Genomic DNA, 144,179 nt, shown 5'->3' with positions numbered 1-144,179 from the left:
AATATGAATATTTTTCATATAAAATATAATATCTCTGTGATCATTTAGTTCATCTTTTAATTTAGTAAAGTCTCAGGTTTTAGCTTTAGAAACATGCCATCCATAAGTTAGGTGAACCCTTCTGTTTATCCTATTTGTATAATATGAACATCCTAAGCAGAGGGATCTATATAGTTATTTTCCTTTATTATGACGTAATTTTATTCTGACATTGCAGATCTTTACTAAAGGATAGAGACTACATAAGGGAAAGTTCAAGGTCATTGCAAATTGTGTGTGCTAGTTTTTTTTTTTTTATGTTTTTAGTGGTAGCTAGTTTTTATGTCATCTTGGCATAATCTAGGAGTGATTTTGGAAGAGGAAATGTCAATTGAGAAAATTCCCCCATCAAACCGTGGGCCCAACTGTGGTGCATTTTATGGATTGGTGATTGATATAGGTGGGTATAGCCATCCAAGCCATGGCTGAGCAAGCAAGTAAGCAGTGTTCCTGCTTGGCCTCTGCTCCAGCTCCGCCTCTGTGTTCCTCTCCTGACTCCCAGGAACAACGGATTTATACAATATAAGGTGAAGTAAATCTGTGGGAAGGATTGTAAGCTTTGTCACAGGTGAAAGCAGTCTTGCCAGTCTTTGCCCTTGGACACACCATGGATACTCCCTGAGATTAACCTTGAGATAGACTGGGTGGAGCCATCCTGGGCCTGGAATTCAGGAAGCAACCAGGGACTCCACCTGGACTATTGTGTTTCTAATCAACCCTCAATGAGAGGAGGAGACTGGCCATTGCCCAAGAGAGACACAGATGGAGAGGATTGAGAGGATGAGAGGGGCAGCGGTATCAGACTGAGCTTGAGTGCACGTGGATCCGGAAGAGGATCAGCGAACAGAACAGGCAGGGCCAACACACAGGCCAGAGACACCTAAGGATCCCTCCCAGGGAACAGATGCTGAAAGGTTCATTCAGCTAGTTGGGTTGTATAATAAAGTTTAATTGTTAATAAACAAAGCCAACATAAATCTTTTCCTCTCCAAGTTGCTTTGGATCACAGTATTTTAACACAGCCATAGAAACCCTAACTAAGACATCAACTAAGTGAGTTTTAACATAACAATGTAGATTAAACATGAAAACTCCAGCTAATTGAGCATAGTCCTCACGACGGAGGTTTTGCTTAGAAATATTTTTGCCAATTTCCTAAGTATGAGCAAATACCCCAGATCTACAAAAAGGCTGAAAGCCACATATTGAATTCTTTTTAATGCTGATTTAGACTCTCCTGCTTGAAGTTAATAAATAATTATACCATTTATGTTCTAAAGCAACATTTTAACTTTAGGAGATTGAATCACCTGATTAGCACAGTTTGGCTTTTCCCTGGTGGTTGGTTGAAAGCAACAATTAACATCATATCAGAAAAACAAAGCTCAGCTGTTAAAGAGAAATTTATTTTTTATCCATATATATGTATATATTTGTCTAGTAGCAAAAGTAGCATTTACTATGTAGTTATCAGTGCATGTGTCTGAATACAGTTTACTTCTGCTCTGTGATGCCTGGTGCACAAGCCTTCATAACTAGCTAGTAAATCACTTGTCTTTGCTCAACTGGACTCCATAGAGAAGCATCATGGAAACATACTTCACATTGTGTCCCTCAAAGTATTTCCAGAAAAACGTAACTGAGGCTGGAAGACCCAGCATGTGGGTGGCACCATCCTGCGGATGGGGTCTTGGCCTGAGCAAGAAGGAGAAAGGCTGCTATGAACATGGTTGAGCAAATTTTCTTGTTGTGTGCTGGAGCATCTTCTGGGTATATTCCAAGGAGTGGAATAAATGGGTCTTGAGGAAGCCCTATTCCCAGTTTTCTGAGATAGCACCAGATAGATTTCCAAAGTGGCACTCAGAGGAAGGACAGCAGGTTACCAAGAAGAGACTTGATACCCTATGAGCATATACAGGGGGAGGTAATCCCCCTCAGGAACAGTCATAGGGGAGGGGGATAAGGGGAAAAGAGGAGGGAGGGAAGAATGGGAGGATACAAGGGATGGGATAACCATTGAGATGTAACAAGAATAAATTAATAAAGGAAAAAAAAAAGAAGAAGAAGAAGGAGAAAGCAAGCCAAGTGACTGCTTCCTGACTACAGAGGCCATGTGGTCAGCTGCTTCCTGCTCTGTTCTGAAGGCTCGCCTTTCAGGCTCTTTAGACAGTACCCTCAAAACAGGACTGAAAACAGCCCTCCTTCCTTAAGTGGAGTCCTGGCAGATGTTTTCTCTAGGCTTCTCCTTCTGGCTCTGGCTTTCCTAGAACTCACTATGAAGCCCTGGCTGGCTCCGTCCTCAAGCCAATGCTACTATTGCGGCATATCATGTCTGGGTGTGGTCCACAGGTTTGAGCAAGTGCAAAGAGTTTATGCTTGTAAACAATAGGCTTGTTTCATTAGTCTGTTTTACCTCATCTGTCTGATTCCTTTCTCTTCTTCTTTTTCACCACGCCTGTCATTTACCATGCATTACCCCACGTAGTCAGCTTTCCAGATTCTCACCTAGTGTGAGTAAAAGTATGCTGGCCTCACAGTTGATCTTAGGTATATGTCTTGGAAATTTTTTTTGTATACACATATTTATTATTTTTTTAATTTTGAGGTTATAATTTAATCACACCATTTCCCACATCTTTCCTTCCTTCCATAGCCTCCTACACACCCCTCTTTACGAAAAATTTTAACAGACGCTGAGGCGATTCCCTCATCTCAATTCAATGGGAAGTATATGCCTATGTGAGTCTAAGAATGTAACCAGCCCTGACACATCAAACTAATTAAAGCTGGTGGAAACTACAAAAAACAAACAAACAAACAAACAAACAAACAAAAAAACAGAAAACAAAACAAAACAAAAAACTGCAACTCATTGGAATCCAGAAATCATAACCTCCCAGTTTGTTTTGAGGCATATTTTCTAACATTGCTTAAATAACTATCATTTTTTAACATTTGGATTCTTCCCAGGCCCCAAGGGAGGATAGTACCATTGTAATTATAGCACATTCTTCTGAGATTCATAACAATGTATTATTTTGCTAATGGAATATTCAAGTAGTCTGTAGTAATTTATCAAATAGTCCTAAGTCCCATTTTCTCAGTGTGAACCTTTTTATTCTCAGGTACATTGGTGTGTGTGTGTGTGTGTGTGTGTGTGTGTGTGTAAGGAGGGTTATCAAAGCTTTATTGTAGTTCAAATTATCAATTCCACCTCCTTTTATTATATATGAGAGTTTAGAAATGTTTATAGAATTAAAACTATACAGGCTTCATGATAGAAGCAATTTCTGTACTTTAATGTGGTTTTGCATCTGAACTCTAATTTTGAAATTTTACTAAATTTCAGGTGGAAGGAGGCAAAAATGCAACTCAACTTTTTCCTTCACCGATCTGCTAGTGCCCAGTCTGAAACACCAGCAGAGTGCTCCAACAAACTAGAGCACCAAAAATGGAAAGCCTCGCATCTCGAACTCTATAAGCCTAATGTTTGTGAGACTGGGGCAGAAGTTTTGGTGGGGTCTGAGCTACATGCTGAGAGGAAAGAGTGAAGGAGGAAAGAGGAGAAGGAAGAAGGGGAGGAGGAAGAAGAGGAGGAAGAAAGCACAGGAAAGAAGGGAGAGAGGGAGGGAGGGAGAGAAGAAGGAAGGACTCATTCAGCCCAAAAGAGATGCCACCAAACATGACAAATTAAAGGTAGTAAAATTCTTATTAAAATTGATACCATATTTTGGCAAAGAGGTCTTAGGTGTATATGTATTCTAGTCAATACATAATCAAGCAAATGACTGCAAACCATATAGTCTCATGTGTTGAGGGAACCATGTTGTATTATAGATTGGATCTTCTTATTCAAAACATTTGGGGCCAGACATACTAACATTTTTGTGTGTTGTTTCTTTAGACTTTGATATAGCTGGTTGAATTTAGTGAGAAATCTTGGGATATTTAAAGACTAATTTCCATTTCACAAACATCTTCTACACATCAGCCCAAAAGTTCTTTTACACAATATTTTTAGTGCACAAGTGTTTTGAGGGGTGTGGGATGGCTACCTGTGATGCCATATTGGTTCTCAAAAGAAGTCCAATTTTAGATTGGATTTTTAATTTTCTTATTAGAAACTCCCAACTTCTACTTAGATTTTAACACATCAAATTAAACTGACTAACCTGGGGTACATACTCCTGGTTGTGTCTGTGAAGATGTTTCTAGAGAGAGTCTCAGATTATCTGAGGAGGTAATACCCATTCTTAGGATGTGTAATATCATTCCGAGAGTTGGGACCCAGACTGCATTTTTAAAAAGGGAAAACAGAAAATTAAATGATGGCCAACAGCCACTGCTCTGTGTTTCTTGATTCATGGAAATGTGAGGAGCCATGTGTACATATTCCTGTTGCCATAACCCTCACTACACCTTCTTACCATAGTGGACTATATCTCTTATAGTATGAACAGAAACAGTTCTTCCTTTCTAAGTTGCTTCTATCTGATATTATCACAGATTTAAAACCTTGACTAACACAATGCATAGATAGTCAAACAATGACTGAAGGACAGTAGTCCCTGACCTCACAGTAGGGTGGCTTCCAGCAAGTCAGACTTCACAGTTTACTGATTTTGTCATCGGAGGAGTTGAAAGACCCATTTAAACACAGCACAGAAGATCCATGGGGATTTAAAATAGCAAAGAGGACATGGGGTCATGCCTTGTGGAAGTGGCTCAGAGATGGCATGAAAAAGAGATTTAGGCCCTGCCATTTCTATATGGTCACTATATAACCATCTCCTGCCTCTCCACTCAAAGCTCTGCTCCGGCCCTACAGACACTAATGTGATGTCAGAGTTAAGCTGGAGAAGCTGGACATCTGTACCTGCCTGATGATCATCGGAAACAGCACAGCTTTTTCTTGTATAGAGACTAGGCTTTATAAGCAAAAGTTATGCTGAGTTTTAAATATATACATATGTATTTTTTTCTTTTAGACACAGACAAAAATTTGGTGAGATATGGCTAGCTTTGATTTAGATTACAGCTGTGTTGCATCTAAACTGTTGACCAAGGCATTTCTGAGAAGCATGTGGCCTGCTAATGTGTTTTATTGGTCAATAGAGAAAGAAAGGAAAGGAAAAGAACAAAAAGAAGAAAGAAAGAAAAAAGAAAGAGAGAAAGAAAGAAAGAAGAAAATAGAACAGTAGAGCAAGAAAGAGCTGACCCATAGGTCCCTGTGCATCTGTGTGAACAAAAAACTCCCACCTTACTTACTGACACTGTGTTGCACCTACTCCATCGCCATGTTGCTGGCCTTTGCTGACTCTCTACTCCAGTTTTTGTCAGATACATTTTTGACAGTCTACTTTTCATTGCTGTAGAAAGTTCACCCCTTTTCCTGTTTTCGTTTTTTTCTTTTTCTTTTTTGTTTTTTGTTTTTTGGTGTTTTTTGTTTTTTTGTTTTGTTTTGTTTTGTTTTGTTTTTTGTTTTTTTTTGTTTTGGCTGTTTGGTTGTTTTTGTCTATTTTTATTGAGAAGCGGTAGAGGCTGAGCTGGGCTTAGTGCCAACAACATAGCCATAAAATCCTTTCTTGTAAAGATGAGGCCAGAGTAGGCTGGATCTCTCCTGAACCAATGTATGCTCTGGGAATTGTGCCTTCTGATTGGCTATGGTCAGCCCTTGAAGAGATGGCTCTTTTTGCTAGCACTATCTTCTCCACTGTCTTTCCACAGAAGTTTTATAGAAGAGATTGTGTCTGTAGTTTGTACATTTGGACTATATTATAATGAAATGCTGTGGGCAAAAATATCTTTCATGAAAATATGTTTTAGAATTGAGGTGATAACTCAGTCAGTGACATGTTCTCTAACAAGTTTGAGGACTTGAGCCCCAGAACCTATGCCAGGTATAGTATAGTCCAAGGGCAGTCCAAAGGCTTGCTGGCCAGGCAGCAGCAGCTTAATAGGTAAGAAAGAGTCAAGAGCTCCTCTCTCAATAAAAGATAGATGTTTGCTGAAGTATGACATAATGACATACAAGGCTGACCTCTGACCTTCATGTCCATGCACATAGATATAAATGTGTATGTGTACACCAACACACACACACATACACACACACACACACACACACAGAGAGAAAGAGAGAGAGAGAGAGAGAGAGAGAGAGAGAGAGAGAGAGAGAGAGAGAGAGAGAAAGAGATTGAGAGAGATTACTTCCAACTAGTCCTGATGGTATTGGCCTATAATTCTAGCTATTTTGGAAGCTGAGGCAGGAGGATTACCAGTTTAAAAATAGCCCTGGGTATAGAGTGAGTTCCAGTTCACTCTAAGAAGCTTAGAAAGACTGTCTCAATATTGAAAAACAATAAAGAGGTCATGATTGATGGAGCTTGGTGATTTAGTACGTGTCTAGCTTACGAATTAGCTCATTAGCCTTTACTGCCATATTTCCTATGGAAAGAGCAGCCTTGCTATCATGATCTCATCCTCTTGCAGAAGCAGCCTGGAGTCTGTATGCAAAGGCTGTTAATAGCAACTACTCTCGGCTGCAGGCTGCTCTCAGGATGCCCAGGATCAGAGAGTGCCTTCTCTTCTTGGAGCCAGCAGCTTCGCCTTAGGAGACTTCAGACAGTGCTGCTTTCCCAACAGCATCGCTCCTATGTGTGACATCTTAGAATACTAACAGTTTCCACTTTATTACTCCATGGATATTTTTTTGAGAGTCAGTATACCTTTAGGGTTAAATAACCTGCAAAAATGCTTTATAGTCTTTGGCGAGCCTCCAGACCAGAGGAGTCTTCCTTCTCTGCATAAAATATAATATTATTCTGCAAGTGCTGTGTGGTCCTTTCGTTTCCATGGACAGGCTCCGTATCAAAACGTATGTTCTAGAATCTTCCCACAATCACTCTTTTGGAACTTCTCACCAGAAGCTGCATGACCTGCTCATGACATCAAGCAGTTTTTCAAAGGGTGAGATGCAGGAGGAGGACAGGTGTCACGAGGGGACATAAATTTCTAACAATTCCTGGAGCAGCACTCATGCCTCCTGTTAAGAACATGCATGTCTCCCCACTCATAAATATATACATTCAGGCTGTTACTTGTATGTTTATGATTTCAAGGCTCACCATTTATCATCAGATAACCAATGTGGGGTTCAAAAGCAATTAAAAAAAAAAAAAAGAAGCCTGAGTTTAAATGAGGGCAAAAAGGTGAACAGGAAGGGTTAGATGAGGAAAGGAAACAGGAAAACAATGTAATTATATCTTAATTTCAAAAATATAAATGAACCAAAGAGATACGTGTAGGCATTTGAAGCTTTGTCCAAAAATTTTTGAGCAATTAGATTTATAAGATCCAGAAACTATGCATCAGGTAATATGCCAATTAATCAATGGCACATTGCAATGGTCATTTCTAAGTGAAGACTTTTAGGCAAAAGGGTGTACTGTGTGACATACCACAACTTCCATGATGAGATATTTTTTAACTTTACTTTGTTTTCTTTGGGGGAGAAGTTGGATGGCCAGAGGACAGATAATAATGGATGAGGAGACAAGGTTAGGTTGCATGAGGTATAATTCAGAAAGAACCAATAACATTTTTTAAAATGTTAAAAAATATAATAAATATTATATAAATAATAATGAAAATTTTAAAAAAAACTAAATTTGAAACAGTTTACACTGTAAAACAGAGCGTATATGTACTAGTTTCATATGAAGCTATGCAAAAGATTTTGTAGGTGCGTTGGTGTTCCCCTCCCTCTAGTAGGAGACTTGTCTAGTTTGAGGGTGTCCTCTTCAGTATCAATGCCCCTGCTCCTAGGAGTCTCTGCTAGAATCCCTCTCATATGCTCCCAGCAGCCTACCCCTGCCTTTGGTCTCCAGCTGGTCTTAGAGATGCCCCTGTTCACAGTTTCTCTTACTCTACAGGTCTTCTGTCCTCCCATCCCTGCTCTCCCCATCCTTATAGCTCTCTGCGCCCCCTCTCGGACCTTGTTCCCTCTCTTCAACCACTACCTCTGTCTATTCCATTTCCCCTTCTGAGTGAAATATAGGCATCCTCCCTTGGGCCCTCCTTGCTGTTTATCCTCTTTGGGTCTGTGCATTGTAGTATGTTTAATGTAATGTTTCTAAGTGAAAAGTCTTAAATTTCAAGTTATTAACTGACTTCTTCAATTGTACGAGGAACTAGTACATTAATAGTTTGATTTTGTTTCTGAACTATTTTTGGATTATTATATTTAAACACCTGAAGGATGCTAACTTTATAAAGGAAAGAGTTTTGTTGTTTGCAGAGTTCTGAAGGTTCTGTGTCATAGTGCTGAGAACTAGGATTGGGCTTGGTTCTGCTGTGGACTTGGCAGCATCAGGTATCACAGCAAAAGCATTTGTATTTCAGAATGAAAGGCTACACTGCCAAATAAAAGTTAAAAGGAGCAGAAGAGAAAAAGTGTTGTGTCATAGTTTCTTCCAAGACTGAAACAGTCCATCCTACAAAGAAGCAGTTTAAGACATAAGGAAAAACCTCAAAATAGCTTCAGGAAATCCCAGAAACTGAGCAGATTCACTAGCCCCCTCCCTCACAGAAGTAGATAATAAAGACTTCTAAGAGTCCGCTCCAAAGTGTCAAGCTGCAAAAAGACTCCAAGCCAAGGCCAGCTGCCCAGAAGAAGGAGAAACCCACAGAGCTGCCTGGAAGAGGTTTAGACAACTGAGCCTCTGTAAAGGGCACTCTCCAAAATGTTGAGCTGCCTAGCCTATAGGCCATGCAGTGTGTTCCAGGTGACATCATCGAGTCATTTTTTTTCCTATGTAAAGAACACCTTACCCACATTTCTTTAAGTAACCCCAATAACATTCATTGGTTCATCAGTTGGACTTTGGTGGTATCTGTACTTTTGTCTGTGAAGGAATTTCTCTCTGTATCGAGTAGACTTATGTTGCATCTCCCAGGAAAATCTTGTCATACAACAGCAATGCCTCCCACTGAGACAGATAAAGAGGACCTACCTGCCCATGGCTAAGTGTTAAGCATTGTTAAAAGCTATTCGGTAAGTATTACTGTAAATAATTATTTCTCCAAGTGATTAATATACCCATTCATTCTAAAGCTGGTTTTCTTGTATATAAGTAAAGCTATTGTGGGCTGGAAGAGCAATTAATTTCCTAATTAGCAGCTTGCTGCCCTGGCTGCCTTAACAAAGGGACTGCCAATAAAACAGTCACCTAAACTATTCCTGTGCCAACACTACCCAATTTAGACCCTAAGTGGATGTTGTGGTGATTTGAATAAGAAATATCCCCCATTGGTTCACATGTACAAACACTGTCCCCAGTTGCTAGTACTCTTTAAGAAGATTATGGAGGCTTGCTGGAGAAAGCAGTCACTAGAAGTGTGCATTGAGAGTTCATAGCCCTGCCACTTTTGGTTCACTCTGTCACTATGCTGCCGTGCCTTCCCAGTCATGACTGACTTCCTATCTCTTTAGAACTCTAAGTCAAGATAGATTCTTTCTTCCTTAAGCTGGTTTTTATCTTGATATTTTATCATACCTGAGGAAAAGTGACTAATACAGATGACTCAAGAGAAACTGCATAAAGTTCTCAGCTGATTGCCCTGCTGAATTCGTGTTCTCAGGCCGAACTTTGAAGCAGCTTGAACTGGGCCTCTTGCTATCATAATACTAGATGATGTAGCAACCTCTGGGCCAGAAGGTGATTGACATGGACACAATCCTCTGTGAATGTGAAGTGTACTGTGTCCAAACAACCCTCCTCGGGCTTGGAGTAAGGTGATCCAATTGCAAGACTCCTCCTGTGTTTGCTGCAACATTTGACCCAAATGCATCTTAAACTAAACTGACCCTTACCTGGAAATGCCATCCCTCCTGGCTAGCATTATCATGCTATGCACAGCACTGAAGGAGAAAATTAACCTTCAATCTCTTCCAGTCATGAACCCTACACTACAATAATGACTGACCTGACAATAGATGCCCACTGTTTCCATCATGGTATGACTGTTATGAAAATAAGGAATTACTTTTTGATGAGATCTAAGGCCTGCTTCTAAGATGGCACCTGTACCTAGTACTCTTAACAGGGCACAGGACATGTGACTGAATTGGTCATAAGCCCTAGGGAAGAACCTAATATTATTATTCTGCTAATTGGACAGAGTATTAAAATGACTCCTAGTCTTATTGCCTTACATATAAATCAGTAGATGTTAATATCAGTAGATGGCAATTAACACATAGACATTTAACTGGCCAATATACTGAGTATGAGATACAGGGCATCCTCAGTTCTAAGCAGGATGCACATATCATGCTCCTCCCCTTAGGCCTCAGACATCTTTGTGAAGAAAGACTGAAAATATAAGAGCAGAAATGGAAGGTGGCTACAAAGAAAAATTTGTTTCTCAAGCATAACAGAGAAGTTGTGTATATAAGCTCACAGCAACTGTGACAACATTCATGAGAGAGAGAGAGAGAGAGAGAGAGAGAGAGAGAGAGAGAGAGAAAGACAGACAGAGAGAGAGAGAGAGAGACAAAGACAGAGAGACAAAGACAGAGAGACAAAGACAGAGAGAAAGACAGAAATACAGAGAGAGGACAGAAAGAGTCAGAGAGAGACAGAGAGACAGAGAGGGTTTGGTTTTGTATGTTTGTTTGTTAGTTTGTTTTTTATGGCTGTGACCCATAGTAAGTAAAAACCACAGTCCAGAACTGGCCCAACACCCACAAGCAGTGCAATACAGATCAGACTCACTAAGAAAAAAAAAGCAAGAGAATTCAAAGTAGGGTAGGTGTATCTACTTGAGGTTGGAATTTGGGAAGAACTAGAGAGGGATGAATATATTCATATAATTAATTCCCAAAGAATTAATAAAATCTATTATTTTAAAATGTTTTCTTTCACATGATTTTTTTTTTTTTGGCCTAAGTTTAGCAGTGTAGGCTGAGCTGCTAACATGAAGAAAGACTCAGAAACCACAGGCGACCAGCAATGGCAGCCTGGGGACAGAAGCAGCAGCAAGGTGGCCAGCAGCTTGACAGCTAAAGGAAGAAGCCGCTGAATCATTTGAGAGAGCAGCCAGCGCAAAACCAGCGGTGAGCAGTGGACTTCGAGTGGATGGAGAACTGGGGCTGAAGATGGATAGAGGTTGCAAAGAGCCAGAGACAAACTCATTAGGCCTGGTAGCTGCAAGAGCTGTGAGGGTTTTAAGACAAGGGGAGGAGGATGAACTGAGTCCAGAGGCGATTTGATGAGCTGGGGAAGGTGGGTAAGGGGGCTCCCCTTTTCTGAGGAATAGTCAAAGAGACATAGGGGAGGGAAGGTGGGACTGGAAGGAGAGGAGGGAGGAGGCTATGACTGGGATGTAAAGTGAATACATTTCATAGTAATAATAACAACGATAACAACAAAAGTAATACAGCGCCAGGGGGCATTGTCAAGAGCTGAGTATCCCATGACTACAGTCTGCCAGAAACTTTAGTGTCAAGTGACTGACACTAAAGACCATTAGAACTGAGGCCTGTAACTGATACCAATCAATTTTCTCACTTCAAATCTTAAAGGTTCTGTCACTTGTCACATTGCTACACTCCCGATTAAAACGTAAGTCCGTGCACTTTGAAGAACACATCACACCCAGACCTATCCAGTCCACCTGGTGATTTATGAAGTCACCATAGTCACAAACTTAGGAGAATAAGTCATTTGAAGACACTTTGTTTTCCCTATATGCCTTTCTGCAAACTTGGATGTGACATCCCAGCAGCTAAGAATGACTGGCATGAAAAGTCGATTCCCCCAGAAATGTGTTAGGGCAGAAATTAAATTTTTAACCATCGAATAGAGCTGATTTTCTTGTTTTTTTTTTTTTCATTCTTTCTCCTGTAAAAGATGACATTATTTCATGAACAGGAAATACTTATCATCATTTTCTCAAGGAAAGGCTTTTTAAATAGTCTCAGATTCTGTGACAATGTTTATCCTTGCTGCTGAAGTTTGGCTGCTGTGTTTATGCCATGATAATAGTTGGCGCTGTCCTATCGGTTCCTCTATCTCAGACCAACATTCAGCAGGCCTAACTTCCAGCTTTCCTATTGCCCCAGGCTTTAGTACTAATGTATACTCTAAGTGAAAACACATGGCATTCAAAAGATTAAAACCCCTTGAAAACATACCCAAGCAATCATCTCATACTTAATTCTCTCTGGAATATATTCCAGTGATATTTTTCCTTTAGCTACCAGTATTGAACTGCACATTGGCATCTGCTTTGGAATAGACTCAGGAGAAGAAATAAAACAGGAGCCATTGCTTGTGCCAGCCTTATTTCAGACCCCAGAGAAAAGAGTTGGGAGAACTGATTCAAGAGAGAGACTCCTCAATTGTGTCACAAATCCTTTTCTACCTGCTAGCCATCGATATCAGTATGTCACACTAAATTATTTCATTAACTACTTCATCGTCTAGGTAACCTGTTTGTCTTTGAAGGCAAACTTTAGATCTGTCTGAATATGCCTGCAAGCTGTCCTCAAAGGTCACCTGCTGGTTCTTAACTGGGGAGTTAGATGCATTCTTTTCCTCTCCTCCTCATAAATATATATTGCAATTGCCACTGTTATTAAAGAAAAATTATCCTTTGGTCCTTAGCGATCCACCATGCTCTACTCTCCCTTCATTCTTAAGCTGACCTTGCTCCCACAGAAAGACAAGAAGACAGCCTTAAGTGACAACGAGACAAATTTCATTTTGTTGGGAACTGCCTTTTCAATTATTTCTCTTTGCTCTATTTCTCCTTGCTGACCTGGTCCAAGCTGTTGCTTTGACAGGGGTCACTAACCTCTGAATTAAAATATGTAAATTGTTATGCTTCCTGAACCAGAGACTATGCATTATAGTCGCAGAAGATCATTCCATTCCATTTTATACTGGGAAAATATCATCTCTTACTTCTGCCATTTCCTATTATGAGAAAAATGATACCCTGCAGACTGCTTTAGTAGTAGCAATATATTTATGCATCAGTATATTTCTATTTTAGAAATGAAAGATTATTAGTTCTTGTGACCCATATTGTGCCACAAGGAAAAATTTATACAGCTACAACCACATGCTCTCAAAGACTTGTGGGTTCATTTTAAATGTTTCAATCTTGAGATGGAGTCTAGATAATTTAAAACATTACTACACTTCATTCACTTAGCTTTTATTTAAAAGACAGCATATATAAAACAAATCCTAGTCATTGCATTTTCTTCCTGTCTTTCCCCAAGTTAATTCTCAGGACTAAGATGTATCCTTCCCCATCCACCTGACTCAATCTGTACTGTTTCAAGAAAAAACAAGTTACCTTTAAGATCTTCCAAAGTACTTTGTTCTGTGTGTGTATACAATATTTTTCTCATCATTGCTAAAAGATCTCTTCCTTGACCCAATTAAAAATGTGCTATATACATACCCGCTGTGATGACAAATAAAGCGCTTAACGCTTATCATTGATGGTTTTGATAGTTCTTGGAGATAACTGAATGATTATGAATTGTCCAGATTCTAAATTCTGTGTGGAAGCTATTTTATGAGAATCATCTGTCAATGAGAGAGATGGAAATGACAAATAAAACTGTTGTTAAAATCAATGCTTGTTGCTTTGGGATACATTTCTGATTCTGTTTATTTTTTAAAAATCTAGTTGCTTTAGATGAGTCTTTACTAATCTCTCTCTCTCTCTCTCTCTCTCTCTCTCTCTCTCTCTCTCTCTCTCGCTCCCTCCCTCCCTCCTTCCCTTTCTCTCCCTCCCTTTCTCTCCCTCCCTCACTCTGTGTGTGTATGTGTGTATGTGTGTGTGTACATGTTTATGTGTGCATGCCTGCAGAGAGCAAAAGATGACTTCAGGTGTAATTCTCAGGTACCATCCATCATCAGCATATTTGTTTTGTTTGTTTATTGAGGCAGGATCTCTCACTGATCTAGACATCACCTAGAAGGCTGGATAAGATGCCTAGGGAGCCCACTTGCTCCATAAGAACCACTTGCCTCTTTTTCCTGGGCACTGGGATTATGTGTATGCCACACTGACTGGTTCCTTATGTGGATTCTGAGAATTAAACTTAGGTTGTTGTGTATGTAAGGCCAAGTACTTAATCAATTTAGCTATTTCACCAATTCCAGGAGTAGACTTTTAATTCCTCTCCAGGTCTTAAGCATAGGTATATGAATGCATTGAGAAAAATATCATGAATTTAAATTTTTATATAGTATAAACCATGGGTAAATATATAGGAATATTACATATCAAATTCAGATACAGTACAGCAAGTCTTTCATCTGTTGGCATGAGCAGTCCAGGCACAAACTATGTAATTAGCCTATCTAGACTTTATAATATACATAAATAAAATTACATATTACAAGTCAATAGGCTTTAAGAGTGAGATGAGACATCTGGTCAACCATTTTCATTTAAACAAGTCCAAAGCAGATTGACAATTTTCATTCATACAACCAGTGATCCATTGAGGCAGACACAGAATACAAATCCTTAATCATTTTATTTAATGAACACCATGATAAGGACTGACATGGTGGGGGACGCTATTTAAAGTCCAATGAAAGAATACACAGGAAGCAACAACAAGGAAATGGCTGCCCTTTATTATAGATTGAAGCTACACAAACATATGCTGGAAGCCCACTTATCTTTAAGTGTTGTAATGCTTGGATGCTCTTCTCATTTGATTGATCTTCATTTCCTCAAGGTTATAAAATGTATCCCTTAATACAGTGTTCCAGAAAAAAAGAATATGGTTGAAGGATAGCTTTAAGAGTCACTTTTATTTATGTGTACCTGTATGTCTGTCTGTGTATGTGTGTACGTCACATGTGACTTTGGATACCAGATAAGAACATTAGATCCCCCAGAACTGGGGTAACAAGTGATTATGAGTTGCCCAACTCCTGCTTGGATGCTTGGGACTGAACACTGGTCTTCTAGAAGAGTAGCAGATACTTAATTCCCAACTCAAACTTCCAGCAGCTCCAGGTTGTTAGGTGTGTGTGTGTGTGTGTGTGTGTGTGTGTGTGTGTGTGTGTGTGTGTTTGATTTGCATGTTTTGTTTTCATTAGCAGTATTTTTAGGTGCTTGGGTGTAATACGAGGAACATCATTTTTCTACAGTTCTTCCCTCTTTGAAGGTATGTGATTGCAGGATCATGGTTGAGAAAAATGACAAAGAAAGCAAGAAAAAAAGGTCAAGCCAGAAATCTGGTGACAAAATCACAGTTCACCCTGCCTAGAGGAACATTTGGGAAAAGTGAGTTCTGTCAATACAAAGTGTCCCTTATGACTCTAAGTCTCTAAACTTATAAAACAGGTTCTTTGAAGGAAAAAATAGTTTTGTTTTCTCATTGAGCTATATATTCTTTAGAACTGCTATACTTAAAACATCCTCTTGGACACAAGAGTAAATTCTACATTGCTAGAAATTACCCAAATTCTAACCATGCTTTATGGTGTAATAGTGTAAGCATATAGTATTACAATCACACAAATCACTTAGCTTGGCAGACAGAGTGCTAGCTAACTAACAGTAAAAGAGCTACAGAGAAAAATTATTTAGGCTTGAGGATTTAACAAATCTTGTTTTAGGACATCTATAAGTTTTCCTAAAAAGAAAAAAAAGCTGGCGTTCCAATGCAAAATAATGGCACTACTATTCAAATAACCTAAGTCTTATTGAGATTACTTATTTATTTTTGTCAAGAGAGCTTGCTAAGGTGCATATGTGGCGGTCATAGTATAACTGTCAGCAGTCTGTTATCTTCTTTTATTGTTGGTCCAGAGACTGAACAGATGCTTTTATCCACTGAGATATTCTGGGTTCCTTTTCATCCTATTAAATACAGACATTATGATGAGCAACTATGAAGTTTACAGTAGACTAAGAGTTCATGTAGTGGTATATACTCACTTGTAAGCAGATATTAGCTATATAATACAATATATAATATATAATAACCATATTACAATCCACAGAACTAAAGAAGCTAAGTAACAATGAGGACCCTAGGGAAGATGCTTAATTCTCATTCTGAAGGACAAATAGAATAGGTGCTGGAAGCCATTGAAGAGAGAGAACAGGGTGGGAGCCATAATATAGTTGTCCTCTGAAAGACTCCACCCACCAGGGGACCAAAGCAGAAGCTGAGTCTCCCAGCCAAACTTTCAGCAGAGTCCAAGGAAGACTCCACAGTTGAGTGGAGAGTGGGGTATGACTTTCACACGTATTCTGGTGACTCATATTTGACCATGTCCCCTGGAGGTGGAGACCTGGTGGCACTCAGAGGAAATATAGCAGGTTACCAAGAAGAGACTTGATACCTTATGAGCATATACAGGGGGAGGAGGTCCCCGTCAGGAACAGTCATAGAGGAGGGGAATAAGGGGAAAATGGGAGGGAGGGAAGAATGGGAGGATACAAGGGATGGGATAATCATTGAGATATAACAAGAATAAATTAATAAAAAATTAAAAGAAAGAAAGAAAGAAAGAAAGAAAGAAAGAAAGAAAGAAAGACTCTTGTAGGGGACAGAAGCTCCACAAGACCAACAGAGCCAACAAATCTAGGACCAAAGGGCATGGGAGAGACGGATGCCCCAAACAAGGACCATGCGTGGGAAATGACACAGGCCTCCCATTCAGATGTGTAGCCTTTAGGCAGCTCAGTCTCCATATGGGTCACCAAAGAAGTGGAGCAGGGGCTGTCCCTGCTGTGGACTCTGTTGCCAACACATTGATCACTTCCCCCTGGCCGCTGCCTTACCATGCCACAGAGAAAGAGGATGCAGAAAGCCCTGATGATACTTGATAGGCTGGGGCCAGTTCCTAAGGGGGAGTGGAGGGAGGAAGAAGGGAGGGTGGGGCCAGGAGTAAAAGAGGGAGGGGGCTACAATTGGGATGTAAAGCGACTAAATTTTTTTAAAAACTAAATAAAAATTAAAAAAAAAAAGAGTTCATGTGGACTGTTTGGTGATAGTTTCTTACTGGTGAGGTGTTAGGCTTTGGAAGCATGACTATTAGTGGGAAGAGAGTTGTACTGAAGAGCAGGAGGCGGGGTGGCGTGCAAAGACAGCACTGATAGCTTGGACGGGCATTGCTCTCCACACAATACCAGCATGGCTGGGAGTAAGTGTCTTTCTAAAAACGATTCCCCAGCAGGATAGACGTGCAGGTACTTGGAATTTATAGGTTCTAATATTTTCCCCGTAAGAAAAAGAAAAGCTATAAAAACTTTTAAAAATGCAATTTTACTTTTAGTGTTATACCTGTCAAGAGAGGCTATATTGTTTAATGAACAGGCTAAGTTGCTACAGCTGAGATCTCCAATGCAAGATTTTAATAAGGTGGGGGTTTATTTCTCCATGACACACTGGCTGGAATGAAATGAATCTAAGATGAAAGCTCTACCACAGTGAAAATAGGAAGGCAGGCCAAGGACTCAGGCCTCTCTGCCCTTGACAAGAACTTACCCACATGGCACCTAAGCTACAGGAACAAAGCAATATATCTACATAGATAGATACATAGATAGATAGATAGATAGATAGATAGATAGATAGATAGATAGACAGATAGATAGATAGATAGATAGATAGCGAGAGATATCTCCTGCCTTTGTAGCTATACATTTGAAAAAACTAAGAAATTTGCTGAAGTATGAAGAGAAGGAAATTTGTAGACGGACAACTTCCACTTCCTGCCACTTGACATCTGCGAAGGCAAATCCTGGTTGTCACCTTGACTGCATCTATCCAGCAACCAACATGATAGACATTTCTGTGAGAGATTTTCTTAGACGACTTGAAGAAAGAAGACACACCCGAAATCTGGGCCACACCTTCTGGCGGCAACCCAAATGAGAAGACAGAGAAGAAGGAAACTGCTCTTTGCTTGCTCGCCCTCATTCCCTGGGAAGTCTGTGTCTCCTGTGGCTGTGGCCTGTAGTAACTCCCAATTCTTCCAACTCTAACACTCTGCAGAAACACCAGCAGCTCTCCAGGAATCCTCAGGGTCTCCAGGACCAGATTTGGGCTGCCAAGACAGCCAATCTAATAGAATAAGCAACTACCAGATTCTTGGCCTTTCTGTTGTAAGACAGCCATAATTGTACTTGGACAACCTCATATTAGTCAGTCTAGTAAGCCCTCTTTTAACATAGCCACTGTGTCAATTTTGTTCCTTTAAGTAACCTTGGCTAATGCACCTTTCTTAAATTTACACACAACTCTATTTATTTATATAGTACAATGTGATATTTGTATATAAGTACACGATGTATAATAACTAAATTAAGCTGGTCAACATATCAACTGATTTTCATGGAATGAATGACTACCATTTTTATGACGTTTATTTAAAATATGGAAAAATAGTATAGTTTGGATTTCCAGCTAAATTAAGCTTTAAGAAAATAAATTTTAAAATAATAAATAAATTAAAAATAATGTATGTGCTTCTTTTTAAAATCGTGTGTGTGTTGGGGTTGCACTGTGAGCTTGTGTGTGAGTGCACACTTTTGAGGACTATCAATGTAAGTCACAGGACAACTTCAGTGTCTTCTGTCCTCAGTCATCGGTCTATTTGGTCATCTGTAGCCTTCCTTCATGCTTGAGACATGGTGGCTTTGTTAGCTAGTGTTTACAAAAGACTAGCTGGCCCTTGAGCATCATGATACATTTTAAGGAGGGTAGCAGCAAGTGATTTTTTTTTCTCTCCTCTATCAGACCATGTTTATTTATTTATTTTTAGATTAGAATATTAATTTTTTATTTTTCTAAAGATTTTATGTTTTGGCATATATATTTATAATTGCACATAAACAATCAGGGATTATATGAATGTTACATTCATGGTATTTTGGCTAATTGTATTTGGCAACCTTGTAAAAAAACATCTTTCCTATCTTGGGGATTCTAAAATTCTGAATGAGAATCAGTATCTATCATATCTTCTCTCTGTCAACTTAAAACATCCATCTAGACCTAAAAACATCTTAACCCCTAAACAACTAAGGTTAATTATAAGACTAAACTATCTGGTCTTCAACCTCATCTGAGATTTAAGAAGGAACAAAACTTAATTACTTGAGTGAACCAGAAGTGCAGGTTAGCAGCTTCCAAAATGAGAAAAAAAAATGACAGAGACCATTTGTTGCCTGAACAGTCATCCAAAACTCTATAATATTGGAGCATCATCTTCAGCCTTCTGGTCCAATATACTGGACAGACTTATTTGTAAGGCAGGAGCTATTGAGGACTTGCTTACCCTGTCTTGACAGAGTTTGGCCATCAACTCTGTCTGTATCCAAGCTTATCCCTGTTTAGTCAGAATTCTGTCTGTTGCAGAAACAAGGATGTTTTGCCCGGTGTCTGGTTTGCCACATTTGAAGCCATCTCCATAATCTTTGGTGCTCCTCATCTTCTTGAGGTAGGCTGGGTGTTGCCAAGAGTTAACCAGTCTTGTGGTCACAGAATCTTTGAAATATTAAAAGCATCTTTAAATGCCATATTCTGTAGGTCTCTGAGGCATTGAAGGCCTTATCTAACTATTTTTCCTTATCTATTTATAGGATCATATCTATCTGCTACACCTAGGATGTATATTCTTGTGATAAAAATCAACTGGTAGTTGACATGACCATGATTTGATCAACCAACAATTAGTTTGTATTATCTAATTATAATAAGCAGCTTGCAATAGCACTTTCAAGATATTGGAAATAAGCTTTGTATTATAATTGGGTTGTATGGATTCAATACCTCATATTAGGGTAGAAATATATATATATATATATATATATATATATATATATATATATATATATATATAATGTGTGTGGAGAATAATCTTAAATTTGAATTCTATACCAATGTATCAAAATTAAACTTATTTTGTATCAATATACCAAATTTTATACCAATGAATTAAAAATAATCTTATTTATTAGTAACAAATAAGGCCTTAAGATGAGGAGTAGATTCAATAATCTACCTTTTGTCCTACCATCCCTAAATATTTCTATATCCCTGCTTCTTTCTTTTAACCCTATTTCCATAGCTATGAAAGAAAGATAAAAGAAAAGAGAAACATCCCTGCATCCAACCTGTTTTCTCTTTGAATAAGACCAACAATAACTTATAAGCAATTCCCAATGAAAATTAGCATCTGTAGCCTATGAGAGCAAACAAAAACCTACCCAACCCCCCTTAGTTTTTTTTTGGGGGGGGGTTGGTTTGGTTTGGTGTTTGTTTGTTTGTTTGTTTGCTTTGAGGGCAGAAAAAGAAATCAGAGACAATTTTTATTTTTAGTTGAGAGCCAGGTGTATTTGACTCTCTCAGCCCATAATTTACCTAGCTAGCAAGGGGGAGAAGCCAGGGCAGAGCAGGAAGCGGGAGGCCTTCACATGGCTGCCCTTAAAGATGGTGGCTAGCCATGTGATTGGCCTTAAGAATGGTGCGGTGCAACCAGTGGAAGGCAGATTTGGAAACGGTATCAGGCTGTCATGATGCCCAGCTGCTACAGCTGCCAGCACAGGGGCATGCATGGTTGTACAGCAGGCTGCAGTGACCAGGCTGAGCAGTGCCTCCTCTGCCAGGGAAGCACCAGGATGGCAGAAGCAGAGGAGAAGGCCGCTGTGGGTTTTCTGCTGACCCCTCCCAGGCTCGACTCAGCTCTGTGCGGCCCATGTGGCAGGAGTAACCCAAAACTGGAGGATTCCCCGAGACACACCCAAAATCCCAGAGCTAGAGGTTAGGGTCATGGAGCATGGGAGCGGCAGGGTTGTGCCATGATCAGGATGCTCTAGGCATGGTGGCTGAAGGAATCAAATATGTACTGTGCACAGCCGGCAGAGCACAGCCAGCCCAAAGTCACTGGCACCAGAGGGACCCAAAATTCGTCACACTTTGCGGTGGGCATTTGTTTACCAATAATAGATGGTCTGTCTTGAACAGCGCCATTGGGCGAGGGGTGGGTGGGGTTGGGGGGTGATGTGGCTGAGGGAGTGAGGGGGTGTGTCGGGGTGTAGCAGAGCAAATCACCCCAGCTTAGAATCACGGTCTCTGAGGCAGTCTTGACAAACTGCTCTAGAAGGCTTCTTCCCAGGTGGCTCTGAGCAAGTGTGGCTTGCTTAGTCTGAGGTCCCAGCCCGTGGCAACAGGAAGCAGGAGAGCAGCAAAAGTAATTTGGCCCTTTGGATTTTGTATCTCAGGTTTCAGCACCAATTTAATGTTTAATTTAAGAATATGATGGTAAGAGAATAAGAAACCAAGACAACAATTGTTAGAATATATGAAGTTTATTAAATGAGCATGGGCGAGAAGGAAAGGGGGAGGGGTACCCCAGAGAGAGGGGAGTCGGGGTAAGAGAGCTCAGACCGTGTTTAAATTAGCTATGTTCATTTTATCATTTGTTAGCCCGGCTGAGTTGAGAATTCTGTTCACTACATTTCAGTCATTACTTAAACATTACGCATCATCCCACCGCAGGCTTTCAAATATGCTTATTTATATGCAGCCTTTGGGCTTCCCAAAACTATTATAGACGTGAGGTGACCTAGAGATGCCCAGGTTTTCTCTCAGGGATTGAGATGCCTAACTCATTTAAGGACAACAATTTATTTAAGTTTTGATGTGGAAGAGCTAACATAATTGTACATAAGCTATTGATATCAAAATCAAAAAAAAAAAAAAAAAAAAAGAAGGCAATCTCAGATAAAGACCTAATAGAGAAATAAATTAAATTTTAATCTGAAATGCCCTATATAACTTCAATTAGCTTATTTTTCCAGTGCTTATTTTTCTAAATCATTCATGGCTGCCACTGATGTGTCTTAGCCACACAATATACTTCTCACATCTCATTTTGTCTGCCCGTATGTTCAATCCACCCCTTTGAAGTAATTAACATAATCACTAACATTATAAGATCATTTTCCTCACTCCAAATAAATGACCATCCAACTGGTGCCTAGTCTCTACATTCAGAAATGCTTAAATAGTTCATTATCACCCAAGTGACTGTAGGGAAATGCTGTGCACGAGATGAAAGGAATAAGGCCTCAGGACCCCCACCAGGAAGATGAAACTCAGGAATTAATTCCCTCTAAAATATCTGCATGTCAAGAAGATTGTGGAATGCAGAGAAAATACAATCAAATGCAATATGAAATCTGGAGGTCACGAGAGTCTTCTCTAAACAGTAAGAATATTTTTATTTCAGCATGTTTTAAAAATATAACTGTGGCTTATATTTTATGTAAATTGACTTAAATCATATTTTATAGTATATCTTATGAAAATAGTATAAATATTATAAGCTTCCAGGTATAAAATCATGTTATCTATAAATAATATTCATGAAATCTAATACATAAATATTAGAAAGCATTTTTAATTTTAGTGAGGCAAAGGTTTATAAGTCTGATTATAACTTTTGTTCTCCATAAACAATAACTTTAAAATGGTTCCCAATTTAAATATCCACCTAATTAAAATATTTCTATATGTTTACCATTTCTTATTTCATGAAATTAAAAAGATATGAAGCATCTTATGAATACTCATTATGAATGGCTTTATTGATTTTTAAATTATAATACTATATTATATGTGGTGAATTAGGTAATATAAACAATATATTATCTCCATATTTAAAGATATAAGTAAATTTGCATAGTGGAAAACCTATTTGCAAGTCATTACACAGTAAGTTGGTAATGTCAGGTAAAAATGGAATTTACATTTTCAACTCTTAGAACACAAGAATAAGCAAAACCAGGAAAGAAAGAGTGATGGGTCATTTTCATGGTCAACATGACCATGAAGGGTTTGGAGTCACTTAAGACACATCCTTTTGGACACATGTGTCGGGGCTTCCCAGAGACGTTTAGCTGAGATGGGAAGGTCTCCTCTGAATGTGGGTGGCACCATCCCGTGGCAAAAGAAGAAAATAAGCCAACGGCTAGCATTCCTCTAGTCTTCTTGATTAGCCCATATGTACAAAAACTGCCAGCCACAGGGGGCCCACCACTCCTGGCTCCCTTCTTTTCCAGCCATGATAGACTGTATTGCCTCAAACCCTGAGCCAACAGGCATCTGTCATCCCTCAAGTTGCTTCTTTTCAGGGATATGGTCACAGTAATGAGTGAAGTAAAAATGCAGAAAGTGTTTATTCACAATATATTGGCTTTATATGTATATATATCTTTCTTCTCTGAAGTAACTCCTGTCTCCATGTTGTGCCTAGCTCCTTGGTTTGCTGAGCTGATACATACTGGTTTCCATTTCATTAATGGTTGACAGCTATGCAGTTCACCACTGCCTACACTTTATGAGACTTAAGATACTTTAAACTCACATGCAGTGTGTATACACACAGAGCCAGGTTTTTCCTTGTTAGCGGCAGTTCTATCAGAGAACACTAAGGTTGTCTACCTCACTTCCAATTATTATCAGAGTTCTGCTTCACTTTGGCCAACACAAACTTTAAACATGCATCTGACATCTATGTTCTGATCTTGTATTAGGGTGTAAATCATTAGATCATTGACCACTTATGGAATCTACCATGGACCATCAGGGTAGAGTTTAACTAAAGGTTTATTAGATGACTTTTTTAAAAATATATTTTATTAAATTATTCATATTACATCTCAATTGTTATCCCATCCCTTGTATCCTCCCATTCCTCCCTCCCTCCCATTTTACCCTTACTCCCCTCCCCTATGGCTGTGACTGAGGGGGACCTCTTCTCCTTGTATATGCTCATAGGGTATCAAGTCTCTTCTTGGTAGCCTGCTATCCTTCCTCTGAGTACCACTAGATGACTTTCTTAGTGGAAGGCTTAGAAAGATTTGAGGTCTTGATAAATGGATCACTTTTTCTAGTCTGTCTGCTTCCTCACTCTGAGCTCTCTTAATGTAGGCTTAGAATACCATAATAAAAAAATCATAATGGTCCACATCACAAACAGTGACTCAGGAAAAACAGAACACTCCAGCTCATTAATTTAAACTAGAAACCAACAGTTTAACAGGCCATATATGTGCCAATATGATTGATACACTTATTCCATGTAAAGAAACATCATGGAAATCGATACTATGCAAATTCAGGAAAATAAATACTCCCTGCTGTCCTTTCCCTCCACAAAGCACAGAAATGACCATGCTTGGCAGGAAGAGAATATTTGCTACCTCAAGAGGTCATTTAGTAACCTCCGGTGGTTTTGTCAGGCTGAGTGTTAAGTCATGCAAGTGTTTGTCCTCTTTACAGTGTAGCTATCTGATGGCCACAGTTACCATTTTTATGTCTAAAGCCATTTGCACTTGTTGTATCTCATGGATAGTGGCAATCAGAGAACTTTCCACCATTTGATACATATCAATCTAAAGTTTAAAGATGTTAAATGCTCATTCCTATTAGGTTTATCTTGGGCTTGTAGAGAAACTGAGAAAAGGTAGCAAACTTGAGTTCAGAGGTACAAGTTCTACTCCAAGGGTTAGTGAGAAATAGAATATTTTTTATATTTTTATTTTTTACTTTTTATTTATTTTTATTTTTTGAACAGGTTTTCTTTTTCATTTTCATTTTGGGTAGATTCTTGTTTTGTTTCCTTTTTATTTATTTATTTTTCTGTATTTCCAACTGTTGCTTTAGTGAGGAGGGCAAAGCTGCTTCCCAAAGGGTGTCTGTCCTCAAGCTGACTATAGGAAAGATAGCCAGACTATGAACACATGCATAACAGATGGAGGTGGGCAGGGGTGGGGTCATCCTGGACCTTCTCAGCTACCATGGCCAGCTTTGAGTTTGTTTAAACTGAACTAAGAAGAACTTTAGACAAAATAAAGAAAACCCATATTTTTAAAATATCATCACTGAGAGATTCAATGCCTCCTTTGTGAATTTTTTAGTCTTATAGATATATAAAAAAAAAACTAGAAGCAAACTCAGAAGAAAGCTCTGGTACAATATTATTGGAGTTAGTAGAAGTGAGAGAATGGAGAGAAAAGTGGCACATTGTATGATAAACAGAAGATTCAGCCATGGAAGTCTGTGAGCACTTGCATGGTTTGAGGGCGTCCAGAGAAAGGAAGAGAGTAGCTTCATCTTAGCTGGTGTGAAGAGGGAGAGAGAATGAGGAGAGAAGACGCATAACATATTTCAAGTTAGAACTCAAAGGGATGACAGGCTTAGCAATGAGGGTTTGCAAGCACTTGGCTTAAGGAAGGAGCTGCTGCTGAACAGGAACACACATCTCATTAATGGAACAACTGTTCCTTCCACCCCATCATCACAAGTCTGCAGGTGTATCAGATTTCCACCTTCTAGACTTAGGCTTGTCTCTGAAGGTCATGAAATAGGATTTTCCCCTTTCTGGGTAGTAGGTTTCCAGCCTTGTGTGTTCAAGGAAAGTGCCTGCTGTCTTCATTGACAGCCGCCGAAGAGGCTATTTACCAAGGAGAAAACTTGCCATCAGCAATGCTGCTTGTGTCAAAGGATACCAATGTATTTATACAAATATGTCCTCTTGCTGTTTATAGAAGAGAGGATGTTCTTGGCAATGGGTTAGGTCACTGTACCAGAGGAAGGCAGGAAAGATGCACATATGTCATAAATGTGCCTAGGAGATACAAAAATTCAAGTTCCATTCCCTTTCTTTCTCCTAAGTATCACCTATCCAGATTACCCTGGCACCTTTGGGCAAGTGTCCTTCCACTTGAAATATCTTAATGTAAGGTCACCAGTGAGTGTACCCTAGAAGAGTAATGTCCAGCCCCATAGCCTTCCCTTTTCCAAGAGAGTTAATTTCTTGACAATTTAGGTTTGGTACTTTCATAATTACATTAGTAAAATTCTAAGCAGTGTTATTTCAAGTTTGTCTGAAGATAGATTTAACTATAAGGAAGTAGAATTTAATTTAACATTACCTATAAATGATACAGAAAACTATTTTACTTCCAAAAATTACCAGTATTGACCAGAACGAGAGCTTGTGGTTTCCCTCCATTAACACTCTATATATGTCTAGTTGACAGAAAAAAAAAATTTAAAGTATGCTTTGAAAGGGTTTGTTAAATTGCCACCTTTCCTCCTCTTGAGACTCATAGAGAATATATTTTCTCTGTTCATCCAGGTAACATCCTGCAAATGAGCCTTCGTACACTGTCAGCTCACTCATTACAGATTTCAAATGTTGTTGCCAGTCATTTGGAAACACGAACGGCTTCTTGCCATCTTGTTAGGCATGAAAGTCAAGGCACTTAGCTTCTCCTGTAAAACAAAAGACTGAAACATACCCAGGCAACTATTTCCAAATGGGCTATCTCTCAAGCCTACCATGGATAAGACACCAAGGACCTGGACACATGCGAGGATAAAACCTATATCTTTAACTTGTGATAGCTTTTATCTGGTAGAACACCCGCTCCTGCCCTCACAGCAAAGCAGATCCCTCCTAATACCATTATTGTTCAAAAGGCTAAACTAGAGTTCCCATGGTAACTCCCAGTGCCATGAAAGCCTGACTCAGGTGAATCATAGATGGCCTGCTCACTGGGAATTCATCAAAAGGCAGGTGAAACTTTTAACCCACTCACATCTGATTTCAGTTTAAAGTCATCCATCTTTCCCTCCATAGAACAGAGTGTGAATTTTAGGCTAATTAAACATTTTTAGATATCCTGAAAGTATGTAAGAAGTTGAAAAATGTAAGGTCCACCATTGTCCTGACCCTATATTCTTAGAGAATTGACCAGTTAGGGGCTAGAAAGATAAAAGCAATCACTGCCAAACAAGATGGCCTGAGATTTAACTCCAGAACACAAAGAATGGAAGACAACTGATGTAAGCAGGATGTACTATGACTTCCATATAACTCTGACATTAATATGCAGGCCATGGCATGTGCACCGTCTCCTTCCCCCCCCCCCACATACATATAATATTACATGAACACCTCTTATTAGGGATGCCTATTCCCTCCTTCGGAGTCTTTATTTATATGAAGTGTACTGGCCCCTTCCTTTCAGGCTTTGTAAGCCTCTGCCAGGAACCGAGTGAAGCCAGGGTATTACTCTCCCTGTTCTATGACTGGCTGGCCATGACTGCTTTTCACCACTCAAAGCCACAGCTGGTCTCTGGTCTGTTCTCCACATTTGTGTTTCTCTGATTCGCTTACTCTTGATCAACTGTAAAAGTTTCCTGTTATGGTTTAGATCCAAGTGTCGTCTGCAGACTCCTAGGTTTCACGCCCCATCCTTCAATGATGGTGTGGGTTATTTAGAGAGGTTGCAAAGCCTTTAGAAATTAGATCTACCTAGAAGAAGTCGGGCTTCTGGGAGATGAGGCTAGCTCACTCTCTCTCTTTCATTCTTTTTAATCTGAGGAGATGTGAGTAGGCAACCTCACACTGCTTCTACCACAGCACTTGACCTGTTCCCCTCACACTGCCTTCTCTTGCATGTGACCCCCTGAAACAGTAGAGCCAAAGAGATCTTTCCTCCCTAAAACTGCTTTTTTTTCATGTATTTTGTCACAGAAAAAACAACCAAAAAAAAAAAAAAAAGAATAACTTACATGAGCCCTTATTTTAACTATGTCTTCTTTGAGAGAGCCACCATATGTCTCCTGTTCAGGATTTGCCTTTGTGTGCAGCATTAGATTTTAAAATTTTATATAATGACTAACTTTCTATGACATAATCAACTATCATGGTCAAGGGGTAAAGGAGAAATCTAAGGTATTTTTAGGATTAATATTTCTTGTAAAGAAATAGTTTCATATAGGTGCCGATGCAGTCAGTGGGTAAAAATCTTACCTTAGGACTTGCCAACCATTGTTAAACTTTAAGAATGAAGACAAGAAGGTGAGAGCTAATACGTAACATATCTCATCTATGTATCAGAAATTTTATATACTGTAAACTCCAATCATCATTGCAATCATATATAAATTAGTATCATTAGTAAAAATGATAAATATTCCAAATCTAACCTCACCTATCTTGCTATTAATTAAGGAATTGATACACTATAGAAAATAAATTATATATATATCAAAGATTTGAGGAACAAGTCAGGATAAGGAGGAATTTACAATATTTCAAGGACTAAATTGCTGCTTTCTCCCCGGGGTGTGGGGGCAACTTTAGCTTCCCCAAGCACTAAGTTAAAGTTGGTTGTTGCTGCTTCTCAGCTCTATCCTCAAGTGTCTCTGGTTCTCGGTGGTGATGAGGTTGATGCCCCTCCAGTGGAAAAAGCAGTCACTCATCAAGTTAAATTACGGGACCTTCTCTCTCATTTCACATTGATACTGTTCCTTTTATGGGAGAAAAAATACAAAGAATGCACATTATCCCAGAAAAGCACAGGTTCTCAATAGAGGCTCACTGCTGGTGTCTCAGGCAACATGTAGAAATGGAACATGGATGCCTTTCCACTTTTTGTTATACATGTTCTTTGTTAACAAATGGTTTGCCCAGCAGAAGGTGCCTCAGAACTCCCTGGACACATCAACAGCCACTGACTCTCATCCATCTTTCTACTGAAGATTATGGGAAGGAGAGTTGCCAGTAGCTCAGCTTCCCACAGCTTTTCTCACCCTGCCTTTGCCGCCTTATCCTGGAGTTTCCTCTGGGTCTACTAATTTAAATCAGCACTCCAAAGTCCCACTTACAGCAAGGGGGATTCCTCCAGCCTCCCCCTCAGCCTCATGACATCATTCCTCCATCTGTTTGGCCTCTTTCTACCATTCTCACTTATTCTTGGAGTGGGTGGATAGACATGGGATCCAATTACCACCTATCTTCCCTTCACTGCGAATGAGCAATCCATTGCAGATGGCAGAGCCAGCATTCCTCAGCATCCCCAGAGATTATATTTTGAGATGGTATTCGCTTCTCAACTTCCCTTTTAAGGATTCATTTTCTTTTCATTTGGAATTTACAAAATTAGGCTCTCTAAATCTGTACGTTTTTTCCTTGAAGATTCCCACTCCTATTATATTCATTTGTTGGCTCATTTGTCTTCTCTCTTTTCTACTTTTTCCCACCCCTCTTCCTTTATCTGATCAATAATTCCTCTCCTCGTAGTTTTTCTTCCTGGAAAAACTGGCAATAAAAGTGATAGTATCATACAGTGTTTCATAGGCTTAGTAGCCTATAGATGGAAATTAATGTGTTTTATGAGAGAGTAAGTTTAATAGAAAAATTATGCTAAGGCTGACGGCATTGAACAAAATATATGGTTGATAACATTATAAATGTGGTAACATGGTTAAACCTCTACACATTATAGGTTAGTACAACTGAGTGGGGGTTGATATCTTATGTATATTTAGTATACAATTTTCTCAAGAATTTAATACCTATAATGTATTAAAGTATTGACTGTACACAGGCAATCATTGCATCCAAAACCAGGAATACAAGTTTATTACATGGTCTCGCTCCATTACTCCCAATTCCCATGTCAGCACTACCTCACCCGTACCCAACATCATTCTGTTTGACCTCAGAAGCAGATTTTGTTTTTCTCTGATTTCAAATGCCAGCTGCTTCCAATAGCAAATAGAACGCATCTCTTGAGAAGTCTATTTCTCATTCCTGCAAAAGCAGTGTATACACGACCGCTGACAGAGGGAATGGAGAAAAATGTGGCTCCTATATAAGAAGAGACTTTATTCTCCCAGGAAAAAACAATGAAACCCTATCCCTTACAGGAAATTACAGGACTCTAGAAGACAGTGTTAAGTGAAATAAGTCAGGCACAGAAAGACAAATGCCATGTGTTCTCATTATATGTGGAAGCTATAATCATTGAACTCCTAAGATTTTAGACAGTAACCTAGCAGCCAGCAGAGGCTAAGGAAGGGCGGGGGTGGGGGGAGAGTTGGTAGATGCAAAGAATGGTTCAACAGTATAGTTCAGTAAAGGGAATTCTTTTTAATTTTCTACAAATAGTAGAATACCTATTATTTATAATTAATTATATCAAAATAACTAGTAAATTAGACCTTGAATATTCCCAACACAGATAAATAATAAATGTTTGAGAAAACTGGCATATTTACCTTGATCTGATCATTACATTTTGTATACTTCTGTTCAACTGTTATTATGAAGTCCATAAATATATCAATAATTACCAATCAGTTAAACATTAAATAAAATTTAAGATACACTTATTAAATAATTATGTTTCTAAAAATATACAATATTATAAGTTACATTTATACTTTGCTTATTTATCAAAATGTGCTGTAATTATTCTTTACATTAATAGTCAGATATAATTATAGCTCTCTTAAAGATATGATACATCCTATATAGTTTGAAAACAGAGTTTCTAATATGTAGATTTCATTTTGGAAAAAAAATAAATGTAAAAACCACCTGCCTTATCTGAACAGTTCACCTTATCTCAGCCAGTTTTCACAGTATCATAAATACCGCAAGGTAGTTACATAAATCCATAAAGCACAGGATTGATTTTTTTCAAAGGAATTTCAATACACGTTTTGCTATTTGTATGGGGGCAAAGAGAAAAGGGTATAGACATAGCAATAAAATATACTATGATAATTTGTGGAAGTGTCAAAGAAATTTCAGGGTATAGAGAAGAAAAATAAATATTCTTTGGCAGTAAAGACTTAGTTTCTATTCAAATGATGTATATTAAGTTATCTTTAGCATAACAATTGGAACAAACATGAGTTAGCCTTTACAGAGAACAGAAGCTATAACAATTTAAATATATATATTGTGTGTGTACATGATGCACATGAGAGAGTGTGTATAGTGTGTGTTGGGGGGGGGGGGCGAAGTCTCCATCTAATTCCACATTACTTAACATTTGCTGTGACATTTACTTGGACTTTCTAATGGCATTTATACTTAACAATTTATTCTCCACACGTTTCCTGCAATGTTATTCTGAGAAAAAATGCACTTAGTAAATATTGGCCAAGGATAAGGGATAATGATATGTCAAGGAAGCTAATACTGGCTTTGATTTTAGCAAATCTCCTTCCATTCTGTATGTAAAAAATCAGCAACCATTAAAATTCACATGTGAGCCCTAATATATGACTCATGAACTATCCTGGAAATGATTTCAGTGCAGTGAGAGAAACAGATAATATCCTTAGTTGTTATAAAACATGACTTTCTAAAATGTCGTAAGTATGTTTCACTTACTTCAGAGATCCAAGTCTAATGGCCTTAAAAGTGATAGAACCAGAATAAGGAGGGAGGTGGGTAAAATAACAGTAAAAATGTCTGGAAAAAAACATCATAAGAAATAATACTATTCATGGTTTACCTAAAAATACAAAAGCAAAAACCATATAATACACGTGAGTCTGTATATAAATGTATAATTTAAATAAAATTGTTTCATCTAGACTGACAGTTCCCTCAGAAGGAGCCAAACACCATCGAAAAAAACACCCAACCCCAGGCTGGAGAAGCCTCTTTTGGCTTGTTGGTCAGAAGACCTCTAAAGCAAACAGGTTATTGCTATTGGCCCTGGTTTGACCCCACAAGTGGAATGTAAGACACCATGCACTTCTCACGCAAGGCCTAGAGGTCCTGATCCATACCTGACATGAATGCCTACTCCATGAGGACTAGTTTTCATGGAAATAGAAGGTGCCATGAGATCTTCCAAAGGAAGAAATTAACTAGAAGTCCTACCGAGCTATGACTGTGAGCCGCAGCAATCACCACAGTGCCATGATAGCCATAAGTGTGTTTTATTGGGGTGCGTATCTTAGCATTAACCAAAAGCTCTTTGTCATAGTTTTATTGCTGAGAAGTGACACCATGACCATGGCAACCCTTAAAAAAGAAAACACTGAGTTGGGGCTAGCTTACAGTTCAGAGGTTTAGTCCGTTATCATCATGGGAACACACAGGCAGACCTGGTGCTAGAGAGGAAACCTAGAGTTGTGTATCTGGATCCGTGGGCAGCAGGAAGACACTTTGAACCACACTAGGCCAGTATTGAGCTTCTGATGCCTCAAAATCCACCCCCAGGAACATATTTCCTGCAACAATGCCACACCTACTCCAATAAGGCTACACCTCCCAATAGCACCAGTCTCTGTGAACCTATCGGACCATTTTCATTCAAACTAAACATTCCATTCCCTGGCCTTTTAGGCTTATAAATATATCATGAACAAAATACATATAGTCCAATTTCATAAGTTCCTATAGTCTACTATAGTCTCAACATTATTTAAAATTCCAAATATTTGAGAGCCATACAGTCTTTTAACTGTAATCCCCTATATGATCAAAATCAAAAAGCAAATAGCATACTCCCAACATATAATGGCAGAGGATATATATTACCATTCCAAAAGGGAATAAAGGGAGTATACTGAAGAAACATGGATTGAAGCAAGATGGAAAACCAACTGAGCAAACTAAAAACTCTGCATCTTCATTTTTGATGTTGAGATGATCTTCAGATCATTAACTCCTTTCAGGAAGCCAAAACCACATAGCCAAAGCTGCCAGGTTCTGCTCTTTGCTGGGGCTCAAATATGTTCCCTTGTTCAAATACATTTTCACCAACCTCCTGTTTTCAACAGTTTCCTTCACTGCTTGGGGTTCACTGTTCTGAAACAGACTCTGTAGACCAGGCTGGCCTTAACCTGAAAGATTTGCTAGCTCTGCCTTCCGAGTGCTGGGCTTAAAGTTGTGCATCACCAAGACTAGCCCTGAGCTCTTCTTTAATTCTTTTTCACTTTTAGTTAATTCCTTTTTCCAAATTGGAAGCTTAGGAGGATGAGGTCTTGCTCTAGGTCACCACTCCTTTTATTGCACTTGGCATCAGGGTTTTCTTTAATCTGTTTACATTTCCTGATGCCCCCTTTCTCCTCAGAAGATATATTTTGTGTTTTTTGCTGCTGAGATTACTCCGTTCCATTATAAATCTACATAAGTGTGACCACTAATAGCCATGCAAGGTAGTCAATACCAGGCTGTCTGGAAACTTCCCCTGCCAAAGCTGTTAATCCATAAATCTTCAATTTAGACTCATACAGTTTTGTTTGTTTGTTTGTTTGTTTGTTTGTTTTTTTAGCTTATACAAAGCCATTTATTAACAGAAAATAGCTTGAGAAGTCCTGTTCACAGACGCCGACCACGCCGACCTCCCTTCCTTCGAGTGCTGTCAGAGGGGATGGGAGTGACATCCTCAATCCGCCCAATCTTCATCCCTGAGCGAGCAAGAGCTCTGAGGGCTGACTGGGCTCCAGGTCCAGGAGTCTTGGTCCTGTTTCCTCCTGTGGCCCGGAGTTTGATGTGTAGGGCAGTGATGCCCAGCTCCTTGCACCTCTGGGCCACATCCTGGGCAGCCAACATGGCTGCATATGGAGAGGACTCATCTCTGTCGGCCTTTACCTTCATCCCACCAGTCACTCGGCAGATGGTTTCCTTGCCAGAAAGATCGGTAACATGGACAAAGGTATCGTTGAAGGATGCAAAGATGTGACAGACACCAAATACATTTTCTCCTTCAGCCACTTGGGGTCCAAGGCTGATGACCTGTTCTTCCTTCTTTTCCTTCCCCTTGCGAGGTGCCATTTCTGATCGTCGCCGCCAGACTCCTACACCGGAAAGCTTGTTTGTTTGTTTGTTGTTTTTTTTTTTGAGTTTTTTTGTTTTTTGTTTTTGGACAAGGGCAGAAGAAAGCAGACATATTCTTTGGCAAAATATCACAAGATTGGTCTCTAGGCTACATGCTAACCTTATCCTTCTCTGAAATCACTTCATCTGGGCCCCTACAGTTATTTCTTTTTCTTCTAAAAATGTTATTGCTTTGAGAACATGAATGAATGTCTTAAGTTCAAAAATATTAAAAATTTAAATATTTGTACAATTTTTTTTTTACCATTTGGGTATATAGTTAATGCCAATATATCATGACTAAATGTATGTATAATAAGGCACATAACATACATAGACCTTCATGTTTCAAACATGCAAATGTATTTTATTCTCAGCAGCATAGCATTAAAAACGTGCAAAGTAACTTTTTATTTCACTTTTTTGCATGTGGACATTATCCCTAACTCTTATCTTTGGCTCACTAGTAGTCATTCTCAGGACCATTGCCTTCCATTCTTCTTCTAGTCCAGCCCAAGAAGCCACACTTAAAGCTTTCAATTGCTCTTGTAATCTAATGTCTCGAAGTCCACATTCCCCCAAAGGAATGCATGGTCAGGCCCATCAAAACAATACACCAGTCTCTGTTACTAACTTCCATCTTAGTTAGGGTCTTATTTCCGTGAAGACAGCATGGCCATGGCAATTCTTGTAGAGAAAAATCATTTAATCACGCGTGGCTTACAGTTTCAGAAGTTCAGTCCATTATTGTCATAGCAGAAAGCATGGACTGGCAACATACAGAAAGACATGGTGCTGGAGGGGTGGCCCCGAGTTCTACATGTGGACCCGCAGTCAGCAGGAAAACACTCAAGCCAGGCTTAAGGTTCTGAGACATAAAAAATCTGTCCCCTATGACACACCTCCTCCAAAAACTGCCAACAAGGCTACACTTTCCAATAGTGCTAGTCCTTATGGGCCTATGGGGACATTTCCATTCAAATTACCACACTCCATAATGGGACTTAAGAACCATTCAACAGGGAAGAAATCATGCCCAGTATTGGAAATCTAGCCAATTATTTAAGACTAGTAGAGTCATTGATCTTGGAAGGCAACCTACAACTACAACGTTGCTAAAACTGTATTATCCCCTAATTACACTCTAAATATTTGTTCCTATGAACACAGATAAGTGTAATCCTCATCCTTCATCAAGGAAACCTCTCTGCACAACAGATGGAGATCATTACAACAAACCACAGCTGGTCAAACACAGATTGTGGAACCCAGTGCTAATGGATATATCTGCAAACCAGGCTCACCCCTAAGCCTGAAGAGGAGGAAAGATCTAAGGGCCAAAGGAGCAGAGGATTTTCTGTGAGACTTTGTCTTCCAGTAATTTCCAAAGTCACACCCATTAAGTCTTACTAGCATGACTGCCTAAAAACGAACCAAACAAGGACAACAGCAATAGGCATGCCAACATGGTCAGGAGAAAGAGAAAGACCATGAGGCCTCAGTGCTGTACAAAGAACAACAAGCCAATAAGAAATGCCGAGAGAGGGAGAAATGTAACCTGTATATAATTCCCTGATTGTTTCATGGGTCTTCCTGCGGTATGTAGTTTATTTTATTTGTGTGTAATAATATAAATATATATGTTAAGAAAAAGAAATATAATAAAAAATTAGGAAAAACAGATACACTCTTCTCTTGGCATTTTGGATCAGAAACACGTTTTTGAATGTCAATCCCTGACAAAGCAAAGGATTCAGCTCATTTCTCAGAGGAAACACATCTCATCAAGAACAGGGCATTGCCAAGGTCAAGATACATGGGATAGTTCTTGGGGTGAGTCAAGAGGTCATTAGTGGTGGAGACAGAAGCAGAGAAGAATACTACAATTGAAGGTAGAATGTGTGTCATCTCAAACATGGTCATACATGTATTCTGCAAGTATCACAGATACAGTGAAGAGAAATACCAGGGATAGATGTGATTGATGAAACTAGAGAAACAAGATTTTGCTTGTGGAGGAAATTCCAGAGCCTGTACAGATTTTACTCCATTCTAACAGCAGTAGGAAGGGATTGGATATTTGAATTTCTAACACTATAACAGCGTGGATGCTATTAACACTTTCCCATGCGAAGAGCAAAGGAGGAAAAATCTCAGTCCCTGGCTATTTATAACATCACTTACATAACTTCTGTTATTCTTAATTAACCGCCATCTGAAAATATCAAATTGAAAGTTTCAAACATAAATTTTTAGTACATATTTTATTATAATTTATTTACATTATAACTCGATTAAAATCCCCTTGATCTTATTTTGCTCTTCCCTCCCTCCCTCCCTCACATAAATTTTTTTATGAGTTTTAAATTGCACAGTACCATTTTTAATAGCAAGATGAAGTTCTATACCTTCCTCTTCTGTCCTCCCCAGGGCATGCCTAATCTTTTGGTCTCATGTATTCATATCCTATAAACTATCCATCCTTAGAAACTCAGTAGCTATCCCGCTCTCTAAAACAATGGTTACATGTCCTGGTGGTGATGATCAAATAACTTTGTGTAGTTACCCAACATTATATAATAAAGCCCATGCCAGTCACACTAGTACATCTTACTGTGCAGATATTGCATCATCTCACCTCATCATAGAAGGTGAGTATGTACAATACAGTAAAACATCTTAGAGAGGGCCACAATAACGTAACATTTACTATACTATATGACTATCATTCTTTTATGTTATTTTTTTATTCTTTGAATCTCTTACTGTTTCTAACATGAAAAATATTATAAGCAGGAAAAATAGAAATGCAGGGTAGCGTTCTATCACAGTATTATCATTCATTGGAGATGTGTCTTAAAAAATATCTACACTGACTGCTGAATGTGTGGAAAGAAATTAGAAAATTCTATTTCGCACACAGTTTGAGGGTAATCAAATTACCATCCAATAGCCATGGAAGGCCAAAAAATCCTAGAAATACTTATGAGTCACAGCCCTGAACATTGATATCACCAATCAGTCATCTAATCAACATTTGCCAAACATTTCCCATTAACACATCCTATGCTGTCTAGGAATAGAATCATTAGACAAAAAGCCAGTATTCTCAGCTCTGTGAACCAGAGTTGTGGATGTTTTTGAAAGAGTTCACCAAGGGACGTATCATCATACTAGAAATACTAGAAATCATTTAACGTTTAGCACAGGAAACACCATATACTTGTTAACTATTAAACAATCAGAAATCAAATAGAGATCATTGTAAAGCAATGAATTAAATGATGTTGAAATGATGGCAAAGGACATGGGAGAACGGCGTTGACAAGTCTCTTTGAGAACTGATGATATTTATATATATTGGTACACACACACACACACACACACACACACACACACACACACACACACTTTGTGAAATGCCACCATGGTGGGGAACAGCAATGAGAGGCATAGATGAAGTCTACTATGAAAACTGTGTGAAAGTCCACAAGCCTGGAAGTAATGACAGAGACTGCATGTGATGGTCACATGCTTCATTCTAAAAGCTGAGCTAATACATGGGAATTTTAGTCTCAATGTGAAGGAGTATCATTACACTCAATTATTATAGGAAATTCACTTGGTTTGATATATAAAATTAAAAATATCACTCTGGTTCTCCTTTGGAAAACCTATTTTAGGAGAGTTGAAACAGAGAGGCATTTTAGGAACCTGTCTTTGTCACCTAGACAAATGGTTTACTCTAGAACTGATTGAAATGAATTATTTCCTGACAATGAAGAAACCTGACCTGCTGATGAATTAGTTGAACCGAAGGGGAAAAGGGGGGAACTGTTAGTTTGGAGCAAGCAGGAGGGGAAGGCCTACTTAGTACTGAGATGCCGAATGATATAGAAAAATAAGATATTTGGGTTCTTCTAAACTTACTTACCTGTGAATGTTTTGCTCTGTAGACAGAGTCTTCCATAGCTTAGGCTATAGACAAGAATGTCCAGTCCTGGAATGCTAGGATTACAAGTGTTTCGTACAGTGCTCAAGACAGAATGCAGGGCTCTGCTCATGTGCCAATGGAGCCATGTCTCCAGATATGACTTGCCTAGTTACAATGCCAGTACTTACGCAGATCAACCACAGTTCTTAAATAGTGCTTCCTATTCTTAACTTTTTCCGTGGTCATTTTTTTCTTTTAGTTGGAAGACAATCATTTTTCAAGTAATTAGATGAAAGAAAGTTTGTGTTCTTATTGGAAAATAGAAATTTGTACATGTTGTCTTTCTATTACTTAACTTCACTGTGTTTTCCTAGGGCATTTTACATATGCCATGAAGTGGTTGGTTATTCCTCACTTGTATACCAATATAAACAAACTATATGGCTCTTCTTTCCAACTTTTTATAAAAAGAAATAAGCACAAGTTTAAGTCAATTTGCCACAAGCAAGCTTTATGGAAGAGAAAATTTATCATGCAAAAATCCAGTGATCCTGAGGCTGGAGTGATATCTCAGTGGTAGAGAGTACTGTCTATTCTTATATAGGACATGCATTCAATTCCCAGTACCTGGCTTAAACCAGTCTATAAGTCAAATAACTGGGGATCCAACACCTTCTTTTGGCCTCTGTAGGTACCAGGGATGCATTGGCACAGAAGTGTATGTAAGTAATTAAATATTTACATAGACATATAAAATAAATATAAAATAATACATATAAAATAATACACAAAAACATATAAAATAATAATAAAAATGTCTAGAAAGCATCCTATACTCCTTGATTAAGAAAGGGTTAAGAAAGGGTAGATGTAGACACTTTAGATTTAGTATGTGCCTACATTATTAAAGCCAGCATTAGCTCTGTGTGAAGCTCACTGGTGACATGATTATTTTGCCATTTTATAGTTTTGGAAATTTAATCTTCAGCTGCAAGAAGTTATTTAAACTCCTGAAACCCATAAGTCAATTCTCTTTAGGTCTGACAAATCAGAAAAGCAAGGGTTCTCTGTGAAGAACTTCTGCATAGATACATGAACTTGAGCTTAGCCAAGGATAGGGAATCACACCCTACTTGCATTTAGAAATAAGAATTTGGGTCAAAGAAAACTGACGATTGCTTTTCAGCTAAAATTAAACCAACAACATTGATATGCTGTCCTTCAGGCTTACTGTCATCACTCGATGCCTGCACACCTCCTTGCTGGCTAATGTCTATTTAGTAAACGAGTCTCTTGTCCACAAGACGAAAGAGACAAGTAGGAGAAAGATTGAAATACAGTACCCAGTAAATGGTTCTCCAAGAAATTCTCTTCTTGCATCCTGCAAAGCAGAGAAGTGGTTTTTCAAAAGAATATACAACAAACTAAATTCCTCCTTACTCTATTTTACCCGATCTTGGATCTGCCCATAAGCTGACTTTATTTTTTTAATTTCTGAGTTAAGTTAAAACCTACTTCACACACATACACAATTTCTCTCCATACATATGCACACACTAGTCAGCTAATTCTATAACATATAGAAAAGAAAATTCTTTAGGTAATTAAATTTAATTTGGACACTGGTGTTGGCATTAACAGAACTTTCTAGAATAGGGTCCTGCCCTTAACATTTTGTGTCACAGAAACCTTTATCGGCCTGGTGATTCACATTGATCCACTTTTCCAAATAATATTTATAAACACATAAATAAAATATATTAAAGCTAAAATAACAACTGACCAAGTTGGATTTTGAAATAGTATTTAAAAATATTTCTTTTAAATTATGGTATTGATTCATGCAATTAATTATACACTGACACATTAAATAAAATGATTTAACAGTCAATATGAAAGCTATAATACATTTTAAGAAACAATTATTATAAACAACATGTAGGATGTATAGTACTATATGTAACAATGGTAAACAGTAAAAAAAAGAGTAAAGGAGAGAAAAAATATCTTGTGATCACTAGAGTTAATCAAAACTTCACATCTCCAGTACTACTAATGGTTGTTTTCTATGTTTAAATATGAAGGACATGCTAAATTATTTTAATGGTTAAAAAATATTTAATCTTCCTTTTCCTGGGCCATCTCTTTCTTACAGTTAGGTTGACTGTGGGGTTCTCTACCACAGTTGAATAATCTATAATACAACTTCTGTACCTAAGGCTCTAAGAGCATTGTAAAAATGGGTCGTATAACTGGGAATATTCAGAAGACCAGGAAGATTATGCTTTCTTACTATGGCAGGGAAGATACATCCACAAAATCTCAACATGGCTGCCTAGACAAGACCTGAACAATTCCAACACATGACATCCAAGTATAGATGGGGTAAATTCAATCTATGAGCAATTAACAAAACCCCACCCCTAAATGAAAAGCTCTACACAACTAAAAAACCTCTGAGAGAGGGCAAATTAATCTTCTCCAGGGATGTGCCCTCAAATTGGTTATCTAATACCAAATTATCATCCTAGAAATATGTACATGCAGGCAACACAGAGCAGACTCAACATGTTGCATCTGTATGTTTATTTCCTTATATGCATACGTAATAGCAATGCTTAAAGATGACGTGGCGATGAATATGGGAGGGATTAGGAGAATATGGAAGGAGTAGGAGGGAGAAGAGGGCAGTGTAAATGGTATCTTTTTTTAAATAAAAAAAATTTAAAGGGAGTTTTGGATTTTGAGTTGAAGTGTGTAATACCTCCTAACATACATTAATTTTATGGCAGTTGATGTTATCAGTCCCACTAAACTTTGTGGATATCTTGATAGTCAATAAATTCAGACATTGTGGAAAGACAGTGATAGGGTGTGTTTCTGGTGTAGTGTGCTCACATATGGAGCCTCTTTGGTGGTGTCGCCATCCATGAGTTTCCTGTGATTCATAAAGCAACTCAAATTTAACTCATTGATTTACAGCTCTGGTGTTGTATGGAATTGTTTCTGTGGTCTGTTATTGGTGCCCTATCAAAGACTTTTGCTAACATGCCCCCAGGAAAAATCATACAATTCCACTTTATAATGAAAATAAATTTTAGATTAAATTGTGTTATACATGTAACATACATAAAGCAAACATCTATGTGCACTGAGGCAGTAAATAGTGAACAGTATTTATTCTGTAAGTTTGGCAAATCTCTTTCTGTCTTAGCAGGCATCCTAAGTACTCACTACCTTATACAAAGTTCCCTTGAGATGGTTCTAACAGCATTGTGGAGGCAGGAAATGGAGACTTTTGCAGTTAGCATCAGGCCATGAAGGACGGTGGCATATGGCACAATCTAAGGCACCAGCCCAGCGCTTCCTTAATTTCACCATTCTGCTCATGCAAGTGCATGAAATATTGGTAAACATTTCAGCCAAGTTACATTTCTGGGAGCATTTTAATTTTTCGATTTATAAATATGTAGCAGTGTCTTGCTTGTGTGTGTGTGTGTGTGTGTATGTGTGTGTGTGTGTGTGTGTGTGTGTGTGTGTTTGTGGACCACAAGTATGTTTAATTTCCTAAGAGGTCAGAATAGAGATCCCCCGGAAGTGGAGTTAAGTTAAGGTGGTGGCGAGCAACCACGTGGGTGCGGGGAACTGAAATACAAGAACAAGTGTTCTTTACCACGAAGCCAATTTTCATCTTACCTTAATAGAACCTAGAGTCCTATCAGTGATCACTCTCAATAATGACCACTAATTTTACTGAGCAATGAATGTCTGACATTCATTATGCTAATTAGATCCCACTCAGCTGTTAAAATGTGGAGAGTAAAAGGGCTTTGAAACTACCCACTCTCACATAGTGCCAGGCATGGCCTTTGCAATGTAGATTCCTAATTACAGAATCTGATGGCCCTTAAGCGCAACCTTCCACTAACTAGCACATGCATAGCGTTGCACTTTATATGTCAGTGCTGGAAATAAATTATTATGGGCTGTACAGAAGTTCTCTGACTCAGTTTGAATATAGAAAATGCAATATTTTAATAAGTTCTTTTCTTACGAATTTTCTCGGTGTCTGAGTTAATTAAGCGCCAATGTTTAAGATCCGGAGTGCCGTCAACTTGTTGAGTCAAGTGACCGTTACTGAACCTCCCTGTGTTTTCCCTTAAACCTCTCATCACACCCTTTCTGCCCCTTGTTCAATTTAACAATCAAGGACGTAAAAACATGCAAATGAACTTCGTGATTAAAACTAGACCTTGCTTTAACAAATCTAGTTTCCATCAATGATCTCACATTGTCTTGTTTAATAAGAAAGCTGGTGTAATAAACAGTGTGCTATTTATTTGCTATTTTATGTGTACCCTTTTGGACCTTTACAAGGAAGAAAATGTAAAGGCTATGCTAATTCTGTGTTACTTTGAAAAAGTCTACACATATCTCTCCACAACAGGAACCTGAAAATACATGCCACGAGCACACCAGGTTATTGCTGTCTAATTGTAGCTAACTTTCTTTTCCAGGACAACTAATCTCTCAATAACACCTGCAAGAATGAATTGAAGCACACTTCTTGCTAAAAAATCAAAGTCTTTATGTAATTGATGTGCTAATAGACCTGCAATTATCTGAATCTGTGATTTCTCAAAGAGAAAAAGTCCAGGAATGGATAACATCTAAACAAAGCATCTATTTTGCAAAGGGAGCTGTGATAATTGTCAAGAGACAGCCTGTTTTTATCAGTTATGAGAGATTTTCATCCATTAATATGTAGCTCAGTTGGACATCAGAGAAACTAGCCCCACAGGAATGTTCTCCACATCTCTCATTACCTCATTTCCCATACTCTTGTCCTGACCTACATTTTATATCTACTCTCACAGAAAGACTAGGCTTTTTACATATGGGCTTTTTTAAACATTCAGCTAGCTATGAACCTGTATCTACAAAGCACCATGCAGCCTGACTGATGTAAGTTTGGACAAATGTATGCACCAATAAACTATCACTTTAAAATGTTCCAGACTAAATATTTTAGAAGTAGACGAAATAAATATTCCAAAGTGCTAACCTGTGAATTTTCCATTCTGTGCTGTGCTAGTGCTTTCTATGTGAGGCTTCCAATCCCACTAATTCATTTTTAATGTCTTCAAGCATCATAAGGAACAGCCCTGTCTGCAAGTGCTGCTGGCTGTCCCTAGGTGCATCCTGAGCTCTCTTCTGACACTTTTCTCACAGAAAGATTGGAGCAAAGCAAAGAACTCTCATAATGAGGTGGCCATTTCTTTCTTACTTCCTGGTCAGGCCTGACCTGGGAGGCCAAAAGACAAGAGAGTCCAACTGAGATCACCAAGTTTATTTTGATGAGGGACTTTCAAAGAAATGATGACTGTATTTATACATGAATTTTTCTAATGGTAATTCTGTGTAACTATAAAAACTATGGCTGCTTTATCTTTTGATCCCGTCCCTAGTATAGCTTGAAACAAACTTCTGATGTGGTCATTTGTAGTGGATTATTAAGAAAGCACGACTGTTGTCATACTAGTGAAGCTGTTTTCAGATGCTGTGATAATCCATAACATGCCTATGAGTGCTTTCTTTATGCCAGATCCCATGTAACGTCTCACCTGTGCCAAAATATTTGATTGCCACAATACATAAACACTGTGCCACTTCCCAATGCATGCTTTCACTCTCCCCATTTTACAGGTGGGTATATGAAGGAAGGGAAAAGTTAGCTAAGGTGAACCACATGAACTAAGAATTAGATGCTAGCAAAAAACTAGAGCGGCAATCAACTGTTTTACATAGCCATAGATGAGTATGGCATGTGATATGTTGAAAGAAATAGAAGAAGGAAGAGGTGGGCTATTGTTTTAGCTGAGTATTTCCTTTAATGTTACTAGAATTTTGTTTTAGGAAAGTCATGACTCTACATGTCTCTGACATCCTTGCTGAAGATGTTAATTTTGTGCTAAGCCATCTTTGGAATCCATGTTACTGATGCTCTCATTTCTGTGAAAAAATGTTATACACAAAAATAGAGTAAACCATACTAGGACAAAGTAAAACTGCTATTAAATAACCGTGGCAGTATTTTAAACACACATCTTGAGTCTTCATTACAGGAATCTATTTTAGAGTTTCTACTGACACAGTGAAAAAGTCACTGTGTAAATTGCAAACAGAAAGTACATTGTTCATTAATATAATTTATTTCTTTTATCTGTCTCTTTACTATTGTAGTTGCAAATTTATACATGTACACATAAATTATACATTTGCACACAGTCTTGAATCTACAGAACTACATAATTTTCCTCTTGGTTAATAACTCAGTCCCATTAGCTTTTAATATTCCCATACAGATGTACTCTGCTGTCAAACAATATAAAAAATAAATACATAGCATTTATTTCTAAATAAAATTTGCCTCCCATTTTAGAAACTTGATCTCAGCAAGACATTAGTACCAAATTGGACTTTTCTATTTTCTTTAAGGAAAAAAATAGATTAAAGCTTTCTAAGTGTGTCAATCCAAGAAAAACTTTAATTAGAATCCCCACCACTTGCTCAGAATGCAATCCAAGTCTTATTTCAGCTTGACAGTAGGAGAGAGAATTCCCCCTTAATTTTAGGCCAAATTTTTAAATTGAAAGTTCCTCAGGGAAAAATTGAGTGTGGTCACTGCTTTCCTGGTTTCCTTCTGATGATTAAACAAACCTATACAATGGATTTAAAATACACCTTCCACCCACTGGCCTCCTCTTTATTCCTTTCTCACTGAGGACTCTACAGGCTGACTTCCAAGGAGTCCTGATTTGAGATAAGAAAATCCAGAGAAGCCTGGTTGAGTCTTCAGGTAAATGTTAAGTCTGAAGGCTTCACAGACTACAATAGACTAGAATAGACTTAAGCATCACATGTTTGGGCTACAGATATGGGTTATGAGCACTGGTTGCTCTTCCAGAAGATCTGGGTTTGGTTCTCCTCACTCACGCAAGATTAAAAACTGCATATAGCTCTGGTTGCAAAGGATTCAACACCTCTTCTAGCCTCTGTGACACACACACACGCGCATGCACACACACACACACACACACAGACACACAAACACACAGACACACACGATCATGCACCCACATCTCTTTTTAAAGTCTAGACGGTTTTAATATGACAAAAGGATTTGTCATAGGCTCAAAATGATACATTTCATGAGTGATCCCCATGGTTAACTACTGGCATTAGGTACTGCGTGATTTTGAAATTCAAGACAAGTCCCTCTGGTTTCTCTCATTTCAGTCAGGCAAAAATCCTGAAATCTATTCAGACCAGTTGCTGAGCTGTCAAAAGTGCTTGGCCTGAAAATAAATAGATCTTTGGCCAGGAAGCCTGTAGTTGGGAAGGGTGGGAATGTCTTTGAGGATGTGAAGTTGGAAAACATGAGTTGAACTGACTCACATTATGGCTAAAGTTGAAGGTATTATCCTTATCCTATACCTCCGCCTAACTGGAGTTATTGTTTCAGTGGTATACACTTACCAGCAACCAGACTTACTGGCAACACCTTTACAAGGCCTGGGGACTGAATATATAAAAATAGAAATCAATTGAACAATATGACAGATAGATGATGATCATTTCCTATGTTATATTTTCTCTCATTTTTAACAGTATATAGTTTTATTGGAATGAAGTCTAGGGACAAAGGAAGAATTATTGCGTTGTTTTAGTTAGGGTTTCATTTGCTCTAATGATATACCATAACCAAACACAAGTAGGAGAGGAAAGAGTTTGTTTCTTATACTACACATTGTAGTCTATCTTTGAAGGAGGTCAGTAAAGGAACAGGGCAGGAACCTAGAGGCAGGAGCTGACACAAAAGACATAGACAGGTGCTGCTTACTGGCTTGCTCCTCAGCACTGGAGCCAATCTGTGACCGTACCTCTGATACACAAGCATAAGACATTGACAAAGAAAGATAACTGGGACAGGCATGGGCTTTTGAAACTTCAAAATCCACCCCCAATGACATACCCCCTCCAGCAAGGTCACCTCCTAAGCCTTCCTAAACTATTCCACCAACTGGAAACCAAGTATTCCAATATAGGAGCCTATAGGGGCCATTCTCATTCAGACCTCATAATATATTAATACAGATATTTGCATGTTATATCCTAGGGGTGATAATGACCGAAAGAATTAACAATGACAGGGGCCTGGAGAGATGGCTCAGAGGATAAGAGCACTGGTTGCTCTTCCAGAAGTCCTGAGTTCAATTCCCAGCAACCACGTGGTGGCTCATAACCATCTGTAATGAGATCTGGTGCCCTCTTCTGGCTGTCAGGCATACATGCAGGCAGAGTACTGTGTACATGACAAATGAATCTTTTTGAAAAATGACAGAAATTACAAAAAGCCTACACATACATGAGAACTGAATAACTCTCTACTCAGTGACAACTCAGTCAGGGAATTTAAAAAAATGACTCCCTAAACTTCAATAAAAATGAAGGTACAACATACCTAAACTTATGGGACAGAATGAAAGCAGTGCTAAAAGGAAAGTTATAGTACTAAGTGCCTTCATGAAGAGATGGGAAACATCTCATACCAGCAAATTAACCACACACCTGAAGGCCCAAGGGGAAGAAAAAGCATCAGAAACACCCAAGAGGAGTAGATGGCTAGTAATAATCAAATTTAGGGCTGAAGTCAATAAAATGGAAACAAAGGTAACAATTCAAAGAATCAACAAAACCAAGAGATGGTTCTTTGAGAAAATCAACAAGATAGATAAACCCTTAGCCAAACTAACTAAAAGGCAGAGAGACACTGTCCAAATTAACAAAATCACCCTGTACAAGACACACGTCCAAGTGGATTAAAGATCTCAACATAAAACCAGACACATTAAATCTGTTAGAAGAAAATATGGGGAAAAGCCTTGAGCTCATTGCCACAGGAGAAAACTTCTTGAGAAGAACACCAACAGCTCAGGCTTTAAGACCAACAATTAATAAATGAGACCTCATGAAAGTGAAAAGCTTCTATGAAGCAAAGAACACTGTCAATAGAACAAAATGGCAGCCTACAGACTGGGTAAGGGTCTTCACCAACCCTATGTCCCACAGGGATAATATCTAAAACATATAAAGAACTCAAGAAACTAAACACCAACAAACCAAATAATCCAATTAAGAAATGTCGTACAGAGCTAAACAGAATTCTCAACAGAGAAATATTGAATATCTGAAAAGCACATCCTTAGTTGTCAGGGAAAGGCAAATCAAAATGACTCTGAGATTTGATTTACATCCAAGAGAATGGCTAAGATAAAAAAATTCAAGTGACAGCACATGCTGGTGAGGATGTAGAGAAAATGGAACACTGCTCCATTCCTGGAGGGAGTGCAAACTTGTACAACCACTTTGGAAATCAATCTGGTGCTTTCTCAGAAAACTGGGAATAGTGCTACCCCAAGACCCAGCTATTCCACTCCTTGGAATATACCCAGAAGATGCTCCACCACACAACAAGGACATATGCTCAACCATGTTCATAGCAGCCTTATTCTTAATAGCCAGAATCTGTAAACAACCTAGATATCCCTCAACCAAAGAATGGGTACAGAAATTGTGGTACATTTACACAATTGAATATTGTTCATCTATCAAAAACAAGGAAATCATGATATTTGCAAGCAAATGGATAGAACCATAAAAGATCATCCTGAGTGAAGTAACCCAGATCCAGAAAGACACACATAGCATATACTCACTTATAAGTGGATACTAGCCTAACAGATGTCCTCTGATAGACTCCACCCACCAAGGCATCAAAATAGATACTAAGACTCAGAACCAAACTCTGGGCAGAACACTGAGAGTCATATGGAAGAATAGGGAGATAGAAGGATACAGTAGGTGCTCTACAAGGAGACTATCAAAGCCAACAAATCTGGACCCAGAGGGGCCTGCACAAACTGATGCACTCACCAAGGACAATGCATGCAGAGAACCTAGAACCTCTGATTAGCTGTAGCCAATGGACAGCTTATTTTCCACCTGGATCAGGGACTACCTTTAACATGGACTCTGGCACTTGTGGAGAGCCACAGATAGCAGCGCCCCCTGCTGCTTCCCCGGCGCAATGCGGGGGCATGCGCAGTGAGCAAGCCCCTTATGCGCATGCCTGAAGGCATGGCGTGAGGTGGCGTGATTCGAACAAAGCATAGCGTGAGGTGGTGTGATCTGAACAAGGCATAGTGTGAGGTGGTGTGATCTGAACAAGGCATAGCGTGAGGTGGTGTGATCTGAACAAGGCATAGCGTGAGGTGGCATGATCCGAATGCACCAACCAGGAGTGACGATGTGGCAGTTTCTGATAGGACAGGCACACTATAAAGGTTCTGTGGGAGCTTTTCCCGGGGTCACTCCGGTAGTCAAGGATCCTGAATAAAACTGCTGCAAGAAGAGTTCCCGGTGTTGATGTCTTTCCTGCTGGACGGGAGCGGCATCGGCAGGCACTGTGACTTAATCACTTCCTCTTGGCTGGGTGGCCTTGTAGGCACAAAGAGAAAGGGGATGCAGACTATCCATATGAGACTGGATAGGCTGGGGTTTTATGGTAGGGGAGGAGTGCCTCCCTGTCAGAGGACTAGAGGAGGAGAATTGAGGAAGAGGGAGGAAGGATGTGATTGGGAGGATAGGAGCAAGTTATAAAAATTAAAACATGAAAAACCAAAAGAAACAATATATTAAAGAAGACAAAAGTGAAACATAATATTATTAAAGGTAGAGATAAATGTGAAAATAAAAGCTTGCTCATATTTTCAAAATGTTTTTCTTCTAAGATTTTTAAAATACATATAAATGTAAAATTACAAATTAGAAAAAAAGAAATATCAGCAGTATAAATAAAATGTTTTAAATAAAGTTGACTTTATGATTTTAAGAATTTAATAGTTTCAGTTGCATAAAACATTTCCCGTTTTATCCTTCAACACAAACAACCATACCTTCTGTATTGGGTTCATTCTTTGTGTATACACAGTGTATATGCATATCTTGGAGAATATACATATAACCCTTTGCATCGGGGGTGGGGTTTTCTGGAACTCTTCATTACATCCAAGATCTACAGATGCTCATGTCTATGCTGTAAAATTGTATAGTAATTATATAACCTCCTTACATTTCCACATTCAGCACAAGTTCTTCCTAGAGTGCTAATGATGCCAAATAACATATAAATGGTATTAGTGACTATATTTAATTGTTTAGGAAATAATAATAAGAAAATAATCTGTCTGTAACATTTTTCAAGTATATTCTATTCTCTGAAGTACAATATCTGTAACGGGAGGCAATCTGCAGAAAGGGAGAACCATGGGGCTGTGGAGAGACAGAAAGAAGGACAGGATTTTTTAAGTCACATAAATATTTAAATCTTTAAAATACTCTCCAGCCTTCATGTATATATTCTGAGGCCAGGTACCCTAATTCTTGTGTGCTTTGTAGTCTACCAACCGGAACAAAAGGAAGAAGAGTTAAATGGATGCTGTCTCGATTGCACTTGAGAACTGTCCTCTCCTAAGTGTGAATGCTGTGTGTGTACTCACCAGACATTTAAAATGCTTCATATGTATTTTGGAAGAAGACCATGACTTCCAGTTTCTGCTCTAAAGTTCGCACCGTTTTTGAAGCAGATTTGTTTCCAGCCCTGGCAGAGGCCCTTCCCAGCATGTGGACTTCATTGTTTCTACTCTAGGTGCCAGATGTGGAGAAGTGTCTGGGTGTTTTGGATGACGTGCTGACCCGAGAGAGTATGTGTGTTAAAACTTGTGCACAGAAGTGGTCTTGTATTCGCCATATATTTTAGCAGTTTGTGTTACCGGCAAAAAAAAAAAAAAAAAAAAAAAAAAAAAGCTTTCTAATGTGTGGGCCCTAAAGGCAGAGTCAAAAATCCCAGACCAGAAACAAACATGTCAGTCACTACTCCTTCCATTCAGAGTGGAATATCTGTACCTGCAATACAGTGTACACGGCAGACGCTTTAATGACATACAACCACTTTCTGTTTCACTACTGGATATTTTTCCTCATTTTCAAGCACTCTCCTCTCTGGTGAAGAGAAATGTTTTGACTCCCCATTGTGTTCCCTTGCTTCAAAATGACTAGTCTCTGTTTGTCTCCCTTTTACTTGACTGTTTCTGATTGAATTGTTCATGTACAACTCAAACCAGATATCAGGTATCATTACTTGTCTAAAAACCTTTATGGGTACTGCTATAGCACCTAGGCCTCTGCACATCATAGTATTGGCCACATTGGGTTATAACTTTCTATCTGATTCAAACCATGAGCGTTGTTAGAGTTGGTCTTATTAAATGTTTTAAACCATCCTCCTAATATATCAAGCAAGGATGTGTGCAAAAATGAGACTTATCTGCACTTGATAAAAAAAAATATGCCATTAACTAAGCAAACCATCCTACTGTCACCAATATGCATCTGTCATAAACCTCAGTGTGCTCATTTATTTATTTGTTGCCAGAGAGAAAAATGCACTTCCTATAGGCTGCCCATCTATGGCTTGCCTGATCAAATCACAGCAGATCCTGGGAATGTCCATCCAGAACATCCTTCACTGACCACCAACAAATACACTCTTCTCAATGCATAAGGACTACACCAAATCAAAACCCAGATGACGGCATCAAATCTGACACCTATTGCGGGTACTCCTTCTAAGTCTCAATTTCTTTTCCTTTTGCCAGCATGGATTATGAAAAGACAGCTGACGGTAGTGATTCAAACAGTTTACAAAGGGCGACTAGCATTCAGATTTCTGCTGGTAAAATTCATTCCTTCTCTTTCAAAAACTTAATGAGAAGGGACAGCTTTGTGAAACGGAGGAGCAGGAACAATATTGCTTAAATAAATTGGAATTTTCACTTTGATTACCCTGCGGTTTCTGCCATACTTTACTAGAAATGTTCCCTATGGCACAGATTATCTCTGGAGTGACATCATCATAGGAAGGCATCCTCACTATAATTATTCTCATCCACATTTTCAGAGGACAGAGCAAGAACATTCACTAAGGAGTGCTGGCTGCACACAGAACGATTTAAAGCTGTGGAGTCACCAGAAAGCCCCATTAAAAGGCAAATGATGTATCTTTATGCATGCATGCGACCCCAAAGGAGACATTGCCTATGCACAGTAGACGAAAAGAAGTCTCTCTCAAACAATGAAACTCTGACAACAGCAAATATCCTATAGCATAAAATAACAGGCAGCACCCAGTTTCCACTGCTTTTCCTGAACTAACCCTTTCAAGGGTGTAACACAGAGGGAGCAGGGGTGTTTTAGTTCACATGCCCAAACTGAAATCCTTGTGCAACAGACTGTCAATGCAAATGCAAATCATTAGCATCTTAAGATTTTATCCTTGGTAATTCTGGATTTTCTTTTATCAAAGGTGACTGTTTCTTTTATTACATAAAGTGTGAATTAAAAAAAAAATGTTAAGGAAAGGAAATAATAACAAAATATATTTTAGAATATAATTTAAGTATAATTAAAATATGAAGATGTGGGTTATTTTCCTTGGCAATTTGTGGCTGACTCAGGCTGACTTTACCCAGGGGAAGACTGCAGCCTCCTACTGCCAGGAGTTAAAGGGCATAGACAGGCTCTTTGTCTCCTGGAAAATAAAAGCTTCCGCCATCTGCTCACCAAAGCTTTGATTTTGGTTCAATGTAGAAAAAACTCTGCACTTGGTGATAAGGTCTTGATTCTTCCTTCATGCATCCATTCATTCAACATAACAATGAAAAGAAAGAAAGGAATGTTGAATATGGTAGTAAATGTTTTGCTCGATAAATTGGAAATAATTTTTTTCTTACTCTCGGTCCATGCTTTTCAAACCTGCTTAGTAAAATTCCCATTCCTTTAATATTATCCTAGACGCCATTGTTTTCCTGTTGTTGTTGTTGTTTTTTTAATTTACACATTTAGGACATTCATACTGATTGGACTCCATTTGTAGTTTTAATCCGCAGCTTATGCAGTGTGCCTTGTCTCCCTTTTTTAAGGCCACAGTTGGTGAAGATCTTTTTCTTTCTCTCATCTCTGTATTGTAGCAGGGGGCGGCTGAGGGCAAAGCAAACAAACAAAGGCAGCAAGTACTCTACAAGTGTTGGCACAAACCATAGTCTCCCGTTGTCAATACCCAGTGTGGTTTGGGTACTGAGACTCTTGCTCTTAGAAAAAGAAAGCTGAGCTCTTCCTAAGTCCTAATGTGCTCCAGTGTGGGCCGTGGTCAACAGCACTATCCTCTTCCCACCCAGGATGGCTCTGAGTCAGCCACAAGATCCTGAACATTCTGATGTTAAGGTTCTCTGAATGTAGGAGGTTGACCTCGTGCCTTCAAAGTAGCCTAGGATGCCCTCAAACTCCTAATAACACTCATTAGATTCTTTTGGGGATGAGCATTAGTGACAACTATTTTGGCTGCTTGTCATTTATTTATTTATTTTTATATATGCTTGAGTGTATGATTTCACTCTGAGTAATCATATATTTAATAAAAATTCAGATGTGAAATGAGATCAGTTTTGCATATTAACAGAAGCAACAGGGTCAATCACGCATCATCATCTCAACCAGTGCTGCATACAGACCTGACCTACCTCCCTGATTGACAGTGGCCTGTAGACCCTATAGTGATAGCTATGTGTGCCTAGTGACATCCTGTTGGGATTGAACTGGCATGGCTTGCAGTGTGATTTTATTTCCACACAGCACAGAAGACACACTTCAGGTTGAACTTCGATAATTAAGGCTGTCTAAAGATGTCAGGACCATAGATTTCTACTATTCTCACATTTACCTTTCTCCCAATTTAAATTTGTAATTGTAAGTGCTTGTAAGTTTTTCCAATTCCTAAACTTGGGATCTAGGGTATGACCTTGCTTATAAGGCAAGGAACTAAGTCCTGTGTGCTCTGTTGTTTCTAGATATGAACTGTGGACTTTATGCACAAAACAAAGATCTAGGAAGATGGCTCAGTTTGTCAGGTGTTTGCTGTCCAAGCATAAGGATATGGTTTGATTCCTGTTTAGAAAGCAGAGGCAGTTAGATTCCTAAGGCATTTTGGCTGTCCAACTTAGTATACTCACTGAGCCCCAGATTCCAGTGAGATATCCTGTCTCAAAATATAAACAGGAAGTCACTTGAAGAAAAATGCTCAAGGTTGACCTCTGATTTCCACAGGGGTAGGCATATAGTGCACAGTCCCCTTCCCTGCCTCCAGACACAAATAAAGTCATGTTGCCTTACATGTACTAAGCACGTACGTCTCTCCCTCAGAATTCATGCTCAGATACCAGATATGCAAACTCTCGTGGAAAACTTTATGGTTTAGATTTAGGGAATGAGTTATCCCAGTCACTAGATAAAACTGTTTGCCAGAAAAAGAGATAGCTACACCATATGAGCTGGGCTCCCCTAACACTGCTAGTATAGAGAGAATGTTGGAGTATGTAGGCTATGAGTATGTTTTATCTTAGAGAAATAGTAAGATCTCTTTCAACGTAGTTGGAACGCACAACATTTAGTATGTTCTCTGAACCATCAGCCTTCAAAAATCTTATTTCTCCTGCACACGTTAAAGAAATATAACGCACTCAATTACACATTTTAAAATATTTTTTATTTTTCACATACGCATTTATATTATTACATATATATTGATTACACATTTTAAATAATATTGGGCAGAAGTCAAGTAAGTGATAAATTATGGGTGAGTGTTTTTTCAAAGTTGTCTTAAATCACTATTATTCCTTAATTTTCAAACACTATTGGAGCACCAGTTACAGTCTGTCATTAGACTGTACCAACTAAGACTCTTGAGCTGTGAGCATTGCAAATGTTTCTAAGTTACATGTCCAAATCTACAGCTTCCAGAAACTAAAATTTCTGATAAAATATTTTGGCTTGCAAACACAAGAAAACAGAAATATTTTGATATTATACTGCCATAAATACACATAGAAGAATTTATCCCAAACCAGGGCTTTTATTTTTATTTATTTATTTTTATTATCTACATGCTTTTTGTATGTTTTGGCTATTTATATCACTTTCAATGATACTTGAGGGAAGCCATCAAAACAGACCAAGATCTCCCTTCAGTTTAGATGTAGGCCGCTAGGTGAGCTCCACCTTCTACTTTGCACTGCACACAAAATAACAGCTCAATCTGAACACCAAGCCTTTAACACTCGAGCCTGTGAGGACACTAACTACTCAAATGAAGCCATTTATCATTACAAATATATAGAGATGTCAGATATTCTGTAACTTGGCACAATTTATGAAAAAAAATCCTACTCTATTGATTATCAGAAAGTTGCCAGTAATTGTTTAGCAAGTGGGTCTGAATACAAATACAAATCGGACTGATTTTTCAAGTGACTGAAGGAGTCACAGGGCTGCCCGTTCATTAGGCATATGGTTGAAGACTGGACCACCACCCACAGTCAGCATCAATTCGTAACTACACAGACCATTCCCCAGATTCCATCTCCACTTAAAAAAAATACTATCTTATTGTCATTGTCTTTGTTTTTAGCCTTGACTTTCACACATGGTTTGAGCTATTCCTTAACTGAGATGAAACTAAAAAATTACATTGTTTATGATATATTTTATATACTAAGAAAAGCCAAAAGTGGTTCAGGAGGCCTACTTAGAAAATGTATTGGTTGCACTGTTGTTAATCTTAAAGATGGGAGGAGGAAGACCACCAACCAAAGTCATCATGGCCGAGTTAATTAAAATAAGCATTTTCACTCATGTGCAAAGGCTGCCTCTCCTAAGGCAGATTTCTAGGGGTCAACATTGGACTTGAAAAAGACAATGTTTCTAAAAGCTCAGGGGATGGGGTTTCCAAATGGGCCCTTACAGGAGCAAAACATAAGCATAACAAGTTAGTCAAAATAACCTCCTTAAACAAAGACATGTTTGCAAGGTGGGCATAGCAAGGTGGTCATAACAGGCAGTCCTACGTGGTGGTCATATATCATTTTGAAACAAAGATAGGTTGCAAAATTGTTATAAAAACTTTTTGAAATAAAGACATAGTTGCCGTTTCTTGAAAGTGACAGTGAAGAATCAATGTTTGCAATTAAGGTTATAGGTGGGACACAGCCCAATCCTTAAGAAATAGAGGTTTAGTCATAAACAGAAATGAAACTAGTTGGTCTTTACTATAAAATGTGTTTTAAGCCTAAGTTGGAGGCAGGCTGTTTTATCCCCATCTGTGTGTACTTAAATTATAATTTGTTTTATCTTGAAAATATGTTTTTCTCATATAATATATACTGATGGTGGTTTTCCCTCCCTCTACTCCTCCCCACCTATCCTCCTGTTTTAATCCATCCCTTTATGTCTCTCAGAAAGCAAACAGGCTTCTAAAAATTATGATATGATATGATAAAAAACTAACATATCATCGTAGGAAAAAACAAACAGAAAAAAAAAGAACTTAAGAGAAGGCACAAAAACAAATGTAGATTCAGAGACCTACTAGTTAATACACTCAGAAACGCCATAAAAACACTGAACTGGAAGCCATAACACACATATAAAGAACACTCACACACACGTATATGTGTGGGTGTCTAAAATTAAATTAAATTAAACTTAGAATAAGATAAAATTTTAAAAACATAAAAAGTCCCAACAGGTAAGAAGGAACATCCAAAAATGCCTTTGAACTTGTTTTCTGGGCAGGCAGTCTACTATTAAGAATAGTTTGTGTAACTCTGGTGCCCCATATTTGATCATGTCCCTTGGATGGAGATGCCTGGTGGCACTCAGAGGAAAGATAATAGGTCACCAAGGAGAGACTTGATACCGTATGAGCATATTCAGGGGGAGGAGATCCCCCTCAGACACAGACATAGGGGAGGGGAGTAGGGGGGGGGAAGTGGGAGGAAGGGAGGGATGGGAGGATACATGGGATGGGCTAACAACTGAGATGTAATATGTATAGATTAATAAAAATGTATTAAAAAAAAAAAGAATAGTTTGTGTTCCCAGTGAGACTCCATTAGAGAAAAAAAAAAGCAATATTTCATTTGCAATTATTTATCAGTTGATAATTGCTTCTGAGATAGGGATGCAGGCATGTATCTACTTCTTTTTTAGCTCTAGGACTCTATTTGTCGCAGATACCTGTAGGACCTATAGATGCTGCCTCAGTGTGAGTTTATATGTGTTGATTTAGGGGGATCCTACTTTTCTTGGTGTCCTTTATCCCCTCTGGTTGTTACATTTTCCTACTTTTTTTTTCTGCAGGGTTCCTCAAACCCTGACGGGAGGAATTTGATGGAGATATCCCATTAAGTCTAAGAGTTCCAAGGTCTCTCACTCTTTACCTATTGTCTGGCTATGGATCTCTGTGTTCTTTCCCATCTGTTATAGGATTAAGTTTCTCTGATCATGACTGATCTATGAGTACATCAGAATGTCATTAGGAATAATTTTATTGCTATTTTCTTTTGGTAATGCGGTTGTGTTTGGTTTTACCCTAGGTTTTACCCTAAGTTTTATCCTTAGGTCTTAGGTGCTGGGTCATCCTAGTAGTTTCAAATATAGAGTAGGTCTTAAGTCAAATCATATACTTGTTGGCTACTCCCACAAGTTTTGTACCACCATTAGACTTGCATATATTGTAGGTAGAACACCACTGTAAATCAAGGGCTTGTGAGGAGGTTGGGGTTTATTCCTTTTGTAGCTTGCCGAAGACTGTAGTACTAAAGACTCTTGAATGTATGAGGGAAAGCTCTATATATCCACCAACTCACAACTTCTCTATGTTCAGTGAGTTGTGTTGGCGTTGTTTTAAGCACTAGGGCATTGATGTCAGTTTGTGGAGAGCACCCTCTAGTCTGGGTTGCTTAGAAATTCCCATGGGACCTCTTTGGCCAACAGCTCAATTTGACGTAATCCATTCACCATACTGGAAGCTTCATTTGTTGACAACAAGTGGCCAGTTTGGGCTTTGTTTCCCTCATTATTTGGCAAATTTATTTAGATCATCTTCATATATATTTAGATAGATATCTTATACATGATTTAGACATATAGGTGTGTGTGTGTGTGTGTGTGTGTGTGTGTGTGTGCACATTATATGAAGACCCTACTATTAGGTTTCCATACTACCCTTAAAAATAGCCGTTAATTTTAGGTATCTCTTCTCATATTCTCTCTCTCCTTCCCTTCTTTCTTGCTTTCTTGGTACTTTTATTTGAGCCGTGCCCCCATCAATTTATAACTAACTACTCTATTTTACTTTTATAGGGAGATTTATCTCTCTTTCCATTATAACTTTTTCTATACCTATACTCTGTGCTTCTATGGATAGTGCCTTGGTTATCATTGACTTAACAGCTAGTATTTGTATGCAAGTGAATACATACCACATTTGACTTTCTGGGCCTGTGTTACGTCACTCAAATGATATTTTCTAGCTTCATTCACTTAACCTTAGAATCTAATGTTTTTGTTTGTTCCAAGGCTCAGTAATACTACACTGTATAAATTGTCAGTTTATTTATTCATGCATGTATTAAAGGATATCTAGGTTGTTTCAAATTTCTGACTATTATGAACAACACAGTAAAGAAGATCAATTTACAAGTTTCTTTGTGATATGATGAAGTGTGCTTTGGGTATATGTCCAAGACATGGTATAGCTGAGTCTTGAGATAGATGGATTTCTGTCTCTGTAAGGAACCATCACACTGATCTCCATAGTGGCTATAGATGTGAGCACCCCCACCAGCAATGAATGTGTTCTCCTATGCCACATCATCACAAGCAAGAACTGTAACTTGCTTTGTTGATCTTAGCTATTCTGAAAGGTGTAAGATGAAATCTCAAATTATTTTTAATTTGCATTTCCCAAATGATGATGATGTTGAAATTTTAAGAATCTCTCAGATCTTTGCATTTTCTCTTTTGAGAATTCTCTGTTGAGCTCTGTGCCCCCTTTTAAATAGGCTGTTTGTTTTCTTGATACCTAGTTTTTGAGTTCTTCATATATATTATTATCTCACTTTAGAGTATGTAGTTGCTCAAAATCTTTTCCCATTCTGTTAGGCTGCCCTATGATAACTCAAATGATAATGTTCTTTTGCCATGCAAAACTTTTCAGTTTCATGAGGTCCCATTTATTAATTGTTATCTTAGTAACTGTGTTAATGCTCTTCTGGTCAGAAACTCTATTGAGTATTGTCTATGCCAATAAGTTCAAGTTTATTTCCCACTTTCTTTTCTATCAGGTTTACTGCAACTGGATTCATGTTGAGGTCTTTGATTTATTGAATTTTGTGCAGGATTTTAAGTGTGGATCTCTTTGCACTCTGCTACCCCAGGCATCCGGTTTGGCCAGTACTATTTTCTGTAGATACTGTTTGGTTTTCCTTTCTTCCTTCCTTTCTTTATTCCTTCTTCTTCTTCTTCTTCTTCTTCTTCTTCTTCTTCTTCTTCTTCTTCTTCTTCTTCTTCTTCTTCTTCTTCTTCTTCTTCTTTTTTCTTTCCAAAACAGACTTCTTGTTTTGTTTGTTTGGGTTTTTTATTCTTTTTAAGCCTTGGCTCTCTTGGAACTTGCTCTGTAGACTAGGCTGATCTCGAACTCACAGTGATTCACTGCCTTTGCCTCCACAGCTCTGGGACTAAAGGTGTGTGATATTACTGCCCAGTAGATGGTTTTTGGCTTATTTTTCAAAAATCAGATGTCCATAAGTATGTGGGTTTTTGTCTTGGTCTTCAGTTCAATTACATTCATAAATGTGTCTGTCTTTGTGAAAATACCATGATGTTTTATTACTATAGCTCTGTATTACAATTTGAGATCAGAGATACTGAGACTTCCAGCAGTTCTTTTAATATTTAGGGTTGTTTTACCATATCCTGGGTGTTCCATATGAAGTTGAAAATTATCCTTTAGAGATCTGAGACAAATTGATTTGAAAATTTAATGGAAATTGGGTTGCATTTGTTGATTGTTTTTTGTAGGATGGTCATAATTTCTCTATTAATCCTACAGGTCCATGAGCATAGGAGATCTTTGCTTCTTTTAATATTTTCTTCAATTTCTTTCTCCAGTGTCTTAAATTTTTATCATACAAGTTCTTCACTTACTTAGTAAGAGTTACCCCAAAATATTTTATATTTTTTCACGATATTGTGAAAGGTGTTGTTTCACTGATTCTTTTTCATTGTTTGTTATTTTTACATTAGAGAGCAATTGATTTTGTGCGTTAACCGTGGTGGCAGATCTTTTTGATGTATTCTTGGATTCAATTTTCAATACATTATTGAGAATTTTGTAACTATGTTTATAGGGGAAACTGATATGCAATTCTTTTTCTTTGTTGGGTCTTTATATGTAGTTCGGGTATCAGAGTAACTGCGGCCTTATAAAGGAGTTGAGTAATTCCTTCTATTTTTATTTTGCAGAATAATTTGATGAGTATTGGCACTAACCCTTGAAAACCTGGTAGTATTCTGCACTGAAAATATCTAGTCCTGACCTTTTTCTCATTGGGAGATTGCTTACTGTGTCTATTTTGCTAGTGGTTATATGTTTGTTTAAATTGCTTGTCTGACTTCGATTTAACTGGTATGTACCAAGAAAATTGCCTGGTTCTGTTAAAATTTCCAGTTTGGATAAGTTCATGTTTTTTTCTAAGTATGTCCTTATGATTCTTTGGTTTTCCTCATTGTCCATTGTTATGTTCTTCTTTTAATCTCTAATTTTGTTAATTTAGATCTTTAATCTTTTTGTTAATTAGGGTAATGAGTTGTCAGTCTTACTGTTGTTTCTCAAAAAACAGTTCTTTTTTTAATTGATTTATTGTTGTATTTTCTATTTTATTAATTTCAGACTTGAATTAGATTATTTCTTGCTTTCTATTCTTTTTTGGCTAATTTTTTCTTTTGGTTTTGGGGTTTTCAGGTGTACTCTTAAGTTACTAGTATTAAATGTCTCCATTTTTTTTAACATAGACACTGGACTACCATGATTGTGTCCCATTAGTTGGTATATATTTATATTGATTTTTTTTTACCAAATTCTACAATATTTATATTTTCTTTCCTAATTTTTGTCTAGACACATTTTTTCATTAACTAAGGAGTATTCTGTTTCCATGAGTTTCTAAGATTTCTGTTGTTGATATTCAGCTTTAATCTGTAATGCATCTGTTGTGACTTGCTTTGTGTCCAAGTAAATGATTAATTTTGGAGAAAGTTGAACTGCTGAGAATGTACATTCTTTTGTGTTTGGGTGGAAGGTTCTGTAATATGTAAAGTCCTTTGAATCTCTCCTTTAATGAGTATGTAGTGACTGTCTATCCTTTCTGATTAGTTTTGCTCTATTTTTCAGATTAAAAATGGTCACATACACTTGCTTTTTAGGTCAATTTGCTTGAATTATCTTTTTCCTTCCTTTTACCTAGAGGTGATTTCTACACTTGATGTTAAGGTGTGGTTTTTCTTTGGATGAAGTAGAAGGGTGGATCCTGTTTTCATATCCATTCTGTTAGTCTGTCTTTTTATTAGGGAATTTTGAGACTGTGGATGTTGGAAGAGGTCAGCTAACAATGTTTGCTAATTCCTATTATTTTGTTGCTGCTACTGTTGTTGTGTGGATGCTGATGGTGGTGGTGGTGGCATGCATGTGCTCTCATTTGTTCATCTGTGTGTGTGTGTTTCCTGTTATTTGACTTGACTATTATTCCAGCTTTTTTTCCTAGGTGTGGTTAACCTCTTTTTTTTTTTTTTTTCATTAATTTGCTCTTGTTACATCTCAATGGTCATCCCATCCCTTGTATCCTCCCATTCTTCCCTCCCTCTCATTTTCCCTTTACTCCTCTCCCCTATGACTGTGCCTGAGGGGGACTTCCTCCCCCTTAATATGCTCATAGGGTATCAAATCTCTTCTTGGTAGCCTGCTATCCTGGGAAAAGATCTTCACCAACCCTATATCTGACAAAGGACTAATATCCAAAATATATAAAGAGCTCAAGAAATTAAACACCACCAAACCAAATAACCCACTTGAGAAATGGGGCTTGGAACTAAACAGAGAATTCTCAACAGAGGAATATCAAATGGCTGAGAAACACTTAAAGAAATGCTCAACCTCCTTAGTCATCAGGGAAATGCAAGTCAAAACAACTCTGAGATTCCATCTTACACCCATCAGAATGTGGTTAACCTCTTAAGATTGGCGTTTTATTTATCACTGTATCTTTACATACATATTGCTTAAATTTGATTTTATCATGGAAAATCTTATTTTCTCAATATGTTGTAATTAACAGGTTATCTGGGTACCATAGTCTGGACTAGCATCTGTAGTCTCATAGAGTTTGTAGATTATTTGTCCAAGCTCTTCTGGATTTTATAGTCTCTGATAATAAAAAGTCAGTCTCTAAGCATTAAGTCTCTAATCATAAGTTACCTTTTCCCCTTTGCAACTTTTAGTATTCTTTCTCTATTCTGTATATTTAGTATTCTTATTGTTATGTGTTGACGGGAATTTATTTTCTGGTCCAGTCCATTTGGTGTTAAGCATGCTTCTTGTACTTGGTAAGTGTCTCTGTCCTTAGGTTAAGGAAATCTTCTTCAATAAAATAATTTCATTGCATTCTACCCATATCAAAATGCAGGATGACTTCTAGTGCACAGAGGAGGAGTCAAGAAAACTGAGGAACAAGTGAGATACACAGATGTTATCCAAACAAGGCATATATTACTCAGAAGGATTTTAATGATCTTATTTTGTTTACATTAATCTTACACTCTCAAGTATTTGGAGTGAAATTACAAATGAAGATAATCATAGATTACATCACTATGGGTACCCTTGGACATGACTTCTCTGTGGCACCAGTGTACATTACTGAGATAGCATCCTGCCACTGATACACTCTAACATAGTTATTTTTAGAAAGTCAGCTTTCGAAGGGGGAGCCTGAATATGGAAACCTCTTTTAGAAGCATTATGGTTAAGAAAGGAGACATTGATAAAATAAAACTATTTAACAGGGTTAGATACCTCTTCACTCATCACAAAGACAACGGGAATAAGATATTCCCCTTGTAAAGGTTTCCTTGTGTTTTTAAGATTATAAGATTTTCTGTTGACCCATTTCTTTAGCAAATCAAATTACTGGCTTTAAAATACAAGCACAAACATTATAGTTTACATTTCTTTATTAGTTCATCAGGTTCTTATTTCTTGCCTACTGAATGCTTTATTAAATGTTACGCATTGAATTCAATATATAGCAATTTAATGTGGGCAAAATCTCAGAGCAGTTGCCAATAGAGGAAAAACCAGAAGATTCATCTAATATTTGATGCATTCTATCTGGCTGCAAGAGCACAGCAGGGAGCCAGGGGCCTTGGTGACTGACTGCATGTGTAATGAGCCGGGCAGCAAGGTTAAAAAGACAGCCACACTGTATGAACAAATTCTGAGAAATGCATCTCGCTAACACATTTGGTGGACTTTTCCCCCCTTAAAACATTATGAATCCTGAGACACCTTGAATCTCCCAAGAGCCTTCTAATTACCAACAATGACAAGTCTGCCCTCTCAGTTGTAGCTGGCTGCCCCAGGCATCTTTATAGCAAAACTGACAAAGGATGGGAATAGTATGATTTAAACTAAAAACTGAAACACAGTTGGAGATTCTTTTTTTTTCTTTCCTTTTTCTTTTAGGCAAGGCTGTTTAGAAGTCTTTTGTCCAGGGTTTGTGAGATCATAGAAGAAGTAGAAGGACAACACAAGGTCAAATCTACATCTCATATACAAGGGATAAACTGGGTCCCATGTCTGGATGCTGCAACGCACAGTCTAGAGAACATAGCACGAGTAACATGACCCTTTGCATGAAAATCATGCTAGTGACCTTCAGCATGCTGCTATGAAAAACAGTCATTATTAGAAAGTAGTGACAGTAGCAACACATCACTGTCTGTGTCTTGAGCCAGAAGGGAAAGTGTGCTCAGAGTAAGGCAACATGATAGATGCTACATTAATTACGTTTGTGGTTTAGTTCTTAAGGGAATCTGTTTTATTGGCTAAAACATTCCTCTGTTTATGACATGAGGCTACACCTTGTTACAAGCCCCATGTGGTATGAACCTTTGATATCTTCAAGAAATGAAAAATATGATATTGTCACTTTATAATCAACAACAAAAGGATGCATCAGTATGCAGTTTTATTGAAGGATGTTCTTAAAGACTGCCACAACACACACATAAACACACACACACACACACACACACACACACACACACACACACACAATGTCATGGGCATGAAGGTTTCAACTTTTATAAGGCAGTCCTTTAGGACTGTGGTGCAATATATACATCAAGCTACAACATGTTTGGAAAGGTTTGGACATTGTTGAAGACCATAATTATTAATATGTTCCTCTTTAAACATTCATTCTGGAGGGATAAAGTGACCAGCGTAGTAGGGCTAGATGTTTGCTTTCATGCATGGAATATTTTCATTCTGGTTTCTGGGAACAGATGGCATTCTCCAGGAGAAATAGGGTTGGACAAAAGAAAGTAGAAAGCTTTTTGATTTTCAAAATAAATTTACTTATTTGTTTTGCATTTTACATTGAATGCTTGAGGTCCAAACTGTGGCTCTGTACGGTTTGGATGTGGATTGACCCTCATGCGCTCATGTGTTTACAAACTTAGTTTCCTGCTGGACATGATGTTTATGAAGGTTATGAAATCTCTAGGAGGCAGAGACTCCCTGAGGGGAGTGGGTCACAAGGGCAAGCCTTTAGGGTTGATAGCCAGGTCCCACATCCTGTCTATTTTCCATTCTTGACTGTTGGTGCAATGTGACCAGTTGCTTCTACTCCTGCAGTCTGGCCTTTTCAACCAGGACGGACAGTTCCCAGGAGTTTCAAGGTAAAAAATGACCTCCTTCTTTTCTAATTTATTATTTCTGTGGCATATAGTGACAACAGGAGGAAATGCAACAAGAACAGTTATTCTTTCTTTCTCCCCCCTTTCCTCCGTGCCTTCATGAGTTCTACCAATATCCCCACACTGAATTCCATCTACTTAGCCTCCAAATGTTTATATTAGCATGACCAAAATACAGTGAGGTATTCATTTCTCCTGATGGTCATGGTAAAAGAGAAAAGGGGGCACTGGCTTACTTGTGTATTAATTAGCACAATGCAGACATGTATTCATCCAATGTCCAGTAATATTTCCTGGGAACTAACGCTGCATGGAGTTCAAAGCTCTGATCTTTAAATCAAAAGGCAATGATAGGCAACATGGAAGCCATACTTAGGAATTCTAAGGGGCAGAGGTAGCAAATGCTATAGAGTTTATATATGAGAAGGAAAGCTTTCAATTTATCCTAAATTATCTTGTTTGCACAGTGTTTAGTTTCATTCAAACCAGCATTTCCTTTTTCATCTAACATGCTGACACTTTTAATTATATTTTACAAAATCTTCAGAGTATGCTATCTCTCTCATTCAAAATATGCATAAAACACTGTACTACAGCAACACGTTTGACTTGGATCCATTATATTAATGCCAAAGTCTACTTCTGCCTTGGAGAAACAATTTGGACTAGCAAAATACTAAAAATATTTTCACAGTAAAAGTGATTCAATACCAGTCGAGGAATGGCTCTATATACTTCAAAGAAAATCTTTGCCCTAAACAAATATGATAAAATAATTTTTAGGAGTCTTCCCACTTACACACATACCCTATTCTCTGTCAATACCCTGATGTGAGCTACTCCAGCTGTTACCAGGTATATATAACCTTTGGCATGAATGAGAGGCGGGAAAACATACCATTTGGCAAAAACTTCAACTATAGGAGTGTGATACTAATGTGCCTTGGGAATACTCTCTCAAGCTGTGCTTCTTAGAGCTGTCTCCCATTGTCTACACCCTCAGAGTGCTGACATGTACTCCTAACAAATGTTTTACGTCATCACTGAGACAAGTGAGTCAATAACAGCCCGTGCTCCTTTCTATTCAGACAGGTGCTACAGAAGACATGCAGTAACACAGTTAACGCTCTCCATTGCTGAGAATTTTCTATTCTCTAGGCCTACATTAGAACTTCAAAAGCTGTGCGAAGCATGTCTGTGATAAATCAGCAAACAATTTGTTCCCAGCAAGAATTTTCATTCAAAATAGTCTAAGGTTTTCATGTCTCTTTTAGCTTTGAGCTAAACCAGTTTGTTTATACAAATAAATTTACACAAATACAGAAATAGCAGTTTATTATTAATAATAAAGTAGGTTTGGAGATTATATGTTGACAGTTAAAGTGACCCTGGATCTTCTTCATAATGGTACCCGTGAGTCATGACTTTCTGGGAAATGATTTGAAGGCAAGAAAAAGGAGGAAGCCCAGTGCCCTCACATGCCTGCCCCCCCCCTCACTGGCTTATTGAAAATGGAGGGATTCCACCTTCTGCTCTCTTCAGGATTTGTATTCCCAAAGGTGTATATAATGTCTATTATATCACTTACTTTCCCTGTTCATTTTCCTCTTAATTGCTCTTGTCTTGCTGCTGAAATTGAAAGAAAAAAAAACTGTAATTTTCGTTTACTTTACCAATGCATCTTGAAGCCCTAGCACAATATTTGGCACAGTGCAAACTCTCCATGAATGGGCATAGTCACCATTTTTAGATATATACATGCATTTTCCCCATCGTGACCCAGGATATTTTTTACTGCATTAGAAAGATTGCACTGGCTAGTGAGATGGCTCGGTGGGTAAAGGCATTTGCTGCCAAGCCCGGCAATTTGAGTCCTCTCCATAGGACCCACAAGGTAGAGAGAACTGATGCCTACAAGTTTTGTTGTGATCACCACACAATGCATTGTGGGACACATATATGACCCAAAACTAAAGTATAAAAGACTAGAAAAAAGATTGAAACCCTTGGTTAAAGACAATGATATGGATATCCATACTACAGAAATATTTAGTTCTACCACAACAGTAGCACTTGATCCACATACTTCATGAGATTTCATGAACATGTCAAGTTAAGTATAATTGAAAACTCACCTTCCTTAGTCATATTCTATTGGACTCTGAATTCAATATGAATTTGACAATATATTTCATGTCTATGGCATAATGTTCAGGATGGTACATAGCCTGCCCAATTTCTCTTCTGCTTTTAGAGCACTCGAGCATCCCTATGAAATGCTAGCACAATTCCTCCCTTAAAATACAAATAATTTCTCCTATAGTCCTCACCGTAACTAGCCAAAAATACATAAGCTAAGTTGCTACTAGGTTACTAATTTTTCAAAGAAGAAATCAGATTGTCATACAATGGTAGTCTTTTTCCTGTTTTTGCTTTCGCTATAAGGATTCCTGAGATGACTTGATAAGTGTACTCTCTGAATAAAATCAATGTCTGCAAATCTAATGGCAAAAATAAAGGCAGAATAAAGAGAGGAAAAATTAATAGAACCTCAATGCAATAAGGCACAGGTTGGAACACGGATATTGTTAAGGGGAGGCAGGGAGAGAAGTAATGATTGACAAATTCAAACACGAGAAGAATCAAAATAAAAGAGTAAAAGCAGACCATGTTGACATAAGAATGGCAGCGAGAAGAGAAACAATCAGGACACAGTTTTAATGAAGTGTTAAACAGATCATCAAGAGAACCAGATAGTGACTGAGATGAAGGGAGGGCCAAGGTAGGAAGAAAGAAAGAAAAAAAAAAGTAAAGGAAGAAAGAAAAGGCAAAAGAAAAGTGAAGGGAGACTTGGTAACCTGTGTGAGCTTCTGGGAAGAATGGTCCACCTGATGTAACACTCCAGTGATTTTCAGTAATCGAGTCAGGCAGCTCATTAAAATTATGTGTGAAAAGATAGGTACATTGGAAGAAAGGCAAGGGAGCCAAAAAAAATAACTAGAGCAGTACAATTACTATTTCTACAGATGGGAAAAAAAGCCAAGATGCACAGTGCTTAAGGAGAGACACTTAAGAAATACCCACTGGGAAACAGTGAGTACATCCTGGGGAAATAATGAGAGCAATAAAGTTGGGCACAGGAGGGATGAGTCAGGCAAAAAATGAGGGATATTTAAAATTGGATATGTGTGTATGAAATAACTCAGCTACCAGTGAGGGAATTTAAAGAAGCTATTGAAGAGCAATATAAGGAAACAGAAGAATGAGATTTCAGCTTCTCTGGGTATAATGTGGGCAGACTAAATATAGAATTGCTATCTATTTTACAGTGAGTGGTTTGCATTTGGTAAAGGCCTCCAGTGTTTTCTCAAACAAACCCAAGCCGTTGGGCTCTAATTATTTCTAGTTGTTCATTATGGTTAGTCCTCTAGATTAGGTTGAAGGAAAATAAATTAATATGCATATATGGTGTTTTGTGCTCTGTGCTATGTTTGACATTTCAAGATAACTGAACTCATCTGCTTTTTATAACAAATGTGTAATGTGAAAGTTGCTCGCAGAGCTTTTTGATGAAGGAATTTGAGATGACACAGCTCTTAGATCATGAAGCCGGAATTTAACTAAATTTAATCAGTTCAAAATCCAGTACTATGAAGTTGCTTCTTATATTGAAGTCAAGTCAATAATAAAGTATCAAAGGCTAAGCACATAGCTCAGTGGTGCAGGTCTTGCCTTGCATGTGTGAAGATCTGAGTTTTGATGCATACCCTTAAAAATAAAAATGAAAATCAATGAAATATCAAACTATTAAAGATAAAACTAACCCCTAGAGTTGTGTTTAATAAGTTTACCCATACTTAGATTCAGATGGTATTGTGGCTTGAAAGTGAATATCCCGGTACAAGCTCATGGGTTTGGACACTTGGCCCCTAGGGGATGATGCTGCTTTGAATTTGGGATGTAGTGAAATTTTTAGTAATGAGATGTTGCTGGAGGAGACAGATTACAGAAGGAGGATGGGTTTGAGTATTATAATCAAGCCTGCTTTGGTCTGGGCTCTGCCCCTTCTTCCACTGAGATGTGAGGACGTTAGGATCCACACACCCAGCTGTGTGATCTCACCATGAAGCTACCTGACATCAGGCTTTTCCTGCCATGAAGGACTACTTTCCCTCAAACTGTGAGTCAGAATGCCACCTGCCTTTTCCACCTTAAATTGCTTTGTCAAGTATTTGACTACAATAAGGAAGAAGGTAGCAGATACTGATGGCAACCTTTCACTTTTTGATTTATCATGGTTTGGCTTTCATCTGCTGAGGTGCTATTTTATGAGACAAACAAACTTACAATAACAAAGTAATCTTTTGAAATAAATAGTACACATCATTTCCAAATGGCTTCAGGCTCCTTCACTGTGTTTTACCAAAGATGACAAAATTCCTTGAACTGGCCTCTGAGGGCAAGTGTGGGAATGCAGCAGCAGCTGCCTGTTTAGTCCTATGGACATAGTTTCCTTTTATTAACCATTTGTTAACACGAACAGGGCACATTCCTATGCTCTGAGAAATATGAAGGGAATGTTCCTGTCTACATGGACTATTCAGTCAAGTAGTTGATGAAAACCAATACTATTTATATGAAAGTGGAGATGATAACATTAAGGGAAGAAAAACCCAGGGTTTTATGGTAACATATTAGAGTACTATCAAATTTTGAGGAAGCAACTGAAGAGAAACTTTCATAAGAGGAACAAGCAAATACAGCTGGACAGAAGGAACAATTCTTTTAAAATGACAGAAGGAAGGTGGGCGTGGTGGTGTACACCTTTAATCCCAGCACTGGGGAGGCAGAGGCAGGAGGATTGATGTGAATGTGAGGCCAGCCTGGTCTACAAAGTGAGCCCAGGACAGCCAAGGCTACACAGAGAAACCCTGTCTTGAAAAACTGAAGAGAGAGAGAGAGAGAGAGAGAGAGAGAGAGAGAGAGAGAGAGAGAGAGAGAGAGAGAGAGAATGAATGGCCCAAAGTCGTTGGGCACTAGCCACTTACCAGGACAGTGAGGCAGACAAAGCATGTTTTTCTTATTTCTTATTTTGAAGACTTGGCCATTCTAGGATAAGAACTTCCCCTAGGGCATGTGCCTCAGGCCATCCAGAGACTTTGCTGTCATCTTTTCTAGGTGTAATAATTAATCACTATTGTCACCCTGATTGGATTTAAAAACACTTAAGGTATTAGCTGGGAACACATTTGGATGCCTCTATAAAGCTTTTCCAGAGTGTTTTACTAGGGATGGTGGAAATTCTGTGCTGAATGTGGATGGCAGCACCCATGGGCTGGATTCCTGAATTGAATAAAAAAGGAGGAAAAGGAGAATGTGACCTTAACATTCCCTTCTCTGGCTCCTGATCCATCTAGAGCTAAGCACGTTCATCCTGCCACTGTTGTCCAACACACCTCACCATGATGGTAGCCTGTATCCCCTGAACTGTGAGCCTAAATAAACCTTTCTTCCCAGGAGTTGTTTATCAAGTATTTAGTCCCAGCTGTAGCAGTCTTGAAATCAAGTCAGTGAAGTTCAAGTTTATATGTAAAATCAGACCACAAAGACAAAATCGCCTTCTGACTTACCATAGAAAATGTTAGGGGGGTATCTTAGTGATTTCTAAGAGTAGTAAGTTCAATGTTTTTTTTTTTTTCCACCAGGAGTGGAATAGAAAACTGTAGTTTTGGCAAGACAGTGGACATTCAAGGCTTTACCAGTTACAGTTAAGTGAGCACATTCCATCCCTTTAAGGACTTTGAATTCTCATGGGGGTTAGAGGGACTTGTATACTGTACCAATCAAGAGACAGATATAAACTGGTGCAGACTGATTCCCTCTGGCATACTGACCTTCACTGTTGTAAGGAATTTTACCGAATGGTCGATTTGTGGCTCACGTGTGAAAACTGACAGAACACACACCTGTGCATTTGATGACCCATGCATTGTGGACAGTATGTTTGCCTGTGGCCTAGTTAAGACCAGTAACTCAAATATTACGAAGTCTTGTTAAAAAGAGGAAAAAAAGAGGAAAAAAAGCAATTTTTGCCTTGACAACTGACCAATTTCTTCGGGTCTTAGAGAACTGTCAATCAGCCTTCAAGTCACCATAATAAAACAGCCAGTTACTTACATGGACACAGCATTACTTCAACCAGCAAGATCTTGCCATTAGTCTTCAGGTAAGTATACGTTGACTCTGCTTTCTGTGTAGAGTACGTTCAACACTACATCACAGCGTTTTTACTTCATCACCACGACTACACGGGGTATTTCACAGCTTAGTTTCAAACATTTACGACTTAGCTATTGTGTGTTTATTGTGGCATAGAGTGTAGGAGTAAAACAATAGTAAAATATTTTAATTGAGTCAATTACACATGAAATTCAACTATGACCAGTATGAGTATACAGTGATGGCAACAAATTTAGGATGGATCTTATCTTGGGTGGCCAGTGGCCAACCAGAATGAGAAGACAGAGTACTTTTTTTTTTTTTTTTAAGTACAGGGAGCTCTGTATGCAAGAAATGTGGGGCAGAAAGGTTTCTGTGACAAGTGTAAACACTGAAATAAAATGACGATATCCTCTGTGTCCTAATAGCTAGCATTTTTTTTTATTGTAGTGAAATTATGTGCTGCAGGGAAGAGTTGACTCTTTTGATTCAAAACTGAAGAGCAGGAGATAGCTAAAACCTGGCTGAAATCAAGCAACCAAATTTATAATTCTCAATGGAATCTTAGTCGTCTGCCAAAGTGATGACTGTGTGAAATATCAAATACTTTGAAATTATTACAGAGCCAGTGTGCTCAACATGCCTTTGGAGCAGGGGCACCTTGGTGTGGACATCTTACACATGGCCCTCAGAAAAAGCATGAGCATGACTGACTAAAGCAAAATGGCTTCAGTGAAAGATCAAACAGCCAGCTTTGTTCAGTTAGGTAGGTAGTCATTGATCTGCAATTCTGTCACTGAGGCATACACCATTCAGAGAAAAACAAAACACCACTGGGATTCCTGGGAATTTAAAACAGCTTCATTTTCAGTCCAAGACAAAGGCATCTATCTGCTGGTCACCGCAGCACATAATGGTTTCTATTGTCTTGATAAAATTGTTGAGAGCACAGATTAGCTCCCTCCCCCGCCCCCCCAGCTTTTTCTCTGTTCTTCATGGAGTTATAACTGGGTTTTAAAAAAATGGGTATGCTATTCTTTAGATGTACTAGCAGTAAGATTAGCATTTTCTCTACAACACTGCAGTTCAGAAGAAGGTAAGTGTGATCACCACTTCTAATGAGACCCCTTTTCTATCCTTAACAATAGAAACACAAAAGAGGAAAGAAGCCACACAAAGAGCGGGACACAAATGCTGGTAAACTCATTTTCCTTCTTTCAGGTTATTGAATCATTTTAGATGATGTGCCTCCACCAAAAAAAAAAAAAAAAATTATCAAAAGCTTATTCTTGTCCCTGGCAACCACAACAACCCATATTCAAACCTCCTATAGTCTTAGACACCTTGCAAAGTAGTGAATGTGTAATTGTCCTCATCACTTCACCAAGTCATTTATACACAAAACAATTGCCACATCCCCAGATGACTTTAAACACCTATAAGCAGTTTGTTAATCTATTTTTCCCTCACAAATTTCTAAATGTTCACTTCAAAACAAGATAGTAAAAGCTCTCAAGTGAATGGGAAGTTTTATATAATAGCAAAGGAGAAAATGGAACAAAGCACCTATGGTTTAGAATGAGATAAAACCCATGTCTGAATCTTGGTTTATTACTTAGTACTTGTCTGCCACTGGGAAAATTACTTAATGTCTCCGAATCTCAACTCCCTTAGCTCTAAAACAGAAATAATAGTTCTGTCTAATTGGATGGCTGCATTATAAAGACATTGTGCATAAAAAGGAGAGGTTCCCTTTAGAAATTAGCTACTGTCTTGATTACTTATTACTAGAATAGCTACTTATTAACGTCTGAATTCATAGTGTTTTGGAAGCACAATTCAGAAGAAAATGCTTAAGTTTTGGAAATTTGTATATGAGTCGTTAGAGTTCAATGGAAAGCAGGAAACTTTTGAACCACAATTCTTCAAGAAAAAACAATAAATAACAGCTACCTTAGCTTATTACTATAAAGTTAAATAAGGCCATACTTCAGAGTACAATTCAGCAAACAGTAACGTTCACTTATTAATGCAAAAGCAGTAATTGAAAAACAATGATCTGACTTACATTGGGGCAATGAAACAGAAGTAATATTTACTAGTATGGAATACAGGATAAGTTGCTAGTGATACATTAAGGATTGCTCTTTGAGATGGCCTCCAGTATTTATTGATCTCTCAATCCTTCATGAAAAACCTGCCCTCCCCAACATATGACTAAGATTATTTAAATTTCTCCCATATTTACACAAAACCACCAAAAAAAAGAACCAAAGGATTGAAGGTGCTACATATTTTTACAAAAGGACTATGAAGCTATTATACTTTTATGACAAAGGTGTTGAATAGTGTTAATTGAAAGGTAAATAAAAGATTCAAGCGAGCCTTTCCCTCATGCTTTCCAAAACAAAAAACAACAAACAAAAAAACTTATAAAGCATTTAGATGAGAAATGTGCCAGTTTGTCCTCATCCATATCTTTTCATCTTTATCCACTCACTGCAATGAGTGCTAATGACTATATTAGCAGTGTGAAAAGTGGGAAATAAAGGCTTCTCCAAGAACATTCTTTTCTGTAGGTCTTTGCTTTTAGCATATAAAAGGAATATTACATTTAAAATTTAATTCTTTGGACATCAAAGGAAAAGGCTGGAGATTTGTTTTAAAGTAATCAACGGTTTTATTTCCTAGAACTGAAATAGTCTACGGTTTTCAGATCTAAACCTACAAAGGTATAATTATAATATTTTTATCAGAGCCCAAGGGAAAAGGACAGGGCAAAAGGGTCTAGGTACAAAGGTACATACGACAGGTACAGAAGACAGACGTTGGGAAGGGACACTCAACTTCTCAGTACATTCTGCAGCAGGTGACAACACGGAGGGGCCCAGGTGCTGACATATGGATGGAAATAGCACCCCAAGAAAAGCAAAGCCTTAATAAGATAGAGTTCATCAAATCTCAAAAAAAAAAAAAAAAAAAAAAAAGGATATGAGCTTGGCCACAAGAATCTTAGGATCAGGCTCTAAATAAAATTCCTCTTAAAATAAAAATGGTTCCTTACTTCTTATGTCCAAGTGATATATATAACTTGAAGGCCTGGGGGCTCCAGAGTGGATTGAAAGGGCAGGAGAGGTCTCCCCAGGGCACCCATCAGTGGCCCAAGAGATGTAGAGGGGTAAAGTCTCACCACATCTACTGAGAAGAACAGGCAAAGTCTTCAGATCTTACTACTTCGAGCCCCAAATGTTTTAATGAAAAAACAAAGCAAAACAGAATGGCAACCTCCTAAGTGTCTGGGCCAATAGAAAACACCCTCCTCAATGCTGATTCACTTTCCCCACACCAACACAATTGGGAAAGGACCTACGGAAGCCGTGGGTGGGTGGGTGGGTGAGGGACACGGAACTCCGGATGGGGATGGGGGTAAGGTGCAGAGACATCACCACCATAGTTTACAGACTGACTGCCTCTCCCAGAACGTTGAAAGTTGCCTGTGATCTTTATCTTCAACCAACTGCACTCCTGGTACGCAGGCAGAGGTCCAGAATGCCCCTAAGAGGTTAGCAAGGAAGTGGGCCACGACTGAAGCCACAAAGTTGATGTCAAGTGGCCTGCCCCATGCCAGGAATGTGGTCTTGGAGAAGGTGAGTGAAGGAAAGAAAAGAGGGTCTTGGGTGAGGACTGGGCCCTAGTGGGTTTCGCCAGCCACAGCCAGGTGGCACTAGAAACGGGTAGAGGGCTCTTCTACAGACACCGTTGACTACAGGCCTTCGAGCTCTCTACCAATCAGGGCCCGGACCGCTTCTTCTGTGGCCTCTTCCCCCAGAGGAGGCTGCTGCTGCTCTTGGACTTGATCAGGCTCCTCCATGATGGGGCAGGCCTCAGCCTCGCGCTCTCCGCCGGTCGGCTCCATCTCCAGCACGCCGGGCGCCTCCTCCCTGGGCCGTTTGGGGGCGTCATCGTGCGGCTCGTCCTCCGCGCTCCTTTTCAGATGCCCTGACTCCTCCTCGGCCTCCTCCGCCGGCAGCTCTCGGAGGTGCTCAGCCGGCTCGTCTCCTGGCTCGGCCTCGGTGAGGCAGGGCTCCTCCGCGGCATCCAGCAGGCCGTAGGCAGGAGGCTGCGGCTGGGGCTCCTGCTCACACTCGGTCTCAGGTCCTGGCTCTGCTTCTAGCTCAGGCCTGGACTCCGGCTCCAGCTCTAGCTCCTGCCCGGGCTCCTGCTCCGGCTCTTGCCCCGGCTCCTGCCCCGGCTCCGCCTCCAGCTCTTGCCCCGGCTCCTGCCCCAGCTCCGGCTCCTGGGCGCAGCACTGCTCTTCTTCTGAGCACAGGCAAGGGGCAGCCTCGACCATCGGGTCGTGCTCGATCTCCCACAGCCCCTCGCTGAAGCCGCGCCTCTTGTTGGGCTTGCCGAACCTCCCCTTGGACTCTTCATAAGGGAACAGGTGCTTGGGGCCCAGCAGCGCCGTCTCATGGGTCCCGAAGAAAAACACCTGGTAGCGGTTGGGTTCGGTGACATTCTCGATCCTCGCTGGCCAGTGGGCATAGCCCTTTAACTTGGCAAACACCAGGTCCCCGGTCTTGTACTTAGGGCAGCTGAAGCAAGACATGGCGTGTGTGCTCTGGGCCCAACCTTGGCAACCGGAAGCTGACCACTGCGTCTGCGCAGGCCACTGTGGCCAAGTGCGTGTGCACAGTGCAGCCATCTCGAGGACGCTGGCAACGCTTCCTTCTTCAGAATGTTGCACTGCAAAGAGGGCATTATCTCTTGAGAGCCAATAGCTGATGGAGCCTACCTCAGATGCCATGGTTACCTGAATGTTTCAGCAAATGGCGAGAGAGGCCCTTACGGCCGTTGTGATGACGGGACTCCAGTGTCTCCATCTTGAAGAAACCTGTGCCATAAATATGACCTTTTTTGTTGTATGCTGGAAAAGCCTAGAAAACCTGTGATTGAGGTAATGGCGAAAGAAAACACCGTTATTCAAATGAACACATGAATTTCTCTGAAACTTGTAATAATCTGGAGTTGCTTTTCAGAGCCTTTTGTGGGCCAGTATCTGCTCACTACACAAAAACCCAAGAGACCTCCCTGAGACGTCTAGGTTAGTGGCTTCATTTTCTGAATTACTCTGAGCCCAACCTTGGAATTTGTGTAGAGAGTCGAGAACTGCGTGGAAGTCTTGAGAAGTGAGAATCAGCAGTCAGTCTTCTGGTAAGGGTGACTAGACATCAGGAATAGAAACTTTTAATGCTTTTATGGTGATAAAATGTTTATAGCAACACCACCCACATGGCCACCTCGATGCATCAAAATATCCAGTCAAGTTACCATGAATGAGACGTAATGGCTATATTATGAGATTACTGGAAATGTGGTAGATGTTCTTGATATTTTTCTGTAAGAGGAGAAAATTGGGTTTTATACGGGACCAACCTCTCCCTTGGGCACTGAAACCACTGTTGCATACTTAAATGGCTCTTGGTAAGTTTTTATTGTAAGCAGCTCCTTAAAGATTTCTATTTATATAGAAGGTAGGGTGAGTTGAGTGCATAAATAATTGTCAGGTATTAGAGTTTCCCCCTGTATTCTACCTACCTTGAGTTTAGAGCCATCAGCCAAGAGGCTAGCTAGACTACCTGATGGGAGAGTGCCTACTCTGGACACTTTACAAACTCTGGGAGATTCAAGGAGAGGACTCCTGCAGCAGCCAGGGCTGCAGACACTCCAGGCAGCACAGCCCATCAAAACAAGCACACAATTTGATAAATACCATGCAGCCATACTCACCCAAGGCAGAGAAGCACCTGCCCTAGACCCTGCTCACAGTATTTCATTTAAATAATAATCAGTTTACTTCATTTTTTCCCCAGTCATACGGAGAGATGCTTCTTATGCTCACTATGGTGCTGCAACAATAGGCCAAATACAAGGCTTCTGTGTAGAGGTGGTTTTAGCTATTTTGTTGTGTTTGTTTGCTTGTCTGCTTTGGATTTTATTGTTGGTAGAGTAGGCTGAGCTGGCAATGGGAAGACAGGTTTACTAAAGCAGTAGTCAAGCAATAACTTTGTTTCTGTAGCAGCCATACTGAAAACAGGGCAGTGTAGTCATTTCAGCGAGCAGTGGCCCGGAAATAATGGAAAGAAGAAGGAAGGAAGACAACGGGGCTGTGGAAGGTTTGAGGAGTTGAAGAGAAAGAAACTGTGCACCCAGGTTGTGGCAAGAGTTCCAGAAGGTGCCAGGCTTTCAGTACCAAAGGTTTCAGGCACCCTAGGTTTAGAGCTGCATACTAGTGAGTCCTGATACTTAAGTTTGGGAGCTGCAGCACTTGCTACTGTGACTGAGATCACCAGCACCCAAGATCTGTTTGAGAGTTGTAATCCTAGCAAGTGACTGCCTGCTGCTGCCTGAGGGCCTCTGCTGTTGCTGCTGCTTTAAGCCAAGGATTATAACTGCTGCCAAGTGCCATGGCCAGAAGTGATTTCAAGCTAAAGCAAAAAAGACAAAACAACAACAACAAAAACAAACAACAAAAAACAAACAACAACAAAAACAAGCAAACAAACAACAAAAACCCAAATAAAAACAAAAACAAAAACACACACAAAAAAACCCAGCATCATAAGTCTCTGACTTCAAAAGTCTGGTAGCAAAGGTCTGTAGTTCTCAGTTTGTAACTATAATTCTTCAAGTGTGCCAGCCCAACCAATAGGCCTTGGACTGGCCTGCCATTGCTAGAAGAGTTTCTGCTTACCTTCTCATAATTCCTACCTAGTTTATGAAAAGTGTACAAGCCATTCAATTGATAATTCATGCCTAATAATTATTTAGAAGTCTGTTCCTGTCAAATATATTGGAAGCACAGATATGCTGGAGGTCACAGGCTAAAAATAAAGAATAATCTGAACCAAGATATGACTTTGAGAATGAATGAGAGGTTCTATGTCAGTGAACTTGTCTTACCTTACACATCTCTTTTGAGTTCTGCTTGCTATCTGGATGAACATTCAAATACCTATACAAATTTGTCACAATACTTTTAGCTATTTTGGAAAAGATATGTTGATACTAATTAAGTAGTTAATGGGACAGATTTTCTCTCATTGTATAATAAGTGAAAATGAGGATCATTAACTAGTTTTAGTAGAACACAAACTTGGTTTTGGTTTGCTACGTGGCATCAGCCATTTTACCATTGGACAGTGGACATCCTATCTGGGAAAAATGAAATAGTGAATATAATTTTTTCCAAAAGATGAAACAAAAGTAATTTGGTAATCCTTATCAAGTTTTTCTTTTACCTTTTAAACCCTTTTCTTAAGATGTTCATCTGCCCTGCAGATATCTACAGCTTTACCAAATAGACAACTTTGATAGTTGCTGTGCAGAAAAAGGAATGCAACACAATTCTCACTTTTAATTTCATACAGAAAGTTCTAGAAAACTAGGAGCATTTAAAGGAATTTGAAGAAAATGAAAAACCTAAACAAGCCACAGCTGAGAGGAGACTGAAGCTGCTGTATACAGAGCTCACTCAGGTAAGCCTGATCTTGCCTCCCGCTTTTCCCTATATACAATGCATTAATGTGGGTAGCATATACAATGGTGGTTCTGGAAGAACATAGTATTTTTTTCTAGATTTTAGGAACACTCAGGAGACATTGTGTATTTAAATCCAGAAAGTAGAGGATAGTGGCATGATACTGTGATAAGCCAGTGTGAAGTAGACTTTAATCATGGATGGAGATAAGCTATAACTATTACTGCATCTGGTGAGGGAAAGGTACGTAAAAAAGATTGAATTAGTGCTTTGGAGAATGAAGAAGTCTACCTGCAGCCAAGTGTCATAACAGGGTTACATGCCCAGCACAACTTCTGTGTGAAACAGTCATGAAGTTTCTTCTCATGTAGAACTTTAAAGAGGTCACTCGTTAATTATATGTTCCACCTCCTGGTGACTCATTTAGCAAAAGGGGAAACAAAGGGAAAGTAGAATGTCCTTTGAGATTGAAAAAGACCATTTTGTTCCTCATCTTAAAAACTCTGGGGTCCACCATTCCCTGACGAGCTGGGTTGACACAGATGCATTTGCCTTAGCAACATGTTTTTGAGCCATTGCAAATCTCCTTGATTCTCATGGTAGCTCAGTTGGTTTAGATTTGGTTGTTATAAATTCTTCCAAAGATCTACAATCAGTATCTTTCAGGAAGTATCTCTATGTTTGTTCAAAGGCTTTTAGTAGATCAGGATGTCTCTGAAATCAGATGTCCTCCTTGTAACAAAGATGTAATTCTAGCCACCTATGTATAAAACAGCACCTCAGAGTGAGAAACATCTAAGGCTTCAGTTCCGTTTCTGCAAAACTAATGATAGGATTTAAAAAGCTGCTCAACTACAATTATGAAGCATCAGCAATAACACAGTATAATTGCACAAGAGAGACAATAGATATCTAATTGATATTTCCTTGTTTAATTACTTTTAAATTCAATTAGTTTGCTGTAAACTATGATTTAAAAGAAACATAATTGTTTTCCTGTGTGCTTTTGTCCTCATTAAAGATATTAACTGCCTCTGGGTTTATACAGTAGATGTGTTTGGTGTTTGAAATCAGGGCTGTTCTCTTTCTTTCTTTCTTTCTTTCTTTCTTTCTTTCTTTCTTTCTTTCTTTCTTTCTTTCTTTTTTAATACTCTAGCAGATGTAATTATACAGGAAATGAGCTCCTCCTGACCATGGGTTTCTACTTCCTACTGTTCATTTTTAAAACATCAGAGCAAATTCCCTACAACTATGTTTTCTCAACTCTATATGTTATTATTGTCCATTGTCATAACCTTCAAAGCTTTGTTGGTTTCTAAAGTTGAAGGATAATTTCAGTATCTATGAGGTCATCAGCACCTGCAGGGAAGTGTGAGATGCATTTTCCTGGATGGGGCATTGTCTTAGGGTTTCTATTGTTGTGATAAAGCATCATGAGCAAAATCAACTGGGAGAGGAAATGGTTTATGTTATTTGATAACCATTAGGTCATACTCCATCACTGAAGGAAGTAAAAGTAGGAACTCAAGGTTGGGAACTGGAGACAGGAAATGAAGCAGAAGTTATAAAGGAGCATTGTCTGCTTATTGGCTTGCTCTTAGTTTACTTTCTTATGGAAGACATGACCACCTGCCCAGGGATGGCACCACCCACAGTGAGTTAGACCTGCCACATCAGTCATCAGTCATGACACCGTCCCACAGACTTATCTGCAGGCAGTCTAATGGAGGCATATTTTTCAATTGAGGTTCTTCTTCCCAGATAACTCTAGCTTATGTCAAGTTGACAAAAAAACAAAAACAAACAAACAAACAAACAAACAAACAAAAAATCAACCTGGGCAAGCATCATCATTTTGAACAATGAATCATATCTGCATCTACACTGGTAAGGGAGTGAAGAGAGAGGAGGAGATAAAGACAGAATTGCCAAGTGGAGTATATCAGTTGGCCATTATTTCTACTTTTAGTCAGCAGTCATAAATGTTATGAAATATGCAGGAAGAAAAATTCAAGGGAAGGAACTTTTTGTGAAGCTTCTAATTTAAAAGCAATAGATGGGAAACTTCTCTTTAAAATGAATAAAAATAGTTTCTGGTGAATAAGTATATTTTATCCAGCGTGGAGGGGAAAAATACAAGGAAAGTAAATATTTTGAAAATACTGCATGATATTTATTAAAGCCCAGATGTAGGAAGTTATATGGGTCATTTATTATCTACATAACTAAGAACGTTTAGACAAAATTTATTATATTACCAAAAATATGAATTTCATTCACACAGTAAAGTATATTTGCATAATAATCCTATAACTTTTTGGTCATACTTTCTGTATATAAAATGTTATCTGTTTATATTTCTCATACCCACTCACAACTTCACTTTCCATTTTTTATGTACTCATTCTATATGTTTACTTTATATCGTCAATGTTTTCTTTTTTATAACTCACTGAGTACAATAAATTCTTCCTGCATTCACATGGACGTAGGGTCATCCACTGTGGCATACATAGCCTACCAAAGGTGACATCCACAGAGAAAAGTAGCCCTCCTCACCACAGAAGCCATCTGTTGTCAATAGCCTCTCTCTGCAAAGCCTCCTGAGCCCTTCATTTATTCATTGTAGGTTGTGGCGTGTCTTGAATCTGCCTTGATGATCATGGGCAGAAAGCAAGAGCTTTCAGGAGTTTGCGAGGGAAAGATCAAAGTGATGTATAAAAGACATTATTTCTCAGCACTCTTTCCCAGTCTCTGGGTTTTCCTGTTTTACTACTCCCTCTTTCATAGCGTTCTTTGAGCCTTGTGGTGTGGCTAACATAGTTATACCATTTAGGCCTAAGCACTCAACAGTTAATCACTCTGAGCACTTTACTGGTTATCAGTGGATTGACTGTTATCCCATCACAAAGAAGTTGCTCAGATGAAGCTTGAAAGCAGCTCCAATCTATGGATATCCAGTTAGTTTAACAACAGTATTAGGGTCTCCCTGAGGACTATGACTTCTTCAGCCATGGGCTGGATATACAAGGCATGGATTACTTACTGTGGGGCTGATCTCAAGTCCAATGTTTTTAAAAGCTAGTTTCTCCCTAAACAGTGATGCCATTATTACACCAGCAGACATAACTTTTCTGGCAGATTGGTATTAAAGCATGCAGTGTCTATTCCTGACTTAATCAATCGATGACTTTCTCTCCATTGCATAGCATCTCTTGCCACTAAGAAAGCTAGTCAGTTGTGGAGAAAAAGTTCTAGGTCAGTTGCAGACTGATTTCTATGTAGTCTGAAAGCAACATGGGTTACTGTAGCTCCAGCAATAGGGCCTTATCATCTATGGTGGGCAACCAACAACAAGACAATAATCTATGTTGTTCTGGGGAACTCGGTAGCTGTATGTCTATAATATTTTTAAAGTAACATTTAGTGACTTGGGAAAGGCTAAATATCAGAAGTTCAAAAAGAATGTTGTACTAAACACAGCTGTGGTAATATGGGATGAGTTTATTTGAAAACTACTGCCTTAACTAGAATATAGGTAATTCTAGGACCTAACTTGAAAGAAATATTGGGTGAAGAAAACTATATAATTCTTGTCATGGGATACCAACACTGAGGAGAGCTAAGTTACCATCAGCCAGTATTGCCCGAGAGTATAGTGATATACCTATGATCTCAACAACTGCAAGGAGCAAGCATGATTATCAGAAATTGAAAGTCATCTTCATCAACATAGCAAGTTTGAGACCAGTCTAGGTTACATTCACCTGTGTTAGAAAAAACAGAATCAACTAATTCATTAAATAGAGATTAAAAATGATAAGCACTGGTTCTATTTGAACAAAGCATAAAGATATTTGAACATATTTTCTCTTGTTGCTATTGTTTTGTTTTTCCTTTGTTTCCAGGTTTGATTTTTAATTTGATATTGTTACTCTTCCTTTAATTTTGTGGCTGTAATCTTTTTCTTTTGTCAGAGGGCTGTATTTTTCATATTATAAAAACATACTTTTGAAATGCACAGCATCGTAAAGTCATGTCAACAAGCAGTAGTGGAACTCACCTCTGCAATTTCAGTTTATACTCATCACCGTCATACTAATGTGTCAGGGAAATGTTTAGTGAACAATGTTTTAAAAAATAATGTGAACTTTCTTCTGTATAGCTCCAAATGTCCTTGTCTCAACTGTTTTTTCATAGCTTTGAGAATAATTTAAAAATTACCAAATCTAGTAAATAAGTAAGTTATGTTATTTTTATTTAAGTAAATCATCACCAGTATGCATGCTGGTGAAAAGGAGGGAATTTTAGTAAAGATGTCTAACTTTGACTCAGACGTGGTGGCACTTATCTACGCTTCAGCAACTGCAGCTGGAGGCAGAAGGGTCAGAAATTCAAGAAAATCCTTAGCCACATATTTAGGATGTTAGAGGCCAGCAGAGGCTTACATGAGCTCTATGTCTAAAAAAGAAAAAATAACAATCAAAAAGGCTATCTGAATTTGGATTAAAGAAAATGATATTTTGATGATAGACAGAATTTTTAGTTGTTTCCTACTTTATTATTGGGAAACACCTTTAAGTTATCTGCTAATGTTTTATGCAAGAGATGTGACCTGAGTTGGTATGTGTCTGTCAATCCTAACCAAAGAGTTATGAGTGTTTGTGAAATAACTGTTTACCCTTCCAAACACTGTTGGCTCATCTATAGTAATACATGTAACATCTGTAGAAAAATGCAGGAACTTTTATTCTATGTACTTTCAAAACTTAAAAAGCATGGCCTAGAGGCCAGGCGAGAGAAAATCAGATCAGTATAAATTCAGCATGAATTTGACCAACCAATGCTGCACTCAGTAGCATGTTTAACAGTCAATGCTACTTGTCTATAATTTCTTCACTTTACAAATAGAAAAAACAAAATTGTGAAAGTATTGATAAGAATCCCTACTGCCCATGCAACAAAAAATGGCTTTCTGAACTAATTTTTTAAAAACATTTTTTGTGGTGTTCTTAATGAAAAAAGTTCTCAGAAATAATTTTGTACTTTCAATATTTTCCAAAATAAAGCCCTTTGGCATAACATTGAATATATAGTCTTGTGGTGTTTTCTTCTCAAATAAGAACATAACAATGAAATAATGATAATGATAATAATTGTTTATATATTGTAAATATAAACAGATTGTTTATATAGTATGTAGTAAAGAATATGTGTTTACTATATGGCAGTTGGAAATTAGTGGTTCTACTTTACATTCTTTTATTAATATTTTATATTATTTTATTTTATAATAATTATTATTATCATTATTTCATGTTTTGAGGATGAGTCTCATATAGCATACAGTCCAGGCTCCTGCACATACCTCTCAGGTGATTACAGGATAAGATTACAGGCACAAGTCACCTGTTATGTGCTTCACTATGTGGCCTTGGCTGTCCTGGACTCAGTTTGTAGATCTACCTGGCCACAAATTCAGAGAGATCCACCTGCCTCTCCCTCCTGAGTGCTGGGGTTACAGGTGTGCGCCACCATGCCCGCTGCCTGCTTCGGTTACTTTTTAAAATTTTTTTTTATTTAAGTAATTTATTCAGATTAGATCTCATCTGTTATCCTCTCACTTATATCATCCCATTCCCCATTCCCTCCTTCTTTCACCCTAAGTCTGTTACAGAAGGGGACTTGCCCCCCACTATATAATCACAGTCTGTCAGGTCTCTTCCTGGTAGCCTGCTTACTCTTCCTTTGAGTGTCACCAGGCCTCCACATCAAGGGGAAGTAGTCAAATAGGGGACATCATAGTTTATGTCCGAGCCAGTCCATGCTCTCCACACAATTGTGGAGAATGTGCTGTCCATTTGGCTACATCTGGGTAGGGATTCTAGGTTTACTGCATGCATTGTCCTTGGTTGGTACAGTAGTTTGAGCTGACCCTCCTGGGTCTAGATATGACAGCCTTAATGGTCTTCTTGTAGGTTTCTAGGACCCTCTGGATCCTTCTATTTCCCCATTCTTCCTTACCTCTCTCACCTAGAGTCCCAATAGGAAGTCCCAGCATCTATCTCAATCTCGGGCTAAGTGAAGACTTTCAGGAGACATCTCTGTTGGGCTGGTGTCCAATTATAAGTGAGTATTTGCCATGTGTATCTTTCTGGGTTAACCCACTCAGGATGATCTCTTTCTCACCCATGTTCCTCCCTCTTTGCTTTTGAGTTGCTTACTAGATTATAAGTACATTTAATAGTCATACATTATTAAAAGACCTCAAGAAATATATATATATAAAATACAACCTATAATCACCCTGATGGTTTAGGTAAGAGAGTAATTTATCATATCATAAAATATTCAGTCTGTTATAAGACCTGATTACTTAGGCAGTCCCAGATGTGAGTTGACAAAACTCTACATCCTTTGAAACAACTTTAATGTTCAAAGTTTTTGCAGTTACAATCTTAGTTTACATGCATCATTGCATAAAATGATGTCTGGAGGTATTTTAGTGAACCTCAAGTTCTGAATTTAAAAATAAAATATATCTGTCAAACAACAGTTAATTTGATGATCTATGATTATGATAAAATTAATAAAGAAGCCAAATCAAAAATATCTTAAATAATACCAATATATAAATGTTGTATATCTTCAAAGCAAATATTTTAAAAAGGTGTTTAATGTATTTAAAGATAGCATTTCTGTTTAGTAAGCTAAGTATAACTTTTAGCTCTATTCCTATGGGAGAATTTTAGTTTAATTTTCCATAGGGACATATATCCTGAGTACTGACCAATTGTTTCCTCTCACAATAGCCAGTGCTTTTTCTTATAGTGGCAACAACAATTGTAAGTTTTCATTTAAAACTGAATTTCAAAAGCTTAAATATTAAACTAAAGAAATGAACATTAATAATGAATGATAATGATGCCTTTGTGAATTATAATTTATAAAGTTGTTTTATCTTTACTACTTTTAGCTGCTTCCTGCATTTTCAATATAACTGGAAAAATGATAAGAACATATAGCTTTTTATATTGTTACACATTGTTTGTTTTTGTTGAGTTTTCTCCAATTTGTTTTATTCTATTTACCCCACAGGACTTCTATGAGTTTTGGGGGAGTTTTTTAGCTGCCTGTGTATAAAACAATAAGAATAGAAATCTAGAGTACAATGGATCTTTTAGGATAGCATTTCTGCTATTCAATAACATCCTGGTGGTTATAGTGTGCCCAGTGGAGAGCTAAGTACCGTGGGAAAGACAAAATTGTGGTCGATAAGATATTAATCATTTGTTTTTATGTGTGTTTATCTCATCTGCTTTTAGTATGTGTCTGCATGCACATGGGTATACAGGCAGGAGGTTTATTACATTGGTGTCTTCCTAAATTTGTCTTCCTCTTATTTTTTGAGGCAAGGTCTCATGAACTGATTTTCTCCTTCTCTCCAGGCCTGATCCTTTACAATTTTTAAACATTATTTTTATTCTATGCGAAGTTTGAAAAATTATCTGTACATTATTTCCAAAGATATAATATAAATGAAAGTAGCTTAGTTTTGTTAAGTACTTCCATGTAATTTGCTCATTACATTGCTGCATTGTGTATCTCTTTCTAATAGAAATATATGAAGATTTAACCAAAAGCTATGCTACTCAAGGACTTGTGAATTTCCTGTAAGTTCTGTGTGTGCTGTATGTATTTCACTGCCATATTAAGTATGTCTGTTGTTCCTCATGTTGTTCTGATTCCAGGAGAATGTTCATCTGATTAGAGGGAACTCATTAGGCTTTTTTGCCTTAACTTCTGGCTTTAGTGTGCTAGAGACTCTTGGTGAATACTGTTGGAGTATCCTATTCTTTAACTTTTATTGTCATCTTCTTTACTTATATATTTTTTTTAACTCAGCAGAGAGGTACATTATTTTCTTTTCTTCTCGTTATTTATTTAATCACTCTACAGCATGATCAGTCCCCCCTCTTCTCCTTCCAGCCCCACCCTCACACCTCCCTCCCACCATTCTGCCCTTCCCTTCTGCTCAGTGAAGGGCAGGCCTGCCCTGAGTACCAACCCACTCTGGCACATCAAGTTTCAGCAGGTCCTCCCTCCTATTGAAGCCAGAAAAGGCAGCCCAGCTAGGAGAAAGAGATCCAAAGGCAAAAGAGTTAGAGATAACCCCTACAATAACAATTGTTATTGACCCTCATGATGACCAAGCTGCACATCTGCTTGGTATGTGTAGGGGGCCTGGGCCTAGCTCATGCATGCTCTTTGGTTGGAGGTTCAGTCCCTGTGAGGCTCGATGGTTAGTTTATTATATAGTTCTTCCTGTGGTATCCTTGACACATCTGGCTTTCTCAATCCTTCCTCCCTCCCTCTTTTCCACAAGACTCCAAACCTCCATCTATTGTTTGGCTGTGGGTCTCTGCATCTGTTGCCATCAGCTGCTGGATGGAACCTCTCAGAAGACAATTATTCTAAGTTCCTATGTACAATCCTTGCAGAGTATCATTAATAGTGACTGAGGTTGTCTCTTTCCCATGGGGTGGGTCTCAAGCTGTGCCAGCCATTGACTGGCCATTCCCTAAATCTCTCTCTGCTCTTCTTTAACCCTGAGCTTCTTGTAGGCAAGACACATTTTGGGTTGAAAGTTTTATGGTGGATTGGTGTCCCTCTCTTTCCACTGGTACATTGTTTTAAATTCTAGCATACATGAGGAGAATTTAATAATTTGAGTACCATATGACACATTCTATATTTGTCTCTCTGTTTTGTGGTTTGAGCCCACCATGTCTTTGTACAGGGCTTTGATTTTGGTCTTCCTCCTTCTCTACTTTTCTATATTTTTTCTGTATTGATACTATGTCTGTAATTCCTACCCCTCAGGTGGTAAAGGCAGGAAGGTTACAAGTTTAAAGTACTTTTGGGCTACATAATATATTGAGTGATGTCCTCATATCCAATCTCCTAGTAAATGAAGACTTTCAAGGGACATGCCTGTTGGGCTAGTACCCAATTATAAGTGAGTATATACATGTGACTCTTTCTGCTCTGGGTTAACTCACTCATTATGATCATTTCTAGTCCCCTCCATTCGTCTGCAAATTTTGGGATTTCCTTGTTTTTAATAGCTGAGTTATATTCCATAGTGTAAATGTACCACAGTTTCTTTATCCATTCTTCAACTGAGGGACACTTAGGCTGTTTCCAGGTTCTGACTATTATGAATAAGGTTGCTATGAACATGGTTGAACATATTTTGTTGTGTGGTGGAGCATTTTCTGGGTGTATTCCAAGGAGTAGAATAGCTGGGTCTTGAGGAAGCCCTACTCCCAGTTTTCTGAGAAAGTGTCAGATAGGTTTCCAAAGTGGTCGTACAAGTTTGCATTCCCACCAGCAATGAAGGAGTGTTCCTCTCTCTCCACATCCTCACCAGCATGTGGTGTCACTTGAATTTTGATCTTAGCCATTCTGCTGCATGTAAGATGGAATCTCAGAGTTGTTTTGATTTGCATTTCTCTGATAACTAGGGTTGTTGAGCATGTCTTTAAGTGTTTCTCTGCCATTCAATATTCCTCTGTTGAGAATTCTCTGTTCAATTCTATATCCCATTTTTAGTTGGATTATTTGGTATGATGGTGTTTAACTTCATGAATTCTTTATATATTTTTGAATATTAGCCCTTGGTCAGATGTAGGTTTGGTGAAGATCTTTTCTTAGTAAGAAAGCTGCCACTTTGCTCCATTTACAGTGTCTTCTGCATTAGAGAAGCTTCTCAGCCTCATGAGGTGCCATTGTTAATTGTTGACGTTAAGGCCTGGGATGTTGGTGTTCTGTTCAGGAAGTTGTCTCCTGTGCCAATGAGTTCCAGGCTCTTCCCCACTTTTTCTTCTAACTGATTTAGTATCTTTTGTTTTATGTTGCAGTCTCCTACTGGGACTCTAGGTAAGAGAAATATAGGAAAATGGGGAAATGTAAGGATCCAGAGGGTCCTAGAAACCTACAAGAAGAACATTGTGACAGGTGGATCTGGGCCCACGGGGATTTGCTCAAACTATGGCATTAACCAAGGACAATACAATGGTAAACATCGAACGCCTACTCTGATCTACCCAATGGACAGGACATTCTCCACAGTTATGTGGAGAACAGGATGGACTCTAACATAAACTCTGGTGCCCCATATTTGACTACCTCCCCTTGGTGGGGAGGCCTGGTGGCACTCAAAGAAAGAATAAGCGGGATACCAAGATGAGACTTGATAGCCTATGATCATATAGTGGGGGAGGAGGTCCCCCTCGGTCATAGACTTGGGGGGGGGGCGATAGGGTGAAAGTGGGAGGGAGGGAGGAATGGGAAGAAACAAGCGATGGGATAACAATTTAGTTGTAATATGAATAAATTAATTAAATGAAAAATATGTATATACCACAAAAAAGAAAAAAATATATATTGAGTGAGCTTGGGAGACATGAAATGCTGCTTTTAAAAAAGAGAGAAATGAGTGGATGTGTGTTTGTGTGTGTGTGTGTGTGTGTGTATGTGTTTAAGCATATCTTTCACCCTTCATTATTTCTTTAGTATTTGTTTTAGATTGTGATTTTTGTTGTTTTTTAAGGGGGCTATTCATTTCTGTATCCTTTCAGGCCTTTGGAGCGTACTTATGATTGTTTTTCTCTTTTAATTTAATCTGTCCTGATTTCATTTCCTACTGCCAAGTAGTGGCTTTGCTCAAGTGCTCCTGGCTGCAATCCTACCCGTTTCTTTAATCCTCTACAAGAGATGGTTTGGTAACTGTTAACATCACCCACAATATTAAACCAAGATTGTCAACCCCCTTGTTCATGTTAGGAAACTCTATTCTACCCTATCATGTGACCAGCTGTGGCACTCACTCCTGTTCCCCTCTGCATGGGAGAGATCTTCTTTTTACATCACATAGTGAAGGTCATTGTCACTTCTATTGTATCTGAGCTCAGATATCAACTGGCAAAGGCTTAGTTTCCCTTAACATTGAGTGTGTCATTCCGTTTGTGGTTCATCAATACATACCTAGTATTTCTAGGTTATGTAACTGGAGTGCTTTATAGCTGATTTGGTATTTGCTGCACTACATGTTGGATCACTAAGGATATTTCATATCGAAAGGCATGAATTTATAATATCTTAATTAGGTGTCAGGGAGTTATAAAATGTTGTGCATACTCCCTACTTAGCAGTTTGCTAGTTAATTAGGAAATATAGTGTATGCCTGAAATAATTTGGAAATAACAAAACATATCAAATTAAAAACAAAACATGTACACATCTACATAAAAATGATAGGGAGACTTTTGTGTTGTAACAGTGTTTGAGAGTTTACTTAAGGAATAAGCAATGACTTTATTAACAGAAAATAAATTAGTTTTTGTTAACTCCATTGCAGCTATGTTTTTTGTTGCATGCCTTAAAATGTAGTCTGGGTACCTCTGTTGCTGGTTTCTAGTGTTACACACATACCATCTTAGCCATCTGGAGCTTCTGAAACAAAATACCCAAGTAGAAATTCCATCTCCCACATGTAGGGGCAGCTAACTCTGACTGAGGGGCATGAGGACTGGTTTTTAGTGAAGGCTCACTTCCTGATTCTTTGGCATCTCTCCTTTTGATAATATGTGTCCCATGACAAGCAAGCTCCTATGGGTTTTTAAAAGTCCATTTTACCTCCCAGAGACCCCACCTCTTAGTGCTTTCTACCATATTGGGACTTTTATTTAACATGTGAATGGAATAGTAAATAAACATTTAGTCTACAATAAACACTGTGAATACAGCTCTGGGTCTATGCCCTAGTGGAAACAATAAGAAAAAATAACATCATAAAGTTCTAGAAGTTTCACTTAAATATTTTCCTAGAAATACTACACTTTTTTAGTTTGTATATTAGGTAAAATGTCTCAAGAAATTTAAGAATGTAACTTGTATACTACTCCATTTGAGTAAATATTCTTTCAAAACCACCAGCAAGAACTAATTGGATCAGGGTTGTCTCCTTATAAACAGAAGTGCAGTATTCAAAAACTAGGTGTAGCTCCTTTTCCCTTTATGTCCAGGTTTTCAAATTTATGCTTCGTTAGTTTCTCATAATTTTAGAAAGTGTTAAAATAGTAGCATTGCATAATGATCCCGTGCAAGTCCTATACATGATATTTGGGACGTTTCCTATGGCTTCATCCTATATGCCAAGAGCCAACAAGTAGGTAATTAAGAGGCAGCACATTTACAAGGAGACTTCACAGTTCTCCCAAGCTCTCATTTTAAGTTTCTCTGATTTGTGTCACACTTCATTCAGTCCAGAGATAATGGTAGAGATAATTGTCCTGGTGCCTTGTTAGTTCTGATATTTAGCTTGTTGGGGACTAATAAAATTTTAAACTGAAGTTTTCAAATGAAGCAAATTTTCTGTTGCATAGTTCCTGTTGCAACTGCAGGAAGCTGTCAAGGTTCTGGCAATGCCTGCATGGGAATAACTGAGTCGCTGCAGACCACGGGATGGAGATGAGGCACAGGAACTTTAAGCTGCAGGACAGGTCTGCTTTCAGTCATCTTGACTTTCATTTATTGCAGCCATGACATTGGATTAGACCTGCTAAATATAGTTTTGAAAATTCAACTTAGTAGTAAAACGTGATCCCTCTTTAAAAGCTCTTTTAATTGAACACACCTGGTGCGTCTCTCTGTCTGTTTACATTAATACCACACACACAACAACCAGACCTAATTGGAAATTTAGCAGTAAAGCCATTTATAAGTGCATAGTTTCTGGGTCAAGATAGGAAAAAATAGTATACACACATACAGCTATGTGCACGTAAGATCATAGTATGTCTGTCTCTGCCTCTCTCCATATATGTATGTATTTATGTATGTATATATGTACACATGTGCACAGGTATGTGTGTGTACACACACTGTTTCCTAGCATTTGTGATGCTGAATACTGTTTTTATATCCTTTTTTCTGTACAGTAACTTCAAAAATAATTATAAGAATTCTCTCTCATTATCTAAATGTTAAGTATCCTTTTGGGTCTAAGGTAAAACTTCTGTGGATCGCATGAGAAAGCTCTATGGTTAGTCCTTCATGTCAGGAAACACATGGTGGCAGCTGATGAGACCAAGAAGCTGTCTGCTCACATCTTTCATCCTCACACAGGAAACAGACATAGCATACCTGACGTGGGACACGTTTATAAACTCAAAGCTTGCCCTCAGTAACATGCTGCATCTACAAGGCTGGACTACACGAAGGTTCCATAACTTCCCCAAACTTCACCACCAAGAGGGCACCAGGTGTTCCAGTACTTGAGCCTTCAGGGGCTATTCTCATCCAAACCGTCACAGTAGCTAAATTATCAGCTACCATAGTTCAGCAGGCAGCCCAGTGTAAAGTATGCTGTTCTCTCTTGCAATCACAAGGCAGATGAGCTGGGGCTTAAAGACTATCATTGTGAGAGAATATTGCAATGCATGTACTAGCCCTGCCCCTGGCAAAGTTCCAAACTCAAAACCTAATACTTTGCTTTAAATTTGTATCCCCTTTGCAGTACTGTAACTCATAGAGTAGTAAGTAAAATGATCTCTCTCTCTCTCTCTCTCTCTCTCTCTCTCTCTCTCTCTCTCTGTGTGTGTGTGTGTGTGTGTGTCTGTAGGGGGGGTAAGGAGATTAAAAGAAAAATTTAAGAGATAGAGGAGAAAGGAAGATGGGAGAGAGGAGAAGATGAAGAGAAGAAAATGTCAGTCTAAGGTTGACATGAGAATGCAGTGAGAAACAGTCTGTAGATGTGGGAATGGTGGGAGTCTTACTACTCTGTCAATTCCAATACCATCACATTCTACTACGGGAAGTCTTTTATTTTTTTCTTAAAGCTACTTTTTTATTTAATTTATTCTGATTACATCTCAATTGTTATCCCATCCCTTCTGTCCTCCCATTCCTCCCTCCCTCTCTCTCTCATCCTATTCCTCTCCCTTATGTCTGTGAGTGAAGGGGGCCTCCTCCCCCATTATATGGTCACAGCCTCTCAAGTCTCCTCTTGGTAGCCTGCTTATCATTTCTCTGAGTGCTACCAGGCCTCCCCACCAAGGGGATACAAATGGGAAAGGAGGAAGTCAAATTGTCCCTATTTTCAGATAATATGATAGTGTGCATAAGTGACCCCCAAAATTCCACCAGAGAAGTCCTGCAGCTGATAAACATCTTCAACAAAATAACTGGATACAAAGTTAACTCAAAAAAGTCAGTAGCCTTCCTATACACAAAGGATAATCGTGCAGAGGAAGTAATTAGGGAAGCCACACCCTTCACGATAGCCACAAGCAATATAAAATATCTAGGAGTTACTCTAACCTAGCAAGTAAAGGACTTGTTTGAAAAAAAAAATTCAAATCTCTGAAGAAAAAGATTGAAGATGGAAAGATCTCCCTTGTTTTTGGATAGGGAGAATTAACAGTAAAACTGGCCATCTTACCAAAAGCAATTTACAGATTCAGTGCAATCCCTATCGAAATACCTACACAGTTTATTTGTTTGTTTTGTTTTTTGTTTTGTTTTTTGTTTTTTGTTTTGTTTTAACTATGGGAAGTCTTATTCTCTCTTCTTACTCCCATTTTTCCCCACTCCCATCTGTTTTATCATATATGTGATTATTCTAATGTATATGCTTCAGATCACTTATAAGATATGTAACATTTCCCCCTGTGGTTTTGCTTTGCTTTGCACAAATGTAAGGTGTTATTCATCATATTCCATCTCTTGTTTTCAAAACACACTATGTCTTTATGATATACATAATTACTCACATAGGTACAGTTCTTATTTCCAACTGATCCCTACTACTATACATCACTAACCTATGTTATCCTATGGATTACGTTACTAACTAATGCTTCCATTTTCTCAATTCCAGACAACGTGTTTTATATACTACTAGGAATTTTTACTACTTTTCATCTGCTGTGTGAAAATTTTCTTTCACATATAGAGAGTATTACAGCTGCAGAAAAACAGAAAATGATTTAATAATTTGGGAATTAAGTTTGGAAAACCTCTTGGAGATCAGAATACCAGGTCAAACCTATCATCTCAACATCCAGGAAGCTAAGGCTGGAGGACTGTTGTAAGCTTTAGGGGCAACCTTATTTGTTACAGAGAGTTCCAGGCCAGATTGAGTCTCTCAGCACTAGACTTCAGCTTTGAGGACCCACAGCTCTGTCTGGTCCTGAGGGCAAATATTTCCAGTGAAAATCCATGGCTACTATGGGATATCAGCCAACCACAAACTGGCTGGCCTTTGGAGAATTATGTGTCCCTAACCTTGCAGAGCTGAGGTGCCAGATAGAACAAGGATAGTATGTAGCTGGAAACGGGCTTTGAATGCTTATAGTATCACCCTACTTCCTGTTTGCACTCTCTGCTTCCTGCTTGTATTTGAAGACATGAGCTCTTAGCTTATGTTTGCTACTGCTGTGGCACTCACTTTCTACTATGCCTCCACACAAGGACGGATAGACACTTATTTCTCTGCAAACATAAGCCAAAATAAACTCTCTTTCATCTGTCACTTTTGGTCAATGTGTTTTATCATAACAACAGAAAAATAAATAATATAGAAGGCCTGTGGGGAGAGGAAGCAAGAGACCTGTCATACAGTAGTCATGGCAGGAGCCTCCCAGGGTTATAGCCTTTAATAATGTGACAGGTGGGTTTCCATTTCACCAGTTTTTGGTTTTTCCTTTTGAACCAGTCACAGGGAGGGGGTTGGTAAGACATTAGTCCTATTGGTGAGTGCTTATACATAGTTTCTTTGGTACTAGTAGTTAATGTCTTTCTACAAATTCTTATTAGTTATAGACTAATATGAACTGTGCATGCAAATAAAGTAATTTAAGTTTCCTGAGCATCACTCTGCTCCCTATTCTCTTAAGTGATTGTGCTCCACAGCCTTCTAGATGTGTGGGCATATCTAGACTACTGATTCCTAATCAGGAAAGAATATAACAAAATCAGTATTAAGACAACATGGATATTAGCATGAGACCATTGCCAGATTTGATTGGTTTTGAATCCCAGTTACATCCAAGATATGTTTATAATTTCTTGAGCATAGAATCTATGTAAAAGGGTTAAAACAATTCTCAGGGATATACCTTTCTGCCAGTATGTGAAATTAAATATAATAAATTTACAAGAAATGTATCATATGTTTGATACTCATGTATCAAATCTAATGAACATCTAGCAAACATTAGTGAAAGGAATTAAACCACATTAAAATTTCCTCCAATGGTGTATAAGGCTGTGGAAACAAAACCAATCCTGATATTTATTCATGTATTTGACAGTTTTGGGTGCCTATTCAGGACAGACATTGTAAGCACTGATGATATAAAATGCTTTTACCCACATAGTTTATTAATATTCCAGTTGGAGATGTAGTATAAATATGATACAATGTGATGTGATAAAATAATAAAACATGAATTTAAAAAAAGGCCTCGAAGCAAAATAGTAAAGGATAAAAGAATGATTAATTATTTGGAATGGTGTTTTCTCTCATGTACAGGACATTGGATGACAGCTGTGTAGACCAGGGTAGATTATGCAAGTATCTATAAGAATAATTTTCTGAACAGTGGGACTGTGAATGTTATGTTTAGCAAAGGTGTTACGTACATCAAGTTTGCTGTGTTCAAAGAACAACAAGGAGACTGTGTGTATTTACAAAGAGGAGTAAATGTAGAAAACAATAACAGAAGTAGACAGAAGTCAGCAAGCAATGCCCTATTCAACATGGAAAATGTAGATAGAAATATTCCCTCAAGTGTGACTAGGGACTTGTACAGTATCAGCAGTGGGAGCTGACATGACTTAACTAGGGTTCAGGTTCAGATGGATTCTAGGTATTCTTAGCAAAAGTTAACTAAACTGTTCTCCCTTAATCCTTCACTTGCTTGGCTTCTTTGTGGGAGGACGAGAGAAGATAAAGTCTGAAAAAGCTGCAAGCAAAGTACTGATTGAACAGAACAGGCTCAATCTTGTTATAATATGAAATACATTACATGAAACTCTGACACAGGAATTGATACAAGGCAAAGTGTTACCTTTCCCACTGGGTAATCCCAGCTCCTGATGTCACTCTAAGTACAGCTACTGCGTCCCCTTGCAGTGCTATTGCCACTAAGGGCTATTCTCACAGTGCCTGTGTTACTCAAGGCATGCTGCTCGCTGTGGCAGTTTAACTAGCTATGGCCCCCATAGACTTATATGTGTGAATGCTTGGCCTATCGGGAGTGGCACCATTAGGAGGTGTGGCATTGTTGGAGGAAGTGTGTCACTGTGGAAGCAGGCTTTGAGGTCTCATATAAATGCTCAAGCTACACCATGAAACACATGGACTCTCCTCCTGGCTGCCTTCAGATCTAGATGTACAATTCTTGGCTTCTCCAGCACCATGTCTACCTGGATACTGCCATGCTCTCCACCATGACAACAATGAAAGCAAAACAAACAAACAAACAAACAAACAAAACCCTGGAAGTGTAAGCCAGCCCCAATTAAATGTTTTCCTTTATAAGAGTCGTCTTGGTCATGGTGTCTCTTCACAGCACTGGAAACCTGAACTATGACTCTTATCTTCACACATCTTGACAAGAATCATCCATTTAGTTATAAGCTGATTACGCTTTAAGAAAATGAGAAACAAGGTTTAAATAAAGGCATAAGAAAATATGTCTTGAGTTGGACACTTACAAAGAGAAATTGCCAACATGAATCCACAGAAAACAGCCTGGTACCTGGCCCTGGAGATGTACAGAAGTTAGGTAATGACAGCGTGGGGACGACTGATGGAGAAAGTCCCATCTTCAGACGGCACTTATGCCAGGCTGAGCTTTATTCTTTTCCCCCCATACTTAAGAAGTGTAGATAATGTATAACCCTCTGGACAACAGCAGGTACACTCACATTGGAGGCCAACATTCAACAGCCAAGCTCCTCTCTGGTTTAAGGGTTGACACTGAAAATGTGGTGGTTTGAATAAGAACGGTGTCCATAGGCTCGTATATGTCAATGCCTAGTTACCATGATGTGGAAGTATCTGAAAAGGATTAGGACGCGTGGCCTTGTTAGAGTAGGTGTGGCTTTGATGGGGGAAGTGTGTCATTGGGGTGGGTTTTCTGACTTTAAAGGCCCACACCAGGCTCCGTGCTTTTCTCTCTTGGCCTATAGGTCAGGATGTGACACTCAGAGACTTACTTCTCCAGCTCCGTTTTTGCCTGATACCATCCATCTTCCTATGGTAATAATGGATTAGGTCCCTAAAGCTCACTAAGCAAAGCCCCAAATTAAATGCTTTCTTTTATAAAAAAAAAAAAAGTTTTTTTGGTAATAGTGTCTCTTTGATAAAACAATAAAAAGCAATAAAACAGTAAGACAGAAATATGTACCAGTGAATGGAGTATTGTTCTGATAGGCCTTAACATGTTCTGTGCTGGAGGAGTACGGAAGACTTTGGGACTTTGAACTCAAAAAGTAGTTGAAAGATTTGAGTGGGGCTGAATGGGCCATGCTAGTGGGATCATGGAAGGCAGTGTGATAAATGATTTGAACTGTGATGGCCCAGCTCAATAAGTTTCAGAGAAAAATAATATTAGTTGCCTAGAAACCATTAGGATATGTTGGCAAAAATATGTAGTTGCTATTTTGCCATTGTACTAAGAATCTTCCTGAGACTAACTTGAATAGTTTTGGATTAATGGCTTTAGAATTCAAAACAGCCTCTCTCTTAGGGTTATTAGTAATAATTTTTATGCATATCAATAATAAAAAAGAGTGAGATGGACAAACAAAAATAAAAACTGTATAGTTTGATTAGCAAAGGGCCACCAGGAAGTGCAATGGAACTAAGTCAAGTGTACAAGGAAATAAAAACTTTAAGAAAAGCCTAATGCCACAAAGGTTAACAATTAAGGAGTGGGACCTCATGAAACTGAAAGGCTTATGTAAGGAAAAAGTGGCAACATATAGAATGTAAAAAGATCTTCACTGGCCCCACATCTGACAAAGGGCTAATATCCAAAACATAAAGAAGTCAAGAAACCAACAAACCAAATAATTGAATTTAAAAATGGGGTACAGAGCTAAACAGAGAATTCTCAACAGAGCAATCTCTAATAGCCAAGAAGCACTGAAGGAAATGGTCAAGGAAATGCAAATCAAAATGACTCTGAGATTCCATCTTACACTTATAAGAATGGCTAAGATAAAAAACTCATACTGGTGAGGATCTAGATGGAGCAAATGGGACACTCCTCTATTGCTGTTGGGAGTGCAAACTTGTACATTCACTTTGGAAATCAATCTGGTAGTTTCTAAAAAAATTTGTGAATAATTATATGTCAAGACCCAGCTATACCACTCCTGGGCATATACCCAAAAGATGCTATACCATACCACAAGTAAACTTGCTCAACTATGTCCATAGTACCTTTATTCTTAATAGCCAAAAACTGGAAACAATCTAGATGTTCCTCACCAGAAGAATGGATAAAGAAACCATGGTACATTTACACAATCGATACTCCTCAGCTATTAAAAACAAAGGCATCATGAAAAATTCAGGCAAATAGAAAAGATTATTCTGAGTGAGGTATGGCAGACCCAGAAAGATACATATGGCATGTACTCACTTATAAGTGGATATTAGACTTAAAGTATAGGATAATCCACAGAGTCAAAGAAGCTAAGTAGCAAGGAGGGCCCAAGGGAGGATGCTTAACTCTCACTCAAAGGGGGAATAAAATAATAGATGGAGGGAGGGAACTGGGCAGGAGAGGGGGTGGGGAGGGAAAAAAGGGTGGGGAGAGAAGGAGGTAGGATGGAGGGACTAGCAGAGAATGCAAACCAGTGGGGGGAAATCTCTTGAACAGGGGAGGCTCCTGGGAGTCTCTTAGTAACAGGGAGATATGCAGCCTGAAGGTGTCACCTCCAGTAGCCAAGTGGGACTCCAAGTGGAGGGAGGGAGATATCAAGCCATCCACAAAACCTTTGACCCCAAACGTATCCTGCCTACAAGGAGTGTAGGGATAAAGATGGAGCAAAGATTGAGGGAATGACCAGGCAGTGACTAACCCAATTTAAGACCCACCCATAGGAGCCTAGCAAAACTGTCTTCTAAGAGGATTTATCCAGCAACTGACAAAACTGGATGCAGAGACCTACAACCAAACAATAGGCTTGGCAGTCTTGTGAAAGGGTGGAGGGAGGATTGAAGGAGCCAGAGGTGTCACAGGAAGAGCTAAGGAGTAAACTAGCCTCACAGAGACTGAACCTCCAATCAAAGAGCATGCATGGGATAGACCTAGGCCCCCCTACACATATGTAGTATATTGCAGCTTGGTTATCATGTGCCCCCCCACTCCTAACAATTAGAATAGGGACTGGCTCTGACTCTGTTTCCTGCTTCTGCGTCTTTCTCCCTTAGCTGGACTGCCTTGTCTGGCCTCAGTAAAAGAGGATGAGCTGGGATTTGATGTGCCAAGGCAGGTTGGTACTGGTGAAGGGGACCTCTTCTTCTCAGGGAGGGGAGATGGTGGGGAGGGCTGTGTGAGGTGTGGCTGGGAGGAAAGGAGGTAGGGAATCTTCGATCAGACTGCAAAGTGATTAAATAAATTAGTCCAAAAAGGAGGGAGGAAATGAAAGCCTGATGCTAAATGGAAAAAAGGTAATGGGGACCTTAAGGCCAGACTTTCCTCAGCTAGGCTTACAACTTTTGGAAAGGAATTAGAGAAAATCTTAAACAATGAAGGAAACCATCAACAAAAGAAACTGATGCAAAAATGTAAGAATTTGGCAGCTTTGGCCACATGATTTCAACTTTAGAGTCAAGGATACAAGAAAGGGCTTCTAGAATCTCCCTCCATGGTTAAGGAAGTCTCCTAGGCCAACCATGTATCAGGGGTGTCCCTGCATGGAGGTTCAGAAAAGGCCATTGTGGGAGGCTATGAAAGTGAAGCCTGGACTTTATTGGAGACACCAAGATGCTAGAGATGACAAAGTCATGGAAGGCCTGCCAAGGAAGGCTGAAGCCTGGGCACAGAACCAGCCTGAGAGAGAAATGAGCAGCAGTCAACAACGCTGCAAGAAGTTGGAAGTCTGAAGATTTCTTTGACGTTAGGCATGGAGGCGTGGAATTTGGAGTTATCCTTCTGTGTTTCAGCGGTCTTGCAGTAGTTCCTCACTGTGCTTTCTTTCTTCCCTGTCAGAGTGATCATTATGTTTTGTTGGAGGTATGTTGTATGTTAAAAGTATGTGGTCTACTTTTTGATTTTTATTTTAAAGAGTTTTAAAGTTAAGAAATTGTCTTAAGTCTTAGAAGAGTCTTGGACTTTGCACTTCTGAAGAGTGCTGAGAGTATGAGGATTTTTGAATTTGGACTGAATGGATATTTCAATATAATATGACTGTGAGCCTATGAGGGCTATGAGGTAGAATGTGCTGGTTTGAGTAAGGATGGCGCCATATAGGCTCACTTTTTGAATGTTTAGTCACCAGGGTGTGACACTATTTGAAAGGATTAGGAAATGTGGCCTTGGAGGAACTGTGCGGCTGTTGGAGGACTTTTAGCTTTTAAATGCCCACACCAGTCTCAGCCTATGGATAAGAATGTAATGATTAGCTACCTTTCCAGCACCACACCCGTCTGCTGCCATGTTCCGTGCGACCATGATTCCTGATGTGACAAGGGACTAAGCCCCTGGAACTGTAAGCAAGCCCCCAATTAATTGATCTCCTTTATGAGAGTTGGCTTGGTTATGGTGTCTCTTCACATCAGTAGAGCAGGAAATAAGATACAGATTTTACTGTACTTATGTTTCATTTGAGAAAGAATATATTCCACATGATGTTTGAATCTTACTTGACCTGTAGCTTCATCTAGTATTATATTTATATGGATCTCTGCCTTTCAATAAATCAGTAATTGAATAACTAGTGCTATTGTCTTCTATATCAATCAATCAGTTTCAAAAACCTATACAAACCTATACATTTTTTGTTAATGAGTCTAGAATGTCCACATGTGTTGGTTATCAGTGTAAATATTATATACACTTTAAATATGAAGAAAAAATACTTAAAGCTTAACTCTTACCTGAAATCTTGGTGAAGTCTGTGGCATTTCCTACTTGTGAAAGTGTCTTCTGTGTCTGATCCTTGTAGGAGTTCATCCTATATGACACAATTCCTCATCTTGACAGCAAAGTGTATTACCATGCACGGAAGTGTCCGGTAGCAGGAAATTCAACATTGGGTCCCTAGGATTCCAAAGTGGGAAAACCAGTCACTTCCATCTCCAGTCATATTTTTCTTCACTTCCAGGGGTGGGAATTCTTCCATTCCAACTGAAGGAAGACTCGGAACTTTTGTCTAATAGACCAAATCAGAGCTATAAAATCACTTCTGATCAAATAGTAGACCTGGTTATCATGATGTGACAAAAGGCCAAGATTCCCCACCACTGAAATATGAGCTAAATGAAGATATATAAGTGTAAGTGGTATTCCTTTTTTGAATTATATGGACTCATACCCCTACCAGTTTTCTTTTTGCTATTCTTGAATAATGTAGTCAGCTTTTTATTGCTATAAGTATGACTGCAGCTGTTTCAATTAAATTATTCAGGATTTAGTTCCTTATCCTTTTGCCAATATTCCAGCTGCTTCTAATCCCTTTTATGCAGTATTTGAGAACTACATTAAATGAGAAAATAGTTTCCATTAGGTAAAATAACCAACCTTTTTGACCAGCTATTCTCACCCAAATTACATTTCTGTGCCCTCTTCCTCCCCTATTTTGAGGCTAACTAGTTTAACTACTACAGTCTTAGGATATTCCATATTCCCCATCTCTTTCTGATTTTGTTTCATTTTTCACTTATATTCTTCTAATTTCTCACTCTCTTTTGTTCTTTTTTTCTGACATTCTCACTTAAAAAATGTACTTTCCCTTTCTGCATATATTTTCATGTGTTGAGGGAGCATAAACATGTGTGAGTGCATATGTGGAGGCCTGAGGTTGAAACAAAATGTCTTCCTCAATTTCTTCCCACCTTGTGCATAAAGGCATTATCTCTCACATGAACCCAGAGGCAACAGCTCTGTTATTCTAACTGACACTTGTTCCAGTAATCTTTGAGTTACATAGAGGTGGGCCACCACATGATATTTATGTGGGCCATGGAGAACCAGTTCTGGTTCTCACACTTTTGCAGCAAGTGCATTATACAGAGAGTCATCTACCATGCTCCTTTTGCTTGCTGAGGATGTAGCTCAGTGGCAAAGCACTTGCTGAAAATGTATACAGAACATATAGGTTCATGAACAGTAAAAATAATAAGTATAATAATCAACTGAAGGACAATAATCCTGTCACTGTTAACTGCAGGTTCACTGTCTTTGCTTGGAGTATTCTTGGTAAACTGTTAAAAATATCAAAAATAAGTTCAAAAATAATTTATAAGGTTTAGGTTGAGTGTTGTTTTGAGATAGGTTATGCCATCCCAGTCTGTCCTTCCATGGATATAAATACTTCTTTGCTCCAGTGTATACACACCATGTATGCTACAGGCACAATAGCAATTTTGGAGCAGTATTTCTTATCAGATTGACGTTTGCAGTGTTCCTTTTAGAGCTATCCTTATTTCACTCACGATGGTCTCAATGTGCAAACTTTTATTATAGAATATTGCTTATTGCCATACTTCATTGGCTAGTGTTATACTGTTTTTAACCTCTTACTGCTCCTGATTTGTAAGTTACACCTCGCTGTAAGTACATTCTCTAAAGAAGGAAGGTGACTGCAGTCACTGGCATGCATTGTATTTTAAGTAACATGTATGTTGTTAAGTTTCTAAGTGACTACAGAATTAGTAAACTGGACATAGAAATAAATGTTAAATGATTGGGTAAATATGAACCAACATCATATAAATAAATAATACTAATAACTACATTGGAGAGAGAATCAAAGCAATATGGAATATTGGGAGAAAATGTGTCATTCAAGTAAAAAGGGTCAGTAAAGTATCGTAGCTTCATTCTACTTCAGCATGTAGTAAATATCTTCATTGATTCAGGTATCTGAAAGTTACTATACTGGAGTAACCGTTATAAGAGAAGAAATAGAGTCTATAGCTAAAATTCCACTGGAAGAGATGTACTGTTGTATTCAAGATGGAATAATAGTAATCAGACTGTCCCTTTTACCCAAGACAACAGCACATAACATGAGACAAATGCCTGAAATAGCTTCAAATTCCTGCAAAGAAGTGAGAGCAGAGAGAGATGAACTTCACAAAATGTTCGTCTGCTGTCCCAGGAAAGAGTAGACCACAGGGAGGGGAAACACGGCGGCTTCTGTTAGCTTTGGGATCCAGGGAAGCCGAAGCTGTTCTTGGAACAGAGTAATGAAAGGCGAGAGCTACCAAAAGGGAGAACTCCAGAAGTCTGTAGTAGATGCCCTTGAACACTGCAAAGGCATAGCCTGTGAGCAATGCAGTGAACCACTTAAGAGGAATAGAAGGAAGCATAGCTGGGGTTTCCAAGAGCCAGGACGAGTGAGTGTTTCTCCAAGCCAGACCCAGCCTAGGGTAAAGTGGTCAGGTGCATTCTGCCTCATGAGTGGGGCACAGTTGGGCTCTGGTTTAGCACTGTTTTGTGGTATCCAGTTAAAGCTTAAGAATATGTATAGAAATAAAAAATAGTGGCCATCCTATCAGAAACACACACACACACACACACACACACACACACACACACACACACACACTGTCTGACAGCTAATTGAGGATTCATAGGCATGCAAAGGAAAGGGAAATAGGATCAGAATTTCTAGTGAAGTCTTTAACAGAAACCAATACATAACTGAGACAGATGCCGTCACCACACAGTGACATTAAAGCAGTTTCTAAAGATGTATGTCTTCTGAGCCAAAACTTCAGGGAAAAAAATTGAACCTGTAACTTCATCTCTCCACATATATTAAATTTTCTAATTAAACTTCCAGAACCAAATACAAATTCTACAGTAAAGATGCACAAAATGGAAATAATAAAAAATAATGCAGTACCAAAGGAAATATTAGAAATGGAAAATAAATTATACTCGTTGAGGGAAAATAACTAAAAATAGAACATTAGTGAGCTGTTGGATAATTTCAAGCTTCTTAAATCAACATAAATGTAGTCCCTAAAGGAAATAGACAGAAAAAAACAAACAAAAAAATTATACAGAAAGAAAATAAATAATGGTAAAAGAAACATCAGTTCCATAGTGTATGTAAACAGAGACAAAAGCCACCTAACAAAACCCAAGGATGAGAAAAAGGATAAAAAATATAAGAATGCTTGGAAAAGTCAAATGGATCAAGAACAAGAGTAGAGATGATACTGCTATGTGATAAAAGGCAAACACAAGAACTGACAACTACCATCACCCTGAAAGCTTCCTTCCTAACAGCAGCAAGGAGCAGCAAGATGGTGAGTTATCTTCACCTCTTATTTTAAAATGTGTTTATTTTTATTGTATTATGTGTAGGATGTGTCAGTCTGCACATGCCTCAGCATAAGTGTGGAGCTCAGAGAACAGTTCTGAGAAATCAGTTCTGCCTGCCCTTCTTCATGCAGGTTCCAGGGATCAAAACTGGGTGGCCCGACCTGTAAGTCTAAGTGCTTCACCCACTCCGCCATATCACTGGCTGCTCTCATCACTTTCATTCAACACTTACTTGAGTTATTGGTCAGTGAAACACAGGTAGGACAAGAAGGAGTTGCTATTTAAAGTCTATTTTAATGACTTAGATTGACTTTTTCTTTCATCTCTTACTTTTCTTTGCATTGCTTGGTATGGATTATACAACCTTTTTTTTTTTCATGTTTTTTCTGGAAGTCCTTATAGGTTGTTTTCATTAGGGATCATTGCTATGGGAAGAGGGATTATGGAGAGGGAGAACTAACACTACAGACTCCTCTAAAATGCCCAAAAAGCTTACTATGTGAGAATTTCAAACAGCATATACAAACACACATATAAGAAGGGCCGAAACGGAGTTACCCCAATAATGGGATGAAAATGGCTCTAATAGAAACTATAAGCTAACAAAGATAAAGCCACAGGCCATGAATGGGCTACCTGGTTTGAAGGTGTTGGCTAGTGAAGTACCATACACTCCCAAACCTTGCAGGCATTGATTATGCTCTTGGTTACCTTCTAGAAGTTGACAGTAAACTCTGCTGCTGAAGACATCACATACTTAAGTCATCAGACATGGGGCAATGTAGGTCCTACCGATGCACAAAGACAGATAGAACTTTTCATCTTATGATCTTTTTGTCATTTTCTTTCTTTAAAGTCTTAAAGGTTATTATACAAGTCATTCATTTGGTCAGTGTTTTCCCAAGTTTTTTTTTTTTTTTTTTTAGGCTGTTGTAAAAGGTGCTGTTTCCCTGTTCTCTTTTGTATTATCTTTATCATTTGTATATAGGCAGTCTACTGATTTTTAATCTGATAATTTTGTGTCCTCCTAATTTGCTAAAAGTATTATTAGTTGTAGAAATTTCATAGTGGAATCTTTGATATATAAAATCATACCATCCACAAATACACTTTGACCATTCCTTTAATCATCTTATCTGAGACTTCAATTACAATATAGAACATGTAGGGAGAAGGTAAATATCCTTGTCTTGTTCCTAATTTTAGTGAAACAGCCTGGACTTTTTTCTTCAGTTGGGTTGACATTGGCTAAGGACTTGTCATAAATCATGTTTATTATTAAAAAAAATATATATGTATATATTCATTTTATTAATTATCTTTAGTCTCTAAGACTTTTTCTAGGATGGGGTGTTAGATTATGTCAAGTGTCTTTTATTCATCAAATAAGATGATCATGTGGTTTTTGTCTTTGAGTTTGTTTATATGGTGGATTGAACCATCCCTACATCTCTGGAATGAAGCCAACTTGATCATATGAATAATCTTTTATAAATTTTGAAGTATTTACTGTTGAAGAATACATTTACTGTATTCTTAAGGGATATTGTTCTACAATTTTCTTTTTGTTAGGGGTCTATTTATCAGGGTAATATTGGATTTGCAAAGAAAATCATGAAACTTTCCTTCAGTTTCTATTTTGCTGGATAATTTGAGAAGTATTGATACTAGTTACTCTTTAAAGGCCTGATAGAATTCTGCACTGAATCCATTTGACCCTGGGATATGTTGGGTTGGGACATTTTTGCTTACTTCTTCAATTTCACTAGATGTTACACATCTGTGTACATTGCTTATCTGTTTATGTTTTTTATGTTTCTTATATTTCTTGATTTAAATTTTATAGGTTGTATCAAACTTAAATTGTCCATTTCACTTATGTTTTCCGGCTTAGTTGAATACAAATTATAAACTTTTTTGAATACAGATTTTTTAATTGAAGTTTTTCAGACATTATATTCTGATTAGTTCCCTCTCCCCAACTCCTCTCAGATTCTCCTCACCTCATCACCTACCCAACTCTGTGTCCCTTCATTCTCTCTCCTTAGAAAGCAAACAAAGTCATACAAACCAGCACTTATAGAAAATAAATCACAAGACACACACACACAAACACACAAACACATACACACACACTACATCCCACAAATAAAATTCATAAGAACACAAAATCAGAAACTATAAAATACAATCAAAGACCAGAAAAAAAGTGCCAAAACACAGTAATGTGAGACAAAATATCAACAAAAATACCACGAGTTTCTTTTGTATTTGCCATCTATTGCTTGGCTTGGTGGCTACCCTTAAGTGTGGTTAATGCACACTCAATGAAACTCCATTGTAGGAAACTAATTTTTTCTTTGCAATTGGATATTAATTTCAAGCAAGTACCTGCAATTACTTGGTTAGGTAGGGGTGGGCACTCATGCCCAATTCTCCCTCTCCCCACCTTGCCTGAACCTGAGAAGGTCCTGTGCATGCTGCTACAGTTTCTCTCAGTTCATATGTGTATCAGCTCTGTTGTGTTTGAAAGACATTGCTTCTTACATCCCTGGAATATTTATTTTTAAAAAGTGAATCCTTATGATCCTCTGAATTTCCCCAGTGACTGTTCTCTCTCTTTTTGTCTCTAATTGTATTAGTTTGGAGCATCTTTTTCTTAGTTAATGTGGCTAAATGTTTTTCTTGCTGATTTTCTCAAAGAGCCAATTGTTCTTTTTATTTATTTATATTGTTTTCTTTTTCTACCTCATTGACTTCAGCCCTGAGTTTGATTATTTCTTCCAAAATATATTCTCTCTCTCTCTCTCTCTCTCTCTCTCACACACACACACACACACACACACACACACACACACACACACACACACAAACACACACATACACACACACACACACACACACACATACACACACACACTGAGTTGCTTGCAGATGCTAATTCTATCGGGGTAGCAACTTATTTTACCAGCAATAGAGCTATTCTACACATGATTTTTAGCATGAGAGTTCTATCCTATTTTTGGAAGTATCTCATAATTACTGATACTCTAGGCTGACATCACTCAATTTTAAGCTTTCTTTCTCTGTAATCTCTCTGTAGATTTACCAGGGTCAGTTACCTCAGAGAAGGTATCCTGCTGTATATTTGCTTGTCTATTTCATTTATTTATTCAGTTACTTAATTTTCTTCCTTTTATTTTTATCAGTCTACATACTGTTTGTCGTTTAATTTTGTGAAATGCTAATAGTTTATAGGCATTCTGCTGGTCTTATTTCTCCCTAATTTTAGCAGAATTCCTGAATTTTGCTGTGTCTTATTTTCATCATCACAAAGAATATTTTTCTCTTAATGGCTTACATGGTCAATCTAGTATTTAGAATTATATAGCTTAGTTTATGAGAGGTGGAGATCTTTTTAGCTTTTGATTATCTGTCACTACTGATTTCTCTCTGAACTAGGGTCTAATCTCAAGAACTAGGCTTTTGTTTCTCTTTTATATAATATTAATAAATATCCTTGAGTTTCAGATATGTCCAACCTTTTGACATTGCAATATGACCCTGTCCTACATAAAAGTCCTTCCTGAGAACCATATTATCCAATGTGTGTCTCATCCATACATCTGTAAAACTCACAGTATTTTAAGCACAGTTGTTCTTTTTTGTTGTGCTGCATTCATAGCAGTCTTTGGCTCCACTCAGCCTCCTGTGACCCAGAATTTACATACCAGACAAGTTTCTGGGCTATATTTTTTCTTACATCTAAAATTGGCACCTACTTGAAGATCAAAGATGGATTCTCTGCCCTGTATGATTTTTCTTTCATTAAAGCACCGTTTCTCCACAAGACGTGGTTGCCCGAAAACATATCTAATTCTATTCAACAATTTGTTTCTTTATCTACAATATTCTCCAAAGTTTTCAATAAGGCCTCAGGGCTGTCTAGGTAATATTAGTGTCTGAAGTGCAAAGCTTCATATTTAATTTCATACTCATAATATTTTTTACAGAAATTGAAGATCTACCAAAATATTTATGTATTATTCTCTCAAAATTCCTGTATTTTAATTACTTGTTTGCTCTCTTTTATGAGTATCCAAGGAAGCTGTAAGTCTAGAAGGCATGTGACAATAGGTTTATATTTGCCAACAGAATTCTCATTTGGTATAACTGAGGAAAAGGGATGAGTGAAAGCAGTATGGTTTCAATGAGAAAAGCCCCCATGGGCTCATATACTTGAATACTTGGTCCACATCTAGGAGCTGTGGCCTTGTTGGAGGAAGTATTTCACTGAGGGTGGGCTTTAAGCTTTCAAAATCTCAGGTCACTCCTAGCTATTCTCTCTTTTTCTGCCTCATGGTTGGATCTTAAGATGAAGGCTCTCAGCTGCTGCTCCAGAGCCATCCACGATGGTCATGTGTCATTCAGCTTCTGGTAGCAGCCTGGGACTTCAGCTTCCATACCGCAACAGAGGAGCTTCGAGATCAAAGGTTCCATCTCACTGAGGAACAGCCAGCACTCAGGACAAGGCCCCAGTGCAAGAAGAGGCTCCTCATCTCACCAGCGGAGGTGGAAATGAGTTTTCCACTGGGTGTTAAAGATACCTCTTTTTTTTTTTTTAAAGTGTAATTTATTCAGATTACATCCCGATTTTTATCCCCTCGCTTGTATCTCGCCATTCCTACCCTCCTCCCTCTTTCGCCCTGTTCCCCTCCCCTAGACCTCTGACAGAAGGGGACCTCCTCCCCAACCATTAGCTCTTTTAAATGAGATTACCATTATCAAATGGCAGTGGATACCTGGGTGTTCCAGAAGCGTGTGATGATACCTCAGTGTTACAGCTCTTTGGTTAAGCTGTGTTAATAGCAGGGGTGTGGGCAAAAGTCGCGCCTGGTCGCTCAAAGCCAAAACCAAGGTCTAGTGAGACTCAGGCCTGGAGGGTTGGAAGGCAGGTATGGGGGTGGGGAGATTCATGCCCCGCAGGTGCTTCACTGGTGGCCAGCACGGAGCGTGTAGCTGTTGGGCAGTTATAGCAGCCTGGCTGGCAGCCAAGCCCCATAGTCCAGCAGTGGGAACCCTTCCTTCCTGAGAATAAACGACAAATCTCAGACAGTTGTGGTGAAAAGTTGATGTTAACACATTTATTTCATGTGAAAGCAGGGACCTATAAACTGTGGGCAGTGGGAAGGGTTTTGAGGGTTGAATGTGTTTCCCTGGGGCTACGAATACTTGATCTACATGTAAAACACAGCCCTGTAACAAGAGGGGGGAAGCAGTGCTTAATTTTCCTATGGGTGGAGGGCAGAATTCTAGGCATTGTTAAAGGTCATTGGTTGAAAACCAAGACACCAAGTTCTTATTAGCACAGTGGGGGTGTTTTCAGGAATCCCCAGGTGCTTGCTGAACAGGATTCTTATTAGCAAAGGGTTGGGTTTGGGATCTCTCTGAGGGCTAGCTGAGGCTCTGTAGAAGATCTAGGGTTCCCCAGATCAGGCAGAGAGGGAACTCAGGTGAGAAAGGGAGTCAGTCTGTCAGTCCATCATCTTATTCTAAGATCAGGGCTTATCCAGAAATGCCAGACTTTGACATTAATAGCAGGGTTCCCATAGTCATGGAATCAACCTCTGAAACTGCAAGACTTAATACTGTATTCTATAACTTGCCTTGGTCATGATATCTTAAAAGAGCAAAAAAATAAAAATAAAAATAAAAATAAAATAAATAAATAAAAAGGTAACTAAGACAAAATTCAAAAAATATACAAAATTATGGCTTATTTTTCCATAAAAAAGGATTTTAAATTTTATGCAGAAAAGAATGACATTTTATTCCTAAATCTTATAATTCTCACATTTTGTTATATAAATTCTCATCTTTGGTCTGTCCTATTACAAAAGGTTGGGTCACCTCTAATGACTTTTCCCTAAATTTTATATGGTACTTTGTTCTTACAGTTTTATTTGTAGCTGAAAAAAATTCCAATACTTTTTACCAAAAAGCAGAATTACTGGGATAGTCTCATTGGGAAAAAGGCATTGATATATTTTATCAACTCTTTTCAAACAGTTACATCATGTTACTTTGTATACAGTTCCCATTGACAGTGATGTTATGAAAGCCACAGTGCATGCTGGGTAATGCAGACTTCAAGCATTCACACTCTATTAATTAATTCATCACCTAAAAGCTAAGTATTGATTTTTTTAATGGTTTTACAAATCTATTTAAGCTTCTGTAATGTGATTAAAAGGATGTGTGTTTACTGTAAATTATCTAACAAGTACAATGCATTGCTCTCAGAAAGAGCAAACAGTTTAGCTTGTGAGAGAACAACAACAAAAATATTTATTATTAAAACATTTCCCTATATTGATAGTTCGTTTAAGTGCTATTGTAAGCTATTGTACCATGTATTAAAATCTGTTATTTCCAAATATAGCCACAATGTTGATTGAATTATAGTAAAAGTGAAGCCACACATCAATAACTTGTTTTCTACTAATCTTCTTGCAAATGATACTAGGATAAGTACTGTGACTGACCACTGCCTGACATCATGTTACCTCGCACTGGGGAAATATGCTGAAGGTTTCCATTCATGTTTCTCAACAGTGGTTCTTAAGGACTTAAATATTTGTATATTTATAATATTTCCTTTATATTTTAGAAGACTGCAAAAATTCAGATCTATTCTTAACTCTTAAGACAATAAAGCTTTATATCAGATATCCACTAAAACTAGATATGATGTCATTTATAGGACGAATTGATTTTCAGTAGCCATACAGAACAATGAAGCCTTGTGACAATTGTGTATTTGCATGTGTGTGCTTGTGTGTGTGTGTGTGTGTGTGTGTGTGTGTGTGTGTGTGTGTGTGTTGTGTACACATGGGGGCAGTATGCATTTGTGTATGGAACAAACAAGCTGATTCTCTCACCTACTCTTCACTTTATAGTTCCTGAGGCAGGGTCTTTGGCTAGTCCAGCTTGATACCTCACCCTGAAAACCCTGTCTCTGAATCTGAATCTGGAGTGTTGATGCTATAGACAAACTAATACTGCTCCTACCCAGCTTATACGTGGTTACTGGGGATCTGATCTCAGTCCTCGTGCGTGCGTGGTAGGCTTTTTATCTATTGGCAGATCATCCCAGCACCCGGCAATGTTTCAGCGCACCTCCTGATGATATACAGCAGTAACATTTGCACACAGGATCATGACTCACAGGCTGGGGTTTATCCTCCTCACAGGAGTTTCACTGCAAATTTGCTCGAGCATTAGAAACATTTTACCCAAAAACCTTTGTCATTTTGAGCAGTTCCTTCACCTTTTAAACTACCATGAAATCTAATTAGAAGTTTAGGGGGAAAAAAGTACAACACAGTCTCACAACAATTATATGACAAAGCCTGCCATGCAATGCAGAGAATGTTTCTGGGGAAAAAAAATGAGAAGAGTGTGCAAGAAGTGTTTGTGACCCTGTGTTGTATGTGTGGAGAAAATATAAACATATAGTTGCATGAGTGGTCTTAGGTGAGGAAGTCTCTTGCTTGGTGTCAAGGCAGGACATATCCTGGTGCTCCATTTCCAAATAATATTGACTGTGTATCCACTTTGGGAGACCATAACTATGCTCATTAGATCGTTAAGTGGCTGATTATCTTCTTTTGCTGCAGTTGTTTTACTGGGAACAGTTGCTGCTATTGCTCAGTTTATAGATGACACCCAACTGGCAATGGGAGATAGGAGGCCGTTTGAAGTTTCTCATCATGCAGAGATAAAAAGGCTGCAGAATAATCCGGCAGGGCCTTTTGATATCATTAATTAGCGGCAGAGTCAAGGTTGGTTTGTACCATAGCTTTCTTAAGTCAAAGTTATCTTTGTTTTATATTCTCAGAGTAAAAGAAAGAAAAAAAATAGCTGAATGACTCAGTTTATGAATACAAAAAGTGACCTTTTGTAATGGAAACTGTCTAGGTGGATGTTTTGTTGCTTTTGACATAGGAAAAGATGTGTCCTTTTTCTATATTTGGTTTCTTCCTAGCTTTCTTCAAATAATCACCATTTGGCACTATTTTAGGAGTGTGTATAATTAGGATTTTAAAAAGCTTCTGTAGATCATGAAAAAATCCTTTTATTTATTGTTAACTTCAAATAGGCCTCCAAGAGCTACAAAATGAAATTAAAAATTTCCTATTTACATATTTTTACATATCCCACCCTTTTCTATATCTGTGTATGCACCTAAACAGAAACCCACAGTTCTGCTTAATTATGTCACCAAGGGCAAACAGAGAATTCTACATTTAAGCTCCCATTTCTAACATAGTTATTTCATCAACAGATGTTTCTCAAGGGTACATGTGACTCTAGACAGCCCTATGGATTGTGATAAGATGGCAAACATAGTAGAAGAAACTGCAGGAACTAAGGAATGCTGAAAAAAGAAGAAATTGTCCTCCCCAAAGATGAACTCCTTAATTAATTATCTATATCAAGTGGTCAGTCCTGAAGTCATTTACTTACATTAACAGTAAATGTGGTGAGCAGTTTGTATTTTTATATTTAGCCATATACACCCTCAAATAATATTTTAAAAAAATATGGATGTGATTGTGCTGGCTTGACACAGTAGCAAAACTTGGAAAGTTAAGGCAGGACATATGTCTAGCTTATGAGCAGAGTAAGGACCTGTATCACAAATCAAAAATAAATAAATGAGACTAGGAAGAGTAACAGAAAGAGAGCTAAGGAGACCATGTTAGGGACAAACATATTTAGGGTGTGCATATAAATGACATAACTATATATTAAATTTAAAAATTGCTATATTCCTCCTTTAGTGTCCCCTAAATTCTCCTTCTGAATTCCACTTGTAGAAACAAAAAAAGAAGCAAAAATACTGGCCTTAGATGCCTGTAATTGAAAAAATAGCAGAAACAGAGCTCTTTCTAGGAAGAAGATATTTAATATGTGATTTCCAAGGTCAAAAGAGAAAAAAGACCAATCAACAGGACTGACCAGGATACTTTTATTATCCTTTGTGAGTTTATTGGATACACATCATACTATTGCCTACTGGAGACAAATATAAGAAAAAAAAACTATTTATGTTTTTAGAGACAATGCAGCCCAAAGAAACACTTTGTATGATTCTCCAGTGCTGTAGTACTGGATGGAATGATTCCTTTTGTTTGTTTAATTGATTGGTTTTGTTTGCTTTTTTTAAACAGGGTTTCTGTATATAGCCTTGGCTGTCCTGGACCATGCTGACTTGAAACTCAGAAAGATCGGCCTGGCTCTGCATTCCCGAGTGCTGGGATTACAGGCATGCACCACCACACCCAGCCAGAGTGATTTTTATTTATGGATTCAGCGGATAGTTCCTGAAGATCTACTGTACATCACATAGCATTCCAAGCACCATGGATACTGCAGCAGCAAATAACACAGACAGTTCCTTCTGCCTTCTAGGAGTGTACAGTCTAGGAAGAGGCGAAGAGGTATCCTCAAAAAAAGAAAACACAGCACCAACACTTGTACAGCTGAGGCAGGTCATGTGAATCACTGTGTGTTTAGGGATAGCTTGGGTTATAGCATAAGACCCTATCTCACAAAATAGAGTCAATAAATAAAAACTGAGTCATGGAGAGTGAGAATGACAGGAGGAGAGAGAAAGAGACTATATTGGGGTCATAACCTTGATGTTTGTAGTAAGGTGACCAAGAAGAAAACATTAAAAAAAAATATATGGAACACAACAGTAGGGACAACTGTTGCTGAAAACTACTTTCCTTAATACTGTGCAGTATTTGTACCTGTCCCTTTGTCCTATCCCTGCTCCAGGAGGACCTCGCCAACATCCTATAATCATTCTTCCTGAGATCTGAAAGGCAACAACATACAAACCTAACAGTGGCCTTTAACAAACTTTCTATGCTTTCGTAACTGGTGCCTTTGGACGAGTAAAAGAAGCTGTCAGACTGACCTTTGTCTCACTTCTGAAATAGGATTAATGATGCTTTGTGAAAATATGCATTACTATCCTAAGAACTCACTGGACACTAATTATATAGGAATAACTGTACTTAATGTTTGTTTGTTTGTCGTTGGTTGGTTGGTTGGATGGTTTTTGCAAACTATGGAATGAAAAATGTTAAAATGGATATTAGTCACTTTAATGAGAATTGCCCTGTGATTGATAAGCCCAGGGATGGACAAGTACTATAACTGACATATAATCAGAAGACAGGAAATCTCCTTCTTGAAAGGAATAGCTTTTCAACAATTCTCTTCATTATCTAGAAATGAAAAATTTATCGGAAGTTAGTATATACACACAGTGGCCTGAGGAAGCTGGTTAGAAACAGAGTCCATCCTGTGCCTTTTGTGCTACTGTAGCTTGCGTTAGACCACATAAAAGATCCTGGACACAACAGCATAGTGAGGCAGAAAACTTGTCAAAGGGAGAGGCCCTAATACTTCCCACAGAGAGACCAGAATCCTGAAAACAGGAATGGCCAAGTACCCAAATAAGTAAAGCAGATCAAGTGTTAAGAGGCTTCCTTGCTGTGCCATCTCTTTCAGACACATTGGCACTCTGGTGGCCATTATCTTCTCCCAGCCTATAACACTGCCGGCCCTATTTAAAATCTCAAGGTGTTCTCTCAGCCAGTTAAGCTCGCCTAGCTGGACATATTGATGAGGGGAACAGGGCCTTGATAATAAGAGGTTTGCTCCTCGGAACACTGGGATTAGCTTCTGGGTGTTTATCTGGCTACAGCCAATGGAAAGGAGACTAAGGAGCAGGGACTAAAAGCAAAAGATCCTAAAAAGTGATCCTTGCCAAAAAAGAGGGCCAGGACTGGAGAGAAGTGTGCTTGACTTCCCCCTGCTGCCAAGTCTCAGGTTCATTAACTAGCTTCTCAAAGCTGATGAAGAGAGCACGCTACTCTCCTCACTCAGTGCTTCTCTGATGTTCCAGGGCCTTCTTTCATCAGGCTCTTCCCCAAAGCCACAGGAAAAACCAACAAAGAGATGGCCCAAGGGAGTTTGAAAAGTGTGCAAGATGTTTCTAAGGCTGGGTTTAAGCACTTCTGTAAAAGATCACTCAACTCTCGAAAGAAGAAATCATGGCCAGTCCATCTAAGCTCTCAGCAGGACCTTGACAAAAACAAACAAACAAACAAACAAACAAAAAAACCAAGACTACAACAACACAACAACCATTAAGTCTCAATCCTTCAACAAGAGGTGATGACTAAGGGTGTTAAACATTCTTTTAAGTGCTTTTCAGTCAATTGTTCTGAGGAACTTTTGGTTTATATCTTTATACCAGTTTAATTATTTGTTTTCTTGATGTCCAGATTTTTGATGCTTTTATATATTTTAGATATGAGTGCTCTATAGGATATGTAAAAAATATTTTCCCATTCTGTAGTTGGCTGCTTTGTCTGAGTGATAGTGCCCTTTGCCGTACAGATGCTTTTCTGTTTCATTAGGCCAATTTGTTAGTCATCATTCTTATGCCTATTCTAACACTGTTCTGCATAGAAAGTCTTTTTCCATGTCAATGGGTTCAAGACAATTCTCTACTTTGCCCTCTATCAGATTCAGTGTATCTGGCATTATGTTGAGGTCTTTAACCCATTTAGAGTTGTTTGCCAATAACTATAGATTTATTTATGTCTTCTTACATGCAGTTATCCAGTTTAACCTGCCTCATTTGTTAAAGACATGGTCTTTTGTCCAGTGTGTATTTCTTGTTTCTTCATAAAAAAATCAGTTGTCCATCGTGTTTTGGGTTTATGTCTGATTCTTTATTTCTATTCTATTGATGAGCATATCTGTTTTTATGCCAACACCATGCTGTTTTTATTACTGTAGTGTATAGTACACTTTGAGGGCTGAGATGGTAATACTTCTAATAATTCTTTTATTGTTTGGGACTGTTTTAGTTATCCTTTTTTTTTTTAGAGGCGAGGAGAGGAGAAAGAGAGAGGAGAGAGAGAGAGAGAGAGAGAGAGAGAGAGAGAGAGAGAGAGAGAGAGAGAGGTCTTTCCATTTTCTTATATCTTAAGGTTTTTATTATTATTTAATTAATTTATTCAAATTACATCTCAATTGTTTTCCCCTCACTTGTATCCACCCCTTCCTATTCCCCTCCTCTAGATCTTTGAGCAAAGGGGACCTCTTCCCCCACTATATGGTCATAGGCTATCTATCAAGTCTCATCTTGGTACCTGCTTATCCTTTTTCTGAGTGCCACCACGCTTCCCCATCACGGGAAAGTAGTCAAATATGGGGCACCAGAGTTCATGTCCACAGTTATGTGGAGAGTGGGAACTGACTCTAACATGAACTCTTCTTAAGTTTTGTTCTTCAATATCTTACAGTTTTTATTTTAAAAAGGTCGGTTGATTGATTAGAGTTACTCCAAGATATTATTTTTTTAGACTACTGTAAAAGGCATTGTTTTCTTGATTTCTTTCTTAGACCATTTGTTACATGTATGTAGGAAAGCTGCTAACTTTTGCATGTTAATTTTGTGTCTTGATACTGTGCTGAACATGTTCAGCAGCTGCAGGAATTTCTTGGTGCAATATTTTGGGTCCCTTACATAAACTATTAAATCATCTGCAGATAAAGATATTTAAACTTCTTCCTCTTCTGTTTGGACCTCCTTGATCTCGTTCAGTTGCCTTATAGCTCTAGCTAAAAATTTAGGCACTATATTGGATATGTATGGAGAGAATGAACAACATTATCTTGTTCCCAATTTGAGTGGAAACATTTAGATTGATATCAGCTATAGTCTTGCTGTAAATGTCCTTTATTATGTGGAGGTATTGTGGTTCAAATACACCAAGACTTCTTCTATATAGTTTAAGGTTTTAGGTCTTTTGCTGGGCAACCTCTAAACTAGCTTAAAACTTAACCTGACTTCCCAGCCTGTGTCTTGTGCTTCATTGATGATGAAATTCTCAGTGCCTACTATGGTAGGATTATTGGTCTCTACTGGAGACATCCTGGCTGTTATTTATTGTGTTTTTACACTGGAGTCCAGTCATCTGGATTTGGGATGATTGTCTTTCTAGGTGTTGATGTCCACTCTTGCATTTGCTGAGCAGATTTTCTATTCCTTGCTTTCTGTTGCCCTCTCTGGATCTTAGTCATGTTTAATGATCTTCAGGTACCTGGTAGAGAGTGCTGCTGAGTGGGGGGGGGGGGGGGAGAATCAGTGTAAAGCTTATTTCTAGGTGTTGTGAGCTCCTTTGCTGGAATAGAGATCGGGTCAAGGGCTGGGATGTGCTGAGAGAGTCCAGGGGTGGGGGGAGGCTAAATCTGGCTCTGCCATGATTCCTCAGAGTAGGAGAGTGTCTAAGGTGTTAGCTGGAGAGACAAAGGGATAGGATGAAAAGAGAAGCCTGTGGGAGAAGATCTGTTTAGTTCCCTGAGAGTGGGGGCAGAGAAGAATAAGAGGATACAGCAGGTGGTCTGCTACCAGGAGCTGGAGTTGACACTGTGGAGTGTTTATTAGAGGATGGGGAAAAAAGTGAAAACCATCTACCAAATTCCCTGCCCACCCTGGCAAGCAGGTACTCAGGGAGAGACTGCCTCTGGTGATGGTGGGTGAGACAAAGGGATGAAATGAGCTTGCGTCCTTTTGAACTGCATTAACTGAACAGGATTATTATGTGCAATGAATGTTCATGTCATCAGAGCTTCAGTGTTACAAAATAATAGTGTCAAAAATACATAGTTATACATAAATAGTTATACATAAAACTATAGGTAATAGATTCAAAGTAAACAGAATCAAGCCCTAGTAATTAACATGCAGAAGTGAATTTCTGAGAAACTATTTCTCCATCATAGATTACATTATTTCCACAATTAATTCCTATAACTTCTAACATTAGAAAGAAGAATATCATTTAAAGAAAAGAGAAGATTTTCCCCTTTGAGGTGGTTTAGTACACGATTTTTAAAATATATTAATTTTTTCAGGAACACACTTAAAGATCTAAAAGCTATAGCTGTGTCAAGAACATAGCACACAGAAGCAGCCTTTGTTTTTATTTTCTATAACTCTGAGTATGGGTGAAAAAGTTGAATATTTTGCCTTCATGACTTGTAACAACATACTTTCCTTATAATAGTTCTTCCCTTATGAGAGTGGATAAATATGTCTTCAAGATAATATGCTTCTGTTAAATACATCACATTTTGTTTTGCTTCTGAGATGGAAGTCCTTGCTGAGTATGTTAAAGTCCGACTGCAAATGAAGTTCCTTGTCTGCTGATGGCACCGGGATAAGGAGGTTGCTGCTTGCACCTACTAAGGCCTCAGCATTGGCATGGACCATTCATCACACTAATGAAGGCGTCATCTGACTCACATCTGATATAACATCAATTTGGAGCTGCTGGAACCTCATTTTACAATCTGTACTTACAAGGTTCCAGAGGGCATCTTGGAAGAGGAAATGACAATGCCCATCACAATCACCCTCGTATTTGTATGACTATAGAGAAGACAGGCAAATGACCCAAGCCTTAACCCGTGGCTGCTAGTGTGACAGAGACCAATTAGGTACGTGAAGGGGGTAGCTCAACCATTAGCTGTCAACAAGAGAGGTTGCAGAGCTTTCCAGAATGAAACTATGGGGACAGTGAGTGCATTATCCTATAACATGGAGAAGAGCTGAGGCTGAGGAGACACGCTACTGAGCTGAATTCCCAGCCAATGTTTTACCTAACAAAGAAGCGTGAGCCTAAGAAACGTGTCAAGGGAAGGGATTATCATATTTTTAAAGAGTTATTTATTCAATGACCAGTAGAGAAGCCTGTAATCTAGTGATATCCAGAAGGACTTTCCAACTCACTGTGTATGATACCATCTATCTAGGCACACTGGTGACTCCAGAGAGTGAAAACACAGAGAGTGAAGACATACCGTGGTAAGAATCAGCAGTCAGGGACAATACAGGAAGTTTTTAGTAGCACAGGAAAGGACCTGGCCAGAAGAAGAGGAGGATGAAAAGACTTGGATGGATATGTCGCATTGAGAAATGTATCAGTTGTTTTCGTCAACAGTAACCAAACATCTGGCAAAATGCATTTTCACAGAGGAAGGGTTTTTGTTGTTGTTGTTGTTGTTTTTTTTTTTTAACCCACAGTTCAGAGCAGTGAATTTTTATGACCGGGGAAGCACAGAAGCTAGAGCAGCGTGGTCTATGGCACCAAGCAGGGAAAGAGAAAACCTTTTCACCTCTCTTTCTCCTTTTTGTCTTTTTACTTACTTCCAACCCCAACCCATCTGACAGCCCACCTACACTGATGACAGATCTTTCCTTCTCAGTTGAACGTCTATGGAAGTGTCCTCCATGACACAATCAGTGATGTTTCTTCTAAGGTATTCTAAACCCATTCTAGTTGATAGTGACTGATAAAAACAACATTTTTCTTGGGAATTGTTTTAAGGAAACATGCCTTTGGGAAATATGGGGTGTGTGTATATCTGTGTGTGTGTGTGTGTGTGTGTGTGTGTGTGTGTGTGTGTGTATGTGACACACACACACATATGCATTTGTAGAGATGAGATACAGGACAAATTTTCAAATACTGCTTTAAAATACATGAGTTCTATGAGACGTTTCGGAAACACTTTTTCCCCAGGGTTCCAGAGATTTTAAACATCATGTTCTGCATGTAACTGCAAAGAATCTATTAAAACTTTAATTACATTTGATTTAGAAATCAGAGAAAACTATGCGGAAGCATGGAGTCTGAGTTATGCTAGTAGCCTATAAATTCTTGAGATCTGCTGAATAACCACAGCCCAATACTACTTTCTGCATCTAAACCGTCATTAAGATGGTAGTCTTAATGTGTTCTTATTGCAACAAAGTTTTTTTAATGAGGAGAAACTACTTTTATCACTATATTGATATAAATATATATATATATATATACATATATCTCATTATAAAATCAGAAATCAATTAGCCAAGTAGAAATTAAATCAAATATCATTGTAAAAATGTATATAAAATATGGTCTTCACATCCCCTTGATGGGGAGGCCTGGTGGCACTTAGGAGGAAGGATAGCAGGCTACCAAGAAGAGACTTTATACCCTATGATCATATACAGGGGGAGGAGGTCCCCCTCAGTCACAGTCATAGGGGAGGGGAATAGGGTGAAAATGGGAAGAAGGGAGGAATGGGAGGATAGAAAGGATGGGATAACCATTGAGATGTAATATGAATGTATTAATAAATAAATACATTTAAAATAATAAATAAGTTTAAAAACCCAATAAAATAAAATATTGTCTTAAAGGACTTAGATATTTTCTTTGATAGACTACATATGAATAATGTTTTAAATTAAATATTAAAAATTTAGATCTTTAAAATACTTACATGGCCTAAAAATATTTCAACTTTTATTAAATCAAGTTGGTGTGCTCAGACATTACATTAAGGTATGTTAGAACCTCTTACAATATTCATCACTTAGCTTCCTTAAAGTGTCCTGAATAGACACATAAAAGCCTCACAGAATGGCTGAGTTCAAACAAGAACTTGATGGCTGTTTCTTACAGTCTAGTTGCCCACTTCTCTGACGCTGTTTAGCTCAAAGATATTATTTCTTTGAGTAATTACTAGACTGCTAGACACATTAACCTACCTCATTTCATGTTCTTTTCAGTGCCTTTCTAGTCACCTATAACAGCTCTTTAAAAGCTATGTGATTTTAGGTCATTCAGTCTTTTACACTTAAAATTGATGGAAATAAACACAGGTCTACCACAATACCTGAGGTGATGAGATTTCCAGCCACTAATGTTCCATGTGAAGGACAACACGGCTGTGCTTTGCTCTCCAGATAGAAAAATTAATATCTGAACATTTATAAGGACTCGGGAAATCTTTTAGACCAAGCATCATATGCTTCTGGACAGCTTAGCAAGACAGACTTCTTTGCTCTGGTGGAATGCTCGCTCCACCACATGTGTATGCTTGCATCATCTTTGTTTGGTTGAATTTTATGTATCTCCATATTTTTTAGCTCTCACCTTAGCAATGTGTCATTTGGAAATCTCATTTCATATTTTCATAACGATATGCTTTCCTTATTGTGTATATATATATATATATATATATATATATATATATCTGTGTGCATGTACATGAACATGTGTGTGTGTGTGTGTGTGTGTGTGTGTGTGTGTGTGTGTGCGCGCGCGCACGTATGTGCATGCACATGGGTTAAGAGCCAGCAGAATCCAGAACTGTACTCTGGAGTACAGTTGTAGGTGATTGCGTTCTGCCTTTTGTAGGTGCTAGGAATCAAAGTATGATTCTCTTCAAGAACAGTGTATGTTCCTAGCCTTGGAGCTATCTTTCCAGTTCCATAACATGCTTTCTCAAGAAACAAGAAGGCTATCTCTTTAAGGTGATGCGGACTCCCTGGAAACACACTACTAACCAACACAGTGGTGACATTAAATATGAAAGCCCTTTGGTTTGTTACTATAAAACAATACTTTTATAGTCAGAGAAATCCTTAGGGTTTCTATTTAGCAGTGTTACTCAGTTTTGAACCGTGATTCTTTTAGATATTAGAAGTGGCCACAAATAGATGTTTAGTGTAAAATATCATTGAAAATTTTTGTATGAGAACTTTCTCTTATTTATTTGCAACAGAAAATTCAACAGTAAAGGTTTATCTTTGCTAGTCTCCTATACTAAAGACAAATTTCATCTACAGTACGATATTTTATTCATTTCATAGAGTTTAAAGCATAGAAAGAGTTTAAAGTAGAAAAAATGAATGAGGATTCATTGGAAAGATAAGGATAGTTAAGAGATAGTACATAATATTATACAGTTATAGTGATACAAGTTTTTATTTTCATTGAATTTGATTTTGCATTAATAAGGATAAGTGGAAATATGGCGAGCTTTCCTCAGAGGAAAGAGCTGTTTAATAAACAGTGCAGTGACCCCTAGTTTCTGTTCTGAGGATTAAACGGAACTGGTAATTTTCTAAAGCATAGACTTCCCTTTAGGCATCAATAACTGAGTAAAATAAATAAATTGTGGGCTTGTGGAGCATTCCTGTGTATCTGACATCTGCATGTATTTTGTTAGGTTAGATACAACATAGAAAAAAGTGCTTGTGTGTTGGTATAGAATACACAGCAGTTGCTTGTCTTCCATACCTCAATTCTGGGATTAGGAAGACAAAAAAAAACCAAACAAACATGATTTTCTTTAGTGATTTCAACCTGCATTTTTATTCTGAGCCAAACATTTAAAAATTCCCTTAAAAATTACAGAATACTGAGTACATGAGGCACAGTCCTCACCAGGGAGGAGCACACCAATTTATTCAATACGAAATGATCAATCCTGGAGGCTTACAAACAAATAACAATGTATGGGCCAATCAGTTTACAGCTATATATTTAGGAATATTTACACACACACACACACACACACACACACACACACAGACTACCACCACCACCACAACCTCCACCACCACCACCACCACCACCACCTCCACCACCACCTCCACCACCACCTCCACCTCCACCACCAACAGCAACAGCAGCAGCAACAATTAAAGAAAAGGACAAAGGATTTGAAAGAGAGCAAAGGGAGAGTACATGGAAGATTTAGGGAAGAAAGGAGGGGAAATCATATAATTATACAATTATTTCAAACACTAAAAATTATAAGAAAAATGTATTAAAGCAAAAAAAAAAAAAAAAGAAAAAAAAGAAAAAGAAAAAGCCTTCTTCCTTCACATGCACTTTCTATTGGCTAAACTCAAGAGCACCAAGCTTGTTTGGAGTCTCATTAATTTCTAACACTATTTACATAGATGTAATAAGTAATAAGTTTTTTATACAAAATAATTGATAAAAAGTTCACACTAGGGGCTGAGGATATAGCTGGGTTGATAGAGTGCTTGCTTAGCACGCACGATGCCAGCTGTGTGGTTGCCAGCACCAAGTCAATGCAGCAAGGTAGCCCAGCTGTGCAGTCCCAGCACTCTACAAGAAGAGAAGTTCCTCTGCTGGGCGGTGAGTTGGAGGTCAGCCTCAGCCACATGAGACCTCTTCTTACTGAAAAGCAAACAAGTAAACAAACCAAACCCCTAAACCTACCAAATGAAACCCAGCAAAGTGGGGCTATGTTTATAATCTCTAGAGTTATTTGGCTCTCTTATTAAGGATACTTATGTAAAGTCCCTGAGGGACACTAGAGGTAAAGACACAAACTGAGGGTAAAGGAATATGTCATCTTTCCAAAAATGTTGCACACCAAAATGAAATTGAAAATCTATCCTACCCTCTTAATTTTACATTTTCTTATCTTTATGTGAATATATCTTAGTCTCTGGGAATATCTGTTGTCCTGGATTTTGTGCCAGAATTCAGGAATCTTGTTTAGTTTACTACTAGAAAGTAATAGTATACTGAAAAGTGTATTTTAAAGTAACACATAGCAAATAGTTACCAGCATGCATTTAAACATTTTCTGCTAGTTTAGTCCCTTGCTGGACCAATTTCCTGTGCCTGCCCAATGTGAACATATTTAGTCATTTGTCATTGGATTCCAAATTTAACTGAGTTAACATATTTTATTTAATTTTTCCCAAAGGAAATATGTTGAATTCTACTAAAATAGCAGGGCTTTTTTTGGTTAGGGAGGTTTCACAATAAATCACACACACACACACACACACACACACACACACACACACACACACATCCCTAATACTTTAATATCCTACATATATGGAAGGAAAACAGCTGACAAAAGAGTTTAAAATGTAACAGAACAGAGCCTTCCTCCCATGGACAAGTGGACATTTCTGGCTGTTTTATATTTTTCAGAGAAAAGTAAAAATATCTCCTTTATTATAAAACATCACTTCTAGCATTCATTAAAATGTGATGTAGAGTTGTTTTTGTTCTTTCAGTGTAGTTGGAACTGGAGGATTCTTATCTCAACCAGGAACACATGATCAAAGCAAGTACTCAGAAGCCGTGTAAGAGCCTGGAAAACAGATTAATCAGGAGGGGAAGGAGAAAGCAGCGAGTGTTGCTTAAAGGGGAAATACAAGCAAATGCATTAAAATGAATAAATAACTTAGTATGTGCTTAACGACAAAGTTTGGGCAACTTTGTTATCAGTCACTAATGTTTTCTCTTAACAAGCTCGTTAAGTTCTGAGCAATGGGACCCCCTAGATCCAAGAAAAGAGAAGCAATGGGCACCTCCAGATCCTAGTAGTACATGCGGGTTACATAAGGAGAAAAAGAGTTATAATGACAGAAGGAGGAGGACAGAAGTGATGACTTTCTGGCTAATAGCACGTACTGTGCTCTTCCAGAGGGCTAGGGGACGTTTCTAGCACTGTATAAGTGGTTCCTATCCGAGCCTAACACCAAGGGCCTCTTACCTGAGCACTGCACACACAGAGTGTGCACATATAAGTGAGGAGGAAAACACTGAAACACATAAAGTAAAATCTTTAAGAGGACAGATGGTGAGTGCATCACAAAGGCAAAGACTTCTCCAGAGCAAGATTGAGGAGGAACAGGTCTAGAACTTTCCACCGGTGTTGACTCTGTAGCATATTCCATAGTTTTTGTTAGATTTGGAGACCCTTAATTCTAGGTGAAATAATTTAATTTTTTTAAAGATATGGTAGGAAAAAAATGATTTCCTATTTGGTTGGCTTATATAATCCTTTCTCCATGTTCCTGTTGATTGGTTATCAACTTTTAGTTAACTTCTATGAACTTCAGACATCAAATTTTCATAAACACTCAGGCAAATTCTTAGCTGAGTAAAATATAGTTGATATCATTATTAATATTTCAAGTAAAAGGTTTCTATATTTAAATTTTATGATGTGCCCTCTTTTCCATAGTCATGTATTATTTAAGTTGTATAATGCCAGGGTTTTATCATACACATTTTGACAGATACTTGATGTTCAGACAATATGAATAAGGCATTCAGTAATTGCAAGATACTTTACTAGGCACAAGTCAGGATATACGATGGGTCTTCATCAGCAATTTGACACAAGAATAATAAACATGGTAAATATCTGTATCCAATGAACTCATAGCTCTGAATGAAGCCAACACTGCATTGATTTTACAGTAGAAAGGATGGTTTCAGTACCAAATGCCCATATAGGAATCCTCATCCTAACCCTCCTCACTATTAAATTTAAGCCTCATTTTACCAGTCTCAGAAGTGCCTGAGTTTTTAACTCCTAACTCCTGGTTTGGTTGCTTATCTCCAAGCATGTGATTAGCCTATCAGAATAAAACAGGCCCCCTAACAACTGGCCAGTAGATTTTCTTAGCCTAAGACCTGTGTTGTCAAGGATAGAAGACTATACACTTTTGTTCAGTGCAGTCACATAAACATGTATAAGTGAATTTATGTGTAAAGAGAAGCTTGTAAATGTACAACCATAAGCACACAGGAGAAGAGCGTTACCTTTCCCACTCTGTGACACATTCCTAGGCCTCCCTCGGATCACTGGCCTGTGTCCCTAGCTCCTCTCCATTCCTTTTTCTCATCTTAGTTAAGTTTTAATGACTTTTAATATTGCTTTCTTGATTCTAGATATCAGTTTTTTGTTACATATAACGATTTTTTTTAGTATAGAAACCACTGATTACTTTTGTTATACATTTTTTATTAAGGAAGTTTTATTTTCAATATTCTATTTTCACTTACATTATTTTGTATTTTGGGAAGTCTAGACTTGAATATGTTCCCTAGTTGTTTATTCTGTAATATTTGCAGTTCTGTGATCTTACCATCATAATTCTTTGGAAATTCTAAGTTGTGCCAGATTCTCATGATACCGCAAAATATTTTGTCTTTTGCACACTGATTCAATATTCTAGAAAAGCAAACTAAATATATCCTCTACCTAAAACTAATTATCTTTTGTTATTTTTTCTTTTCATTTATTTTTATTTTTCAAATAATTTATTCAGATTACATCCCAATTGTTATCCCCTCATTTGTATCTTCCCGTTCACCCGTCTCTCCCTCTTTTTTTTTTTTTCCAATTCCCCTCCCCTAGATCTGTGACAAAAGGTGACCTCCTCCCCCACATATGATCACAGTCTGTCAGGTCTCATTCTGGTGGCCTGCTTCCCCTCCCTCTGCGTGCCTCCAGGCTTCCCCACCAAGGGGAACTGGTCAAATACTGGGCACCAGAGTTCATGTCAGAGGCAATCCCTGCCATTCCCACAACCATGGAGAATGTGCTGTGCATTGGCTAGGGCTGAATAGGGGTCTACGTTTACTGCATGCATTGTCCTTGGTTGGTACAACAGTTCGTGCAGAGGCCCCTGGGTCCAGATCCGCCGGCCTTGAAGGTCTTCTTGTAGAGTTCCTGAACCCTCTGTGTCCTTCTATTTCCTCATTCTTCCATACAACTCTCACCTGAAGTCCAATAGCAAGTCCCAGCATCTGTCCCAATCCCCTGCTGAGTGAAGACTTTCAGAGGACATCCATGGTGGGCTAGTGTCCAATTTTAATTAAGTATATACCATGAATCTTGGTCTGGGTTAACTCCCTCAGCATGATTATTTCTATTTCCATCCATTTGCCTGCAAATGTCAAGATTTCCTTGTTTTTAACAGCTGAGTAGTATTACATAGTGTAAATGTACTGCAGTTTCTTTATCCATTCTTCGACTGAGGGGCGTCTAGGTTGTTTCCAGATTCTGGCTATTATGAGCAAAGCTGCTATGAACATAGTTGAGCAAATGTCCTTGTTGTGTTGTGGTGTATCTTTTGGGTATATGAGTGAAATAGCTAGGTCTTGAGGTAGCCCTACTCCAAATTTTCTGAGAAAGAGCCAGATTGATTTCCAAAGTGGTTGTACAAGCTTACACTCCCACTAGCAATCAAGGAGTGTTCCCCTTTCTCCACATCCTCACCAGCGTGTCCTGTCACTCATGTTATGACAAAATGCCAGAATTATATGAGCCATCTTTAAAATCATTTCTTGTACAGCACAGGCCTCCTAACCTCTCAACATAGTCTCTGATATTTCCAAAACAATCTTTATTGCTCTTGGCAATATCTTTAAGCAAGTAAATCTTGGTATCAATTGTCAAGGTAACCTAAATAGTCATACATATAAATTGGCAAATGCAGTTTTTGTTAAAATAATAATTTGAAAATAATTCATGTAAGACCTATTCTATGTAAACTAGTCTTCCTAGTGGTCCTGTGAACACTGTACTCTCCATCCCAATGTGCCTTCTCAGACCATAGACTTCCATATGACAATGATGGCTTGAAGCTAAATTATGCATATATGTCTGCCATCTCATGGTCTCATTATGATAAGCCAAACTCCAGTCCATATGAATTCATTTTATATGAAAGATATGTGATATATGATATTCTCATACTGCCACATAATTATTGTTAACAGCATTTTCTGGCACATTTAGGTAGAAATCCATGTTTTGTTTTTTTTTTACTCTTACCTTTTTCCCATTACAGTGAACAATGAAAGTTCTCTCTTAAGACACAAACTATGTACTGTTTATATAAATTGTGTGTATGTGTATACATGTGTGTGTGTGTGTGCATGTGCCCCCCAAAGGCACCATCTTCAAAAGGTAGATAGTATTTGATGTGGAAGAACCTGTAAAAATTATCGAGTAGTTCTTTGTTGATTTATAGTTGAAGAAATTGGGATGATGAGAAGCAGAGGCATTTGGGGCCAGGAGTTGCCTGGTGACCGTGCACTAGTATATCTAAATGTAAGCATGTGATCTGGCATTAGACTACTGCCAACTCCCTACTCAGACATGCCACCCTAAGATAGGTAAGATAAAGAAGGCATGAAAAATAACTCTGCAGATATACATACCAGAAACTCAGAATTAGAGTTATAATTCTTCTGAGATCTCAGAGTGCAAGTGCTGCCTCCAGACAAGCTTGCATTAGGCATTGGAAACTCCACTGATACAAGCATATATTTGCTCCCCACTGTCACGGGGGCCAGAGTTCTTTGGCTAGAATTAGATTGTACCCATCAACAGTGGCTTAGTTCCTGTGAACTTAACTTTATTTGAAAGGACACAAATTATTGCTTGTTTTCTATCTAGCCACAAAGTGCAAGAGCTAAAAACCTGGGAAACAGATACTGCTGTTACTCTTTGTCTCCTCCTTGGCCATAAATTATGCTTTCTAAGGTGAGATGATTGGCCAAACTTTAAACACTGGTTGTGTTAGTACCTTTTATCCCTAGATTTTAAGTGTCTAGGCAAGTGGTGCACTTGAGTTAATGAGGTGTGTGTAAGTCATATTCCAATCTAAACTTTCCTTTTCTGCAAGCAAGTCATCTCTAAAAAGGTCAAGTTTTGTCTAATAATGGCTTTTCAGATTAACTCATGTTATAGCTCTATTGACTATGTTTGGAGACCGCAGGACCAAAAAAACTGAAAAAGTGCTTTAAAGCCTAGAAGCAACTTAGCCACCTTCATATGATTTTTAATGAGCCTAGTTTTATACAGCAAAGTTAGTAATGTTCAGCTAATAGACGGATGGTCCCATTATTATGACACGGAGCTATTATTTGATCTCTGACTCTTCAGATGTATTTAATAAAAGGTGCCAGCATGGAGTCAACACCCACTCTCTCACCCCATCTGATTCTTGCCAATACCCTCATTTCTTTTCTCAGTTGTCTTGAATCCTGCCCTCTCCAATTGCTTTAGTCAAGCAGAGACACAATCTGGATGTTTACAAGTGGGTAAAAAGATCACAACATTATCCATCCTGGTTTACTTAAATGTATAATCCACAAGCCCTGTACAAGGTACCAGAGAGAAGTTCTGGGCTTCCACGCTCATCTCCTCAACTGTATTTTGTTGTTCTTAACAGTCCAGCCAGACCTTTAACATTTCTGCTACCCTCCTATTTGGAGTGGACAGTCTTGTGTGCGTCATACTTAGAGAAAACTCATGTGATTAACTTCCTCTGCTTCCCAATCTCAACACCTGGTTCGCTTACATACTTCACACTAGGAGAACAATCTGCTCCTGGACAAAATGATGGACTGAGTCTAGTCAACCTGAGACTGGGGCATACTCTGAATCTTGTCACTTCCTTTTGTCTGAGTTATTCTCCATTACCTGCTCCCTGCCAACAGTGATCTTTCTGTTTGCCTAGAAGAGAATATGACACAAGTAGGTGCTCAATAATGCTCAAGGTTAGATTATCAGAATTACATATAAATCTGAATAGGGAAATAGGTGCCTAGATATACTGTGTAAAAATTAGTTAGAAATCCATGGTGCCTTTAAACTTGGCAGAGATAGTAATGACACACTTTCATCTTGTGTGTATTGTTTTGTGCACATCCAAGTTTGTACATATTATTTTGTGTACACAATTAGGCTTTCTCTGTCTTTTCAATTTTTGTACATTTTTGAGGTGGTTGGTCAGTTTTGATTATCCCTTGTTAGCTTGCCTCATGATCAAGGCTTAATCGATATTAAGTTCATTAATAGATTCTATGAATTTACAGTGTTGAATCAAGTCCACCTGAATCCTGTATGCATGCACTCATGGAATGACTCAGTCTCTGTATCTCATAAAACCCAGGTCTTAAAAACCTTTTAGAAAATACAGAAATTGATAATAAAGTAAGTAACAAGGGTACCAACCTGCCAAGTAAGCAAACCGCAGGCATACTAGAGGCTTCTCTGCTTTTCCACAAGGAGAAGATGTCAGTTGGTTGCCATTCTGAGAAGAGAAATAGGAAAAATACATGCAATCCTGGTTTTCCTTTCCACAAGACACTGTTCTAGAGCTTCATTCCCAGACCAGACAAAGGTATCCCTAGCAACACATGTAGGAGTGCCAATTTCTCTGTAATCATGTGTTCTGAGATTATCAGTACAAGTGCAAAAATCCTGGGTAGAGCTCAAACATGCATACATCATGCTTTTGCTCTTTGCCCCACAGCAGCTACACAGTGCTGTAGTTCATGTGTCCTTTTGTATTTTACACACTGGCACCTCCTTTGATTCAGTCCTAGGGCAATTGCACCACTACTATTGTACATTGGGGCTGATTACTAAGTAAAAGAAGTGTGATTTCACAAAGAAGTGTAATATCTCAACAATTGACCTAATATCTGAGATGAACTTCGAAGAGACAAACATGAGGCAGTGAATACAGCATGGATCTCTTAGTCAAAAGGTAATGCAACTAGATATGTTTGTTATGCTAGTTAATTTAAAACTTATAATTTTGACTAAACACTGTGGCTTGTTAGTAAAGTGCTTGCCTAGTATGTACTAAGCCTGGTGTTTGATCCCCAACACTACATAAACTAGCTGTGGTGGTGTACACTAAAGTCTCCGCACAAGGGATGTACAGTTAGGCCAATTATAACTTCAAGATCACTCTTAGCAACACAACAGGCTTGAAGTTTGAAGCCCGTGTAAGAAATGTGATACTTTGTCTCAAGAAATAAAATCCAATAAAAGTTATAAAATGGTTATTTCTGGATTTTCTTATTTTGAGAGTTCAGAGTATGCTTATTAAGGTCATTGAAACTATGGCAAGTACGGTAGGTGAATTGGGCCACTATTTGGAAACACGTGGTCCTGATGCACTAAGGAGTGCAGAAGACAGATGGAAGTTGACTAATATCTGATAGTGTTGGTGTAGGTCACAACAGACCACCCCAGTCTGTCCACTTTTGTTAATTTAATGGTTAAATCAAGGGAAGAGTTTCTTGCCAAGATGAAGTGAAATGGAAATGTTTATGCTTTTTCCATTTTTTAAATAACTGGCTTAATCTTGGGGATAAACATATCTTTTACACTTTTGGTAGTTAAATTTAATAGGTAAAATACCCAGCTTAAATATGTTTATGAAATTCCCCATATCTTATAATTTAACTATGAACTAAAAATTGGTTGATGTCCCCAAATGTATACTGGAATACATCAGTTATCTCTCCAGTTTTCTGAGTTTCTGAAAGTCGTTACAGACAAGAATTCTTGTTCTTTGATGGTAGACATGGTTGAGTACAGATGTGCAGAACTGTCCTGGTTTGCATGTGACATCTCCCAGAGTTCATGTGCTTGAACACATGGGTACCTGACTGGTTGTACTGATTAGGAAGGTTATCCAAGCTTACCTCACCAGAAGAGGTTTCCCTGGGAGTTAATCCATGTTTCAAAACTCTATGCAAGCTTACTTTCTGTTTTGCTAAGCTGTGGGATGGTAAGGAATCCCAGTGCTCAGTTCTATCAACATGGAGCTGCCTATGTCCATACCTTCCCCTCTATGATGGACCGTATGCATTCAAATATAAAGCTAAAATAAACCTTTTATGATAGTTTGAGTAAGAATGGTCCCCATAGGATCATATATTTGAATGCTTGGTCACTGGGGAGTGGCAGCCTTTGAAAGGAGTATGAGGTGTGGCCTTTTAGAGCAAGTGAGTGTTAGATGTGTGTGTAGGGTGTGTGTGTTGGGGGGTTTCTTTGAGGTTTCAAAAGCCCATGCCAAACTCAGCTTCTCTCTCTTGTTGCTGCCTGTGAATTCAGATATAGAACTCTTAGCTTCTTCTCCATTGTCATGTCTACCTGCATGCTGCCATGCATCTTACCACCATAACAATGGACTTAATCTTTGAAACTGTAAACAGTTTTCTTTCTTTTATAAGAGTTGTTGTGGTCATGGTTGTTAAGTATGCACCACACAATATTTATGATATAAGATTTATTGTAGATGCATGGAGGAGAGAAAGAAAGGGTGGAGGAGTGCCCAGGAGGACAGAGGGAGACAGAGAGGGGGGAGGGAAGAGAGGAGAGGAAATGAGAGAAGAGGAGAGGAGAGGAGAGAGAGAGGAATAAGAGAGTAAGAAAGGATGGTGCCTTTATGCCTGGCATACAACTGGCAGTGACGGGCGATGATGTCAAAGGTTGTTAAGCAACTGAGAGACAGATGCCTATTCTAACATGTATCTTCACAGCAATAGGACACTGACTAAGACACCCATGATCCCGTAGTGTCCTTTTTTTTCCTTCAGGCATTGGGCACAGCTAGAAGAATAATAACTAATTCTAGAATTTAAAAGACTGATTGTAGACTTCTGAGGCCCTAGGTTGATCTAAGTTATCCAGGCATTCGCCCAAATAACATGGGGTTGATGTGAAAAAAAGAAGTGGAAGAGGTATGAGGAAGCACAGGTCTTGATACTGAGGGTAGGAACCTTGAGCTCAAGGATCACTCATGCCCAGAACATCAATATCAGTGGTCATTGCTCATAAGGCATGTTTCTTTTGTAAACAAGATAGTTTAAAGTCATCATCATTTAAAAATTCCAACTAGAGAACCCATACATTAAACTGAGTACACTGGAAGCAAGAGGTGGGATGTAACTGTGACAGAGAAAACACATTTAGAAGTGGTAACTGACTTGGATTACATTTGAAGGAGACCAATTCACTTTCCTTGTGGTATTGCAAGTTTTCCTCTTGGGAGAGTTAATGCACAGAGGCTGAGACTGCTAAAAGTACTTCTTTTAAGTGATATTTTCTTACTGTGAAAAAACAAACACAGGTAAAAGTGTATAAAATATAAATGCAAGTAACATTTGGGTCAAGAAGTAGAAAATCACACCCCAAACTCTTTGCTTCTCACTTCAGTTCTCTTTTTCCTTCTGGAAGATATCTATTATGTTTCCTTTTGATTTTCTTTTCTTTTCTTTTTTTTTTTTTGGAGGTCTATAACTATTATATGTTTTTTTATTAATTTATTCATATTACATCTCAGTTGTTAGCCCATCCCTTGTATCCTCCCATTCCTCCCTTCCTCCCACTTCCCCCCTACTCCCCTCCCTTATGTCTGTGTCTGAGGGGGACCTCCTCCCCCTGTATATGCTCATAGGGTATCAAGTCTCTCCTTGGTGACCTACTGTCCTTCCTCTGAGTGCCACCAGGCATCTCCATCCAAGGGACATGTTCAAATATGGGGCACCAGAGTTTGTGTGAAAGTCAGATCTCCTTCTCCACTCAACAGTGGAGAATGTCCTGTCCATCGGCTAGTCTGGGTAGGGGTTCGAGGTTTACTGCCTATATTTTCCTTGGCTGTTGCCATAGTTTACGGAGGACCCCAGGGCCCAGACTCGCCTGTAGTTTTCCAGGACCCGCTGAATCCTTGTATTTCCTCATTCTCCCAGACTTCTCACGCCTAAAGTCTCAATAGGATGTCCAGTGTAAAAGTTGCAGAAGAGGGCAGAGAGGAGACAAGAGTAGAGCTAGGGATGGAGAGATGGGTTGGACTGCACTGGATACTTGCTTGTCCACCAATTACCTTCTTCTGTCTACACCCCTGTGAAAGTAGCTTACTGTCTCTCAGAACCCCAGACCTGGGGAGCAACACCTTATGCTCATGGCATAAAGAAGCTGGACCTGCCAGGCTGCAGGTGCAATCCCTCAATTAGGAGGTGCTGCTCATCTCTGTCAACACTAATGAAATTCAGACATCCAAAGTGACAGGCAGAGCAACTGGTTTGGGAGTTTAAAAATTAATATCTTCAAGTTTCATTTTCTCATTTCTCCCTCAGTGTCTTCCCTTGCAAGGGGAACACAAGGAGAGTCACCCTGCCCAGTATATTTGGGCCCAGGAGTGAAGGTCAAAAATCCAGTAAAACTACAGAATTGATTTGAAAGGCAGGGAAGGGCAATGGAGCAGGTCACAACACTTGGGTGCCCTTTGAGCTCTGGCAAGTGAACCTGTCAGTCCTGCTCTTCCACACCAGAACTGACAGCATTCAGAAACAGAAGTATGATTGCATGTGCAGTCTGTCCGTCGCAGCCCACCAAGAAGAATGCCTAATGAGCACTGCTATTCAGCAGTGGCCCATCCATCCTCAACTGCTTTCCAACCAAGCAGAGACACTCTCAAGGAGCCTATTTTCTGAAAAAAAAATCAGCAATAATATTTTATGTAATAGTACTATACTTCTCTTTTGTGTAAAAATCATTAGCTATTAATTGTGCCCCAAACTAAAGATCTTTCTAGAAACACAATCACACACAGGTTGAGCTTTTACATGTAACTAACAGAAACTGTTTTAGAAGGGACTCTTTCCTCTAAGATTTAAACACTGACTGCTGGTATGTGTGTTTTCTTTACATTAATTGAAACGTTTCCTCCAAATTTGCCATGAATAGGACAGAAACAGTTGATAACAAACACCCTGCTGCACTCGACAGCCTGGGCCTAAGAGGTTTCAGCTGTAGATCTGGGATGCCACCAAGAAATTTTTGAGTCCCGATGCCTTGGAAGATTGGTTGATTCTTTTCACTGGTGCAGCTGAGCTCTGCAGACTCCTATTAGGACCAGTACCGTTACCTGTCTTAGTATACCCACTTCTGAACTTCAGTGAAATTAGGAGCTCTCTGGTTAGCTGTAGCTCAGGTCATCCACAGGCCAAGCCAGCTGGAACTTTTTGGGGGTGGGGGGAGCCATTTCTGTGCTCATTCATATGCCACGTTGCGCCTTCAGCCCTTCCCAGCATGCTGCCTATTATAAATTCATAAACCTCAGCTCATGCTCACCCTTCACTGCACACCATCTAAGAAGGAGCATGCAGATGTTTGGAAGCCATCTCGGAGCACACATATCAAATCACTCAAGTCACAGGAACCAGCACTTTAATAAAAGTGCTCCTGGCCATATTAAGTGATACATAATTGAAATAGTTCAGTCTATCATTCTTATTTGTACATGGGGGAGGGAGAATGCATTTTTACAAGAAACAGAGTAGGTAAGGCAAGTAATTTATCATCAAATGTCTTTTTGATAGTATTAACAATTACTCCAGAACAACAGGCTTGCTGAAGACATACCTTTCCTGGGCTAACCTAGATGACATCACCCTAAACTATGTCTAAAAGATGATCTTGCCAGAAAGAGCTTGCAGTTAACTGGATGGTGTACAGAAGTACCTGAATTGATTAGTATTAATCTTCCTTTACTGACCAAGAAAGTTAAAGACTTTATTTTTGTCATTATTTTTGTATTTTGTATTTTGGTGTTCGATTCATAATAGTAAAGAATTCCATACACCATATATTGAAGAATATGGGGCAAAATGAGAAAAAAATCCACAGAGAAAGATGCTGTCATAGGACTATTTGAGTTTTCAAAATCAGTCAACAAATCCAAATCAAATTTGTGTTTCTTCCTCTCTCTCTCTCTCTCTCTCTCTCTCTCTCTCTCTCTCTCTCTCTCTCTCTCTCTCTCTCTCCTTCTCTCTCTTTCTGTATATGTGTGTGTTTCAGTTAAGATGACTTCTAATGAATCTTTATAGACCAAGTCAGACTAAAATTTTAAATCTATTTTGATGAGAAAAAAGATTTGAAATATTAAAATGAAAATTCTTTCGTTGTTTAAGAAGGTCTATATCAGTCTATAGTACAGCCTACTAACAACTAGAAAATAATGTACATGTTGGACCTCAAGTAATGATTTGTCTTAGTAGTATAAGTACCTGCAGTTTAGCCATCTTTGTATTGAACTCAAGCAAAAATACATGAAGCAATAATAATGATAAAAGAATTTGACTTTGTACAACAAAGAAACTCTGAAAATAGCAAAAATACTACAGAAATATATTGATGCTCTGTGTTTTAAGTGATTCATTATTATGTTTATTTTTATGTCTTGTAAAAACACTATCTGTAGAGAAAACAACTCATATCACTGTCAAGTTGACCCACAGGTTCCACTGTTGACTTAAAATAAAATGTGAGATTCAAAGTGGAAACAATCAAGAAATTACCTGGAAAGTCACCAGTAGCTAGGTATTATATTCAATTTTTATTCAGATACCTTATTCAAATATTTTCTTGCTACAGCTCCTGAAATTGTCTTTTAATCTGCTGTGTCTCAGAAACTAACTCAATTACCAGGCAATTTTCATTTCACTTTTCACATAGAACCACTGCACATATTTCCCCTGACTTTCCCCTGGCCACCTTGACATTAGAGAAGTAATTATGTTCCAGGAACTGCAAGGTTATTGACATATTTTGTCTCAGATCATTACAGGTATGCAGTGCAGTATTCAGCAGAGAAATGAGTATGCTGTCATGTCTTGAATGAGCTATGCTTCCCTAGTCTCAGATTTGAGTACTTGGTGCCCAGTAGGTGGCACTCTGGGGGAAGGGTAGGCAGTGCAGCATGGCTGGGGGAAGATCATCACTGAGGACTGGCCTTGAGATGAAAAGCTTTCATGACTAGCATTTGAAGTTGTGATTTATTTCTGCTCTAGCCACCTGTTGCTTGCCACCATGAGGAGCTCTTGACCTGTAGACCCAAATAAACTCTTTCTTCTATAAGTTGCTTTGACCATAGTGTTTTAGCAAATATGTCAGTGATCTATGTGAATACACAGGGTTCTGCAGCTCATAGTCCACAGCCTTTCTTCCGCCAGCCCTATCCGCCTTTCTTCATCACACCTGTGCAAATACTTCTTAACTGGAGCTGCCTTAATACTAAACCAACAGATGACCTAGCTCAGCTTCCACCATTAGTCAGCCTAACATAACACTTTCATCTTGACTCTTCTGTGTAACCATTTTCAATGATCCTTTAGTCACAGAAATAAGAGTTTTAATAGGCTCTTGACTTGGGAGAATGAATCAAAAGGATTGAAAACTTTTCATTGTGTAATTTTCAGGAGTGGAATGCCTGAGACCTAGTCATCTCACTCTTCCTAGGTATGCTTTGTTATCTAGTATGTCACCAACATGTGCAAATACTCCATGTATATTGTGCTTTAAAAGTGCACACAAGTATGTATATGAGTGTGTCCCATGTATCTAGTATGGTAGATTAACCCTATAAAGCCAAGCCTGTAAGTGTACTCTCTCAGTCTTTTAGGTGAGTTTTCTGGTTGCTCTCCTCCCAATGACATCTTGGTTTTGTTCATACTGCTGTTGTATTTCCAAACTGACTCCACCTCTCTCATCTTTGGTACCCTTTCTTTATGGATGCAGACTATATAACGTCAGGTTAAGACCCTATCTTGTAGAGACACTAGGACGTCTACAAACCATGTATTCTCCTAGCAGCTGACCTACCTTAATTCTTATTTGTCCAGCCTAGTACTATTCTCTATGGATGCATGAAGGCAGTTTGGTGGCAGTTTACCTCTGCCTTCATCATAAATGTGAGGTGAAAGGTAAGGTGTCTCTGACTTCTATCATTCTTAGAAGACTCTTGCCTCCTCCTGAAAATTTCCATGCTCCTGAGGACTGACTGGGTCTGTACCAGGCCTCTGCCCTCCTCTAGACAAGAATTACTGTGCTCACTGGAATTCCTGACAGCATTGCTCTTTCTTGTCACCTCTAGTCCATGGAGCTGTTACTACTTTTGGGATTTCCACTCTATTGACTTGATTTCTTATCATACTCCACTCCAGTGCTAGTTTGGAACAAACGGGCTACATAAAAATGCATCCCACCCTCCCTAGAAGGTGTACATCGTATTTATGATGCTATCCCATATCCACTGAGGTTTCGTTTGACCACTAAGTGCAATTATCCATGTGAGCACACCAGGAAAAGAATCCCATTTCTTGCTGAACTGAAGAGGAGCTGACTTCTTGCAGAAATAAGGCATACAATTTGAAGGTTGGGGAATAGACATGGGCAGCAATCCAGTTGCCTCTCCTTCCATGTGTCCCTTCTGTGCCTCCTGAGATGGACAGCTCGCTCAAAGACTTGCAAGGTCGCTTTGCACACTGCCCTTCCAATCACAGAATGGGGTAGTCGAAGCACTAGGCATGAGCCTGGGTGATCTTTCTAGAACTCTATAGGCTTTAAACTTCCCCCAGCTCTGCAATTTTCTGTGCCTGTCATTAAAGAACAAAACCCAAGTGGAAAAGATGGGACCTCCCTTTCCCCAGAAGTACATTCAACAACTCAGAGGAAAGAATGTGCTCTGGAAAAAGCTAAATCTAAAACGCTGTCAGGGACAAGAACAACGAGTGAAGATCACAATCAGGTGTGTGGAATCTACAGCATCTGCCAGGGCCTCAGAGCTCAGGCCAAGTTGCTCAGTCTCTTAAAAATAAATGCAGCAAATCAATGCAGTGAGGAGCAGATGGCTTCCTTACAAGTCCTAAGTCTCTGTTTCAATCTCCTGATGGCACAGCTTCTCAGATTAACCTGTTTTCCAGAGAGATCAAGGGCGATAATATCGAGAATGCTGAAATCCATTTTCCTAAAATATAACTTCAGGGTTGGTACAGGCATAGGTGTGAGAAAGAATTTTGTAAATAACCACATATATATATATATATGTATATATATATATATATATATATAATTTTTTATGAATACTTGATACGCATCTAGTAGATAAAGCCTTCAGCAGTAAAAGATATTCTGTAAGGAGTTACATGTGAGTGAGTAGTAAAAAATGATCTTAGGAAAGCAATTTTGGAAAGTAACTAGGAGCGGGAAATGTTTGTAAGGAAAAAAGCCAAAAGAATCAGTTACTGTGAAAATTTTATATGTACACATAACTTTATGTGTCCTGGCGTGATAAAAATGCTGATTTTTTTTTTAAAAAGCTCTTCTCTTTCTAACGTGTGCCTGCTAGGAAAAATCTGCACTCAGTATCTGTAGGCAAACACACGAACAAAATTCCAAATTATTTTAGATATAAATATTATCAAAATAATCAAAATAATCTTATTTTAACAGGTATCAGCTAATTGTGTACAAAGTACACTTAGGAACTCAGCATCTGGATGACGTACTACATAGCTGATATCTATTCTATCAGGAGGACAACCAACTATTCTGGTTTCTGGAGGGTAATTTCACAGAATATATGGAACGGAACAGTTGTTTTAAGTATCTACTGTGTGAGGCTTTCTTTCACGATTCCTTTAACATTAGATTCTCAATGTATTTTCTTTCTCTCTTGTTTAAATCTTTATTTTTATTCTGATTGTGTGTGTATGTGTGTGTGTTTGCATATGTATGAGTGTGTTTATACATGCATAGGTGCATGCATAACGGTGTGTGTGTGTCTGTGCGCCTCTGTCTCTCTCTCCCTCTCTCCCTCTCTCTCTCTCTCTCTCTCTCTCTCTCTCTCTCTCTCTCTCTCTCTCTCTCCCTCTCTCTGTGTGGTAGGTGCATGTGCATATGGATGCCCCGATTTGTTCATTCCTGAGGTTCATATTGCCTTTTAAAATTTTTTTCCCACCATGTATATTGAGACAAGTACGTTCACTTATCTCATTGAATTGACTTACTCACTTGGTCCATAGTTTGCTCCAGGCATACTCCTGTCTCTACTTCCTAAGAGCTGGAATTGCAGGTGGACCACATTGTCTCCTTGACATTTATGCTAGAGACATCAATTCAGTCCCTCATGTTTGTACAGCAAGTATTCTATCCACCGAGGTAGCTCCTCAGCTTTAAAATCTTAACTTGTTAGGGACAGGTGATGTAAGCACACACCTGCTAAGGCAAATCTCCTTTGAAGCTTGACCTGTGCGTTCTAGGTGGAGTGGCACCTCTATAGAAAGAGAGTAGCAGGCCTAGCTTCAAATGAACACGCAGATCTGCCCAGCTGAATGGAACCAACACTATTTCCGATTAAGAGAGGGCAGAATATTTCCCGCATTTTAGCTAAAATAGCCTATCCACAGCCAGACATTATTTTCCTTGAGAAAAATTTCTGGGATCATTTCTTTTCAATTGTATTAATATCTTCTAGGTAAACAAAACGTCAATAAACTTTACGACAATGCTACGGGCTATGCTGAATGAGAGCTGCAAGTTCAGATTCAGAATGTTGTGTGCCTGGGTGTTGGCCAGCCCCGAGTGATGAGTGAGTGCTGGGAGTGGTGAGCTTTCAACCCCAAGGCCACCTCTCCCTGCTGGAGCAGCACAAATGGGCAACACTCAGTGGCCTTCCCGACTCACGCTGTCATGCCCTCTACTTCATTTCCATGAGGATATCTGGTAGGCGGAAGAGTCCCTAAAGATGTCCATGTCTTGTGCCTAAAGCTCATGAGTAAATTATTTTATGACAGTGAGAAATTTCAGCTGTAAAGAAATTAGGATAGCTAACTTGTTGAGCTGGTTGATTAAGATGGTCCCATCATAAGCACACACTCCCTAAATACTCTCACAGGTGACTAATTAAAAAATTGGGATGACAAATCAAAGCAATGTGGAGAATTTCAGAAGCTTCAGAAGGAAAGAGAATTCATCTTCTTTTTAAAAATAGTTTGTATATTAACTATTTGAGCTTCATATAATATATTTTTTTATCATTTTTACCCCTCTTCTTGCCGCCTCCTACTCTACCCATTCCACCCTCGGCTCCCAACCATCTTCAAGTTTCAGTTCCTTTTGTTTCCTCCTTATAGGTTCCAGTTTTTGTTCCTTAATTACTTTTTAAAATTTTTATTAATTTATTCAGATCGCAACTCAATTGTTATCCCATCACTTGTATCCTCCCATTCCTTCCTCCCTCCCTCTTTCACCCTATTCCCCTCCCCTAGGTCTATGACTGAGGGGGACCTCCTCCCCCACTATATGGTCATAGGCTATCAAGTCTCATCTTGGTGTCCTGCTTATTCTTTTTTGAGTGCCACCAGGCCTCCCCACCAAGGGGAAGTGGTCAAATATGGGGACCCAGAGTTCATGTCAGAGTCAGTCTCTGCTCTCCACGTAACTGTGGAGAATGTCCTGTCCATTGGGTAGATCAGAGTAGGAGTTCGATGTTTACTATTGTATTGTCCTTACTTAGTGCAATAGTTTGAGAAGAGCCCACTGGGCCTCGAACATCATGACGTTCTTCTTGTAGGTTTCTAGGACTCTATGGGTCCTTGTATTTTCCCATCTCCTATATTTCTCTTACCTAGAGTCTCAGTAGGTTGTCCTAACAACCTTCCCAATCTCCTGCTAAGTGAAGACTTTCGTGGGACATACCTCAAGAAATTAAACACCACCAAAAGAAATAACCCAATTGAGAAATGGGGCTCAGAACTAAACAGAGAATTCTCAACAGAGGAATATCGAATGGCTGAGAAACACTTAAAGAAATGCTCAACATCTTTAGTCATCAGAGAAATGCAAATCAAAAAAAACTCTGAGATTTCATCTTACACCCATTAGAATAGCTAAGATCAAAAGCTCAAGTGACACCACATGCTGGCGAGGATGTGGAGAAATAGGAACACTCCTTCATTGCTGGTGGGAATGCAAACTAATGCAAGCACTTTGGAAATCTTTCTGGCTCTTTCTCAGAAAACTGGGAATAGGGCTTCCTCAAGACCCAGCTATTCCACTCCTTGGAATATACCCAGAAAATGCCCCACCACACAACAAGGACATATGCTCAACCATGTTCATAGCAGCCTTATTCATAATAGCCAGAACCTGAAAACAGCCTAAGTGTACCTCAGTAGAAGAATGGATAAAGAAACTGTGGTACATTTACACTATGAAATACTACTCAGCTATTAAAAACAAAGAAATCCCAAAGTTTGTGGACAAATGGATGGGACCAGAGATGATCATAATGAATGAGTTAACCAAGAAGCAGAAAGACTCACATGGTATATACTCCTTAACCTGCTTTTAGAAGAGGGCTAACCCTTAAGTATTGCTGTCCTATCGCTGATCATGCCATTAAAGAAAGATGACTCTCATTTTTAACCTCAGAGCACCCTCCTGACACTTGGACCTTACCATGATGATACTCATTTTGGATTTCTGGCCTGCCATATTTCATATTACATACATAGGTCCTACTAATAAATAAAAAAATATTTAATATGAAAATACTCAGAGCTAAAATGAGCTCTAGGGATAAAAACAATATTCAGTAAGACTCTATGCATCTCCTCCTCATAGAGTCCACTCCTCTGGCCCTAACATCCCAGTGATCTGTCATGCCTTCCTACTGCTGAGATGCCATCTGCAAATCACCTTCCTCATCCCTTATAATATGGCACAGTGGCCCACTCTTCTCCACACCAACTTGCTCATACTCTTGTTAATCCCACAGCCTCGATAAATAGATGCTCACATTTCTTGGCCTTATCTTTAGCTTTGCCTCCTCTAAAATATTTTTCTTCACGTATCAGTTAGTTGTCATTAATTCTCCTATGCTGTACTCTTTGTTTTTCATTCATATACATGTAATAATCCATTTAGACACTCCTTCTTTATAACCGCAGCTATGTGTGCCCCGCTTCTGGCATTTCATTGCGAGGGTAACTCCAGTTCTCCTGTTTGTGATCAGAAGTTGTGAGCATTGGATCCTGGTCCCCGGGTGTAGCTTAGTAGGCTCAGTAGGAGAATACTTGTTTAGGATGCTCTAGACCCAACAGGGATGTTTTGGAGACTGCTTTTGTTTTGTTTTGTTTTGTTTTGTTTTGTTTTTTTGCTTGTTTGTTTTTCAAGACAGGGTTGTTCTGTGTAGCCTTGACTGTCCTAGACTCTCTTTGTTGACCAGACTGGCCCTGAACTCACAGCTATTCATGGGGACTGCTTTTGGACAAGGGAGAAATGTTGTCATGATGACCTCTTCACAGAAATGCCCTATGACCAATAACTGATTGATAGAGCGAGACTTGTTGCTCCAATCCCAAGAAATTCTGAAGAGACATCCCGACACAGAACATTGTAACAGATCGCCCAAAGCCTGGGACACAGCTCCACACCATGCTCTGTCCAGTGCTGCTCTCCTTCTTACATGACATGTCATTCCTCCTTCCAATCTCAGGCTTTGCTGAAAAACTCAGTAATCTGAGTGACCTTTATTTCTAAATCTCATATTTTATGAATAAGGTACTCAGGGTGATAATGTCATTAATGTCTAAAAGTCAGTAATATTTGAATAATAAATTGTGTTAAAGCTCAGAGGCTGTAATGGCAACGATATTTACCAGAAAATCCAAATTAGGATGAAAACTGCTTATTAGAATAAATAAAGAAATGACAGAGGTAAATGGCCTTGCTAAGCACGACCAGGGATGCGAAGGTAAATAACATATAAGATGTTTCTCAGTGACAGAAATAACATAGGATAACATCCTTAATGAGTCTGAGTTTTATCAATATCAACTGTATGAAAATAAGATTTAAAATACCAGGCTATTATCATTTCTGAAGTTTACCTCATTTCTTGGCCTTTGCCTAAGGACAATTGTCACTTTATAGCTTGGATGTATTTACAAAATCAATTTTGTTCTAAACAGAGCAAAGCTCACTTCTTCCACTGCCACAAAGCATTTTTCGACTGTCCATGTCTTTCTCTTTCACCATGAGTCATGTAGCTTTAGTGCAAGACTCTATCGACTCTTCTATATTGAAATTTTTCACTCATTGGGCTTTTATTATAGGCTCTGTCTTTGTCAGAAAGACACTTTGAAAACATCACTAACTGGCAAGGAATCCATATCTAGACTTTTAAAATAAGGCCCAGAAATTTCATAAATGTCAACAAAAGGTATAAAATTGGGTTTTCACACAGATTCAATTTTATTTTCCACTCAACTAGGGCATTTTGTCACAGCAGGGCATTCATCTGTGCTCAAGTTACTTCTTTTCAGGTTATTGTCCAGTGCTTTTACATTTTTATTTAGTGCTAAGTATTCTCCAGGCGATTCCACAGACTTAGATGTAGTGCTTTCTTAAGGCCATTCATGAGAACCTCATACCTTCCCACTCACGGCTTCAGATATTTCACGGCAAAGTAGTGGGGGTTTTGTTGTCATCGCTGTTGTTTGTGTTCTCTCTGTAAATATTACAATTTAAGTGTCCTGTCTTTGTTAATCTCAATTTTATGAACACAAGGTACTCAGGTTAGAGATTATCCTTGATGTCTAAAAGCTAATGTTTATAGTTTATGGGTTATGTGTTCAATTAGCACAGAGTTCAGAAACTGTTATATAAAAAGCTTTACCAGAAACTCAAAAATCAAGTGATTAAATTTTAGCTCAGTAACTTGGAGCTTTAAAACCCTAAAGGAACAAGCTACATAAAATCCAAGGACCTTAGCTTTTTGAATTATTATAATTACTTTGTTTCTTGAAGTCCATTTTTGGAGGAAAAGATATTAATAAAGAAATTCTCTAAGATTATCCATTCTGGAGATTTTTCTTTCTTGGTGTCAGAGTTAAAATAAATCCACACAACAGGGACTTGCTCACTGCATGCTGGAATTTCCTACCAGTAGGCTGCAAGTTAATCCAAACAAGATAGAAGGGAACTCTACACCTTGTCACATAGAGAAATCAAACGCTGGTTTCTATTTGACCTCCTGAGACAGACAATAACACAAGAGGCCCCAAAGTTGGCATTGCTTTATTGAGACAAAAATAATGAATTCTACAATAAACAGAGAAAATCTTAGCTCAAAAATAAATGTACAAGAAAATCCAGTTCAATAATTCACAATAATTAGCCTCAATTTCAGAAGATACAGCTAAAAATTCTTGAGTAGGAAACCATTAAGTGAAGGCAGTAGGGTACCCATATATAGAATTAAAGCTTCAGAGCCCTAAAAAATAGGCTAGGCAAAAGCTGAACAGCTAGCTCATTACCTTTTCTAATTACTCAAAGCAAGAAAAGTTAGATAATTGCTTCCAAATGTCAAAGGGCAAATATTTGGTTTTGGTGGTAATGTAGGCTTAAGTCTGTCTCGGTTGAGACAAAGACATTCAGATGTAATCTTTGAGTTTAGTCTTCTACCCAGTAAGCACAACTATTGGGTTTAACCAAACCATGTGTTCTTAACTCAGTACAGGCAGTTTCACTTTCTAAACCTAAAGGCGAATATATATGAGCTAAAAAACAAGAAATTTGGTAGAAGCAAAATTCAGCTACAGAATTTCTGGGAAGACACCAGGTACCATTCAATAAGCTGCTCACTCTGACACACAGATTTCACATTAATTATAACTGAGCATCATTTATAGAGCCATCAAATC

At 38.6% G+C, this 144,179-nt stretch overlaps 3 protein-coding genes and 1 long non-coding RNA gene across 12 annotated transcripts; 2 read left to right on the top strand and 2 right to left on the bottom strand.

The window, feature by feature from the left end:
* The first annotated feature begins 6,954 nt into the window (after window positions 1–6,954).
* Window positions 6,955–15,364, top strand: LOC311604617. Of its 2 annotated transcripts, none has more exons than XR_014781580.1 (4): window positions 6,955–7,008; window positions 8,997–9,094; window positions 13,933–13,965; window positions 15,234–15,364. It is a non-coding gene; the product is annotated as an uncharacterized lncRNA (long non-coding RNA). The 2 variants fall into 2 exon arrangements; XR_014781581.1 differs by having other exon boundaries at window positions 6,962–7,008; window positions 8,954–9,094.
* A 17,844-nt stretch (window positions 15,365–33,208) lies between these two features.
* Window positions 33,209–33,741, bottom strand: LOC311604616 (small ribosomal subunit protein uS11). The gene has a single exon (XM_084794652.1). The coding sequence runs from the start codon at window positions 33,708–33,710 to the stop codon at window positions 33,255–33,257; it is 456 nt and encodes a 151-aa protein (XP_084650778.1). The 5' UTR covers window positions 33,711–33,741; the 3' UTR covers window positions 33,209–33,254.
* Window positions 33,742–72,995: 39,254 nt separating this feature from the next.
* Window positions 72,996–74,911, bottom strand: HDGFL1 (HDGF like 1). Its single transcript, XM_084794606.1, has one exon. The coding sequence runs from the start codon at window positions 74,765–74,767 to the stop codon at window positions 73,724–73,726; it is 1,044 nt and encodes a 347-aa protein (XP_084650732.1). The 5' UTR covers window positions 74,768–74,911; the 3' UTR covers window positions 72,996–73,723.
* Window positions 74,784–138,059, top strand: LOC311604592 (uncharacterized protein). Of its 8 annotated transcripts, none has more exons than XM_084794612.1 (10): window positions 74,784–74,917; window positions 77,391–77,498; window positions 99,914–100,084; window positions 107,462–107,658; window positions 109,156–109,223; window positions 110,766–110,930; window positions 111,434–111,631; window positions 112,323–112,592; window positions 129,219–129,382; window positions 137,923–138,059. In XM_084794612.1, the coding sequence occupies exons 3-6, from the start codon at window positions 100,069–100,071 to the stop codon at window positions 110,809–110,811; spliced, it is 327 nt and encodes a 108-aa protein (XP_084650738.1). In that variant the 5' UTR covers window positions 74,784–74,917; window positions 77,391–77,498; window positions 99,914–100,068; the 3' UTR covers window positions 110,812–110,930; window positions 111,434–111,631; window positions 112,323–112,592; window positions 129,219–129,382; window positions 137,923–138,059. The 8 variants fall into 8 exon arrangements, 7 of the variants coding, with proteins under 7 accessions (XP_084650738.1, XP_084650737.1, XP_084650733.1 ...); XM_084794609.1 differs by lacking the exons at window positions 74,784–74,917; window positions 129,219–129,382; window positions 137,923–138,059 and adding exons at window positions 74,924–75,064; window positions 83,538–83,629; window positions 112,899–115,057; XM_084794611.1 differs by lacking the exons at window positions 129,219–129,382; window positions 137,923–138,059 and adding an exon at window positions 112,899–115,057 and having other exon boundaries at window positions 111,434–111,590.
* Window positions 138,060–144,179: the final 6,120 nt, after the last annotated feature.

This window comes from Acomys minous (genome assembly GCF_964271855.1).
Source record: "Acomys minous genome assembly, chromosome: 9".
Lineage (NCBI taxonomy): Eukaryota > Metazoa > Chordata > Mammalia > Rodentia > Muridae > Acomys > Acomys minous.
The sequence above is the reverse complement of the archived record's forward strand: the minus strand, read 5'-3'. Positions and strand labels throughout refer to the sequence as shown.

Bases quoted from the DNA above. Each gene is read 5' to 3' on its own strand.
- LOC311604616 (XM_084794652.1), bottom strand. From the start codon at position 33,710: ATGGCACCTCGCAAGGGGAAGGAAAAGAAGGAAGAACAGGTCATCAGC.
- HDGFL1 (XM_084794606.1), bottom strand. From the start codon at position 74,767: ATGGCATCTGAGGTAGGCTCCATCAGCTATTGGCTCTCAAGAGATAAT.
- LOC311604592 (XM_084794612.1), top strand. The intron at 107,659-109,155 runs GTGGAAATGAGT...CTTTTCAAACAG, and splicing joins TCCTCATCTCACCAGCGGAG to TTACATCATGTTACTTTGTA. The intron at 109,224-110,765 runs GTAATGCAGACT...CTTTTGCTGCAG, and splicing joins AAAGCCACAGTGCATGCTGG to TTGTTTTACTGGGAACAGTT.